Source organism: Phodopus roborovskii, unplaced genomic scaffold (assembly GCF_943737965.1).
Source record: "Phodopus roborovskii unplaced genomic scaffold, PHOROB, whole genome shotgun sequence".
NCBI lineage: Eukaryota > Metazoa > Chordata > Mammalia > Rodentia > Cricetidae > Phodopus > Phodopus roborovskii.
The window spans coordinates 31,170,955-31,315,133 of record NW_026126434.1 but is presented as its reverse complement, the minus strand read 5'-3'; the positions used below and the strand labels follow the sequence as shown (position 1 = coordinate 31,315,133).

Sequence of the window (144,179 nt, the reverse complement as noted above, 5' to 3'; positions counted from 1 at the left end):
GCCCCAATGTTGCAAAGGAAGTTCAGGTGAGTTTCCAGGCAGTCAGATGTCTCCGTCATTTCTAGAGTTTTAGAAGTTGCTTGCAATGTACTTCCTGCTTACTCACATAAATATTATATTCTTCTGGAGACTTTGGAGTTAAAGACTAGATATAGTTGTGATTTTCATTAGGTATGATAGAAAATAAATTAGGAGTAAAACTTTGGAATCCCTAAGATAGGATAGACAATGCATTATTTTCTCTGAATATGATAACTACAAATGTGCAGAATATTGTAAATTAGTTCTTACTTAATAACGCTTTTGTTGTATATAGTTTCATCATGTTAAAATTAAAACCTTTCTTTTATTTAGATAAAAAGGGGTAAATGTTGTGAAATACAATTTTAAGGTGTGTTATACTTGTTTGTGGGCTGGAACATTTGTTTAACGATGTAAATTAAATAGGTGTTGATTTTATTTATACTCCACTTGTTTAACCCTGTGAAGCTGTGGATCTTTGCCTGTGTAAAATACCTGAGGGTCTAATAAAGAGCTGGGAGGCCAATAGCAAGACAGGAGAAAGGACAGGTGGGGCAGGAGAAGAAATCTGGGAAAGAGAAGGAGCAAGAGAGAACAAGGGAAGGAGGACATCTGAAGCCAGCCACCCAGTCACCCAGCCAGCCATGGAGTAAGAGTGAAAGTGAGATAAACAGTAATAGAGAAAGGTAAAAGCCAAGAGGCAAGGTAGACGGGATCGTTTACCTTAAGAAAAGCTGTCTAGAAACAAGCCAAGCTAAGGCCAGGCATTCATAAGTAAGCACAAAGGTCCATGTGAGTGATTTGTTTGTGAGCTTGGTGGCTGGTCCCCCCAAATAGCTAAGAGCTAAAGAAAAAAATTGGCATTCTAACACGGGGCTAGAGTAAAAGCAAAACCAACACCAAAACTTCCTCCCGTCTTGCTTTTCACAGTGGAGCCATCCCAGACTGTGATGGTGTGGGTGCAGTGGAACTGTCCCTGCACCTCACCAGCCACCACAAGGTTGTGCCAGTGTGGTGTGGGCACTGGGGAGCTGGCCATAATGGTGTGGGAGTGCTAACCCAATGGCATGGACATGGGGGCTGGCATGGGTGGAGGAGAGCTGGCAGGGCCATAGCCATAGGATCTCCATGACTTGAGGCAACAGCAGGATAGCAGAGAGGAGTCTCAGTGAGGGTCCAGTATCAATGCTGCAACAGAAACCAAGGGCTCTGAGTCAGATCAATAACTCACTGTTACAAATGAACATTTGTAAGCAAAGCTGTTCAGGCAAAGGGTAAAACTGGGTGACGCACTACAGCTCCAATGCCACTACAAGGACAGAGCATGTGATGGAGAAGTGGGAAAGGAGGAGGGGCGAAGTGGCAGAACTGAAGGACAGACGGGGTGTGGAAGAAGCCATGGTTAAGAGAGGAGCAGTTTGGTGCCCAGAGGAGTTGGCGAGACGCTTTTTAGTTTTCCTTTTTACGTTTTATTTTATTTCTGGGGGAGGTTGTATGGGTGGAGCAAACAAAAAGGATTGGGAAATGAGTGGGATTGGGGTACATGATGTAAAATAACCAAAGAATCAATTAAAAAATGTTAAAAGAACATGAAATTCTTTGTATTGCTTAAATTTCAAGGAGAAAAGGAAATACCAAAGCTGATTTCTAAATTTTCAAGATTTTGTAGAGATTCAAGTATTTTATGAATATTTTCATATTCTTTTCTCCTGTCAAAAATGCATAGGTTAGCCACACAGTAGAGTTCCCCCCTCATTGTAGTCAGATGAGCAGGTGCTGGTCTAGTAGCTATTGCCTGCAATGTCTGAATCAGAAACACCGAGTGTGGCACCCGTGGTTCTGAGGTGTAACTAGCTGTCTGGGAGATTCATATGTCTGCTAAGACAAAAAAACACTGACCCAGAACACTAAACCCCGAGTTCCCAAAATCCCTCAACAACTGTGTGTAATTTTAGTGACTCCATGTCCCAGGTGATACAGAGCCAGAGTAAATGTAACTTCGTCTAAATCCAGACTTCCATTTAAAAATACAGTGTGCAGAAACATACCCTTCCTCCCACCAAAAAGCAGTTTCATCACAATAGCTCTCCAGGGACATGATATGGTTTCAAAAATCTGCCAGAAATATCAGAGGTTGCTGATCAGCTTGGAGAGCTGCACACAGAAGACATCCTGAAGTGAGTTTTACAAACTTGGAAGAGGAAAGATAGATATGTTATGAAAATTCTAACACAACTTTATAATCTTATTTAGTTTGGAAAAGCAAGACTATAACTATAACAAAGGAAGCAAGGGCACCTTACTGGAAATAAACAGACTATAAAAATTCATGTAGACATAACAAAGGGCGTGTGAGAAGACCATCGAATGAGAAAATTTGCCATGGTACAGTCTTGTACTTGTGACCCTTCTGTAACTATTAAAACACTTCTCAACAGCTCTCAGATGTCAGCAAGAGAAATAGCCCTAGTTAGATATGTCCAGTGTGATTGTGAACTTGTCTTTTTTTTTGATCTGTGTAAATTTTTATACCTCAATGCCAGTTCTATTAAGTTCCTAACGCTTACATTTTTCCTATTAAAATGCTGAATTCCAAGCTGATGAAACTGCCTGTGTGGATCAAGTGAGGCTTGTTTTAGAAAGGAATTAAACACGACTTCTGTCTCATCTACATGAACGATCAATATTACTCAGCTTTCTTACCTCTCTGTGCATTGTTTGATTTGTCAGATTGAAGTGTTGGTATTAATGAATATAAAAACTTATTATAAACAATAATTATAAGTATGTTTGTCAACATCAAGGAAAACTACTATCAAAGAAGCAGAATTTGGAAGGAAGAAAACTGAGAAGCATGTAAGATCTCTGGTTTGCCTTGATTTCTGTTGTAGGATATGAGGTTTTGAAGAAACCAAACAGTATTAAGATATTCTATATGGATTAAAATTATGACTTAAGGTACACAAAGGAGACAAGAGACTTTAAGACATAAGACTTGTATCATATGAAACAAAAGTTATCTAGTTTATTTAACAATGTTTTATTTTCCTTTAGATGGAGGTTCTTTCTATGCAGCGCACACCGGTTTGAAGTGAGCATGTGGCTGACACAGGTTCTGGGATTCTTTTTCTCATGTGTTGCTTGGCTCTAAAACTATTTTCATTGTAATCAAACTTCAACATCCTGTCAAGTAATTGGACAGAGGTTTGGAATGATTTGCTATGAAGATCATGTTTTTGTTTTTTTTTTTTTTTTTTTTAACAAATGGGAGGTGGTGTGAGTTTGTTATATCTCAAGAGAGATGACACTAAATGGAAAATGCCTCAAGATTGAAAAGAGTGACCCCAGATTTTATTCTGTGATTGGATTCGTAAGTATGTCAATTTTAAGTAGACACAAAATATCTGGTGATATTTCACAGGACTTAAAACCTCAAAAGACTGACAGAGCATGTTTGCTGTTGTTATCTAGAACTCACTAATAGAAAAAGTGCAGAAAACTGACCCTTTATTAAATTCTCATCAACTCTCAAACACAAAAATGCATCATGCATGGGGAGGATGATGGGTAATTTTCAATCCCTCAAACATCAAGGTAAAGGATCATGAACTAAAGCATGATTTCTACTCTATCACAAACATAAATGACTTTGGGTTTCCAGTCTTTTATTGAAGTTAGACGCTGGATTTGGGCCATTTTCCTCCACATCTTAAACCACCTCAAGAACTCATTCTCCATGTTCACAATTGTCTTTGCTTTGTGGTAAGTGCTAAGTATTTGGTGGCTACACCTGAAGGTTCCTAGTATGGACAGCAGTTCAAATAGAAGCTGCTTGTCCCTTAAAACATTCCACAACATGAGAGAGAGAGAGAGAGAGAGAGAGAGAGAGAGAGAGAGAGAGAGAGAGAGAGAGAGAGATGTGTATTCCCCTCACACAGGTATTTTTTGCCCTTGATTTCAGTAACCCCTGCATAGTAATTAAAGAGCAATAAAACTATTCCTTTTTACACTTGATTCTATAATAACAGTCCCTCTTCCTGCAATGAAAGCATTGTTTAATTAAAAAAAAAAACAAACAGCTGTTTCCAGTGGAAAATCAAATGATATTTTAATTTCTGGTAAATTCCTTACAAATGTCTATTCCATCTGTGAAAATGGTACTCTATTCTATCCATATAATCTACATACATAACCAGTCCTATGTTCAAAACCTCTCATCCACAGTCCATTACTCTCTATTGTTGAATCAAACTTTAAAGCAATGGGTTTCAATTGTAGCAATGGAATTATGCTTTTTCATAGAGCAAGCACAAGTATGTTCTTTGGGAGAAGCAGTGATGGACAACATGTACATTTTCCTGTAACTACTTGTTTATGAGAGAACAGTGTGACCTCCATGCACAAGAGGAAAATGTGTTTTCACTTAAATTCCCCAACAACTAGAGTATGGTTGGTTCAATATATATCAATTGACACAGTTATTGTTGAAATAAGTAGTGATGAACAAATAAATAATGCCTCGGTATCTTTATATTTCATTTGCTACATCATTTTATCCTCCAGATGCTCCCACAATTCTATTCCCAAAATGTATTTGAGAAATATAACCACAATGAGTGGATTCCTCCTAATGGGGTTCTCTGACAACCGTGAGCTACAGATCTTGCATGCTTTGCTCTTCTTGGTGACATACCTATTGGGATCAGCAGGTAACTTCATCATTATCACCATCACAACACTGGACCCACAGATGCAGTCCCCAATGTACTACTTCCTGAAGCACCTTTCCCTTCTGGACCTCTCATCCCTCTCTGTCACCGTTCCCCAGTATATTGACAATTGCCTGGAAGACCACGGATACATTTCATATACACAGTGCTTGCTGCAGGTTTTTTTCTTCACGGCTTTTGCCTGGGGTGAGGTGGCCATTCTCACAGTGATGTCATATGATCGTTATGTGGCTATCTGCCTCCCACTGCACTATGAGGCCATCATGAGTCCCAGAAAGTGTAGGTTGGCTGTGACAGTTGTATGGCTAAGCAGTGGCATCACAGGAACCCTTTATATAACAACTACATTCTCTATCAGATTCTGCAGGGCCAAAATAATCCACCAATTCTTCTGTGATGTCCCCCAGTTGCTCAAGCTCTCCTGTTCTAATGATTACCTTATAGTAACAGGAGTGTCTGGTTTGCTGTCTGCAATGGCTTTTGCCTGCTTCATTGGGATTGTCCTCTCCTATGTCCATATATTCTCCACAGTTTTCAGGATGCCCTCTGGTGAAGGCCGGTCTAAGGTCTTCTCTACTTGCCTGCCCCACCTTTTTGTTGTCTCATTGTTTCTATCCACAGGCTCCTGTGCATATCTAAACACAACTTCAGACTCTCCAACTGCTTTAGATTTCCTGTTCTCTATCTTTTACACAGTACTATCTCCAACACTCAACCCTGTTATTTACAGTCTGAGGAATGAGACCATAAAGAGTGGTGTAAGGAAGTTACTGTTGAGTACAAAATTCACTGGTTAGAATCATTTTTGTCCTGTTGTTACTAACTGTTCAATTATATGCAGGAATGTTTTTAGTCATTGGTATTCCTTCAACCTGGAATGTTAATGAAGAGTAATTTTCTCTATAGATAAACAAACTACATTATATAACCATTGCCCTTATGCAAGTACAGTCTGATTTCTTGCATTTTACTATTAAAACTGTTATTCTTTTGAATTAAGAAAAATGAAAAGCTTTGTAATATAGATCAACTACTTCTTACCTCCTAATTCATCCACACACAGACACAATGACATGTCCTAATACTCTTGCAGAAGCAATATTACAATATTACAATAAAAAGAACAAAAGTGATATTATTAACCCCAGTTCCACTTACCAAGTCACAATTTTCAAGTCAAGCATTTACTTTCAAAGTTTTATTTTAAATTCATTTTTATCTATCAATATGTATGTTGATGTTAATTTATATGATGTCACTAGGTACACTTTCATAGTCTTATGGTTATATTTTCCTGAAGTACTGTTTTTAATTCATATTAAATTCATCTGTATATATTAAATCATTTTGCCCATATTAAATATCTTCAATATTCAATTATTGTAAGTAACAATAAAAATTGAAGTTTTTTCTTATAATTCTAAAGAACAGGTTTATTGAATCAAAGTATATAAAATATTCAACTCTTTTAAATGATGTGACCATATTGCTCCCCCAAAATAAATTATTTATGTAGGTCAAGGCACTTATCCTCTAAAACTCACATGATTTTACTAGTGCATAAAGAACTATGCATAGGGAATATTAGAGCTAGATGAAGTACTGTCAGATGTCGGAAACATAATAATAAACAGCACTAGAATCTGTATAACAGCAATAATTCATCTTTGCTAAGTTTGTCCAAATGTATGGTAGTTCAACAGATCAAAGGCATTGATAATATTTGTTAGTTCTCATATATTTTAATTTTTATATTTTCTCTTAGTTTGTAATAAGCTTCATAAGAATGATAATCCATTGTTTTATAGTGGTAACATAATTCTTCAGTCTCTATTTTAATTATTCCAGCCATTATTAAAATTTTGCATACAGGATATTGAGTTTTAGATTTGGACACCTGTAGTAACAAAACAATGTCTAAATTTTTCAGGTACAACCACAAACCTTCTCGGAAACTGGACTGTCAATCCATCTGTAGAAACATGTAAATTACATTTGTTTCTTTTTGAATTGCACACTTTCTGAAATAATTCTGTAATTTTACTAGTTGATGGATTGACAACATAAGCAAATCAATTCGATTTTCTAGGCTTATATTTTAGATCTATTTATTGGATTATCATTACCAAATGATTTGGGTAAAGATCTACTCTTTGGATTATAAGTACTTTATTGTCTTCTGTACTAGATCTTTTGACTATCTTTATTTTAGTTCATAAAATTATTTTCTTTAGCCAGATGGTGGTGGCACACATCTTTAATCCCATCACTCAAGAGACAGAGACAGGTGGATCTCTGTGGGTTCTAGGCCAGCCTGGTCTACAGAGCTAGTTCCAGGACAGTTAAACCTGTTACAGAGAGAAACCCTGTCTCAAAAAAAAAAAAAAAAAAAAAAACCAAAAGCAATTTTTGCTTTGTAATCATTGATCTTTCCATATTATAAAATAATTTGAGGAATGTTGTGTACTGTGACATTAGTTTAACTATATTCATAAGTACAAAAAGCTTTGTTATGGACCCCACATTTTTTTAAAACAAGTAATTCTTTTTAAAAATAATACAATTCGCTCCCCCGCCTGAACTTCCTGGGTTGGCCCCTGATCCTGCTGCTCCTGTCTCCGGTCCCCTTTGAGAGCACCCTTGGAGCTCTGATACACCCCCACCCATCCCAACCTCCAGCCTACCCCCCCCCACCCTGTGCCCTACCCCACCTACGGTCCTGCCGCTCTGGTTGAGCACTGGGACAGAGGGTGGAGCCAACAGTCCACCCTACTTCGGAGACCTCTCAGAGCAACTCCGAACAAAGGAGACCTGACTATCCACGTGGGACCACCTGTAATTTCCACCGGCTTGGTCTCTGACCCCGCCTCCAGTCCTCTGCTGGAGTCCCAGGCCCCTCCCAGAGATCCGCCTATCTCTGCGGGTCCACTTGGAGTTCCTGCAGGCAAGATCCTTGACCCCCAAATCCGGGCCCCTGCCAAAGAACGAGGTCTCAGCTGGAGAGCGCCAGTTTCCAGTGAGATCCCACTACCCTGCAAAACCTTCTCAAGTTCCAGTCCAGCCCTCGTCCTCTTCTGCCGGCTATTGGCCAGAGAGAAGCCTCCTAGAGAGCTTGGACCACACAGAGATACGGACATTGAATCTTTGATCCACATAAGCCCATCTGGGAAGGACCATAGAGAGAGGGAAGAGACACCACCAACACCTACAGGAAGAAACTATGGGAAGAAGGCAATACAAGAGAACACCTAACAACAGAAAGACAAACATGACACCACCAGAATCTAGGGAATCTACACCAACTAGAATGGAACACAACAACAAAGCAGAGGAAGCAGAAGGGTACGACTTAAAAATCACCATCATAAAAATGATAGAGGCCCTCAAAGAAGATATGAGAAAATCCCTTAAAGAAATAGAGGAAAAAACAAACAAAAAAGTGGAAGAAATGAACAAATTCCTTAAGGAAAGTACAGAAAGCCAAGAAAAAACAATTAACCAGGTGAAGGAAACGGTTCAAGATTTGAAAACCGAAATTGAGAAAATAAAGGCAACACAAATGGAAGGAAAGCTGGAAATTGAAAAGCTGGGCAAAAAATCGGAAACCACGGACACAAGCATAACCAATAGAATTCAAGAGATGGAAGAGAGAATCTCAGGCGCAGAAGATAAACTAGAAGAAATAGATTCATCGACCAAAGAAAACCATAAATCCAACAAATCCTTAACACACAATATCCAGGAAATGTGGGACACCGTGAAAAGGCCAAACCTAAGAATAATAGGCATAGAGGAAGGTGAGGAAGCCCAGCTCAAAGGTGCTGAAAACATATTCAACAAAATCATCGAGGAAAACTTTCCAAATCTGAAGAAGGACATGCCCATGAAAGTACAAGAAGCATACCGAACCCCAAATAGGCTGGACCAAAGAAAAAAGACCCCTCGACATATAATAATCAAAACACATAGCATACAGAATAAAGAAAAAATATTAAGAGCAGCGAAGGAAAAAGGACAGGTAACATATAAAGGCAGACCTATCAAAATTACACCTGACTTCTCCATGGAAACCCTCAAGGCCAGAAGGTCCTGGATAGATGTTCTAAAAGTATTAAGAGAACACGGATGCCAGCCTAGGCTACTATATCCAGCAAAACTCTCAGTCAATATAGATGGAGAGAACAAGATATTAAATGACAAAACCAGATTTTCCCAATATGTATCTACAAATCCAGCCCTACAGAAAGTATTGGAAGGAAAATTCCAACCCAAGGAAGGTAACTACGCCCACAAAAATGTAGGCAACAGATAATCCAACTACACCAGAAACCTAGGGTGAAGCAGAACAAATATATTCACAATAGCACTGCCAAGTTGAAGAATAAGTTACTGGGGAAAAGTATTTCTATTTTTGTTTCCACAGAAAATGAAAAGATGTGGATTCCTTCCAGACTAATGTGGTTTGATCACACCAGACCGCCTGAAACAGAGTACAAGCTGATCCTACATTCCAAACAGCTGGACAAAACAGCCCTACAGACTACAGCTAGGATATCTGAATCTTCTTCGAATCCCCCAAGACAGCGCCCCTTACCAGCAGGAAGTAGTTTGGAAAGAACGACGCCCAAATTCCCAAATATTGTGTATAAATGTTTGTTTTCACTTAATTGGACTTTGTTATATAAAATTAAATAAAAAATACTCTATAAAAAAATACAATTCTTTTTATTTACAAGACAAAGTGTTTATTCAGTGATTCCCTTTTCCAGCTAACAATTATTTATTTTCCTTTTTTTGTTATATGCAGACTGTTCATTTTTAAACATATTTGGTGCAAATGAATTAGTTGAAAGTCAGTGTGCTCCTGTTTCCAACAGGTATTAGATAAGGGCTCCATGGATAAGTTACTTGTTGATCTCACTATCCGGGAAGGGCATTTATGGTAGCCTTTCCACGGATGCTCAAATTGTTAGTTGGCGGCAATCTTGTAGTTCTCTAGACCTTTCTTTGTGTTCAATTTTATCTTCAAACCAATATTGGCTCCCTCTTTTATGTTCTCTCCTTCTTTCTCTCTCTCTCTCCTGTCTTCTATTCCTAACTGGATTCAATCTTCCTAGTTGCATATGTTTTCCTCTCCTCCCCCCTCTCATCATTCACTGCTCCCCCACTTCCTCTGTGCTCTGGGGGACTTGTCCCTTTCTGCTTCTGTGAGGGACTTTATATGAATCCCTTAGAATACACCTTGTATCCTAGTTCCTCTGATGGTATGAATTATAAGCTGGTGATCCTTTGCTCTAGGTCTAAAATCCATATATGAGTGAGTTCATACTATGTTCCTCTTTTTGTGACTGGGTTACTTCATTCAGGATGGTTTCTTCAAGTGCCATCCACTTGCCTGCGAATTTCAAGATTCCATTATTTTTTCTGCAGAATAGTATTCCATTGTGTAGATATGCCACAACTTCATTATCCATTCTTCAGTTGAGGGGCATCTAGGTTGCTTCCAGGTTCTTGCTATTACAAATAGTGCTGCTATGAACATAGTGGAACAGATTTCTTTGTTGCATGGATGTGGATCATTTGGGTATATGCCTAAGAGGGAGATTGCCGGGTCCTGTGGTAAACTAATTCCCATTTTCCTGAGGAACCGCCATACTGATCTCCAGAATGGCTGTATGAGTTTGCACTCCCACCAGCAGTGGAGGAGTGTTCCCCTTTCTCCACATCCTCTCCAGCATAAGTTGTCATTGCTGTTTCTAATTTTAGCCATTCTGGCAAAAGTAGGATGATATCTCTATGTTGTTTTGATTTGCCTTTCCCTGATGGCTAAGGATGTTGAGCACTTCTGTTAGTGTCTTTCAACCTTTTTGATTTCCTCTATTGAGAATTCCCTTTTCAGTTCTGTACCCCATTTTTTAATAGGGTTATTTGTTGTTTTGTTGACTAGTTTCTTGAGTTGTTTGTATATTTTGGAGACCAGCCCTCTGTCAGATGTAGTATTGGTGAAAATCTTTTCTCAGTCTGTGGGCTAACCTTTGGTCTTGTCAAATGAGTCATTTGCCGTACAGAAGCTTCTAAGTTTGACAAGGTCCCATTTATTAATTGACGATCTCAGTGTCTGTGCTACTGGTGTTATGTTCAGGAAGCTGTCTCCTATACCAATTTGTTCAGGGGCACCTCCTACTTTCTCTTCTAAGAGGTTCAATGTGGCTGTATTTGTGTCGATGTCTTTGATCCATTTGGACTTGAGTTTTGTGCATGGCGATAGACATGGGTCTATCTGAAGTCTTCTACACACCATTGTCCAGTTGTGCCAGCAGCATTTGTTGAAGATGCTGTCCTCGCCCCATTGTATACTTTCACCTGTCTTGTCAAAACTCAGATGTTCATAGGTGTGTAGGTTAATATCAGAATTTTCAATTTGATTCTATGGTCTACTTGTCTATTTTTGTGCCAATACCAGGCTGTTTTCAGGACTATAGCTCTGTAGTAGAGCTTAAAGTCAGGAATGGTGATGCCTCCTACAGTTCCTTTATTGTACAGGGTTGTTTTGGCTATTCTGGGTCTTTTGTTTTTCCATATAAAGTTGATTATTATCCTTTCAAGGTCAGTGAAGAATTGTGGTGGGATTTTAATGGGGATTGCATTGAATCTGTAGATTGCTTTTGACAAGATTGCCATTTTTACTATGTTTATCCTACATATCCAAGAGCATGGGAGATCTTTCCATTTTCTGGTATCTTCTTTAATTTGTTTCTTTAAAGACACAAAATTCTTATTATATAGGTCTTTCACTTGTTTGGTGAGCATTACCCCAAGATACTTTATGTTGCTTGTGGCTATTGTAAAGTGTGATGTTTCTTTTAATTCTTTCTCAGCCCCTTTGTCTTCTGAATAAAGTAGGGCTACTGATTTTTTTTTAGTTTATCTTGTATCCTGGTAGTTTGCTGAAGGTGTTTATTAGCTGTAGGAGTTCCCTGGTAGAGTTTATTGGGTTGCTTATGATTATTTCCTGGCGTCTTCTCATTCGGGGTGGGTTTTCATCTTTTTGTACTAAGGCTTTCAGTTGTGCTGTTAATTCTCTAATGTGACTATCCTCTGTTTTCTTCATATGGGAACAAGGTGTCCCATAAATTCGGGTAGGTTGTGTCCTCATTCTCATTGAATTAGGAAGTCCTTAATTTCTTTCTTTATTTCTTCCTTGACACAGGTATGGTGCAATTGTGCATTGTTCAGTTTCCATGAGTTTGTAGGGTTTCTGGGATTTGTGTTGTTGTTGAATTCCAATTTTAAAGCATGGTGGTCTGATAAGATACAGGGGACTATTCCAATTCTTTTGTACATGTTGAGGTTTGTTATGCCACCTAGTATATGGTCAGTTTTAGAGAAAGTTCCATGTGGAGCAGAGAAGAAGGTTTATTTTTTTTGTGTTTGGATGGAATGTCCTATAGATGTCTGTTAAACCCAATTGAGACATAACTTCTGTTAGTTCTTTTGTTTCTATGTTCAGTTTCTGACTGGTGTTCCTTTCTAGTGGTGAGAGTGGCATGTTGAAGTCTCCCAGTATTAGTGTGTGAGGTTTTATATGAGGTTTGAGTTTTAATAGTGTTTCTTTTACGAATGTGGGTGCCTTTGTATTTGGCACATAGATGTTCCGATTTGAGACTTTGTGTTGAGGGATTTCTCCTGTGATGAATACAAAATGACCGTCTCCATCTCTTTTGATCAATTTTGGTTTGAAGTCTAACTTGTTAGATATTAGCATAATGACCGTCTCCATCTCTTTTGATCAATTTTGGTTTGAAGTCTAACTTGTTAGATATTAGGATAGCCACGCCTGCTTGATTCTTGGTTCCATTTGATTGGAAAATCTTTTCCTGACCCTTTACCCTGAGGTAATGTCTATCTTTGAAGCTTAGATGTGTTTCTTTTATGCAGCAGAAGGATGCATTCTGTCTTCATATCCATTCTGTTAGCTTGTGTCTTTTTACAGGTGAGTTAAGACCATTAATGTGGAGGGTGAGTAAAGACCATTGATTGTTGATGCTTGTTTGTTTTTAATTTGTTGTTGGTAGTGGTATTGTGAGTATATTTGTCCTGCTTTACCCTTGGTTTCTGGTGTAGTGGGATTATCTGTTGCCTATGTCTTTGTGAACGTAATTAACTTCTTTGCGTTGGAGTTTTCCTTCCAATACTTTCTGTAGGGCTGGTTTTGTGGATACGTATTGTGGAAATCTGGCTTTGTCATTAAATATCTTGTTTTCTCCATCTGCAATGGTTGAGAGTTTTGCTGTGTATAGTAGCCTGGGCTGGCATCTGTGGTCTCTTAATACTTGTAGAACATCTATCCAGGACCTTCTGGCCTTGAGGGTTTCCATGGAGAATTCAGGTGTAATTTTGATAGGTCTGCCTTTATATGCTACCTGTCCTTTTTCCTTCGCTGCTCTTAATATTCTTTCTTTATTCTGTATGCTAGGTGTTTTGATTATTATATGTTGAGGAGTCTTTTTTCTTTGGTCCAGCCTATTGGGTGTTCGGTATGCTTCTTGTACTTTCATGAGCATGTCCTTCTTCAGATTGGAAAAGTTTTTCTCAATGATTTTGTTGAATATGCTTTCTGCACCTTTGAGCTGGGCTTCTTTGCTTTCTTATATGCCTATTATTCTTAGGCTTGGCCTTTTCACGGTGTCCCATATTTCCTGGATGTTTTGTGTTAAGGACTTGTTGAATTTATGATTTTATTTTGTCGCTGAATCTATTTCCTTTCATTTATCTTCTGCACCTGTGATTCTCTCTTCCATCTCTTGAATTCTGATGGTTATGCTTGCATCTGTAGTTCCCGATTTTTTTGCCCAGTTTTTCTATTTCCAGTATTCCTTCAGTTTGTGTTTTCTTTATTGTCTCTATTTCAGTTTTTAAGACTTGAACCGTTTCCTTCTTCTGTTTAATTATTTTTTTCTTGGCTTTCTGTACTTTCTTTAAGAAAATTGTTTATTTCTTCCATTTTTTTTGTTTTTCCTTCCATTTCTTTAATGAATTTTCTCACATTGTCTTTGAGGGCCTCTATCATTTTTATGATGATATTTTTAAGTCGTTTTCTTCTGATTCATCTGTTTTGGGGTGTTCAGGTCTATGTGGTGCAGATTCCCTAGATTCTGGTGGTGTCATGCTTTTCTTTCTGTTGTTAGGTGTTTTCTTGTATTGCCATCTTCCCGTAGCTTCTTCCATTAGGTATTGGTGGGGGTCTCTCTCTCTCTTTCTATGGTACTCTTCAGGTGGGTTTAGGTGGGTCAGATGTTTGATGTCTGTAGCTCTGGGTGATCCAAGCTCTCTATGAGGTTTCTCCACAGTCAAGGACCCGGTGATGGGGGTCAAAGATCCCTAAGGCTGGGAATCAGGATGTTCAGTATGCTGATAGGCAGATCTAGCCTGGGCCTGGCACTCTCCAGCTGAGGCCTCTTTGGCAGAGACCCTGCAATGAACATCAAGGATCCAGCCCACAGGAACTCAGCATGGCCCAGCAGGGATAGCCGGATCTCTGGGAGGGGCACGGAGCTCCAGTAGAGGACCAGCAGTGGTGGTCAGAGACCAGGCAGGTTGAAATTACTGGTGGTCCTGTGTGGATAGGCAGGTCTAGAGTGCTCAGAACAGCTCCAGGAAGTTCCAGGAAGGTGGCATGTTTGTTAGCTCCACCCCAAGGGCTCAACCCAATGATACATTTTGTAATACTTGTTCTATAATTGGATTTGTTTGGTTCATTTACATATAATTTACTTTCTATTCATAATAACCTTGTGAAGAACAACCAATGACCTTTGCATTCTGTAAATGTGAGAACACTGACATTACTGTCCCTTCCTTCCAAGTAACAAAAATTTCCTTCTTCTGGTTGCCCTGTATCTAGAATACAGGTAAATGATCTGGGTTTCAACCGTAGTTTAGAGAAAAACTCTGGAGGAAAGAAGTTCATAAACAGTAGTCATTTTCACCAAAGATGTTGTCTTGGTCGCTCAGCTTTGGAAAGCAGTCCCCTGGAGTCCAGAATCTGGTCCCTGAATCAGTAGTATCACAATTAGTACCTCTGCCCAGTTATGTCAGCATCCCAGGCTAAGCTGGGCCATTCATGGCCCTATGCTCATCTCTTCCAAGCTTTGTTACCTGCCTTCAGAATAGACCTGTGAGAAACCTAGTATTCTTTTAAAATCAGGTTTAATTTAATAAGAAAAAGAAGTGGTATCTCAAAATTGATACAAATACAGTAAGGAAACAACAAATGTACAATTTGTTTTATAATCCCAGGGTTTCGTGATGCTGTTAATGGCCAAGGGGAGCTGGAGGAAGCATGAGTTACAATGAGAAGCTTTAAATTCAGTTTTCCACATTACAACTCATGCAGACTCATTCTTAGACTCAGAAAATGAAGAAGAGAACTCTTTCTTCAATTTGACCACATTTTACTCACTAGTTTCTATGTTCAGTCACACTTCTCCATAAAAACACATCTGCTCCATCATTTACACAGACTTAAGAGTTGCTATTGTGAACAGCAATTTGTTCTGTAAAAGGTAAAGGAAAACAGTATATTTTTGTCTAGGTTGGACTATTCTCAGGAACAGATGCCTGTCTGAGTAAAGAGAAGTGAGTTGGAAGGCATCCTCCCCTCCCCTGGTTTCATTTTCCTGTTATATTTTTCAATTATTTCTTTTTTGAGATTACGATTACATCTTTTCCCCATTTCCTTTCCTCCCTCAAAATCAGCCCACACAACACCCTTTGAACCCAAAATTTTAAACAGAAATTGAAGGGATAAATAATTCATAAGGGCTTTTTTTTTAGTGTTTCATTTGTTGCTTAGGGGGATACAATATTCTCTTTATATTTTTCCTGTTTAAAGAAGATTTTTATCAAAGAGTGAGTACTTCCTGCAGACAACATGCACTGCCTTGGACAAACACGTGTACATGACACTGTCATGACAGCTTGAGTTCAAATAAATTAATATGTACAGTACCTTTGCTGAAACATTGGGTTTTGATTTGGTCCTCATTTTTGTGTGCTCATATAAATGTCACAAGTCTTAGGCTATTCACCTTTATTAAAAAATGAAATCTTGCATAATCTCACTTCATCCTGACCAGAATGTCAATCAGTAAACTGAATACCAATAATACATAAAGTACTTTGTCTTAGGGCTTCTATTACCACAAAGAGACACAATGACATCGGCAACGCTTATTAAAGTAAAAACCATTTGATTGGGGTGACTTGCTTACAATTTCAGAGATTCACTTCGTTATTGTCATAGCAGGGAGCATGGCAGCATGCAGGCAGATATGGCACTGGCTACATTTTGGTATGAAGGCAACAGGAAATGCTATTAGGCACGGGGCAGTATCTTGAGCATAGGAAACCTCAAGCTCACCCCGCACAGTGACATAACCCTCCACCAAGGCCATACCTATGCCAACAAAGCCATACCTCCTAACAGTGCCACTCCTATGAGCTTATGGGGGCCAATTACATTCAAGCTACCACATTCCACTCCCTGCCCCCTTAAGCTTATCATAATAAAAAATGCATTGAGTCCAACTTCAAAAGTCCCTACAGTCTATCACTGTCTCAACAATGTTTAAAAATCCCAAGTTCAAAGTCTCTTCTGAGATCCATGACATCTCTTCATTTTGTAATCTATAAAATAAAAAATAAACCATATATTTCCAACATATAATGGCATCAGATATATATTCCCATTCCAAAACACAGGGAAGAGAGCATAGCAAGGAATACTGGAGAAAGCAAGACCAAATACCAGGTGGGCAAACTCCAAACTCTCCATCTGCATGTCTGATATGAAAATGCTCTTGGGATCTGCAACCCCTTTCAGCTCTGTTGACTGAAATACACTTCTTTTTCTTGGGCTGGTTCCACTCCATGTTATCAGCTTTCCTCAGTGAGTATCCCACAGCTCTACCATCTCCAGCATCTTAGACTCCCCAAGGCAATCCAGGCTTCACCTTCACAGCTTCAAGAAATGGCCTCTCTAGGCCTCCATTCAAGGACACCCCTGACACATTCCTGGCCTTGGGGGCTTTCCTTAGTCCTGCAGGAAGGTTCCATGATGCCTTTCTTCTATCCTTGACTCTGGAACCATGTGACTGAAGCTGCCAGGTTCTGTGGCTTACTGTGGCTGGAACATGGCTCCTTCATGTAATTACATGTTCACCAGCATTCTGTCTTCTGTCACTGCCTAAATTTGTCTGCCCTTGAACTTGCTTTGTAGACCAGGCTGGGATCAAACTCACAGATCCACTAGCCTCTGCCTTTTGAGTGCTGGGAATAAAGGTGTGGGCCACACACCCAGATCTAAGCTTTTCTTTAATTCAAAAGTGCCTTTTTCACAGGTTAGAAACTTAGCTGGCTGGAAGCTGCACTGAGGTTGCCACTCCCTTTATTTCCTTTCTTAATCCAGTTATCACCTTGAACACAGGAGTTAGCGCCATTCCATTTAACTCCATTCCTTTTTTCTTCAAATTTTACATTTTGTGATTTACCCTGCTCAGCTTGCTCCTTTTTTATTATAAATCTCCACTATAGTTATCAGTAACAACCAAAGTACAGAGTCTTTTACTCCTCACCAGCATGGGAATAATCATTCCCTGCTGACAGAAGTACAAACTTATATAGCAAGCATTTGGGACTAGATAGACTTCAAGGTCTAGCTATAAAACTCTTGGGCAAATACACGTAGAAGTGTAAATCCTACTACAGAGACAGATGCTCACCGAAGTTCATTGTCACTCTATTCATAACATACAGAAATTAGAAACTGTCTATATGTCTGTCAGTGTATGGATGGATAAACAAAATGTGGTAATTTATACCACAAAATTATTATTGATCATTTAAAAATGAAATCATGTAATTCACAAGTGAATGGATGAAGGTAGAAAAAATAAGTCATCCTGAGTAACAACCCAGACCCAAAAAGCAAGTATTTTATTTATTTATTTATTTATTTTTATTTAATTTTATATAACAAAGTCCAATTAAATGAAAACAAACATTTATACACAACATTTGGGAATTTGGGCGTCGCTCTTTCCAAACTACTTCCTGCTGGTAAGGGGCGCTGTCTTGGGGGATTCGAAGAAGATTCAGATATCCTAGCTGCAATCTGCAGGGCCGCCTTGTCCAGCCGTTTGGAATGTAGGATCAGCCTGTACTCTGTTTCAGGCGGTCTGGCGTGATCAAACCACATTAGTCTGGAAGGAATCCACATCTTTTCATTTTCTGTAACTTGTTCTTCAACTTAAATTTTGGAGTCAAAGCGTTTTTTTTTTTTTTTTTTTTAATTTATTATTTTACATGTCGATCCCAGTTCCCTCTCCCTCCCTCCCTCCCTCCCTCCCTCCCTCCCTCCCATCTAGCCCTCCCTCCTTCCCTCCGTTTTGCCCTCTCCCATGCACTCTAAACACCCTCCCCTCCCAACCCCCCACCACAATACCATATGTAGGGGAATGCCATCCAGTTGGGGTCATGTAGATCTGACAGGTCCTATGAAGTAGGGACTAGGGCTTCTCTCCTATCTCTAGAATAAGGCAGTTATCCCTCCATGGGGGATATGTTTGCAAAGTCCCCAAAAAGCAAATATTGTATGGCATCTATTTACTTATATGTGGATCTGCCTGTTAAGTCATTGATAAACAGGCTACTATCCATATAGCCACAGAAGCTACATATAGGGTAAGGGACTGTGGTGGGGGTATGAATCTCCCTAGGAAAGAAAAATAGAATAGAGAGTTATGGGTGGTTATAGAGTGGACTGGAACAGGAGGATCAAATGGAGAGGAGACCAAAGGAGGAAATGCATGGAGGGACAGCATAACGTATGGACCATTTGAGGGGTTGTATGGAAACCTAATACTGTAGAAGTTTCCTAAAATATATACATATATGAAGGCAACCTTAATAAAATTGTCAAATAACAGGAAACCCCTATGAGTTTCTCGTACCAGGAATAAGTTACATTAACAGAGTTTCGCCACTATAGACTAGTGTAAAGGTATTCTGAAAAGTTTCGAGAGGAGAAAAGCAAACACTAACCGAAATACAAACCTCTCTATTTACAACGGTGACCTGCATTTAAATACACTGATGATATAATAGTGGCACTAAACTTGTGGGAGTATGACTGGAATTTAGGCCCATTCTATGAGATGGATCCTTTCCCTGACACTTCTTGTGTGGCCAAGCACCTGAGACTAAATAGGCCAGAGATCTAGAGGAAATCCCAATATCACTGTTTTGCTAAAGAAATGTAGCAATACAATTACTCTTAATGATGTTCTGCTATATTCATAGATCAATGCCTTGCCAAGGCATCTTCAGAGAAGCTTCCACCTGCAGTATATGAGAACAAGCACAGAGATCCATAACAGACAATGTGCAGAGAAAGAAAGACTTTGGAACACTCAGCCCTAAATGAGATGTCTCTATCAATTGTGCCCCCTCAGGGCTCAGGGTATCCTGCAAAAGAGGAGACCTAAAAATGAAATAACCAGAGGGGATAAAAGAGTCTAAGAGCCAGGGGGTATGAAAGCCACTGAGGAAATCAGGCCTTTTAAACACAGCAGGACTGATGTACGTATGAATATGTACAGTGCCCACACAGTTGCACCAACCAGGGTCCCAGCACTGACAAGAGAAGTGTACATAGCCTCCATCCCTAACTTGGTAGCTATCTCCAATTGATACCTTCTTGAAAATAAAAAAAAATAGTTTTATCCAAAAGGTCTCTCCCTTTTTTATTAAATAAATTTTTATTTAAATAAAAAACAATTTTATTTTACATACCAACCCCAGTTCCCTCTCCCTCCTGTCCTCCCATGCACCCCCAAACCTCCCATCCCACCTCCCATCCACTCCCCATGGCGGGGTGAGTCCTCCCATGAGGGATCATCAATGCTTGTGGGTCTCACTCTTAAGGGCAGGTCCCAAGCTCAACAGTGGATGGCCAACATAACGCAAACTCAGTGGCATCATTGGAGGTTCTTTGTCAGGGCATTTTTTAAGTTTACATGTCCTTTGCATATAGACTATGTGTACTGACTGGTTTTGTGTGTCAACTTGGAACAAGCTAGAGTCATTAGAGTAGAAAAAAATCTTAGTTTAGGAAATGCCTCCATGAGATCCAACTATAAGGCATTTTCTTAATTAGCAATCAGTCGGGGAGGGCACAGCCTATGGTAGGTGGTGCCATCCCTGGGATGTTTGTCCTGGGTACTATAAGAAAGCAAGCTTAGCAAGCAAGCCATAGGGAGCAAGCCAGTAAGGAACACTCCTCCATGGCCAGTGTATCAGCTTCTGCATCCAGGACCCTTTGCTGTTTGAATTTCTGTCCTGACTTAGTGGTGAACAATATGGAAGTGTAAGCCAAATAAACCCTTTCCTACCCAACTTGTTTGTTGGTCATAGTGTTTCATGACATCAATATGGGATTCCTGTGTGTGTGAACATGTGTATCTTGTTCCTTGTGACTTTTCTTTGACTGTTTTCCTTCTGATTGTACTGTTCCAATTTGTTTGTGCTTTATCATATTTTATTTTACTTACATTCTTTATAAGTCTGTGTGTTTTCCAATAAGAAACAGAAAGCATGCGGATCAGATGGATGGAGAGGTGGGAAGCACTTGGAAGAGATGGGGAGGGGATGCCATAATCAGAACATAGTGCAAGAAATAAATCTATTTTCAATAAAAGAAAAACAGGAGCAGGATATCCCCAATGTACTTGGAGTGACGCTGGATATATCAATCACGCTCCAGGGCAGACCCCATGTTCGTAAGTAGTTAGCCAACACAAAAGACTCCATAGGTGTTTTCTGTTGTTGTTCTTTGACGTTTTTCTTTTTTTAATAGAGAACACTAATGAAAAGTTGTGTAGGTAGCGAAGTGGAAGATGATGTAGGAGCAGATGATGGAGGGGAACGAACATGAGCAGGGGCTGTCTCCGACTCTTTATTGGCTTTTGGGGGTTACCTTGTCCAGCCTTAATACATGGAAAGGTAAGTCAGTCTTACTGTAACTTGATATGCCATGTATTGATGATATCCATAGGAGGCATACCTTTTTCTGACCAGAAACAGAGGAGGAGTGAATTGGGGGTGTGAACAGGAGCAGAGGGGGTTGGAGGGAAGGATGGAGGGGAAACTGTAGCCAAGATGATAAAGAAATAAAATTATATGAAATTCTCAAAAAAATTAAAAAAATAAAGAATCTGTGTTCCCCAAGAATAATAATAACCCCAGGAGAAATTATAGGAATTTAGGAAAGTAAGAAGGCAAGGGAGGGAGCTCATAAAGTTTCACAGAATGTGCTACTGGTGTAGAAAAATTAAACTTAATCTCACTATAAACCCTCTAGGAAGAAATGTAAGATACACATGTCAGAATTGTTATATGAAAAATGCAAAAGATGAGGTGTATGGTTCCCTATGTGTCACTACTTGTGAGAAGTAATCATTTTTCACAGAGATGCTTAATTTGTTGGTTTATTACAGCTTTCTAGACTTGTTTGGTAACTCAGAAGACCACTTTTCTTTCTTAAAACCACATGGCTTCATGAGTAACGGGATCAGTCAGTATTTACTGGATCACTACCCATTATGTGCCAAAATCATTTGTGAGAAACAAAATATAAATCATTCACAGAACTGGAAAAGAACCTACAGCTTTAGCCAAATAACTTAGGCATCTCAGACCAGAACTGGAAATAAGAGAAATACTTTTTCAAGTTGCCCTACAATATTGTGGTAAGACCAGAGAAAAAGAAAACAGTTATCAAATTTAATACCTTTACCCTAGATCCCTGAACTATCTATACTCTTGTTCAAGTCACCCAAGAAGTGTCAGGTGTGGGTTCCATCTTGAGAAATGGCCTGATGGGGGATGTCCTATTGGATGCTATGAATATGTGTTTCTCTTATTGATTGGTGAATAAATGCTGGGAGAAAGGGTGGAGCCAACTGTCCACCATACTTCAGGGACTTCTTGGAGCAACTCTGAACAAAGGAGACCTGCCTATCCACACAGGACCACCTGTAATTTCCACCCACTTGGTCTGTGACCCCTCACCTCCAGTCCTCTGCTTGAGTCCTGGGCCCCTCCCAGAGATCCACCTATCTCAGTGGGTCCACTCTGAGTTCCCACAGGTAAGATCCTTGACCCCCAAAGCAGGGCTCTGCTAAAGAAAGAGGCCTCAGCTGGAGAGTGCCAGTTCCCTGTGAGATCCAACTATCTGTGCAGAAACATCCCGAGTATCAGCCCAGCCATTGTCCTCTCTTGCCAGCCTTGGCTAGAGCCATTGGCTAGAGTCCACACAACTTTGGGGGACTTCTCAGAGCGAATCTGAACACAGGAGACTTGCCTATCCTCATGGGACCAACTGTAATTCCCACCTGCTTGGTCTCTGACCCCCACCTCCAGTCCTCTGCTGGAGTCCCGGGCCCCTCCCAGAGACCTGCCTATCTCTGAGGGACTTTGAGTTTCTTCAGGCATCTTCTACTAGATCCTCATCCCTGACCCCATCCCTGTCTGTGGAGAGACCTCCTATAGAGCTTGGATCACCCAGAGCTACAGATATTGAACCTCTGACCCACATAAGCCCACCGGGGAAGTACCATAGAGAGAGGGGGATACCCCACCAACACCTACTGGAAGAAGTTATGGGAAGACAGCAAACAAGGAAACACCTAACAATAGAAAGACAAGCATGAGACCACCAGAATCTAGGGAATCTACACCAACTAGACAGGAACACAACAACAAAGCAGAGGAAGCAGAAGGGAACGATTTAAAAATGGCCATCATAAAAATGGTAGAGCCCCTCAAAGAAGATGTGAGAAAATCCCTTAAAGAAATGGAAGAAAAAACAACCAAAAAAGTGGAAGAAATGAACAAATTCCTTAAGGAAAGTAAAGAAAGTACAGAAAGCCGAGAAAAAAGAATTAAGCAGGCGAAGGAAATTGTTCAAGACTTGAAAACTGAAATAGAGAAAATAAGGGCAACACAAACAGAAGGAATGCTGGAAATAGAAAACCTGGGCAAAAAAATTGGGAACTACAAATGCAATCATAACCAACAGAATTCAAGAGATGGAAGAGAGAATCTCAGGGGCAGAAGATAAACTAGAAGAAATAGATTCGTCCACCAAAGAATATCATAAATCCAACAAATCCTTAACAAAAACATCCAGGAAATATGGGACACCGTGAAAAGGCCAAAACTAAGAATAATAGTCATAGAAGAAGGCGAGGAAGCCCAGCTCAAAGGTGCCGAAAACATATTCAACAAAATCATCGAGGAAAACTTTCCAAATCTGAAGAAGGACATGCCCATGAAAGTACAAGAAGCATACCGAACACTCAATAGGCTGGACCAAAGAAAAAAGACCCCCTCGACATATAATAATCAAAACACCTAGCATACAGAATAAAGAAATAATATTAAGAGCAGTGAAGGAAAAAGGACAGGTAACATATAAAGGCAGACCTATCAAACTTACACCTGAATTCTCCATGGAATCCCTCAAGAATAGAGGTCTTGGATAGATGTTCTACAAGTATTAAGAGAGCACGCATGCCACCCTAGGATACTATACCCAGCAAAACTCTCAATCACTGTAGATGGAGAAAACAAGATATTCAGTGACAAAACCAGATTTTCCTAATACGTATTTACAAATCTAGCCGTACAGAAACTATTGGAAGGAAAACTCCAATCCAAGGAAGGTAACTATGCCCACAAAAATGTAGGCAACAGATAATCCAACTACACCAGAAACCAAGGGTAAAGCAGAACAAATATATTCACAATACCACTGCCAGCAACAAACCTAAAACAAACAAGCATCAACAATCAATGGTCTTTACTCACCCTCCACATTAATGGTCTTAACTCACCTATAAAAAGACACAGGCTAACAGAATGAATACAAAGACAGAATCCATCCTTCTGCTGAATACAAGAAACACATCTAAGCATCAAAGATAGACATTACCTCAGGGTAAAGGGTCAGGAAAAGATTTTCCAATCAAATGGAACCAAGAATCAAGCAGGCATGGCTATCCTAATATCTAATAAGTTAGACTTCAAACCAAAATTGATCAAAAGAGATGAAGATGGTCATTTCGCATTCACCACAGGAGAAATGCATCAACACAAATCTCAGTTCTGAACATCTATGCCCCTAATACAAAGGCACCCACATTCATAAAAGAAACGCTACTAAATCTCAAAGCCCATATAAAACCTCACACACTAATACTGGGAGATGTCAATACACCACTCTCAACACTAGACAGGACCACAAATCAGAAACTCAATAAAGAAACAAAAGAACTAACAGAAGTTATGTCTCAACTGGGTTTAACAGACATCTATAGAACATTCCATGCAAACACAAAGGAATATACCTTCTTCTCTGCTCCACAAGGAACCCTTTCTAAAATCGACCACATACTAGGAGGCATAAAAACCCTCAATAGATACAAGAGAATAGGAATAGTCCCCTGTACCATATCAGACCACCATGTTTTAAAATTGGAATTCAACAGCATCACAAATAGCAGAAAACCTGCAAACTCATGGAAACTGAACAATGTGCAATTGTACCACACCTGGGTCAAAGAAGAAATAAAGAAAGAAATTAAGGACTTTCTAATCTTCAACAAGAATGAGGACATAACATACCTGAACTCATGGGACACCTTGAAAGCAGTGCTATGAGGGAAGTTCATTGCACTAAGTGCCCATATGAAGAAAACAGAGGATAGTCACATAAGAGAATTAACAGCACAACTGAAAGCCTTAGAACAGAGAGAAGCAAACACACCCCGTAGGAGTAGACACCAGGAAATAAGCAACTTGAGGGCTGAAATCAACAAAATAGAAACTAGGAACACAGTACAAAAAAAATAAATGAAGTGAAGAGTTGTTTTTTGAGAAAATCAGCAAGATAGACAAAGCTTTTTCCAAACTAATGAAAAAGCAGAGAGAGAACATGCAAATTAACAAAATCAGAAACGAAAAGGGGAACATAACAACGAACACAGAGGAAATCCAGACAATTTTCAGGTCATACTTTGAAAACATGTATTCCACAAAAATTGAAAATTCAAAGGAAATGGACAAATTTCTGGATAACTATCACTTACCAAAATTAAATCAAGAACAGACAACTTATAGACTTATAACCCACAATGAAATAGGAGCAGTCATCGAAAGCCTTCCAACCAAAAAAAGCCCAGTGCCAGATGGACTCAGAGCAGAATTCTACCAGACATTCAAGGAAGAACTAATACCACCACTCCTCAAACTGTTCCACAAAATATAAACAGAAGGTTTATTGCCAAACTCTTTTTATGAGGCCACAATAACCTTGGTACCCAAGTCTCACAAAGACACAAATAAGAAAGAAAACTACAGACCAATATCCCTGATGAACATTGATGCAAAAATACTCAATAAAATAATGGCAAACCGAATTCAAGAATACATCAGAGAAATCATCCACCATGACCAAGTAGGCTTCATTCCTGGAATGCAGGGATGGTTTAACATACGAAAATCTATCATTGTGATCCGCCATATAAACAAAGTGAAAAAGAAAAACCACATGATCATCTAACTAGATGCTGAAAAAGCCTTCAACAAAATTCAATACCCTTTCATGATAAAGGTCTTGGAGAGGTCAGGGATACCAGGAACATACCTAAACATAACAAGAGCAATATACAGCAAACCAACTGCCAACATCAAACTGAATGGAGAGAAACTTAAGCCAATTCCTCTAAAATCAGGAACAAGACAAGGCTGCCCTCTCTCTCCATATCTCTTCAGTATCGTAGTGGAAGTTCTAGCTAAAGCTATAAGACAACAAAAGGAGATTAAGGGCATCCAAATTGGAAAGGAAGAAGTCAAACTGTCTCTATTTGCAGATGATATGATAGTTTACATAAATGACCAAATAAACTCTACCAGGGAACTCCTATAGCTGATAATCACCGTCAGCAAACTAGCAGGATACAAGATAAACTCAAAAAAAAAAAAAATCAGTAGCCCTACTTTTTTCAGATGACAAAAGACAGAGAAAGAAATCAGAGAAACATCACCCTTTACAATAGCCACAACCAACATAAAGTATCTTGGTGTAACGCTTACCAAACAAGTAAAAGACCTATATAATAAGAACTTTGTGGCTCTAAAGAAAGAAATTAAAGAACATGCCAGAAAATGGAAAGATCTCCCATGCATGCTCTTGGATAGATAGGATAAACATAGTAAAATGTCAATCTTACCAAAAGCAATCTACAGATTCAATGCAATCCCCATTAAAATCCCAGCACAATTCTTCACTGACCTTGAAAGGATAATAATCAACTTTATATGGAAAAACAAAAGACCCAGGATAGCCAAAACAACCCTATACAATAAAAGAACATGAGGAGGCATCACCATTCCTGACTTTAAGCTCTACTACAGAGCTATAGTTCTGAAAACAGCCTGGTATTGACACAAAAATAGACAGGTAGACCAATGGAAGCGAATTGAAAATCCTAACATTAACCCACACACCTATGAACACCTGATTTTCGACTAAAAAAACTAAAATTATATAGTGGTGCAAGGACAGCATCTTCAACAAATGGTGCTGGCACAATTGGATGAGGGTGTGTAGAAGACTGCAGATAGACCCATATCTGTCCCCATGCACAAAACTCAAGTTTAAATGGATCAAAGATGTATTCCTGGTGCACAAAAGGACTTTGCGTACACATCCCCCATGGAGGGATAACTGCCTTAACCTAGAGACAGGAGAGAAGCCATAGTCCCTACTTCACATGACCTGTTAGATCTACATGACCTCAGCTGGATGTCATTCCCCTACATATGGAATTGGGGTGGGGGGATGGGAGGGGAGGTTGGTTAGGGTGTATGTGAGAGGGCAGAGAGTGTAAAAGGGAGGGAGGGAGAGGGAAGTGGGATTGACATGTAAAATAATAAATTAAATTAAAAAAATGCTTTGACTCCAAAATTTAAGTTCCAGGAAAAGTTACTGGGGAAAAGGATTTCTATTTTTGTTTCCACAGAAAATGAAAAGATGTGGATTCTTTCCAGACTAATGTGGTTTGATCAAGCCAGACCACCTGAAACAGAGTACCAGGTGATCCTACATTCAAAACAGCTGGACCAAGCAGCCTTGCAGTCTATAGCCAGGATATCTGAATCTTCTTAGAATCCCCCATGACAGTGCCCCTTACCAGCAGGAAGTAGTATGGAAAGAACGACGCCCAAATTCCCAAATATTGTGTATAAATGTTTGTTTTCATTTAAATGGTCTTGGTTATATAAAATAATTAATTAATTTATTTATTTTAAAATGAAAAAAATTACATGTCACATATGAAAATAGAGATGATGGGGGTTGTCATTATTGTTGTTTTTGTTTTACATCTCCATATGATTCAAGAGGTATCAGGGATAAATTGTCACACTTTGCCTTTTTTTTTTATTTAATTTTATATAATAAAGTCCAATTAAATGAAAACAAACATTTATACACAATATTTGGGAATTTGCGTGTCGTTCTTTCCAAACTACTTCCTGCTGGTAAGGGGCGCTGTCTTGGGGGATTCAAAGAAGATTCAGATATCCTAGCTGTAGTCTGTAGGGCTGTTTTGTCCAGCTGTTTGGAATGTAGGATCAGCTTGTACTCTGTTTCAGGCGGTCTGGTGTGATCAAACCACATTAGTCTGTAAGGAATCCACATCTTTTCATTTTCTGTGGAAACAAAAATAGAAATCCTTTTCCCCAGTAACTTGTTCTTCAACTTAAATTTTGGAGTCAAAGCGTTTTTTTTTTTTAATTTATTATTTTACATGTCGATCCCAGTTCCCTCTCCCTCCCTCCCTCCCCTCTAGCCCTCCCTCCCTCCTTCCCTCCCTTTTGCCCTCTCTGCCCTCTCCCATGCACTCTAAACACCCTCCCCTCCCAACCCCCCACCACAAAACCATATGTAGGGGAATGCCATCCAGTTGGGGTCATGTAGATCTGACAGGTCCTGTGAAGTAGGGACTAGGGCTTCTCTCCTATCTCTAGATTAAGGCAGTTATCCCTCCATGGGGGATATGTTTGCAAAGTCCTTTTGTGCACCAGGGATACATCCTGGCTCTACTGTCTGAGGTCACTTAGACTGCTCAGACCTTCTGGCTGAGACCCATATTCAGGGGGGCCCGAGTCAGTCCCCTGTTGGCTTCCCAGCTATCAGTCTAGTGGCCCTTAGCTCCTCCTTGTTCAGGTAAGCTGTCTCTATGTACTTCTACCGCATGGTCTTGTCCTCTCCATCTGCTTCTGGGTTCCAGTTCGACTCAGTGTTTATGTATGGGTGTTTGCTCCTATTTTCAACAGGCATTAGTTGAGGGCTCCATGGAGAAGTTAGTTGTTGATCTCACTCTCCGGGAAGGGCATTTATGATAGCCTTTCCACGGGAGCTGAGATTGTTAGTTGGGAGCAGTCTTGTAGTTCCCTCGACCTTTCTTTGTGTTCAACTTTATCTTCAAACCAATATTGGCTCCCTCTTTTATGTTCTCTCTCTCTGTCTCTGTCTCTCTCTCTCTTTCCTATTTTCCATTCCTAACCAGGCTCAATCCTCCTGGTCGCACATGCCTTCCTCTCCTCCCTCTCATTTTCTCCTACTTCTCTCTCCATTAGCTGTCCTCCCCCACTTTACCTGAGGTCTGGGGGACTTGTCCCTTCCCAGTTCTGTGAGGGACTTTATATGAATCTCTTAGAATACAACTTGTGTCCTAGTTCCTCTGGTGATGTGAATTATAAGCTGGTGATCATTTGATCTAGTTCTAAAATCCATATATGAGTGAGTACATACTGTGTTTCTCTGTTTGTGACTGGGTTACCTCGTTCAGGATGGTTTCTTCAAGTGCCATCCACTTGCCTGCGAATTTCAAGATACCATTATTTTTTTCTGCAGAGTAGTATTCCATTGTGTAGATGTGCCACATCTTCATTAACCATTCTTTACTTGAGGGGCATCTAGGTTGCTTCCAGGTTCTTGCTATTACAAATAGTGCTGCTATGAACATAGTGGAACAGATGTCTTTGTTGCATTGATGTGAATCCTTTGGGTATATGCCTAAGAGGGGGATTTCTGGGTCCTGTGGTAAACTAATTCCCATTTTCCTGAGGAACCGCCATACTGATCTCCAAAATGGCTGTATGAGTTTGCACTCCCACCAGCAGTGGAGGAGTGTTCCACTTTCTCCACATCCTCTCCAACATAAGTCATCACTGGTGTTTCTAATTTTAGCCATTCTGGCAGGGGTAAGATGGTATCTCAAAGTTGTTTTGATTTGCATTTCCCTGACAGCTAAGGATGTGGAGCATTTTCTTAAGTGTCTTTCAGCCTTTTTGATTTCCTCCATTGAGATTTCTTTCTTCAGTTCTGTACCCCATTTTTTAATAGGGTTATTTGGTGTTTTGTTGACTAGTTTCTTGAGTTCTTTGTATATTTTGGAGATCAGCCCTTTGTCGGATATAGGATTAGTGAAAATCTTTTCCCAGTCAGTGGGCTGCCGTTTGGTCTTGTCAACTGTGTCCTTTTCCTTACAGAAGCTTCTAAGTTTGAAGAGGTCCCATTTATTAATTGTTTCTTTCAGTGTCTGTGCCCCTGGAGTTATGTTCAAGAAGCGGTCTCCTATACCAATTTGTTCAAGGGTACCTCCTACTTTCTCTTCTAAGAGGTTCAATGTGGCTGGATTGATGTTGAGGTCTTTGATCCATTTGGACTTGAGTTTTGTGCATGGCGACAGACATGGGTCTATCTGCAGTCTTCTACACACCCTCATCCAATTGTGCCAGCACCATTCGTTGAAGATGCTGTCTTTGCCCCATTGTATAATTTTAGCTGTTTTGTCGAAAATCAGGTGTTCATAGGTGCGTGGATTAATATCAGGATTTTCAATTCGATTCCATTGGTCTACCTGTCTATTTTTATGCCAATACCAGGCTGTTTTCAGAACTATAGCTCTGTAGTAGAGCTTAAAGTCAGGAATGGTGATGCCTCCTCATGTTCTTTTATTGTATAGGGTTGTTTTGGCTATCCTGGGTCTTTTGTTTTTCCATATAAAGTTGATTATTATCTTTTCAAGGTCGGTGAAGAATTGTGGTGGGATTTTAATGGGGATTGCATTGAATCTGTAGATTGCTTTTGGTAAGATTGCCATTTTTACTATGTTTATCCTACCTAACCAAGAGCATGGGAGGTCTTTCCATTTTCTGGTATCTTCTTTAATTTCTTTCTTTAGAGTCACAAAGTTCTTATTATATAGATCTTTTACTTGTTTTGTAAGCGTTACACCAAGATACTTTATGTTGGTTGTGGCTATTGTAAAGGGTGATGTTTTTATGATTTCTTTCTCTGCCTCTTTGTCGTCTGAAAAAAATAGGGCTACTGATTTTTTTGAGTTTATCTTGTATCCTGCTAGTTTGCTGAAGGTGTTTATCAGCTGTAGGAGTTCCCTGGTAGAGTTTATTGGGTCGCTTATGTAAACTATCATATCATCTGCAAATAGAGACAGTTTGACTTCTTCCTTTCCAATTTGGATGCCCTTGATCTCCTTTTGTTGTCTTATAGCATTAGCTAGAACTTCTAGTACGATATTGAAGAGATATGGAGAGAGAGGACAGCCTTGGCTTGTTCCTGATTTTAGAGGAATTGGCTTAAGTTTCTCTCCATTCAGTTTGATGTTGGCAGTTGGTTTGCTGTATATTGCTCTTATTATGTTTAGGTATGTTCCTGGTATCCCTGACCTCTCTAATACCTTTATCATGAAAGGGTGTTGAATTTTATCGAAGGCTTTTTCCGCATCATATCATAATCATATGGTTTTTCTTTTTCAGTTTGTTTATATGGTGGATCACATTGATAGATTTTCGTATGTTAAACCATCCCTGCAATCCAGGTATGAAGCCTACTTGATCATGGTGGATGATTTCTCTGATGTATTTTTGAATTCGGTTTGCCATTATTTTATTGAGTATTTTTGCATCAATGTTCATCAGGGATATTGGTCTGTAGTATTTTCTCTTATTTGTGTCTTTGTGAGGTTTGGGTACCAAAGTTATTGTGGCCTCATAAAAAGAGTTTGGCAATAAACCTTCTGTTTCTATCTTGTGGAACTGTTTGAGGAGTAGTGGTATTAGTTCTTCCTTGAATGTCTGGTAGAATTCTGCACTGAATCCATCTGGCCCTGAACTTTTTTTCGTTGGAAGGCTTTCGATGACTGCTTCTATTTCATTTCGGGTTATAGGTCTATTTAAGTTGTTTGTCTGTTCTTGATTTAATTTTGGTAAGTGATAGTTACCTAGAAACTTGTCCATTTTCTTTGAATTTTCAATTTTTGTGGAATACAGATTTTCGAAGTATGACCTGAAAATTGTCTGGATTTCCTCTGTGTCTGTTGTTATGTTCCCCATTTCCTTTCTGATTTTGTTAATTTGCATGTTCTGTCTCTGCTTTTTCGTTAATTTGGATAAAGGTTTGTCTATCTTGTTGATTTTCTCAAAAAACCAACTCTTTGTTGCATTGATTTTTTTTTTGTATTGTTTTCCTGGTTTCTATCTTGTTGATTTCAGCCCTCAAGTTGATTATTTCCTGGCGTCTGCTCCTGCGGGGTGAATTTGCTTCTCTCTGTTCTAAGGTTTTCAGTTGGGCTGTTAATTCTTTTATGTGACTATCCTCTGTTTTCTTCATACGGGCACGTAGTGCAATGAACTTCCCTCGTAGCACTGCTTTCAAGGTGTCCCATAAGTTCGGGTATGTTGTATCCTCATTCTCGTTGAATATTATTAGAAAGTCTTTAATTACTTTCATTATTTCTTCTTTGACCCAGGAGTGGTGCAATTGCACATTGTTAAGTTTCCATGAGTTTGCAGGTTTTCTGCTATTTGTGTTGTTGTTGAATTTCAATTTTAAAGCATGGTGGTCTGATAAGATACAGGGGACTATTCCTATTCTCTTGTATCTGTTGAGGTTTGTTATGTCTCCTAGTATGTGGTTGATTTTAGAGAAGGTTCCATGTGGAGCAGAGAAGAAGGTATATTCTTTTGTCTTTGGATGGAATGTTCTATAGATGTCTGTTAGCCCCAGTTGAGACATAACTTCTGTTAGTTCTTTTGTTTCTTTGTTGAGTTTCTGATTTGTGGTCCTGTCTAGTGTTGAGAGTGGTGTATTGAATTCTCCCACTATAAGTGTGTGAGGTTTTATATGAGCTTTGAGTTTTAGTAGTGTTTCTTTTACGAATGTGGGTGACTTTGTATTAGGGGCATAGATGTTCAGAATTGAGACTTTGTGTTGATGGATTTCTCCTGAGATGAATATGAAATGACCGTCTTCATCTCTTTTGACTAGTTTTGGTTTGAAGTCTAACTTGTTAGATATTAGGATAGCTATGCCTGCTTGCTTCTTATTTCCATTTGATTGGAAAATCTTTTCCCAACCCTTTACCCTGAGGTAATGTCTATCTTTGGAGCTAAGATGTGTTTCTTTTATGCAGCAGAAGGATGGATTCTGTTTTTGTATCCATTCTGTTAGCCTGTGTCTTTTTATAGGTGAGTTAAGACCATTAATGTTGAGGGTGAGTAAGGTCCATTGATTGTTGATGCTTGTTTGGTTTAGGTTTGTTGCTGGCAGTGGTATTGTGAATATATTTGTTCTGCTTTCCCCTAGGTTTCTGGTGTAGTTGGATTATCTGTTGCCTACATTTTTGTGGGCATAGTTACCTTCCTTGGGTTGGAATTTTCCTTCTAATACTTTCTGTAGGGCTGGATTTGTAGATACATATTGGGAAAATCTGGTTTTGTCATTGAATATCTTGTTCTCTCCATCTATATTGACTGAGAGTTTTGCTGGATATAGTAGCCTAGGGTGGCATCCGTGTTCTCTTAATACTTTTAGAACATCTATCCAGGACCTTCTGGCCTTGAGGGTTTCCATGGAGAAGTCAGGTGCAATTTTGATAGGTCTGCCTTTATATGTTACCTGTCCTTTTTTCTTCGCTGTTCTTAATATTCTTTCTTTATTCTGTATGCTAGGTGTTTTGATTATTATATGTCGAGGCGGTCTTTTTTCTTTGGTCCAGCCTATTTGGGGTTCGGTATGCTTCTTGTACTTTCATGGGCATGTCCTTCTTCAGATTTGGAAAGTTTTCCTCGATGATTTTGTTGAATATGTTTTCAGCACCTTTGAGCTGGGCTTCCTCACCTTCCTCTATGCCTATTATTCTTAGGTTTGGCCTTTTCATGGTGTCCCACATTTCCTGGATGTTTTGTGTTAAGGATTTGTTGGATTTATGGTTTTCTTTGGTCGACGAATCTATTTCTTCTAGTTTATCTTCTGCGCCTGAGATTCTCTCTTCCATCTCTTGAATTCTATTGGTTATGCTTGTGTCCGTGGCTTCTGATTTTTTGCCCAGCTTTTCAATTTCAAGCTTTCCATCCATTTGTGTTGCCTTTATTTTCTCAATTTCAGTTTTCAAGTCTTGAACCGTTTCCTTCACCTGGTTAATTGTTTTTTCTTGGCTTTCTTAAGGAATTTGTTTATTTCTTCTACTTTTTTGTTTGTTTTTTTCCTCCATTTCTTTAAGGGATTTTCTCTTATCTTCTTTGAGGGCCTCTATCATTTTTATGATGGTGATTTTTAAGTCGTACCCTTCTGCTTCCTCTGCTTTGTTGTTGTGTTCCATTCTAGTTGGTGTAGATTCCCTAGATTTTGGCGGTGTCATGTTTGTCTTTCTGTTGTTAGGTGTTCTCTTGTATTGCCTTCTTCCCATAGTCTCTTCCAGAAGGTGTTGGTGGTATCTCTTCCCTCTCTCTATGGTCCTTCCCCAATGGGCTTATGTGTTTCAAAGATTCAATGTCTGTAGCTCTGTGTGGTCCAAGCTCTCTAGGAGGTTTCTCCGCAGACAGGGATCCAGGGATGTGGTCAAGGATGAGGATCCAGAAGAAGATGCCAGCAGGTACTCACAGTGGTCCTCTGGCCAATAGCTCTGGCCAATAGCTCTGGCCAATGACCGGCAGAAGAGGACAAGGGCTGAGCTTGAACTTGAGAAGGTTTTGCAGGGTAGTGGGATCTCACTGGAAACTGGCGCTCTCCAGCTGAGACCTCGTTCTTTGGCAGGGGCCCGGATTTGGGGGTCAAGGATCTTGCCCGCAGGAACTCCGAGTGGACCCGCAGAGATAGGCAGATCTCTGGGAGGGGCCCGGGACTCCAGCAGAGGACTGGAGGCGGGGTCAGAGACCAAGCTGGTGGAAATTACAGGTGGTCCCGCGTGGATAGTCAGGTCTCCTTTGTTCGGAGTTGCTCTGAGAGGTCTCCGAAGTAGGGTGGACTGTTGGCTCTACCCTCTGTCCCAGTGCTCAACCAGAGCGGCAGGACCGTAGGTGGGGTAGGGCACAGGGTAGGGGGGGTAGGCTGGAGGTGGGGATGGGTGGGGGTGTATCAGAGCTCCAAGGGTGCTCTCAATGGGGACCTGAGACAGGAGCAGTAGGATCAGGGGCCAATCCAGGGAGTTCAGGTGGGGAAGGGGGGAAAAGAGGTTGAAGGGGACAGGCAGCCCCAATTGGGCCCAGACTCACCTCTGGCCAATAGCCGGCAGAAGAGGACGAGGGTTGGGCTGGAACTTGAGAAGGTTTTGCAGGGTAGTGGGATCTCACTGGAAACTCCTGATCTTTAGATCACATCACCTCCGGTGCTCTGCCAAATCAGCAAGAGGCGGCTGGCGGTTCTATTCTCTCCAGAGTCTCCATCTTGGCCCACACTTTGCCTCTTTCAATGTATTTAAATTATTTAAAAAATAGTCCCGTGGAACTTTTTTAAATGTGTGGTTCTAAATTACATCTGGTAACTTTTCTTCCTAAACTTTTGATTAATATTCTTGTATGTGTTTCCCTGTGAAAATTGAAGTGAATTGGTTTGACAATATGTCAGAACACATCAGAAAACACTTAATTTTAATCATGATCTGGTATTTATCTTAACTTGTTGCTATAAAGACCTATAGAATATGGCATTTAAAAATGTTTTGTTATTAGGGCTTTTCATGACAATGAGGCACACCTGATCCTGGCAGTATTTCAGAGATGATGGGCATTGAAGAGACTCCTTATGGGGTTTGCTTTCATTGTGGTAAGGTAGCCACTGGGCAAAGAAACTGCTGTGCCTTTAGCTGCTGGCAATGTGCTGTGCAGACTGGACATGTAGGTCACAAAGGAAATATACTGTTGAACTTTGCCCAAACAAGGCTTCAAAATACCCGCTTCACAAAAGAGTCTGCCAGACATCCTGGAGGACACATGGGAAAGCAACGGATGAACTTTGCCAATACAAGGCAGAAAAGTCCTTCAGCTTCCCTGCTTCACAGAAAAATCTGCCTGATACTCTAGGCTATAGGCAAAGATGGATGCCCCAATGTTGCAAAGGAAGTTCAGGTGAGTTTCCAGGCAGTCAGATGTCTCCGTCATTTCTAGAGTTTTAGAAGTTGCTTGCAATGTACTTCCTGCTTACTCACATAAATATTATATTCTTCTGGAGACTTTGGAGTTAAAGACTAGATATAGTTGTGATTTTCATTAGGTATGATAGAAAATAAATTAGGAGTAAAACTTTGGAATCCCTAAGATAGGATAGACAATGCATTATTTTCTCTGAATATGATAACTACAAATGTGCAGAATATTGTAAATTAGTTCTTACTTAATAACGCTTTTGTTGTATATAGTTTCATCATGTTAAAATTAAAACCTTTCTTTTATTTAGATAAAAAGGGGTAAATGTTGTGAAATACAATTTTAAGGTGTGTTATACTTGTTTGTGGGCTGGAACATTTGTTTAACGATGTAAATTAAATAGGTGTTGATTTTATTTATACTCCACTTGTTTAACCCTGTGAAGCTGTGGATCTTTGCCTGTGTAAAATACCTGAGGGTCTAATAAAGAGCTGGGAGGCCAATAGCAAGACAGGAGAAAGGACAGGTGGGGCAGGAGAAGAAATCTGGGAAAGAGAAGGAGCAAGAGAGAACAAGGGAAGGAGGACATCTGAAGCCAGCCACCCAGTCACCCAGCCAGCCATGGAGTAAGAGTGAAAGTGAGATAAACAGTAATAGAGAAAGGTAAAAGCCAAGAGGCAAGGTAGACGGGATCGTTTACCTTAAGAAAAGCTGTCTAGAAACAAGCCAAGCTAAGGCCAGGCATTCATAAGTAAGCACAAAGGTCCATGTGAGTGATTTGTTTGTGAGCTTGGTGGCTGGTCCCCCCAAATAGCTAAGAGCTAAAGAAAAAAATTGGCATTCTAACACGGGGCTAGAGTAAAAGCAAAACCAACACCAAAACTTCCTCCCGTCTTGCTTTTCACAGTGGAGCCATCCCAGACTGTGATGGTGTGGGTGCAGTGGAACTGTCCCTGCACCTCACCAGCCACCACAAGGTTGTGCCAGTGTGGTGTGGGCACTGGGGAGCTGGCCATAATGGTGTGGGAGTGCTAACCCAATGGCATGGACATGGGGGCTGGCATGGGTGGAGGAGAGCTGGCAGGGCCATAGCCATAGGATCTCCATGACTTGAGGCAACAGCAGGATAGCAGAGAGGAGTCTCAGCGAGGGTCCAGTATCAATGCTGCAACAGAAACCAAGGGCTCTGAGTCAGATCAATAACTCACTGTTACAAATGAACATTTGTAAGCAAAGCTGTTCAGGCAAAGGGTAAAACTGGGTGACGCACTACAGCTCCAATGCCACTACAAGGACAGAGCATGTGATGGAGAAGTGGGAAAGGAGGAGGGGCGAAGTGGCAGAACTGAAGGACAGACGGGGTGTGGAAGAAGCCATGGTTAAGAGAGGAGCAGTTTGGTGCCCAGAGGAGTTGGCGAGACGCTTTTTAGTTTTCCTTTTTACGTTTTATTTTATTTCTGGGGGAGGTTGTATGGGTGGAGCAAACAAAAAGGATTGGGAAATGAGTGGGATTGGGGTACATGATGTAAAATAACCAAAGAATCAATTAAAAAATGTTAAAAGAACATGAAATTCTTTGTATTGCTTAAATTTCAAGGAGAAAAGGAAATACCAAAGCTGATTTCTAAATTTTCAAGATTTTGTAGAGATTCAAGTATTTTATGAATATTTTCATATTCTTTTCTCCTGTCAAAAATGCATAGGTTAGCCACACAGTAGAGTTCCCCCCTCATTGTAGTCAGATGAGCAGGTGCTGGTCTAGTAGCTATTGCCTGCAATGTCTGAATCAGAAACACCGAGTGTGGCACCCGTGGTTCTGAGGTGTAACTAGCTGTCTGGGAGATTCATATGTCTGCTAAGACAAAAAAACACTGACCCAGAACACTAAACCCCGAGTTCCCAAAATCCCTCAACAACTGTGTGTAATTTTAGTGACTCCATGTCCCAGGTGATACAGAGCCAGAGTAAATGTAACTTCGTCTAAATCCAGACTTCCATTTAAAAATACAGTGTGCAGAAACATACCCTTCCTCCCACCAAAAAGCAGTTTCATCACAATAGCTCTCCAGGGACATGATATGGTTTCAAAAATCTGCCAGAAATATCAGAGGTTGCTGATCAGCTTGGAGAGCTGCACACAGAAGACATCCTGAAGTGAGTTTTACAAACTTGGAAGAGGAAAGATAGATATGTTATGAAAATTCTAACACAACTTTATAATCTTATTTAGTTTGGAAAAGCAAGACTATAACTATAACAAAGGAAGCAAGGGCACCTTACTGGAAATAAACAGACTATAAAAATTCATGTAGACATAACAAAGGGCGTGTGAGAAGACCATCGAATGAGAAAATTTGCCATGGTACAGTCTTGTACTTGTGACCCTTCTGTAACTATTAAAACACTTCTCAACAGCTCTCAGATGTCAGCAAGAGAAATAGCCCTAGTTAGATATGTCCAGTGTGATTGTGAACTTGTCTTTTTTTTTGATCTGTGTAAATTTTTATACCTCAATGCCAGTTCTATTAAGTTCCTAACGCTTACATTTTTCCTATTAAAATGCTGAATTCCAAGCTGATGAAACTGCCTGTGTGGATCAAGTGAGGCTTGTTTTAGAAAGGAATTAAACACGACTTCTGTCTCATCTACATGAACGATCAATATTACTCAGCTTTCTTACCTCTCTGTGCATTGTTTGATTTGTCAGATTGAAGTGTTGGTATTAATGAATATAAAAACTTATTATAAACAATAATTATAAGTATGTTTGTCAACATCAAGGAAAACTACTATCAAAGAAGCAGAATTTGGAAGGAAGAAAACTGAGAAGCATGTAAGATCTCTGGTTTGCCTTGATTTCTGTTGTAGGATATGAGGTTTTGAAGAAACCAAACAGTATTAAGATATTCTATATGGATTAAAATTATGACTTAAGGTACACAAAGGAGACAAGAGACTTTAAGACATAAGACTTGTATCATATGAAACAAAAGTTATCTAGTTTATTTAACAATGTTTTATTTTCCTTTAGATGGAGGTTCTTTCTATGCAGCGCACACCGGTTTGAAGTGAGCATGTGGCTGACACAGGTTCTGGGATTCTTTTTCTCATGTGTTGCTTGGCTCTAAAACTATTTTCATTGTAATCAAACTTCAACATCCTGTCAAGTAATTGGACAGAGGTTTGGAATGATTTGCTATGAAGATCATGTTTTTTTTTTTTTTTTTTTTTTTTTTTTTTTTTTTTTAACAAATGGGAGGTGGTGTGAGTTTGTTATATCTCAAGAGAGATGACACTAAATGGAAAATGCCTCAAGATTGAAAAGAGTGACCCCAGATTTTATTCTGTGATTGGATTCGTAAGTATGTCAATTTTAAGTAGACACAAAATATCTGGTGATATTTCACAGGACTTAAAACCTCAAAAGACTGACAGAGCATGTTTGCTATTGTTATCTAGAACTCACTAATAGAAAAAGTGCAGAAAACTGACCCTTTATTAAATTCTCATCAACTCTCAAACACAAAAATGCATCATGCATGGGGAGGATGATGGGTAATTTTCAATCCCTCAAACATCAAGGTAAAGGATCATGAACTAAAGCATGATTTCTACTCTATCACAAACATAAATGACTTTGGGTTTCCAGTCTTTTATTGAAGTTAGACGCTGGATTTGGGCCATTTTCCTCCACATCTTAAACCACCTCAAGAACTCATTCTCCATGTTCACAATTGTCTTTGCTTTGTGGTAAGTGCTAAGTATTTGGTGGCTACACCTGAAGGTTCCTAGTATGGACAGCAGTTCAAATAGAAGCTGCTTGTCCCTTAAAACATTCCACAACATGAGAGAGAGAGAGAGAGAGAGAGAGAGAGAGAGAGAGAGAGAGAGAGAGAGAGAGAGAGAGAGATGTGTATTCCCCTCACACAGGTATTTTTTGCCCTTGATTTCAGTAACCCCTGCATAGTAATTAAAGAGCAATAAAACTATTCCTTTTTACACTTGATTCTATAATAACAGTCCCTCTTCCTGCAATGAAAGCATTGTTTAATTAAAAAAAAAAACAAACAGCTGTTTCCAGTGGAAAATCAAATGATATTTTAATTTCTGGTAAATTCCTTACAAATGTCTATTCCATCTGTGAAAATGGTACTCTATTCTATCCATATAATCTACATACATAACCAGTCCTATGTTCAAAACCTCTCATCCACAGTCCATTACTCTCTATTGTTGAATCAAACTTTAAAGCAATGGGTTTCAATTGTAGCAATGGAATTATGCTTTTTCATAGAGCAAGCACAAGTATGTTCTTTGGGAGAAGCAGTGATGGACAACATGTACATTTTCCTGTAACTACTTGTTTATGAGAGAACAGTGTGACCTCCATGCACAAGAGGAAAATGTGTTTTCACTTAAATTCCCCAACAACTAGAGTATGGCTGGTTCAATATATATCAATTGACACAGTTATTGTTGAAATAAGTAGTGATGAACAAATAAATAATGCCTCGGTATCTTTATATTTCATTTGCTACATCATTTTATCCTCCAGATGCTCCCACAATTCTATTCCCAAAATGTATTTGAGAAATATAACCACAATGAGTGGATTCCTCCTAATGGGGTTCTCTGACAACCGTGAGCTACAGATCTTGCATGCTTTGCTCTTCTTGGTGACATACCTATTGGGATCAGCAGGTAACTTCATCATTATCACCATCACAACACTGGACCCACAGATGCAGTCCCCAATGTACTACTTCCTGAAGCACCTTTCCCTTCTGGACCTCTCATCCCTCTCTGTCACCGTTCCCCAGTATATTGACAATTGCCTGGAAGACCACGGATACATTTCATATACACAGTGCTTGCTGCAGGTTTTTTTCTTCACGGCTTTTGCCTGGGGTGAGGTGGCCATTCTCACAGTGATGTCATATGATCGTTATGTGGCTATCTGCCTCCCACTGCACTATGAGGCCATCATGAGTCCCAGAAAGTGTAGGTTGGCTGTGACAGTTGTATGGCTAAGCAGTGGCATCCCAGGAACCCTATATATAGCAACCATATCCTCTGTCAGATTCTGCAGGGCCAAAATAATCCACCAATTCTTCTGTGATGTCCCCCAGTTGCTCAAGCTCTCCTGTTCTAATGATTACCTTATAGTAACAGGAGTGGCTGGTTTCCTGTCTGCAATGGCTTTTGCCTGCTTCATTGGGATTGTCCTCTCCTATGTCCATATATTCTCCACAGTTTTCAGGATGCCCTCTGGTGAAGGCCGGTCTAAGGTCTTCTCTACTTGCCTACCCCACCTTTTTGTTGTCTCATTGTTTCTATCCACAGGCTCCTGTGCATATCTAAACACAACTTCAGACTCTCCAACTGCTTTAGATTTCCTGTTCTCTATCTTTTACACAGTACTATCTCCAACACTCAACCCTGTTATTTACAGTCTGAGGAATGAGCCCATAAAGAATGGTGTGAGGAAGTTACTGTTGAGTACAAAATTCACTGGTTAGAATAATTTTTGTCCTGTTGTTACTATCTGTTCATTTATATGCAGGAATGTTTTTAGTCATTGGTATTCCTTCAACCTGGAATGTTAATGAAGAGTAATTTTCTCTATAGATAAACAAACTACATTATATAACCATTGCCCTTATGCAAGTGCAGTCTGATTTCTTGCATTTTACTATTAAAACTGTTATTCTTTTGAATTAAGAAAAATGAAAAGCCTTGTAATATAGATCAACTACTTCTTACCTCCTAGTGCATCCACACACAGACACAATATTGCAGAAGCAATATTACAATAAAAAAGAACAAAAGTGATATTATTAACCCCAGTTCCACCAACCAAGTCACAATTTTCAAGTCAAGCATTTACTTTCAAGGTTTTATTTTAAATTCATTTTTATCTATCAATATGTATGTTGATATAAATTTATATGATGTCACTAGGTACACTTTCATAGTCTTATGGTTATATTTTCCTGAAGTACAGTTTTTAGTTTATATTAAATTTATCTGTATATATTCATTCATTTTGCCTATATTAAATATCTCCAATATTCAATTTTTGTAAGTAGTAATTAAAATTATTGAAGTTTTGTCTTATAATTCTAAAGTACACGTTTATTGAATCAAAGTGTACAAAATATTAAACTCTTTTAAATGATGGGACCATATTACTTTCCAAAACATTATTTATGTGTCAATTAGCAGTGTAGGGCCAAGGCACTTCTCCTCTAAAACTTTTTTTATAAGTTGATGAAGACTATACATAGGGAATCTTAGAGCTACATTAAGTCCTGTCAGATGCCTGAACCATAATGACAAACAGCACTAAAATATACGTAACAGCAATAATTCACCTCTGCAAAATTTGTTTAAATGTATGATAGTTCAACACATCAAATTCATTGATAATATTTGTTAGTTCTTCTATATTTTAATTTTTTGATATTTTCTCTTAGTTTATAATAAGCTTCATAAGAATGATAATCCATTGTTTTATAGTGGTAAAATAATTCTTCCGTCTCTATTTCAATTATTCCAGCCATTTTTATTCAGATTTTGTATATACAATATTGAGTTTTAGATCTGGACACCTGTAGTAACAATTCTTATTCTAGATTTTCCAGATACAACCACAAGTGACTGATCATCATACCTTCTATGTCCTCAGAAATTGGACTGTCAATCCATCTGTAGAAACATGTAAATTACATTTGATTCTTTTTGAATTACACACTTTCTGAAATACTTCTGTTATTTTATTAGTTGATGGAGTGACAACATAAGCAAATCAATTCAATTTTGTAGGCTTATATTTTGGATGTGTTTATTGGATTATCATTACCAAATGATTTGGGTAAAGATCTACACTTTGGTTTATAAGTACTTTATTGTCTTCTGTACTAGATCTTTTGAGTATCTTCATTTTAGTTCATAAAATTATTTTCTTTAACCAGATGGTGGTGGCATACATCTTTAATCCCATCACTCAAGAGGCTGAGACAGGTGGATCTCTGTGAGTTCTAGGCCAGCCTGGTCTACAGAGCTAGTTCCAGGACATTTATGCCTGTTAAAGAGAGAAACCCTGTCTCAAAAAAATTCTTTGTAATCATTGATCATTTAAATGTATAAAATAATTTTAGGAATGTTGTGTTCAGTGACATTAACTTGACTTTATTTTTTTTTCTTTTTATTTTACATGTCGATCTCTGTTCCCTCTCCCCTTCCCTCCCTCCCTCTCGCTCTCTCTCCCCCCTCACATTCACCCTGACCACCCTCTCCTCCCATCCCCCACCCCAATTCCACATGTAGGAGTCATGTAAATCTGTCAAGTCATTTGAAGTAGGGACTAGGACTTCTCTCCTGTCTCTAGCTTAAGGGAGTATCCCTCCATAGGGGATGTGTCCGCAAGGTCCATTTGTGCACCAGGGATACATCCTGGTCCCACTGTCTGAGTTCCTTTAGACTGCTCAGGTCTTCTAGCTGAGACACATGTTCATGGGGTCTGAGTCAATCCCATGCTAGCTTCCCAGCTATCAGTCTGGGGACCCGTTAGCTCCTCCTTGTTCAGGTCAGCTGCCTCTATGTGTTTCTGCAACCTGGTCTTGTCTTCTCCCTCTGCATCTGGGTTCTACTTCAACTCAGTGTTTAGTTATGGGTGTTTGGTTCTGTTTCCCACAGGTACTAGATGAGGGCTCCATGGATAAGTTAGTTGTTGATCTCACTCTCCTGGAAGGGCATTTATGGTAGCCTTTCCATGGTTGCTCAAATTGTTAGTTGACAGCAGTCTTGTAGGTCTCTACACCTTTCTTTAGGTTCAGTTTTCTCTTCAAACCAATAATTGTTCCCTCTTTTATGTTCATTCTCTCTCTGTCTCTGTCTCTCTCTCTTCTGTCTTCTATTCCTACCCTGCCTCCATCTTCCCAGTCACACATGCTTTCCTCTCTTTCCCTTCTCTTTCTCCTACTTCTCTCTCCATTCACTACCCCCCTCTCATGTGCTCTGGGGCACTTGTCCCTTCCCCCTTCTGTGAGGGACTTTATATGAATCTCTTAGAATATACCTTGTATCCTAGTTCCTCTGGTGGTGTGAATTATAGTTTGACTTTATTAATAAGTATGAAAAGCTTTGTTGTAGACCCCATATTTTTTTTTTAGAAAATGTAATTCTTTTAATGGAGCCCTCACCTTGTATCTGTTGGAAACAGAAATAAACGCCCATAACTAAACACTGAGTAGCTAGAATATAGGTAAAGGAACTGTGTTTCAACCCTAGTTTAGAGAAAAATACTGGAGGAGAGAAGTTTATAAACAGCACTAATTCTCACCAAAGATGGTGCCTTGGTTGCTCAGCTTTGGAAAGCTGTCCCCTGGAGTCTCTGAATCAGTGGTATCACAATTATTACCTCTGCCCAGTTATGTCAGCATCCCAGGCTAAGCTGGGCCGTTCATGGCCCTATGCTCATCTCTTCCAAGCTTTGTTACCTGCCTTCAGAATAGACCTGTGAGAAACCTAGTATTCTTTTAAAGTCAGGTTTAATTTAATAAGAAAAAGAAGTGGTATCTCAAAATTGATACAAATACAGTAAGGAAACGACAAATGTACAATTTGTTTTATAATCCCAGGGTTTCGTGATGCTGTTAATGGCCAAGGGGAGCTGGAGGAAGCATGAGTTACAATGAGAAGCTTTAAATTCAGTTTTCCACATTACATTACAACTCATGCAGACTCATTCTTAGGCTCAGATAATGAAGAAGAGAACTCTTTCTTCAATTTGACCACATTTTACTCACTAGTTTCTATGTTCAGTCACACTTCTCCATTAAAACACATCTGCTCCATCATTTACACAGACTTAAGAGTTGCTATTTGAACAGCAATTTGTTCTGTAAAAGGTAAAGGAAAACAGTATACTTTTGTCTAAGTTGGACTATTCTCAGGAACAGATGCCTGTCTGAGTAAAGAGAAGTGAGTTGGAAGGCATCCTCCCCTCCCCTGGTTTCATTTTCCTGTTATATTTTTCAATTATTTATTTTTGAGATTATGATTGAATCTTTTCCCCATTTCCTTTCCTCCCTCAAAATCAGCCCACACAACACCCTTTGAACCCAAAATTTTAAACAGAAATTGAAGGGATAAATAATTCATAAGGGCTTTTTTTTTAGTGTTTAATTTATTGCTTAGGGGGATACAATATTCTCTTTATATTTTTCCTGTTTAAAGAAGATTTTTATCAAAGAGTGAGTACTTCCTGCAGACAACATGCACTGCCTTGGACAAACACGTGTACATGACACTGTCATGACAGCTTGAGTTCAAATAAATTAATATGTACAGTACCTTTGCTGAAACATTGGGTTTTGATTTGGTCCTCATTTTTGTGTGCTCATATAAATGTCACAAGTCTTAGGCTATTCACCTTTATTAAAAAATGAAATCTTGCATAATCTCACTTCATCCTGACCAGAATGTCAATCAGTAAACTGAATACCAATAATACATAAAGTACTTTGTCTTAGGGCTTCTATTACCACAAAGAGACACAACGACATCGGCAACGCTTATTAAAGTAAAAACCATTTGATTGGGGTGACTTGCTTACAATTTCAGAGATTCACTTCGTTATTGTCATAGCAGGGAGCATGGCAGCATGCAGGCAGATATGGCACTGGCTACATTTTGGTATGAAGGCAACAGGAAATGCTATTAGGCACGGGGCAGTATCTTGAGCATAGGAAACCTCAAGCTCACCCCGCACAGTGACATAACCCTCCACCAAGGCTATACCTATGCCAACAAAGCCATACCTCCTAACAGTGCCACTCCTATGAGCTTATGGGGGCCAATTACATTCAAGCTACCACATTCCACTCCCTGCCCCCTTAAGCTTATCATAATAAAAAATGCATTGAGTCCAACTTCAAAAGTCCCTACAGTCTATCACTGTCTCAACAATGTTTAAAAATCCCAAGTTCAAAGTCTCTTCTGAGATCCATGACATCTCTTCATTTTGTAATCTATAAAATAAAAAATAAACCATATATTTCCAACATATAATGGCATCAGATATATATTCCCATTCCAAAACACAGGGAAGAGAGCATAGCAAGGAATACTGGAGAAAGCAAGACCAAATACCAGGTGGGCAAACTCCAAACTCTCCATCTGCATGTCTGATATGAAAATGCTCTTGGGATCTGCAACCCCTTTCAGCTCTGTTGACTGAAATACACTTCTTTTTCTTGGGCTGGTTCCACTCCATGTTATCAGCTTTCCTCAGTGAGTATCCCACAGCTCTACCATCTCCAGCATCTTAGACTCCCCAAGGCAATCCAGGCTTCACCTTCACAGCTTCAAGAAATGGCCTCTCTAGGCCTCCATTCAAGGACACCCCTGACACATTCCTGGCCTTGGGGGCTTTCCTTAGTCCTGCAGGAAGGTTCCATGATGCCTTTCTTCTATCCTTGACTCTGGAACCATGTGACTGAAGCTGCCAGGTTCTGTGGCTTACTGTGGCTGGAACATGGCTCCTTCATGTAATTACATGTTCACCAGCATTCTGTCTTCTGTCACTGCCTAAATTTGTCTGCCCTTGAACTTGCTTTGTAGACCAGGCTGGGATCAAACTCACAGATCCACTAGCCTCTGCCTTTTGAGTGCTGGGAATAAAGGTGTGGGCCACACACCCAGATCTAAGCTTTTCTTTAATTCAAAAGTGCCTTTTTCACAGGTTAGAAACTTAGCTGGCTGGAAGCTGCACTGAGGTTGCCACTCCCTTTATTTCCTTTCTTAATCCATTTATCACTTTGAACACAGGAGTTAGCACCATTCTATTTAACTCCATTCCTTTTTTCTTCAAATTTACCCTGCTCTGCTTGCTCCTTTTTATTATAAATCTCCACTAGAGTTATCACTTATAACCAAAGTACAGAGCCTTTTACTCCTCACAGCCTTTTACTCCTCACCAGCATGGGAATAATCATTCACTGCTGACAGAAGTACAAACTTGTATAGCAAGGAGTTGGGACTAGATAGTCTTCAATGTCTAGCTATAAAACTCTTGGGCATATGCACATAGAACTGTAAATCCTACTACAGAGACAGATGCTCACCGAAGTTCATTGTCACTCTATTCATAACATACAGAAATTGGAAACTGCCTATATGTCTGTCAGTGAATGGATGGATAAACAAAATGTGGTAATTTATACAACAAAATGATTATTGATCATTTAAAAATGAAATGAAATTCACAAGTGAATGGATGAAGGTAGAAAAAAATAAGTCATCCTGTGTAACATAACCCAGATCCAAAAAGCAAATATTGAGCATGGGTGTCTCCGACTCTTTTATTGGCTTTTGGGGGTTACCTTGTCCAGCCTTAATACATGGGAAGGTAAGTCATTCTTACTGTAACTTGATATGCCATGTATTGTTGATATCCATAGGAGGCATACCCTTTTCTGACCAAAAACAGAGAAGGAGTGAATTGGGGGTGTGAACAGGTGCAGAGGGGGTTGGAGGGAAGGATGGAGGGGAAGCCAAGATGATAAAGAAATAAAATTATATGAAATTCTCAAAAAAATTAAAAAAAATAAAGAATCTGTGTTCCCCAAGGATAATAATAACCCCAGGAGAAATTACAGGAATTTAGGAAAGTAAGAAGGCAAGGGAGGGAGCTCATAAAGTTGCACAGAATGTGTTACTGGTGTAGAAAAATTAAACTTAATCTCACTATAAACCCTCTAGGAAGAAATGTAAGATACACATGTCAGAATTGTTATATGAAAAATGCAAAAGATGAGGTGTATGGTTCCCTATGTGTCACTACTTGTGAGAAGTAATCATTTTTCACAGAGATGCTTAATTTGTTGGCTTATTACAGCTTTCTAGACTTGTTTGGTAACTCAGAAGACCACTTTTCTTTCTTAAAACCACATGGCTTCATGAGTAACGGGATCAGTCAGTATTTACTGGATCACTACCCATTATGTGCCAAAATCATTTGTGAGAAACAAAATATAAATCATTCACAGAACTGGAAAAGAACCTACAGCTTTAGCCAAATAACTTAGGCATCTCAGACCAGAACTGGAAATAAGAGAAATACTTTTTCAAGTTGCCCTACAATATTGTGGTAAGACCAGAGAAAAAGAAAACAGTTATCAAATTTAATACCTTTACCCTAGATCCCTGAACTATCTATAGTCTTGTTCAAGTCACCCAAGAAGTGTCAGGTGTGGGTTCCATCTTGAGAAATGGCCTGATGGGGGATGTCCTATTGGATGCTATGAATATCTGTTTCTCTTGTTGATTGGTGAATAAATGCTAATTGGCCATTAACCAGGCAAGAATTAGAGGAGGGGCTACCAGACTAGGTGGACGCTGAGAAAGCAAGAGGCTTGGACATCACTGGTAAGCCAAGACCAAGTGGAAATATATAGATTAATAAAAATGAGTTAATAATTAAGAGTGTGGCCAGTGGGTTTCCACGGAGAGCACCTCAGGTGTTGGGGAGTCAAATGAAGAGATGAGGTGAGGAAGGAAGGCTATAGAAGATCTGTTTAGTCTCTTTGTAATGAGGGCAGAGAGGAAGGAGAGGCCCCAGTAGATTGTCTTCTACAAAGCTAGGGATAAGATTAGGAATTTGAAATTTGAGGAAGAGAAGGAGGGTAAAGATTTCCTATCTGTTTCCCTGGCTGGTATGGCCAGTGGATTTTAAGTAAGATCTGTGATTAGGTAATCTTAATTGTCAATTTGACTATATTTAGGATCATCTTAAAAACAAAAACAAACAAACAAAACCACCTCTGGTTATGCCTATGAGAGTATTTTCACAATGGTTTAACTAAGGAGAGAAGTTAAACTCTGAAGGTAGGTTGGTACCATCCCATATACTGACCCTGAACTGAGTAAAAATTATGAAATTGTATATGCTTATAATGTTCTGCATGATGCTTGAAGTATAACTGCTTTGTAAAATGACTAAATATAACCATTTAGAATCTGCACCACCTCACATAGTTATGTAATTTCCACTCCAGCATTTTGAAGAATACTATATATTGCTAAATACAGTGAGTATGTGATGCAGTAGACTTATGAACTTGTGCCCTGTCTGCCTGAAGCTTTGTATCCTTTGGCCAGCATCTCTGAAATACTTCCTCTCAACACTCTAGCCTGTAATAAATAACACTGCATTGTAATTGTCTACAAAATTAACTCCCACAAGTGAGGGAGATGGTAATGTATTCATCTCTTTGTAGATGATGTATTTCACTTAACACCACAGCCTCTGGAGGGTTATGACAAATGGGAGGGTTTCTTTCTATCTTATACATGGATAATTTTCTGTTGTATATACACAGTATATTTATTTCACTTACCCATTCATTTGATGAACACAATTTTTTCTTATATCTTGACAGTTATAAGCAACACTATGCACATATCTAAATATATTTATATGTATATATATTATATTTATATTATGTGTTATATGATAATTTTACTTTTTTTATATAATATACCTCTTTTGGATTCATATAACCAATAGTGGAATGGATGGATAGAATGGAAACTAGTTTGATTTTTAAGTAACTCCCATTTTTTCCAGAATTGTTATAGTGATTTGTATTCCAACAAACCATTATTATAATCAAATAATAAATGTATTTATCACCTCCCAAAGTTTCCCCTGTTGTGTGCGTGTGTGTGCATGCATTCATGCATGCATGTGTGTGTGTGTGCGCGTGTGCACGCGCACGTGTGCGTGCGTGTGTGTGTGTGTGTGTGTGTGTGTGTGTGTGTAGAAGACTCGATGAGAACTTCACCCTCTAAATAAAGTATGACATCCACAATACTGTGTACTTATCTACCAGCACTGTGTGGTGCATCAAAAACCTAGAGCTTGTTCTTCAGAACAGAAGCATTCATTGTACATGCTATAAATCATCTCCCCATTCCATTCCCTGTCCAAGGCAATCACTATCCCATTCTCTGACATTACATGAAATACTGTCAATTTCAATGTACATTGGATGATACTATGAGAATTCCTTCTGTGGAATTGCACAGCATTTGTTCCTTTGAGATTAGCTTACTTCTTTAGCAAATTTTGTTCATGTTTAGGGAAATAGCATGAATCTCATTTTAATGACTGATCACATTTTCAAGCAAAGAACTAAAATGCTTCATTGGATTTGCTGTTTGAAAATGGACAGTATACAAATAGACAAAAAAATGGCCACTGCACTCACAGCTCATGTTTTGGCCAGATGTCTATTTTTATCTGATATGACTATTAATGAAATAGAAAGGATCTATTGGGACAGTAGTGGAAATTGTTCTGAGATCTAAGTGAGCTATCCACTGTACCAATTCATTTTAAAACAAGATTTAATTCTTAGTCACATTAGCTTAATACATACACTAATACAAGTCAGTAAGAGATTTTCTTCACTGCTTTGGTTTTATTAAGTTTGTTCACCTTTTTATAAACTCGAAGACTGTTCTAATGGGATGGGGGAGGCTACAACTAGAAAGTCAGAGAAAATTGAAATTTTGATTGATGAGTTTTAAGCTAAACCAAATCAGTTTTAAATTTTTTAAATAAATTAGATAATTTTCATAAGTTTTTAATGTTGAAAACTTAAGGAATGAGTATATGAAATATTAGTAACATAAGAGTGTCAGATACAATGTAACTCTGCCTGTGAAATCCTTACTTGTATTCATAATTTAGAATAATTTAATATTTTTTTTCATTCAGCTTAGAAAGTACAGGGGCATATGCACTGAAATCATCGTTCACTCATCTTTTACTGCCTCCATCCATTTTCTTCAAAAGAACATGGTCACTAGTTTTTGGATGTTGTAAAAACTAGGGGGAGAGTCACAGGGATGAAATGGCTCTTCCAAATGCTGAATAGTTTCTATAGTGGAACAACTAAACTATGAGTTTACAATGCAATGTTTCTATGGGGGAGGAAACCATCATTCCTCTCATTTTTTCAAGTAAAGTTTTATATTCTGCAACAGAACATCACTTTTGTAGGCTATTAAGTGTTGTGATTCATGTTTTGTGGGCTGGATTAATCTAATAAATTACATAAAATCTTAATTTTGTTACATACATCTGTGTGTGTGTTTATAAATGCATGCAATGTTATAGGTGCGTCTAAAAGTATACAATACACATCTGTATTTTTATAGCAGTATAAAAAGAATTTAAGGATGATTGAGTAACAAATATTATAAATAAGGCTGTTTATTCACAGAAAATAAGCCCACAACATAACAGTAAACTGTAGTAAGGCCTGTCACATTGTACGATTGAGACATAGTTTTAACTGTTTCAATATGAATATGAAACTCTTCAGTGTTGTCTGTTTTTTGGATTATTATTTGTGCTTGAATTAGAACTTAAAACATGATCATTAATACTTATTATGAACTTGGTAGACTGGCTTAAGGAAGCAAGTCTCTGGGCACACCTGTGAGAGATTTTCTTAATTAAGTTAACTGAGGTAGGAAGATCCATCCTAACAGTGGACAGCACCATTCTCTGGGCTTGGGTACCAGGCAATGTAAAAATGAGAACGTGAGATAATGAGCACAAGGTTTCATCACTCTGCATCTGACTGTAGATGTGATGTGCCCAGCTGATCCAAACCTCCACCACCATCATTGCCTGAGCAACACATGTTATAGCCTGGAACAGTGGCCAAATAAACCTTTCTGTGATGACTATGTTGTTAACTTTATCTATTCTACTTCTGCTGTGGTCATCTTTCCTGACATGAAAATCCAGCCTATTTGGCCTTCCAACATGACCTGAAGACATTTGAGTCTCCAAGAACCCCCAGGCCTTCACTGCCAGACTGAGACATCCAATCTCACAGCCTCCTAGACTGAGCATATACCAATCTCAGCCTTCCTAGTGTGAAGACAGCCATTGTTGGACTACTTATCCCATACCATAGAAGCCAATCTAATAACCTTTTTCAGTTTATACTCTTCCGAAAACCCTGACTAATATACCTTCTTTCCTGGAGTTTCTCTTTTCAGGGTACCCTACTATAGCAACAGGAAATAACTATACTCTAGTACACCTAAATAACAAACTAAATAAGGTGACTGAATGGAAAAGTTAATATACACACATGCATAGACATATAAGTGTATACATACAATTTATTCATTTGTTATAATAATACATACATATATTTACACAAACATCTATATACATCTATGTATCTGCTATCAATGAGGTTCCAATTTTTATACATTCTGGGATAAATAGCCTTAATGAAAAAGTAAGTATCTTTGAGGCTTCTTTAATTTTCTTCCTTTTTCAAAACAAATGACTCTGTGTACAGTTGACTGGAGGTTTGTGCAAGTCACATATTCATTTTCTCTGAGGAGAATTTAAAATTTCCAAGAGTTTATCTCACTATTGTTATTAAGTGGCTTGCCCCCAAAGGCTTCTTCTGAGAATAATTGCTAAAGATCATAAAGCAAAGTTGAGACAGAGGCACTAGGATTACTTAACAAGGAAGCTGCCCCTGGGGGTGACCTTGGGAATGATTAGCCTGTGACCTGTTGAATCACCTTCCTCTTCAGAGAAGAGTTTTGAACCTTAGCAATTATGTACTTGCTGACCTTATTAAAGCATTAATAACTCATCAATAACATGATTTTCTGTGAGCTATCTAATGAGTCCCCAAGGGACCCACTAGGAGAGCAAACTTTCTTGACAAGAGCAAATTTCCAGGAGTCCATTTCTAGTTGCAGAAAAAGTGAAAACTGGAGGCCCTAATCAGCTGCAGTGTGCTCTGTGTGCAGTGAGTGCGTTATTTCCCAGTACAGATATCCGAGAGTGCAGAATCTCAGTGCACATTAGCCATGTTTTAGAAAGTTTTAGAAAGACTGTGTTGCTGATTGAAGAATTCAAATTTCAAATGGTTTAATTCTTTGTTTTGTGTTTAAATAGGTTAAAAATAATATAATATAAATAATTTCTAGTAGATGTATTCAGTCATTTATCTTTAAATACTTTATAATCAGCTAGGTGGTGATGGTACACATCTTTAATTCCAGCACTTGGGTAGAGGCAAGCAGGTCTCTGAATTTGAGATAATCTGGTCTACAGAGTGAGTTCCAGGACAACCAGGGCTATACAGAGAAACCCTGTTTCAAAATAACAAAATAACAAAAAAGAAAGAAAGAAGCAACAAAACAACCTAATAATCTGTTTATAATTCATATAATTCTCATTATTAAGTGGTATAAATGCTAAAACTAAAGATTTTTAGTAAGACATGTGCATATGGACAATGTCTCCCAATCATTAGATATATGACCAAAGGTAACAATTCTGGCACTTATGATGACAATGCTTATCACTAATGATGACAATGTCATAGCCTTCCTGCTCCTATGGATGATAAATGGGTTGATATATGAATTAAGTATATTAAGTAGAGTCACAAACAATAAACCTTCGAGAAGCAGCTGTCATCAGTCATCTAATATAATAACCATGTGTTGTTTTCAAAGTATTTTGGGTTTTATTGTCTTTTTAAATTAGATCATTTTATAAAAAGAAAGCCATTACAGAATTTTTTTCTGGTATTGAGTCATATTTTATACAGCTTAAAGCCTATGTCTTCCAACTGTACATCTAATCAGGACAGTGGTTCCAGTGCCTATTCTCACAGATGTATATAGTGGCCAGTGATTTCAATCCCTTCCTTGTCCACAGAGATTAAAACAGGTTGGGAAACTACATCTGGGGAAAGTAAACACCGGCTAATTTATTTAGTTGAAAGTTTTAAAATGTAAGAATATAGGTTCTGATTACTGGTAACATAACCATACTCACTCTGACTCCACCACAGGATGCAGCCATAAACTCTGAGCAACCTAAAGAATCTACTTAAGCAAGTTGGAAAGTAAAGATGAGCTGCCAGATTGAGGAAAACTACAAGAATTTAAAGAACTACCAGATGTTTCCATCCTCTTTTCTTGATCCAGAATCTAACATCATCAGAATGGCCAACACTGTAAGGCTAGCTCTATAGCAGAGGAGGAGAAAACTCTAGAAAAGACCCTCTAAGGAACCTGTTTCTTATACTCAGAAATAGAAAGATAAAAGCCAAAAGTTGAATCTGCCATGGTTTCCCTAGAAAAACAGAACCAGAAGACAAATGTGTGTACATGAGAGGCAGTAGATATTTTAGTATATTGACACACTTGATTATGGAGATTCTAAAGTTCAAAACCACAGAGCAGATCAACCAGCAGGAGACTCAGAAAGAAGTTTATGTTGCAAGTCATGTCCAAAGGCTCTCTGGTTGAACATCAAGGAAAAGAAAGTGTTGCAATCCAAGTCCCATTTTTTTCATTTATGTTTTATTGATGTTGCTTTGTTGTGTTGTCTTCCCCTGCCCACCCATTTCCTTGGAGAAGTAGCATGAATTTCAGTGGGAACAGTACTTAAGGAGCAGAAACTATGAATTCACACTACAGAGCTATACTTCCTTTACAGTGGAGCTGAACAAATCATAGTTCCATTCATATTCACCACTCCTTCCTGTCTGCCATATCCATAGAGTGATATTATATCTGTCAATCTCTGATCTTTCCATCATCTAGTGTCTTCTTTCTTTCTTTTGTGTGTGTCTTAAACCTTTCTTTGTAGAGGTCATCTACCTCCTTGGTTAATTTTATTCCTAAATATTTTATGAGGAATGGGTAAACTAAGGGGAGATAAGATGTCCATTACCTCCAGAACAATAAACTAGCAAACTCCTAACACTAATTTAAAAAAATTAAAAGAATGGAAAATAGTGCAACCAACCACAAAACAACCAACAAAAATCACAGGAATCAGTAGACATCTTTAATAAATTGCCTTATCTCTCCAATTGAAAAATATAGACTAGTTGACTACAGTAATAAATGAACTCCAACCACTTGCTGTCTCAAAGAAATGCCCATCACTGCGAAAGGCCCCAGAGACAAAGGTTAAAGAATGAAAGCCAACATATCAGGCAAATGGAAGCTAAGTTGATGTGGCCATTCTGATCACTGATAATGTAGAATTAATATCAAAGTTGATTGCAAGAAATAGAAAAGTCAACTAAATATAAGGAATTCATGAAAAATATATCAGAAAATATATCCTATGAATATAGGAATTGGCTAGTGAAACCCCTGGCTTCATAAATCAAACACAAGTAGATATAGGACATATAGATCTAGGTGTGATAACACACATCTGAAAGCCTAACACTATGTAAACAGAGGCAATGAAAATGCTACAAGTTAGGGACCAGCCTAGGCTACATAACAAGATCCACCTCAAAGCCAAAAACAAAGTGTATTCACTTCTGGATTCATCAAAGAAGAGTTAACACCACCACTTCCTCAAATTGTTCCACAAAATAAAAAAATTGCATTGACTCTGCAAATTGCTTTTAGTAGTATAAACATTTTCACAATATTATTTCTGAATTTTATTAGTGAATAATTTAGTATGTTCTTATTTGATAAAATAAAATAATTACAATTTCTTCTTTAAGCATCCTTATTTTTTTTTAAAAAAAAAATAGTCTGAAAGCATTGTTTCCAAAGAAAAGAATAAAAACATGACAAACATTTAAGGATTGTTGTTCACATTTTTAAATTTTCTTCCTTATGCATGTGTGTATGTGTACATGCTCACATACATGTCATGGTGTGTGAATCAATTCCAGAGAACAAATTATATGATGCCATGTAGAACCCTAGGATGAAACTCAGGTCGTTACGCTTGACAGAAAGTGCCCTTACCTGCTGAATCACCTCACAGGCCCCTCATTCTTTTACAAATAGGAAATATAGTTCAGGCAGATGTAAACAATGTATACACCTTCTCCTAAGGTCCCAAAAGCAAACAAAGGCCAATTCTGCCAAAGTTCACTGTGGGGATGAGTTTATTGAGCTTACTTACAGAGCACAGGTGAAGGGTAACTTACAGGGGTGTGGTTGCTCCTCCTCCAATAGGCTACATCTGCAAAGCATTACCAAGCAGGGATGAGGACTTCTCCATAGCCCCATGACTCTTCCTCTGGTCTATATACTCTAGCACCTTCCTGAGGCCATGTTGCATGTAATAGGTGGCAGAGAATACCTGGAAACTCAGTTAAGGTCTTGTTTACATCCATGAGAGGATGTAAACAGTAAAGAATATCAAATAGGATGAACAATTATTCATGGCAAGTAATAAACCATAAAGTCTATCAAGTAAATATGGCAAAGAGAGGCACCATTTTTTGATGCTGATTCCAAAATGGAAAAGAAAAAATAAAAATGATAGAAACACAAAGAAGTAACTCCATGAAAGACTAACAAAAGCTAAGATATATACATTTAGGGTTTAGTGTACCAACTCTTGCAATCTGTGTCCAAATATCACAATCAGATTTTAAGTGAAACATAACTTGCAATAGTTGAGTTGTTTAAAAGTTAACTTTCTAATGTAAGATTATTGACCACAGGTAAGAGAGATTACATATCAGAAGAGAAGTCTGGTGGCTGCCATTTTCTTCCTATGGTCTTCACAGCTTCTTTGATGTCCTTATTTCTCAGTGTATAAATGACAGGATTCAACATGGGGGTGACAACACTATAAAGCACTGAGATCAATCTGTCTTTCTCTAGTGAGTAAGATGAGATGGGCCTCACATATGTGAAGATGGCGCTGCCATAATAGAGAAGAACAATAAGCAGGTGAGAGGCACAGGTGGAAAAGGCTTTGTGTCTCCCCTCAGAGGAGCGGATCCTCAGGATGGTGGAGATGATGCAAAGGTAGGAAAGGATGATGCACAGGAAGGGAGTCCAACCTATGAAGATCCCAATGGACAGCAAAGCCAGTTCATTGATGGAAGTATCCCCACAAGACAAGACCAGCAGAGGGGGTATGTCACAGAAGAAATAGTTGATCTGATTGTTACCACAGAAGGGCAAGTGGAAAGTCAGAACTGTGTGCACCATTGAGTTGAGAAACCCACCTATCCAGCATGAGGCTGCTAACCAGCTGCACAGGGCCTTGTTCATGATAAATGAATACCGTAAGGGCTTGCAGATAGCAATGTATCGGTCATATGCCATTGCTGCCAGGAGGAGACACTCAGAGCCTACAAAGAAAATGAATGCAAAGAGTTGGACCACACAGCCTCCATAGGAAATGGTTTTCTTCTCTGACAAAAGATGTACCATCATCTGGGGGACATTAGTAGTGGTGTAGCAGACGTCAATAAAGGCAAGATTTCCTAGGAAATAATACATGGGTGTATGTAGGTGGGAATCAGCCATGGTCACCAAGATGATAAAAACATTCCCTCCTAAGGTACATATGTAAGTCAGAAAGAAGATGGTGAAGAGTAAAAAGTGCAGTTCACTCAGGTTGGAGAACCCCAAGATGATGAATTCTGATGGTGATGTTTGATTTTTTCCTTCCATGATGTCAGATTGTTTCTCTTTGTGAACTTGACAAAAGGATGCATAGATAATAGTCTGCAAACCAAGAAAACAAGTGCCATTATCAATAATGTTACCACCAACTACACTGGATGCCAAACTACAAGTGGGACACTTATTTGCAAGACACAACCTATACCTGCCACTAAGACATATGTACAGTATTTCACCCAGTAATCAAGTCCCTTTGAAATACACAGTACTGCCATTTTAACTGAAAAGAAACACAGAAGGACTCTATATTCTGAGGGTGCTCTCTTGATAATGGCTAGGTCAAGCTCCTCTGCATTTTCTTGATGATGTGCAGACATGTTACATGGTATAGTTTATAGAATGTCTGGGCTTCAAATCCTACTGTACCACCACCTTTGCTCCTCCTTCCCATCTTTGGGTAAGAACATACAACATTTATCTTCCTTCTTCTCATTAAAATTAATGTGTTTGCTGAAGGACTTAATTCAATATACCATGTATGTACTTGCACATCCATGTTTGTACCTGTACTTGTCACAATAACTATAAATGGGAACAGCCTAGATATCCACCAATGGATGATTAGATTTTTTTAAGTGTGGTACATATATGTGATGAAATTTTATGGTAAAGAATTAGTTAATGTTATTCCATATAAATTCATTAATCCTGACTTAGACATAACCAAGAATGTTGGTATGACATTAGGTATGACATTAAGTACAGCTATAGTCATCTAAAGGGAAGTGGTTTTACAAAGTAACTACCAGGCCAGAGAGATGGTTCAACAAATAATGGAGCTTACAAACAGGGCCGAGGACTTGAGTTCAGTCTTCAGAACCCATGTGGTAAAAGGAAAGAGTCAACTCCTTCAAGTTGACCTCTGACCTACACACACATACATACATGCCTTGGAACACACAAATACACATGATAAATAAGTAACTAAATAAATAGTAAAGCATGTAGACTATTTTTATCTGTTGTTATCTATATTTCTGATTCTACTAAAGATCATTGTTCAGTGTTAGAAGTGATTTTGAAATATAGCAAACTTTTTGTATCTCCCATTCTTTCTTACTAATGAATAGCATTATTTCATTTACTTGGGACCTGATAAATTACAATAGTGAGCATGCTAAATTATATTCCCTGAGTTTGGAATCTTGTCACTTGTACCTTTATAAACTTTCTGTTACCCGTTATAGTACATTTCTATTGCTATGATCAACACTATGACCAAAAGCAATTTAGGGAGGAAATAGTTTATTCCATTTACTGAGGGAGATCAGGGCAGGAACTCAAGACAGAAACCCGGGGGGGTGGGGGTTGGGGGCAGAGGAAATGAAGCAGAAGCCATGAAGATGTGCTGCTGGCTGACTCACTCTCCAGGGCTTGTTTGGCTTGCTTTCTTAAAACACAACCCAGAACCACCTACCCAGAAGTGGCACCACTCACAGTGAGCTAAACCCTACCACAACAATCATTAAGCAATAAAATAAAATAAAATAAAATAAAATAAAATAAATGCTCTAGAAACTTCCTCACAATCTGGTGGGGGTATTTTACCAATCTAGACTCCCTCTTCCCAAATAATTCTAGCTTGAGTCAAGCTGATGATAAACTAACCAAGACAATACCAATCTGGGAAATTCAAGAGCCATTGGCTGATTCAAGATTCCCTTCCTGTTTGGTAAACCATATTAAGTACTGTATAGACTTTTCTGATCATTTTGAAGAATTTTCTACATAATTCTTTTTATTGGTTTATTTGTTTGTTTGTTTGTTTGAATGGTTGGTTGGTTGTTTGATTTTGAGACTGGGTCTTACCCTCTAGTCCTGTCTGGCCTGGCATTCACAGAGATCAGCCTGCCTGTGGCTCCCAAGCCCTGGAATTAAAGGTGTGCACCACCACATCTGGCTTCAGCTACTTGTTTACAAATCCAGTGGGAAGCACAGCATTATTTCTCATTTCTAGAATGAATCACAGTCTCAGCAAGATAATTCTAGCAAAAGTAACCTAGCAGATGAAAAGACATTTTCCTCTCTTGCACAAGTATGTACATAAAATTGGTGGCTGAAATTTTAATTTGCTTTACCTAATGACAGCAGAGTGCTCTTCAAAAATATTCTTTTTAGTTTTAAGGCAATTAAAGATCATACTATTGGATATCTTAACCATACCATTACAACTTTATAGCAACTATTAATGTGCTAAGCTCACCCCCACTGAATCAATAATTAAACCTAATTGCTTCCAAACATCTAAACTTCTACTTAAATGTTTATTTCAAAAATTCAAATCCTAGTGTGTTTGTGCACTTCTTGGCCAAGCTGAATATTATTTCAAATTTTATGTTTGTGTTAGTAAAGGTTACTTTTCCAGAGTCTAGGCTAAGTCAATTGATGACAATATTTTTCATTACAAGAATAATTAATACATAATAATCCAGTTACCAAATTATAACATACATGTATGTCTATGATGTTTATTACACAAATTATAGAAATGAGATAAATAAAATATTATTTTATTTTAATGTTATTTTAAATTAAAGATAATATTATTTATTCAAACTATGTATTTTGTTGATTTCCCTGACTTATACACAGTTTTATATATTTTAATTACATGTTTGAAAGGTAGTTTGTCTGCATTTTTAATTGCTTCCTTTACTTCTCGTAAACTTCTGTGAAGATTTCCAGCGGTGGGAAAGGCAATTTGGATAAAGATTTGCATTTTCATAATGTGACATATTATATTATGAAATATAATATCCACCAGAATGAATGAATTCAATAGTACAGCATTCATTCCACAGCAGAAAAATGTCCAAATTATATTCTCTGGTCCATGTATTATCCTATTACTTATCACTGCCTCTGCTTTCAATTTTTTTAAAGTTTCTGTACTTCTACAGAAAAGTTAAGCCAACTCTGTAGACTAGCTTTCTGTTCGTTTTATTTAGCAAAAATTTTCTTCATAACTTTCTGCCTGCCACATGGGCATCTTTACTAAAGATGACAATTAAGATAGCATTTTATCATTGCTAAAATGACACATTGAAGGTTATCTTGCATAAAATAATTTTATGACATCTAATAACTGTAATTGTTGCTTTAAAAGAGAACAGTAGAGGAGATGGCCTGGTTTGGAGACTAGTTAAGAAAAACTTCCCCCACAAAAAATATATGATATCAGTGCGGAAACATCCTGAGTATCAGCCCAGCCTTTGTCCCCCATCCCCAGGCCTTGGCTAGAGGTGAGTCTGGGGCCAATTCGGGTGGACTCTCCCCTACACCCTTCCCCTGGAACTCCCTGGGTTGGTCCTGGATCTCGCTGCCCCTGTGTCCTGTCCCCATCAAGAGTGCTCTTGGAGCTTTGATACACCCCCCCCACTGAGAGCCTGCCCTCCCTCTACCCTGTGCCCTACCCTGCCCACTGTCCCACCTCTCTGGTTGAGCACTGGGACAGAGGGTGGAGCCAACAGTCCAGACACCTTCAGGGAACTTCCTAGAGCAGATCTGAACACAATAGACCTGCCTATCCACGCGGGACCACCTGTAATTTCCACCTGCCTGGTCTCTGATCCCCCCCTGCAGTCCTCTATTGAAGATCTGGGCACCCAGAGATCTGCCTATCTCTGCAGGACCACTCTGAGTACCTGCTGGTTGATCTGCTTCTGCTAAAGAGGCCTCAGCTGGAGAGTGCCAAGCCCAGGCTAGATCTGCCTATCAGCTGAAGGAACATCCCGAGTCCCAGCCTTCTAGATCTTTGACTCCCATCGCCAGTCTTCTGCTAGAGCCTGAACACTGACCTCCATCACCGGGCCCCTGCCTGTGGAGAGACCTCCTAGAGAGTTTGGACAACCAAGAGCTACAGACATCGAACCTCTGATCCACTTAAGCCCACCAGGGAAATACCATATCAGAGGGAGAGACCCCACCAATACCTACTGGAAGAAGCTATGGGAAGACGGCAATACAAGAAAACACCTAACAACAGAAAGACAAGCATGACACCACCAGAATCTAGGGAATCTACACCAACTAGACCGGAACACAACAAAGCAGATGAAGCAGAAGAGAACGACTTAAAAATTACCATCATAAAAAGGATAGATGCCCTCAAAAGCATCTTCAACAAATGGTGCTGGTACAGTTGGATGAGAGTGTGTATAAGACTGCAGATAGACCCATGTCTATCACCACACACAAAACTCAAGTCCAAATGGATCAAAGACCTCAACATCAATCCAGCCACACTGAACCTCTTAGAAGAGAAAGTAGGAGGTACCCTTGAACAAATTGGTATAGGAGACCGCTTCCTGAACATAACTCCAGGAGCACAGACACTGAGAGCAACAATTAATAAATGGGACCTCCTCAAACTTAGAAGCGTCTGTAAGGTAAAGGACACAGTGGACAAGACCGGACGGCAGCCCACTGACTGGGAAAAGATTTTCACCAATCCTATATCCAACAAAGGGCTGATCTCCAAAATATACAAAGAACTCAAGAATCTAGTCAACAAAACAACAGATAACCCTATTAAAAAATGGGTACAGAACTGAAGAAAGAATTCTCAATAGAGGAAATCAAAAAGACTGAAAGACCCTTAAGAAAGTGCTCAACATCCTTAGCTATCAGAGAAATGCAAATCAAAACAACTTTGAGATACCATCTTACTCCTGCCAGAATGGCTAAAATTAGAAACAGCAATGAATGACAACTCATGCTGGAGAGGATGTGGAGAAAGGGGAACACTCCTCCACTGCTGGTGGGAGTGCAAACTCATACAGCTATTTTGGAGATCAGTATGGCGATTCCTCAGGAAAATGAGAATTAGTTTACCACAGGACCCGGCAATCCCCCTCTTAGGTATGTACCCAAATGATCCACATCCATGCAACAAAGACATCTGTTCCAATATGTTCATAGCAGCACTATTTGTAATAGCAAGAACCTGGAAGCAACCTAGATGCCCCTCAACTGAAGAATGGATAATGAAGTTGTGACATATCTACACAATGGAATACTACTCTGCAGAAAAAAATAATGGTATCTTGAAATTCACAGGCAAGTGGATGGCACTTGAAGAAACCATCCTGAATGAGGTAACCCAGTCACAAAAAGAGGAACATAGTATGAACTCACTCATATATATGGATTTTAGACCTAGAGCAAAGGATCACCAGCTTATAATTCATACCATCAGAGGAATTAGGATACAAGGTGTATTCTAAGGGATTCATATAAAGTCCCTCACAGAAGCAGGAAGGGACAAGTCCCCCAGAGCTCAGAGGAAGTGGGGGAGCAGTGAATGGAGAGAGAGGGGGAGGAGAGGAAAACATGTGCAACTAGGAAGATTGAATCCAGTTAGGAATAGAAGACAGGAGAGAGAGATAGAGAAAGAGGGAGAGAACATAAAAGAGGGAGCCAATATTGGTTTGAAGATAAAATTGAACACAAAGAAAGGTCTAGAGAACTACAAGACTGCCGCCAACTAACAATTTGAGCATCCGTGGAAAGGCTACCATAAATTCCCTTACCAGATAGTGAGATCAACAACTAACTTATCCATGGAGCCTTTATCCAATACCTGTTGGACACAGGAACAAACACCAATACATAAACAATGAGTCGAACTAGAACCCAGATGCAGTTGCAGAGGACAAGACCAGGCTACAGAAACACATAGAGACACCTGACCTGAACAAGGAGGAGCTAACGGGCCCCCAGACTGATAGCTGGGAAGCCAGCATCAGGCCTCCCTGAATATGGGTCTCAGCCAGAAGGACTGAGCAATCTAAGGGACCTCAGATTGTGGAACCAGGATGTATCCCTGGTGCACAAAAGGACCTTGCGAACACATCCCCCATGGAGGGATAACTGCCTTAACCTAGAGACAGGAGAGAAGCCCTAGTCCCTACTTCACATGACCTGTCATATCTACATGACCCCAACTCGATGGCATTCCCCTACATATGGAATTGGGGTGGGGGATGGGAGGGGAGGGTGGCTAGGGTGCATGTGAGAGGGCAGAGTGGGTAAGAGGGAGGGAAGGAAGGAGGGAGGGAGGGAAGGAGGGAGGGGAACTGGTATCAACATGTAAAATAATAAAAAAATAAAAAATAAAAAGAAGATGTGGCACATTTATACATGGAATACTACTCTGCAGAAAAAAATAATGGAATCTTGAAATTCGCAGGCAAGTGGATGGAACTTGGAGAAACCATCCTGAAGAGGTAACCCAGTCACAAAAAGAGTAACACAGTATGTACTTGCTCATATATGGATTTTAGACCTAGAGCAAAGGATCACCATCCTATAATTCACAACACCAGAGGAACTAGGATACAAGGTGTATTCTAAGGGATTTATTTAAGGTCTGTCACAGTAGGGGGAAGGAACAAGTCCCCCAGAGCACATGGAAAGTGCGGGGGCAGTGAATGGAGGGAGAAGTAGGAGAAAGAGAAGGGGAGGAGAGGAAAGCACATGCGACTAGGAAATTGAGTTAAAAAGTTAAAAAATTGTAGGGATTAAATAATTTTCTTAAAATGATACTGGAAAAAATGGCAATACTGACAGGCTCGTTTCAGTAAGTCTGAAGACATAATGAGTGTATAGTGCTCCTGGTTTAACAATGATGTGTGGAATTTCTCACTGAAACAGCAGGAAGCAGTCTAGAGCTGGAGTAGACTATGGCCCAGTCATAGCCATGTTAAACTGAAGGCATCTTTGAGATATTCAAGAAAAATATTTCTTAAGAGAGTTGGTACTTGAACTTCTGAAGTACTGGAGAGGTAAACTGTAATACATCAACATGCATGTGGATGGGAAAAAAGAAAAAGGGAGTGGTTAACTAAATGAAAAGACTGGCAAGGAAAAAAAAAAAACAATAGAGTGAAGAAATCCAGGGAAGCACTGAATCAGAGTCGGAGGTTAAAGTCTGGTGCAAGGAAACTAAATACAGGAAAAGTCCTAGTTATTCCACGACTGCTTCCCCTGCAAAGCTTTTCCTGTTGCTGACTGTCACTTCATGGACAGGCCTTATGAAAATCTTTCTACAGATGAGTGACAGAGGAAGCAACCAGGTCACAGCTCCACCTCCCACTCAAGAACAAACTTCCTTCAAGTAAGGGCTCTGAGGCACATGTTTTGACACCTAGGATCACTCCCAAGCCTCCTGTGCCCTGAGATATTTTCTCCTCTCCTCCTTTGCTCCTGTCCATCAGCTCTCACATGGTAAATAAAGTAGCTGCATAGAATAACTGAAATCATAAATGTTTCTCTCTAGGGTTTCTTGCTTTGAAACAAGAATGAAGTTTTCCTAGGACAGGCTTCGTACATTTAGTATTTATAGACACTAAACCCCTGTGCTTCTTCCTGACCCTCTTTCAGGCTGCCAATCATTATTTGTTCAAACTTCAATTTAAATGCCATCTTTCTCTTCAATTACAAAAGATGTTTCTCCCATGGAAACTCTAGGGGGCTTTGTTTCAACATCATCTACAAAATTTAAATATAATTTGTTTATTTTTCTGACCTTTATCACGTATTCTGATCATGAATATTTTTAGAATAGATACCCTGTCTTATGTATCTCCTAATAGAATAATGAACATATGTTTTAATGAACATATGTGTTAAAACATTTAGCAATAGCTCAAACCTGTTAGAATTTTGCATCCTAATAAAATTTCCAAAAGAAAGGTAGGAAGGAAGGAAGGAAGGATGGAAAGAAGGTAGGAAGGAATGTAGAGAAAGAAATATACTTCTCTTTTACATGGTCAGAATGCCGAAGCACTTAGGAAAAAGTTCCTAACAAGCATATCACTATTCTCATAGAAATCAAAGGAGTCCAGAGACCTACAAGGATGACCCTAACTAACAATCTGAGCAATAGTGGAGAGACTACCTGATAATGAGATTGATAACCAACTTATATACCATCCTAGAGCCCTCATCTAGTAGCTGATGGAGACAGAAACAGACACCCTTGGCTAAACACTGAGCTGAACTCCTGGAATCCAGTCTCAGAGAGGGAGGAGTGATGGCAAAGGGGTCAAGACTGGGCTGCAGAGACCCACAGAGACAGCCGACCTGAACACGTGGAAGCTCATGGACCCCAGACTGATAGCTGGGAAACCAGCGTTGGACCCACCCCTGAATGTGAGTCTCAGTTTGAGGGTCTGAGAAGTCTATGGGACCTCTGACAGTGGAACCAGGATGTGGTTTCACGAAAGGACTTCAGGAGCATATTTCCCATGGAGGGATGCTCCCTTAACCTAGAGACAGGAGGGAGGGCCTAGGCCCTACTCCAAAAGATTTGGCAGATTTTTATGGTCCCTCCTGGAAGGCCTCATCCTCCCTGTGGAGTGGGTGGGGAATGGGATGGGAGGGTGGGTCAGGGGGCATGGGAGGATGGGAGGGAGAGGGAACTAGAATCCACATGTAAAATAAGAAAAAAGAAAAAGCCAAATAGAAAGAACCCCCCCCCAAAAGAAATCTATAATTATAAAGAAATGCTAAGGTCATAACAAATTCACACTGAAAAGAAAAAGAAAAAAAAAACAATCTTTCTGTTTCTAAAGAGAACAAAATCCTGTAAGTGGTTCTAAATGAAGTAGACTAGCTCACCAATGAGCAATCTGTGTGTAATAAATACCACATAAAGAGCAAATAGTCACTCAGAGACAGGGAAAATGACTTCTTTCTCTCCTTGCAAAATTAGGAAACAATATAACATAAGAAGAAAACAGAATTTTTAAAAGGACTCTTACATGGTAAGGGCTCAAGAATGGTTTCTAAGCACCCACAGGGAAATTTTTTCAAAATATTCATAGAAAATAGTGCCTCTCTGTCTTGGAACTTTATTTCTAAGAGATCTAGTGTTTCTATAGAGTGTACTCAATAAAATGACCTAGAAATGAAGACTCTTTATATAGCACAAATCACTTAAACTATATCTTTTGCAAAGCACTGGGGGAAAAGTGTACTATCAGTTACTTATAATTGAAAGCATGTAAAACTGTCATACAAGAACCCAATAATAAATAAGGCATAGAAGCAACAGTACCAGATGATTCTTGTGAGAAGCCCAAAGTGTTTTCTGACTGTTCTCTTCAACACAGTCAGTAGTGTAGTGTCCTTCATTCAATAAGGAATCAGCAGGCCAGCAAAGACCCATTACGTAGAAATTAACTAACATTAAAGAATCTCCCTAGTTTGCACACTCAACCCACTCCAGACCCTCACATTCTGGAACAGAATGTTTGGATTCTCCACTGTGGCAGCTCTCTTACACTTTCCTCTCCCAGCACTCAGTACTTCATTAAAAGATCAAGGCAAAAAGTCTAAGAGTAATCGAGTTATAGCTAAGCAAATATATATAAACCACTTACTTAGCTAGCTGTGATTAAAGTGCTCAGCAGGGATCACCATGCAGACTTCCAGAGCTGGTGTAGATCTGCTCTTAAAAGGTGCAGAGTAACATCCCTAGAGAGCCTTAGAGTGTTGAGACAGCCCCAGTCTCTGTAGGCCAGTTCACAAGTACCCTCCAGACACAAGGTCCACATCCTGGTTTGGTTTTATTTTTCCTATTTTCTCCCATAGGATGAGACAGTTGCCTTATGGAGCTGAGATGCACAAAATTTCTTCCAATTTCCCTTTTCCCTATTGTGACTTCAAGAACCCCTGACTTCTCTCTCTGAAACTGAAGTCTTGACTGTGCCCAGTGACTGTCTCTCATCAGTACAATGTGAGAAGATAAGAAAACCAGGCCAGCCAGCACTTCCCTGTTTTGCTTCCCCAGCTGCCACTCTGATGAAAGTTTAGCATTCTCTGAGCTGCAAATTCTTTGTTGAAAATAAAGATGTGGGTATGGGTTTGTTTTATATTTATGTTTGGTTGTGAACCTAGCCTTTAAGGGCTGAACCATCTCTCCAGCCCTTGTTTTATATTTAAAGTGTGGTTAAAGGGTTAATTTGCAATGAAGATATCTAAAATTTAACACAGTGCCTAGGACTTTTATGTCTCTCTATCCAGTGCTGAGCTCAGTATTCCAGTTTTATCCTCCTAAATTATGTGTATAAAAATCTCCTATTTTCCCCACCCTTTGTTTGGACATTTGGACACACAATGTATACATTTGGGTGTGTACACTGGGGGACCTTGGAACAGGTGAAAATTTGCCTAACCCATGAGCTACAAAACTTATAGGTAACAAGTAATAGTTCTTGACGTGCAAGACAAGAGAAACTTCTAAAGAAAACGCAATCCCAACACTAACTTGCTCTTGGCCATCTAACTTCTGCCTTCAAACAGCATTCCCTGTACAGTGAGGAGAAAGCATAATAGGATCCAGCAGTGACCCTTTCCTACTGAGGCTGACCAGGCAGACACCACTGTCAGAGACCTGAAAGCAAGGCCTTAGTTTTTTCTTTTCTTTCTCTTTTTTCCTTTTAGTTTCCATGTTGATCCTAGCTTTTGTTCTTTTTATTAATGTTTTATGATAGTGTGGAAAATTATTTATGCATTCATCACAGTTTGGGACATGTGTGCCACATTTGTTCCACTTTGTCATCCCTCCCCCTTCCCTCGTATGCAAAACCTGCTGATTACTCCCTCTCCACATAACAGTCCCATCTTCCACATTTGTGTCACATGTAATCCATCACCAATTCTCCCTCCTTCCCCTCCTTTAGGAAAATGTTCTCTCAACTACAAGACTGCTGCCAACTAACAATTTGAGCGTCCGTGGAAAGGCTACCATAAATGCCCTTCCCGAATAGTGAGATCAACAACTAACTTATCCATGGAGCCCTCAACTAATGCCTGTTGGAAACAGGATCAAACACCCATACATAAACACTGAGTCAAACTAGAACCCAGATGCAGATGGAGAGGACAAGACCAGGCAGCAGAAACACATAGAGACAGCTTACCTGAACAAGGAGGAGCTAACGGGCCCCCAGACTGATAGCTGGGAAGCCAGCATGGGACTGACTCAGGCCCCCCTGAATATGGGTCTCAGCCAGAAGGACTGAGCAGTCAAAGGGACCTCAGACAGTGGAACCAGGATGTATCACTGGCGCACAAAAGGACTTTGCAAACACATCCCCCATGGAGGGATAACTGCCTTAACCTAGAGACAGGAGAGAAGCCCTAGTCCCTACTTCACATGACCTGTCAGATCTACATGACCCAAACTGGATGGCATTCCCCTACATATGGAATTGGGTTGGGGGGATGAGAGGGGAGGGTGGTTAGGATGCATGTGAGAGGGCAGAGAGGGTAAAAGGGAGGGAGGGAGGGAGGGAAGGAGGGAGGGAGAGGGAAATGGGATCGACATGTAAAATAATATATTAAATTAAAAAAATGCTTTGACTCCAAAATTTAAGTTCAAGGACAAGTTTACTGGGGAAAAGGATTTCTATTTTTGTTTCCACAGAAAATGAAAAGATGTGGATTCCTTCCAGACTAATGTGGTATGATCAAGCCAGATCGCCTGAAACAGAGTACCAGGTGATCCTACATTCAAAACAGCTGGACAAAGCAGCCTTATAGACTACAACCAGGATTTCTGCACCTTCTTAGAATCCCCCATGACAGCACCCCTTACCAGCAGGAAGTAGTTTGGAAAGAACGATGCCCAAATTCCCAAATATTGTCTATAAATGTTTGTTTTCATTAAAATGGACTTGGTTATATAAAATAAATTAAAAAAAAAGAAAGAAAACTTTCTCTCTCATGGTCTCATTTCTAGTTTCATAACCCATGTGTAACTATGGCCATGAAATACACACAGATATACACACTTTCATATATACATATATATATTATGGAGATAGAGATTATGCATATGAGACAAGATATTTATTTTTCTGAGTCTGTTTGATTTCATTTAACATGATGATTTCTGGTTCTAACCACATTTCTTCAAATGCTGTGACTTCATTTCTTTCTCAAGTACAAAGTCCACTGCATATATATACACCTCATTTGTATTACTTGTTCATCTGTTGATAGAATCTGAGCTGGTTCTATTTCGTGGCTTTTTTTTTAAGTGCAGAAAAAAAGGACAAACAAATGCATTCAAGTATCTGGTATGCTATCTTAAACTCTTCTGACATATACCTAAGAGACATATGGTTGGGTCATATAGTAGTTCTATTTTTTTATCTTTTTGAGAAAGTTACATAACAATTTCCATAGTGTCTGCACCAGTTACATTACTACCATCAGTATTTTCTGTCACATATTTTATGATAATCACTCTGACTGGACTAAAATGGAATCTCAAAACAAATTCTAGCTGGTGATTTCCCAGGAGACAGATATGAAATATTATTTCAAGTATTGTTAGCTACTCCACTTTTATGTCTGTGAATCTGTTTCCAAATCAATGGATACAATGCTTCTTGGGGGATGCCCAATTGCTTATTGACTGTAGCTAAGAGACATTTATAGTTCCAAGACATTAAAATGCATGGCCTTTTGCTCTTGATGGCCATAAGAATTGACTTTATAATTTTTGAAAATGATTCCTATCAGACTATCTGTTATCACTAGGAGTTGCCGAGTGTCCCTTGCCAGTGTCTAATTGCTGCCCATACCTTTTATTTTATTTTATTTTATTTTACTTTATATTTTACATGACGACCCCAGTTCCCTCTCCCTCCCTCCCACCCCTTCCTATTACCCTCTTTCCCCTCTCACATGCACCCTGACCACCCTCCCCTCCCATCCCCCCCACCCCAATTCCACATGTAGGGAAATGCCATCCAGATGGGGTCATGTAGACCTGTCAAGTCATTTGAAGTAGAGACTAGGACTTCTCTCTTGTCTCTAGGTTAAGAGACTATCCCTCCATGGGGGATGTGTTCGCAAGGTCCTTTTGTGCACCAGGAATACATCCTGGTTCCACTGTCTGAGGTCCCTTAGACTGCTCAGTCCTTCTAGCTGAGACCCATATTCAGGGTGTCTGAGTCAGTCCCATGCTGGATTCCCAGCTATCAGTCTCAGGGCCCGTTAGCTCCTCCTTGTTCTGGTCAGCTGTCTCTAACAGTTTCTGTAACCTGGTCTTCTCTCCCTCTGCACCTGAATTCTAGTTCGACTCGGTGTTTAGTTATGGGTGTTTGCTTCTATTTCCATTAGGTACTAGATGAGGGCTCCGTGATGGTGGATAACTTAGTTGTTGATCTCACTATCTGGGAAGGGCACTTATGGTAGCCTTTCCACGGTTGCTCAAATTCTTAGTTGGCAGCAGTCTTGTAGGTCTCTAGACCTTTCTTTAGGTTCAGTTTTCTTTTCAAAACAATATTGGCTCCCTCTTTTATGTTCGTTCTCTCTCTCTCTCTCTCTCTCTCTCTCTCTCTCTCTCTCTCTCTCTCTCTCTTCTGTCTTCTATTCCTACCCTGACTCAATCTTCCTAGTTGCACGTGTTTTCCTCTCCTCCCCCTCACTGTCTCCTACTTCTCTCTCCATTCACTGCCCCCACACTTTCCATGTGCTCTGGGGGACTTGTTCGTTCCCCCTTCTGTGAAGAACTTTATATGAATCTCTTAGAATACACCTTGTATCCTAGTTCTTGATGGTGTGAATTATAGGCTGGTGATGCTTTGCTCTAGGTCTAAAATCCATATGTGAGCGAGTACATACCATGTTCCTCCTTTTGTGACTGGGTTACCTCATTCAGGATGGTTTCTCCAAGTACCATTCATTTGCCTGCGAATTTCAAGATTCCATTATTTTTTTCTGCAGAGTAGTATTCAATTGTGTAGATGTGCCACATCTTCTTTATCCATTCCTCAGTTGAGGGGTTGTTCTAGGTTCCTGCTATTACAAATAATGTTGCTATGAACATAGTTGAGCACATGTCTTTGTTGAATGGATGTGTATCATTTGGGTATATGCCTAAGAGAGGGATTACCAGGTCCTGTGGTAAACTAATTCCCATTTTCCTAAAGAACCGCCATAGTCATCTCCAAAATGGCTGTACAAGTTTGCACTCCCACCAGCAGTGGAGGAGTGTTCCCCTTTCTCCACATCCTCTCCAGCATAAGTTGTCATTGCTGTTTCTAATTTTAGCCATTCTGGTAGGAGTAAGATGGTATCTCAAAGTTGTTTTGATTTGCATTTCCCTGATAGCTAAGGATGTGGAGCACTTTCTTAAGTGTCTTTCAGCCTTTTTGATTTCCTCTATTGAGAATTCTTTCTTCAGTTCTGTACCCCATTTTTAATAGGGTTATTTGGTGTTTTGTTGACTAGTTTCTTGAGTTCTTTTTATATTTTGGAGATCACTCCTTTGTCAAATGTAGGATTGATTAAAATCTTTTCTCAGTCTGTGGGCTGCCCTTTGGTCTTGTCCACTGTGTCCTTTGCCTTACAGTAGCTTCTAAGTTTGAGGAGGTTCCATTTATTAATTATTTCTCTCAGTGTCTGTGCCCCTGGTGTTATGTTCAGGAAGAGGTCTCCTATACCAATTTGTTCAAGGGTACCTCCTACTTTCTCTTCTAAGAGGTTCAGTTGGCTGGATTTATGTTGAGGTCTTTGATCCATTTGGACTTGAGTTTTGTGTGTGGTGATAGACATGGGTCTATCTGCAGTCTTCTACCCTCATCCAATTGTGCCAGAACCATTTGTTGAAGATGCTTTCCTCCCCTCATTGTATTCTTTTAGCTGTTTTGTGGAAAATCAGGTGTTCATAGGTTGCTGCCCATATTTTAAACCATAGATTTTTGCAGAGTCCCAAATGTTGCACCTATGGGGTTCAGAAACATATTCCTTTTCTCTTTGACTCAATGTCCTTCCAAGGTGTGCCTTTCCCCTTCTCTGCTGCTTTTGCCTAGTGCCTGGTGTCAAGGTAAAGTATTTTCTTTTACGAACCTAGGATCAGAATGTCTGGAATTCACTGCCTTTCCATGTCCTTTTCACTGCTTCCCTCCCATACATTTCCACACCACTCACAAACGCCTCACATTCTTTTTTAGACTCTAAGTGTCTGTGAGCCATCATCTATCCTGGATGGATTCACATGGTGGTACTTGAGACTCTGTGTGCAAATAACTTTGAAGAAGCTAACACTGGTGTCCTTTCATTGTCACAACAAAGATGGACATTCACATTATTGAAAACAATTCCCCACACATACTGTTTGCAGAAGGATTTTCTTTTTCATATACTCAACCAACACAACAGGTTAAAAGTAGAAGTAGCTGTAGAAATACAGCAGTGAAACACATGCAAAATTATAGAATGTAATTAAAAAAAAACAATCTTCTCAATATATTTGGAAACTGAGCACCGGGTCAAGGTACACAGGCAGAGCTCCCAGAATCTCCCTATTTACATTACCCACAAACCTGGAGTTTCCCTTCTTTTATAAGCCAAATGAAGACCTTCTGCATGGTTACTGATGACTAGACTCCAATTCTCATTCCCATTGGCTAGGCTATCGGGTTCCTAGGGAACTGCTGTTGCAGTCAGATTATATAGTTGCTTGAACCCACAGGAACTTGACTCTTTCAGAAACCTGAGAATGGAGACTCCCTTACTCTGCTGCTCCATTTGCTGCTGGGGGCTTCCCTTGCCCTTACTCAGACCTTTGAAGGTGAGTTGAGGTCTTGAGGGAAAGTCTTTTACAGGGAGAACACCTGGAAAGCTCGCCCAGCCAGACCCTACTCCTTTGAGTCCTGACCTCCACTCCCCTTCTACCACAGGCCATGGTTCCCCATGGAAGGAGGATCAAGCCAGACATCAGCCCCTTGCTTCCTTGCAGTACTTTGACATCGCAGTGTCAAGCCCTGGCCTAGAGGAGACTCTCTACATGACCATTGGCTATGTGGACAACATAGTTCGTGTACTTGAACAGTGCGGCAGTGAATCCAAGGTTTGAGCCTCAGTTGCCCTGGAAGGAGCAGGTGGGACAGAATACTGGGATAACCAGACACGCATTGCCAAAAGCACAGCACAGCAGAATCAAGCATACTTCCAGAAACTACAAGGCTACTACAACCAGAGCCAGAACAGTAAGTGACTCTAAACCCAGGTGGTGATCAAGCCTCTTCCACATCTCCATATCCTCAGGTCCAAGGTTCAGCCTGTGGCTATAAGACCACAGAGAGCCTTGACCTAGAAAGGCTGGGAGCACTAAGAGCTCTTTATGAGCCTCAGATTAGGGCAACACCTGGTTGGATGAAAGGCCTGGGCCAAGTAAGTGGAACGGGGCCAGGTCCTCACAATATCCAAAGGATGACTGGCTGCTACATTGGACCAGATGGGCACCTACTTCATGCACACTGTCAGTTTGGTTAGGATGGGGAAGATTGCCTTACCCTGAATGAGGATCTGAGCACCTGGACTGCTGAGATCACAAAGAAACAGTGGGTGGCAACTAATGAGGCTGAGTTCTGGGGGTCTACTTGCAGGGGCCTTGCATGGTGTGGCTCCTTAAATACCTGAAGATGGGAAATGAGACTCTATGGCCCACAGGTACTAGGACCAAAGATACTCATCCTAATGAGCTGGAGCACACACCTCCTCAGGTGGAGGAAAATGGGATCAGCTGTGATTTTCTGTATGTTTCTGTCAGTGTGTGTGTGTGTGTGTGTGTCTGACTTCCTCTCTCTCTCTCTCTCTCTATCTCTCTCTCTCTCTCTCTCTCTCTCTCTCTCTCTCTCTCTCTCTCACACACACACACACACACACACACACACCAGGAAGGGAGAAAGTGATCCTGGGTTTCCTGGCCCAATGTCAGAGAATGATTATGATTCTACAGAGGGCTCACTCTTCTCTCAAAGTCTCAGTTCAGTCTATCTCAGGATAGGAGAGAAGACCCCTAAAATTGTCTTTCCCTTCAATCTGCAGTCCATTGTGAATAATTTCCTCTCTCAGGTTAGATTCTGCTCCCACTCAGTGGTATGGTATGGCTACAGTGATATAGTTTCTCAGCCCTACTCAGTCAGGCCCAGAAGTATATTTTTCCTGGTAACCTAGAGTCTCCTACCCTAAGATGGTTCACTCTTATACTAGGACTGAAAAAAAGTAATTTATTATTCCACATGCCTCAGTACAGGGTTCTGTGTGGGATCACACACCTCCCCACCCTATTCTACTGACTATTCCCAAAATGGTCACAAACATACCACTGAGACTCAAGAAAAAAATGTAATGTGTAAATCTTCCAACTCTTCCCCATCAAATCCTCCAAAAGCATATGTTACTCACCACCCAAGACCTGAAGGGGACATCACCCTGAGGTGCTGGGCCCTGAGCTTCTACCCTGCTGATATCACCCTGACCTGGCAGAGGGATGGGGAGGACCAGACCCAGGACATGGAACTTGTAGAGACCAAACCTTCGGGGGATGGAACCTTCCAGAAGTGGGCAGCTGAGCTGTGGTGGTGCCTTCTGGGGAGAAGCAGAGATACACATGCCATGTGCAACATGCAGGACTACCTGAGCCTCTCACCATGAGATGGGGTAAGTAGGGTGAGGGCACATAATCTGTTGTCAGGGAAATCAGAAGTCCTTCTGGAGACCTTGAGCAGGGTCAAAGTTGAGATTTGGGGTCAGGGTCCTACAGTTTTCATTTCTTTCCAGGGGGGTCTCCCCAGTCTTTCATCCCCATCATAGTATTTGCTATTATCCTGGTTCTCCTGGGAGCTTCAGTGGCCACTATTGCAATGCGGAGAAGAGCTCAGGTAGGGAAAGGGGCAGCCTGAGTTTTCCTTCCAACTGGGGGACTCCAAGCCCCAGATAGTTTTCTCTGCCTCCTTGCTTGGAAGAGGTTGGCCCATTAATTCCCAAAGGCACAATCTGAATGTCATAATCCCAACTATTTTAATATTAAAATATCAAAATACAAAAAATACATTTTTGTCTTTAATTTCAATTTAGCTAAAAAACGTTAAGTTACATTTTAAAATATAATTACTAAATAAAGCAAACAAATGAAAAACATAAAAGCATGAAAGAATAGAAGGACTACTTTACTCAATAAAATCAGTAATAGCATTCATATTTCCATGTGTATAGACTCAGATACACTAATAAAAGTCACACTGCATTGTGAGCAATGAATCATATTCACAAAGGCCTAGGTGGACAAAAACATGTGTAAATGACTATCCCTATGGTTGTCAGTTGTGTGCAAGAAGCATTCATCTGCAGTTGTATGAAATAGTGGAGCAGACAATTTAAGTTTTCTGTGAAGGTTAATCAAAATCAATATACAGTTACCAAAAGACCCAAATCTTTTTCCTTTTATTTTTTTTTGTTTTGTTTGTTTGTTTGTTTGTTTTTGAGAGACAGGGTTTCTCTGTGGCTTTGGAAGCTGTCCTGGAACTAGCTCTTATAGACCAGGCTGGTCTTGAACTCACAGAGATCTTCCTGCCTCTGCTTCCAGAGTACTGGGACTAAAGACATGTGCCACCACCACCTGGCAAGTCCCAAATCTTGATAAATTTTATCTTATACCAATGCAGACATACAAAAAAAGACATCTCCATTTATTGAAGATATTTCATTCATTGCATACATGTACCATGCTCACAAAGTTCACACAGAATTAAAACCCTTGGGAAAAACTTTACAAAATTTGAACCTGCATTGTTAGAAATGATGTATGAATGGGATGCACAATACTTTTTTATATACAGCTAAGGATTTTAAATAAAACTAAAATAACTAAACTTGATGTGGGGGGAAACGGTGAATCACAGGGCTGAATTGGAAGTGATTCCTGGATACAATCCATAGCGCTGGTGTTCTTTGGTGATTGCCAATTATACTTTGAAGAGTTTCATCATAACTTGTGGATGTTGCTGGTTTTCTTTCCTGCTGATGCTTCAGCCCCAAATAAGCACATGGACTCCGTGTTAGTTATAAAACTGTTAGCCGATAGCTAGGGTTTCTTACTGGCTAGCTCTGTCTTAATTATTTACTTATAACTACTAATCTATGTATTTATACGTGCTCTCAACAGAGAATGCCTGGCACATCCTATCTTCCCAGTCTCACAAGGCATCTATGTAGTGGTCTTCCTCTGCCTACATTTCCCAGAATTCTCCCCATCTCTCTGTCTGGTAGCTCCACCTATCCTTCCTGCCTGGCCAGGAATATTTTATTCATTAACCAATAAGAGAAACAGATATACAGAAGAACTTCCTCCATCATGCAGGAGTCTGTTTAAGGAAGCTGTGAACTTACTATGAATTGTGAATAGAGCAGATTGAGTGCAGAATGTTCTCCCCACAAAGTGACCTTTTACAAATAATTGCACTGATATGATACGTAGGTGCCATTTAAAGCAGGGCATGAAGAAAATCTCCTAGCATGTCCACATTGTCTCTGAGGGAAAGGCAAAGTCCTCAGAAGAATATTCTCTGCTCTTTACACATGGTCAAAGAAGATAAGACACAACACTAGGTGTATTCCCTCCCTGTACTTGTATTTGCTTAAGCTAACTGTAAAAATCACATCATGTTTTGCTTGCTTTAATAATAAAAATGAAAAGTGCTCTGTTTGCACTACTCAAGTGAAAATGCCTGGGTTCCCCTGGCTCCTCACACTGGTCTTTTCAATATCCTTCAATCCTCAGACACAGCCCTGCTGGCCATGGGGCATGCTGACAATGAAAAACGGCTTTTTCTTCTTTGATTTGGATTTCCTTAGAGAATATGTTCACATTAATTTCCATGAGGTGTTACTCAGTTTCAAATACTTCTATAATTGATAGACCCTGAACTGAGTGTTCTCTGTTATATTTGCCAGTCTGCTATGCCATACTTCTACTTATGTAGATGTCTATTCTGCATTCATTCATATATAGGCCACAAGTAAGCATAAAAAGCCCTTGGGGGGAGCACTATTCTGTATATTCTTTCTTATCATTTGTTTTAGTTAGGGTTTCTATTGCCATGATGAAACAACATGGCCAAGAGCAAGTTGGGGGCAAAACAGTTTATTTCACTCACATTTTTATATAACAGTTCATCATCAAAAGTAGTTAGGGCAGGAACTCAAACAGGGCAGCTTGACACAAGTTAGAGCAATCTGAAAGGAGAGAACTTCAATTGAGAAAATGCTCCATAAGGTCTGGCTGTGGAGCATTTTCTTAATTAGTGATTGATAGGGAAGGGCAGGTAAGAGATAATACATAAGTGCTGCTTACTGGCTTGCTAAGTCAGCTTTTTTATGGCACCTAAGATCAACAGCTTAGGGATTGCGCCACCGACAATGGCCTGGAGCCTCCCCTTTCAACTTGAACGTTTTATATCCAAGTATTTTACTGTTGTCTAGTGGTTCAGGAATGGGTTTATTTTCTCTGCCAATTGAGGACGTAAAAGGCAGAAAAGAAGTGTTACCAGAAATGTTTAGGAGTCCCAGCAGAGCCATCATGTAATACCTGGGAAGTCAGAGCCCCCTCTTTGAGGTTCTTGGACTCATTATTGAGCAAATTTTTAAAGAGGTACAAACTGAGCTGGAAAAAAAAGAACAGACTCAAATGGAAGCGAGAGGAAAATTTATTAGTGCTTAAAAGGAAACCCCAGGGCAGGCAAGCTGCAAATTGCACAGTTTCCAAGAAGGAGTGAAGGAAGAGACAGAAGGAGGGAGAGAGGATGAAAGGAAGAAACATGGAGAAGTGAAGAAACAAAAGCCATGTTGCTTGACATAGGGCAGTACAAATATCATAGTTAATTAGAGTTTAAAAGCATACTTAGGCTCTAGCCAGCATCCAAAAGAAAAAAAAAACTAAAGAGAAGAAAAATAAATAGTTACACCTTTCTGAATCAGAAGTCAGAAAGATGGGCAGATCCAGAACAGTCTCATGGAGGGGTAGGCTAGGCTCTAGGGATTACACTAGTGGGCAAGAATTCTGGGAAGGAGAATCACATTATCTTAAGGGAAACACATTCCTAGGGTTAGTCCCTAACCAGGCTCTTAGCCAGCATCATTGGATTAACCCTTAAGGGAGGAAAGTAGGAGATGCCTCTATCCACAATTAGATTCCATTCAGTACTATTCTGCTGTCTTTGTATGCTTGGCATGTCATTTAACATTAATCTCCAGATCTGTCTCTGTTGTTATAAAAATAGATTTCTTCCTTCTTGCAGTTGAATAGTTTTTCTTTGTTTCAGGAAAGACTCATGAAAATGCTAGACTCATGCTTTTAGTTTATCACAGACAAGGACACAGACAAGAAATGATGAAAAGGACAGAGAGAAAGTTCTTTGAGGTCCTCAAGGTATACAGCCCTTCCAAACACTGAGGTTCAAACATATGAACCTCACCTTGGTACTGAATTTCTACTAAGACATCCTTACATAGCTTCATTTTGGGGGTGGAAGGCAGGATTTGGCCTCATAGCTGAACTTAATCTATGAGTTCCTCACTAAAGAATCAAGCTATTGTCACCAAGTCCCAAAACACCAGATCTGTAATCATATAATCTTTCTGTCATAACCAATCTCCATATGAGGTTTGCTTGGAGCCTACCATAAAACATATTGTAAATATAAACTCAGGCATGAGTCATATGACCCATGAGTTACTAAGACACTTAAGGTTTTTGCAGCTCTCTTTCAGAAACCTAGGGCAAAGACCTGACAAGTTGTCTAATATATATCAAGAACCTGGTCTCATTTCTCTCAGTCCCTCCTCTCTTCTTTTAGATTTCTGAATCACTTAATTGCCCTGGTATATGTACTGTGGGTATTGTGACATCCCCTTTACACACTAAAATTCATATTTTAAAATACTATGGAATTGTTCAGATTATTCCCATGTGATTTGAAGTTCCTAGTTTTTTTTTTCCTGAAATACTCTGAAGTCCTGAGAGAGGAAAAAAAGTTAACCCACTATTTGTTAGAGTAAAGTGCCTCCATGTACATAAAATATAAATCTCATTGGTCTACCCCAGGTAACTGGTGGTCTTTAAACAACTTCCCAAAGATCTTCTTCAGAGCCAACATCACCTCCTTGTTCCTAAGGGTATATATCAATGGGTTCAGCACTGGGGTGACTGCGCTGTAGATGATGGCCACCATCCGATCCTCACTCATGGAAGAAGCTGATGATGCAGCAGGGCGGATGTACGTGAAACCAACAGGTCCATAGAAAAGACAAACTACCATGAAGTGGGAGGTGCAAGTGGACAGAGCCTTCTTTAGCATTCTGCAGGACTGGTTCTTGAAAAGAAGAAAGACAATGATGTAGAAATAGGAGAGAAGTGTAAGAAGAAAGGCCCCCATGGATATGATACCTGTAACAACAGAAAGAAGCCACTGGTTGAGCACTGTGTTGTCACAGGCTACTTCTAAGAGGGGTTTGACATCACAGAAGAAGTGACTGAGTTTGTGAGAATGGCAAAAGTTCAACTGAGCAGTCATGACAGAATGCATCAGAGCGTAGAAAAAGCTGGTGATCCAGGCCATAGCTGCCAACAGGATGCACAGCTGAAGATTCATGATGGCAGTGTAGCGGAGTGGGCTACAGATAGCCACAAAACGGTCAAAGGCCATCACAGCCAGCAAGATGGCCTCTGTGCTTCCCAGAAAGTGGAAGAAGTGTAGCTGGGTGATGCAACCAAGGAAAGATATGGTTCTGTGCCTGGAGAGGAGGTTGATGAGAACCTTGGGAAGAGTCACAGAAGAGTAACAAATATCCAGGCAGGAAAGGTTTCCTAGGAAGAAGTACATAGGGGAGTGGAGTCTTCTCTCCAAAGTGATGATCATTAATATCAATCCATTTCCAATCAAATTCAGCAAGTAAATGATTAAGAACATCACAAAAAAGATGGGCTGCAGCTCCTGAACACTGGTCAGACCAAGCAAGAGGAACCCATCCACTGAAGTGGCATTCTCCATCACTAAGGGAAAACATAGGGAAAGCAATGTGTTGTCTTTTCTGAATTTAAGATATTACTCCATAGAGACTAAGTGAAGAACAAGCTGACTCTATTGAGAAACCTAGGGTGAGCTACTGTGAACAGAATATTTAGGAGTCATGGCTCATTTACTTACAACAAAGTTAGAGATCAGTATGTATGATAAATTCTGAATCTGTAAAATTATGTTTGACTAATAAGAGAAATATGTTAGGACTAAACCAGACATAGATAAGGGCACGTTTTACAGGATTCAGTTATAACCATATACACAGCATGAGAATCAAGGTTTAGACCTATTTGAAAACACAGACTAAGGGAGTAACTATCTTCTGGTTTATTCTGACAACCATACAGACATGGCCTAGTGGGAGGTTTTCACGTCTCCTGAAACCAACACTTGACAAGGGATTTCTACAACCTCCCTGACCAATTAAATCTTCTGTGAGATAAAAGGAGGATTGTGAGTTTGAGGCTAGCCTGGGCTACAATGTGAGATCATGTTTCAAGAGAGGAAGAGAGGGGGGGAAAGAAATAGAAAGGGACAAGGTGACAGAAATTGTAGGAAGAGAGAGAGGAAGGGGGAGCCAACAAAATTCAAATATCCTGTAAGTAAAGGAAAAGAAGAGTAATTTGCATCACAGGATTGCAGCACAGCTGTGGGGCTCTGGGTGTAGCTGAGAAAACTTTCAAATACTAAGAGATTCTAGCACTATGACAACACCCCCTTTTCAGCCCAGGAAAGTACTCACAATGAGATTTTCTTCAGAGAAGGGAAGCTAGAAGGAAAAAGACAAAGTACAACATGAACACTGAGGATGAAGAGAAGGGCAGAATAAATTAAGAACAAAGGACATTGCCACTTGAGAAAGAAAACAACTGCACAGACTCGACAGAAAGAGTCTTGGACTGAGTTGAGGCATTGGGAAAAGAATATGGCCCACTTTCCACTACCACCCACAGGAAGAGTCTCTGATAGCTAGTGGCCCAGAATATCAGAATACAATACAAACCCCCAATGTATAGCTTTAAATGATAAAAAAAATAAAGAAAAAGTTGTCAAGTCTACAATCAGATGTTCTAACATACCTCTATACAACAGATTTAAATAACGAGTCAAAAAGTATGTGGGGATATGAAAAGCTGAACAACATAACTTCCACATTTGTTTAACATATGAAAAGCACTGAACACAAGAATAAACAAGTCATGATATCACTAGGGTACATTGAACATTTACTAAGTCAAGCATAGACTTAGTCCTTTTTAAAATTTGGAGGTTTTTGTTTTGTTTGTTTGGTTGGTTGGTTGTTTTTATTTCAGAAAGCTGAACTATTCAAACAGTTCTTTGAAACTTGAGCCTGAAGAAAATAAGATGGAAATAATAAGAATAACAGGAATTTTACAATAAAAACAAACATACAATATAGAAAATTCAACAAAGATAAGTCACTATTTTAAAAAATTATTAAAACCATGAACTCCATTAGAATCAGAAAAGTATAAGAAAAGGCCCTTAAAGGCTTAGTAAATGCTTCAAACTAAACAACATCACTTAAATAATCCATAGATAAAAGGAGAAATCCAAATATGAACTATAAAATTCTTTGGATGATTAGGAAAATGAGACATATCAAAATTTTGTTACATAGTGAAAACAATAAGTAGGAAAACAGCCTTAAACTCATATTTGAGAAAGGGATAGATATTGAAAAGCCACAGAGAAATAATAAAAATTAGAGGTGATAGAGATGTTAATTACCATGACTTGATCATTATAAAATGGCATACAGATCAAAACATCACATTGGGGCTGGGTGTGGTGGCTCACACATTTAATTGCAGCATTTAGGAGGCAGGGGCAGGTGGATCTTTGTGAGTTCAAGGTCAGCCTGATCTACAGAGTGAGTTCCAGGACAGGTTCCAAAGCAATACAGAGAAACAGAGAAACCCTGTCTCGAAAAACAAAACAAAAAAGAATATAGAAAGCATATCCATAAAATAACAACAAGCAAAATGTCATGTAAAAATGAATCTATGAAGAATCTATGGCCACAGTTGTACTGTAGTCCTTCAAAATTTTAGCCTTTTCCTCAGTAAAACAAAAATGTATAATATATTCACATAAAATCTTACACATTGATTTTTATAGAATATTCATTTATAAAAACCAAGAATCCAGAGTAGAACAGAAATGTCCTTCGATGAGCGAAGAGCAAAGCAAAATTGATATACCAGGGAAAATAATTCTGCAATAACAAGAACAAACTGGATGCAGTGCCTCATACTTGCACTCTCAGCCCCTGAGAGGCTGAGGCAGGAAAGGGACTGCCATAAGTTCCAGTCCAGTCTGGGCTGCACAGTGAAACCCTGTCTTTTAAAGCCAAAAGCAATTGCAAGGAAGGAATGAGCAATTCAATGAATCTGCTTAATGTTAGCCTCTCCCAAGAGATTTTACACTCAGGTTTTGTGCTTCTGTAGCATGTTTTCAAGTGGGCAATATTTAGAAACTGAGAACAGATAAGTAGGTTCCAACTTTGTAGAATGTGGTGTAAGAAGGAGCAGATGTGTGCTGTGAACATAAAAAGAATAGCAACTGGTCCCTGTGGTAGCTGTGGAGACACACAATGAAACTACGAAGGAGTAAAACACAAACACAGAATAGTTAAGTGTAAGGACAGCTGGGTGATCACTGGACTGATGAATTGCAGCAGCTCAATAAGCTGGCTGTAATCCTCTTATAAGTTGGTACCTCTGGAAGAATGGAGTACAGGAACACAGCCTTTCTGCATTGTTTAAAGTCATAGCCACACGATACAAAGATTGCAGTTAGTATTGTAGTTTATGTTTGATAACATCAAAATATTTAAAGACAAATTATATTTTTGATGATGTTTAAATAGCTCATGGTAAAACTTTTTACACTTATGTGAAAAGTTTTCATTTCTACTAGAGTTGAATTTTTAATCAAATGCATTATAATTTACTTGCACATGTCTCTCAACATGTTGAACATTATGTTATGCAGATTTTAAATACATATGTGCATACAATATACTCAAAAATAAGACTTAGCTGCCAGAAAAACTCAGAAAATGTAAAAATCATACGTACATCCATATATACTTCTAGGTATGTATGCATACAAATGCACACATAGGGACATACATCCTGAATTCCAGGATGATTTGATGAATGACAAAAATCAAGATTTAGTACAAGGCAACCAATGTGCTAACATTTCTCACTGAATCTTCTTTTGTGGGTAGAAAGGCCTGGATGGTAAGTGGACAAAGGTAGAGAGAATAAACTCCTTTTAGAACATTTTTTATTTTGTAAAATATTAACATGCAATATATTTCAAATATAAATAAAACCATTTGTTTAAAAATATGAAGGTGAAAATGTACAAGACTAAATTGATAAAACAGAGAAGTGGCTGAGTATACGCACTTTTTAGTTACCTTTTCTCATTCAAGAACATGGGCATTTGAAGTAAGTCATGGTCCATACTTTACAATCTAAAAAAAATTATTTCTGCACACCTCTGTCTCTCAAGAGTAATAAACCAAAAGGCATAAAATAGAAATTTCACCAATTCTATAGTCAGTTATTCTTTTAAGTATAGATTCATTATTGTCTCCTTCATCACAGTATACTATCATTGGAGATATTATTTTTATGCATTGCTTTTATTTATTTTTTCTTATTTTACATATTGATCCTAGTTCCCTCTCCCTCCCTTCGATGCCCCCTGACCCTGCCTCCTGTCCCATTCCCCATCCACTCCACAGGGAGGGTTATGTCTTCCAGGAGTGATCATCAAAATATGTCAAGTCATTTGGAGTAGGGACTAGGCCCTCCCTCATGCCTCTAGGCTAAGGGAGTATCCCTCCTTGGGGAATGTGCACCTAAAGTCCTTTCGTGCACCAGGCATACATCCTGGTTCCTGACACTGCCCAGGCCTTCTAACTGAGACCCATGTACAGTGGGTGTGGGTCAGTCCAATGCTGGTTTACCAGCTATCAGTCTGGGGATCCATGAGCTCCCCCTTGTTCAGGTCAGCTGTTTATGTGGGTTTCTCAAGCCTGGTCTTGACCTCTTTTCTTATCGGGGGTCTGAGTCAGTCCAATGCTGGTTTCCCAGCTATCAGTCTTGGGGCCCATTATCTCCTCCATGTTCAGGTCAGCTGTCTCTGTGTGTTTTTGTAACCTGGACTTGTCCTCCCTCTCTGCACCTGGATTCCAGCTTAGCTCAGTGTTTAGCTGTTGGTGTCTGCTTCTGTTTTTATCAGCTACTAGATGAGGGCTCTATGATGGCATATAAGTTAGTTATCAATCTTATTATCAGGGAAGGGAATTTAAGGTAGCCTCTCCACTGTTGCTCGGATTGTTAGTTGGGGTCATCCTTGTAAGTATCTGGACATTTCTCTAGAGTCAGTTTTGTCTTCAAACCTATAATGGCTCCCTCTATTATGGTATCTCTTTTTTTTTTTTTTTTTTTTTTTTTTTGCTCTGGTCTATCTGTCCCCAGACTCAACCTTCCTGGTCCCACATGTTCTCCTCCCCATCTCTTTCTCCTAACTTCTTCTCCACTCACTGCTCTCCCACTCCCAATATGCTCAGGAGATCTTGTCCCTTTACCTTCCTGTGAGGGACCTTGTATGAAACTCTTAAGTTCATCCTTGTATCCTAGTTTCTCTGGCAGTATGAATTGTAGGCTGAAGATCCTTTGCTTTATATCTAAAATCCGTATATGAGTGAGTACATACCATGTTCCTCTTGTAACTGGCTTACCTCACTCAGGATGGTTTCTTCATGTTCGATCTATTTGCCTCCAAATTTCAAGATTCCGTAGTCTTTTTCCACTGAGTAGTATTCCATTGTGTAAATGTACCACAGCTTCTTTATCCATTCTTTGGTTGAGGGTCATCTATGTTGCTATCCTGACTTCAAGCTCTACTATAGAGCTATAGTCCTGAAAACAGCTTGGTATTGGCACAAAATAGATAGGTAGACCAATGGAATCAAATAGAAAATCCTGATATTAACCCACACACCTTTGAAGACCTCATTTTTGACAAAACAGCTAAAATTATGCAATGGAAAGAGGAAAGCATCTTCAACAAATGGTGCTGGCACAACTGGATGATGGTGTGTAACAGACTGCAGATAGACCCATGTCTATCCCCATGCACAAAAGACCTCAACATAAATCCAGCCACACTGAACCTCTTAGAAGAGAAAGTAGGAAGTACCCTTGAATGAATTGATATAGGAGACTGCTTCCTGAACATAACACCAGTAGCACAGACACTGAGATCAACAATTAATAAATGGGACCTCCTCAAGATGAGAAGCTTTGTAAGGCAAAGGACACGGTTGACAAACCCAGAGACTGGCAAAAGATCTTCACCAATCCCTCATCTGACAGAGGGCTGATCTCCAAAATATACAAAGAACTCAAGAAACTAGTCAACAAAACAAGAGATAACCCTATTAAAAAATGGGTACAGAACTGAAGAAAGAATTCTCAATAGAGGAATGCATGCAAAATGTCTGAAAGATACTTAAGAAAGTGCTCAACATCCTTAGCCATCAGGGAAATGCAAATCAAAACAACTCTGAGATACCATTTTACTCCTGTCAGAATGGCTAAAATCAGAAACACCAATGATAGCTTATGCTGGAGAGGATGTGGAGAAAGGGGAACACTCCTCCACTGCTGGTGGGAGTGCAAACTTGTACAGCCATTTTGGAGACCGGTATAGCGGTTCCTCAGGAAAATGGGAATCAGTCTACTACTGGACCCAGAAATTCCACTCTTAGGCATATACCAAAAGGATCCACATCCATGCAACAAAGACATCTGTTCAACTATGTTCATAGGAGATAAGCTTAATTATATTATATTCTTTAAAATTTTTGCAATTTTTCCACCATACAAAAATTGGTCAGAATTAAATTAGTTCATCTTTTTAGCCACTAATTGCTGTCATAAGTGACAATTAGAATAAGCAATGTTCCTAATTCATTTACTAGTAAATATAAAATGCATATGGTGTCTTAGAATGATATTTCCATTCCTGTCTAGGTCACTCTGTGGTGACCTAGACTTGCACCAACCTTCCTCCTTTTTACTGTGCATCTCTGTCTGCTCTTCAACTTTCTGCCTCAACCACACTGAGCTCCAAGTCAGCAACAATTTGCTACTGGGATTAATATTCTTTCTCTTGATTAATCTCCATGGATAATTCTAGGTCTTTGTCTTAAACTGTGTTTTCCAACTACCTAGTGTGAACACAACCACACACACACACACACACACACACACATATTGTTGCCCTTCCCTGCTCTGTTGTTATCAATAGAATGTTTCTTAATTTGGGTATTACATCTTACTACTTATCTTTAACTTAAATGCAAGTTCTAGAAAGAAACAAACATGTTTCCTCTTTTCCCCAAAACTGTAACACTAGCATCCAAAACAATACCTATCATTCTATCTGCCCTCTGTGCCTTTACCAGGTTCACTAATAGCTTAATATTACCTGACAAACCTCATGAGGTCATATTTACCTTTTTATAACAGTTTGCATATACACTTTATCTTCATCCACAAGATTCCCCTATGATCCTAAACTTAAGTCAGAGTACATGAAAGCAACACATTGAAACATGAGTGGATTGTGTCCTGGATTTAGTAAATGGCTTTAGCAAGGGAGGAAAGGCTGTTTTGGCATTTTGTTGTCTGGCATGACCTGTTCAGATTAGTCAGTATCAGAAACAGTATGGAAATTTCATTACATGATCAGTTAGTCAACACAGACAGCAAGGAGATGTCTGCCACAAACACTTATATAGGAGAAATGTTCTAAACTTAATTGCTGATGGTGGGGAATTTTAAGAATCATGAATAGAGTAGGACATACTGACACACATGGCCAAGGATTTCGGGTGATACAAATGAAATAATGTAAGAAGTATATTTTGCTATAGCTCACAAATTATTTTCATTTTTCCTGAGGTAGAATCATCCCTCTTCCACCAAAAATACTCCTACAGAGTCTTGTGTTTATTTAACAGCAATGCAACCTAACTTGTTACCAACAGTGAACTGCAACCTGATTCTATGTAGAGCACAGATATTGACAGTAACTAAGAGATTAATCCTCTAAGTCTTTGCTCTCTCTTCTCCTTATCTCCTCTCTCATTATTACTTGCACACACATGCCCACCTCCACCACTAGATCCACTAAAATCACACACAATGACATGTATTTATATCATCTGCTTGATCACACAACCTGCCCTGAGAACTGAACATCCTCCCCTGCCACACGCACGCGTGCGCGTGCACACAATACACACACACACAAACAATCTATAAACAAATTGGGAAAATAAGACTTCCAGATAGTGACTTGTATGGTGAACCTACTCAGTTTATGCTGTAATTTTCACAAACTGTAGCCAAAGAGTCAAAGATGGCCCCCATTTACCCTTACTCTCCCATTATTGTGGTCTGAACTTCCTTTTATCAGAAAGAAAATTACCCTAACAGCCCATGTGAAAGCACATTCCCCATAAGCCATGCTACAGGAGGTAGAGGATCAAGACTTCAAAGAATTCACCTGGGCGATGATTTTCAGACAAGCTTAGGCTATATGACAACTTGTCTAAGAAAGGGAGGGAAGGGGGGAGGAGAAAGGAAGGGAGGGAAAGAGGGAGGGACGGAAGGAGGGAGGAAGAGAGGGAAAGAGGGGGGGAACAAAAGAAAATTTCTGTCAATATTACATTTACCCTTTAATAATCTGCTGTTCATACTTTAGAATGTATATAAAAACTTACTTATAAATACAGTATTAATCTCAGCAGACTTCACCTTTTATTCTGACAGGGAAAACCAGGATAAGCCCTCTTATAGTTCCCCAGCATCTTGGGCACTAATATCTTGGGGTCTTCTCTCCAAGGATTCATTCTGTCCAAATTTCTTTTCCCACAGGTATTAATTTATTCCTTTTAGTTGTTGTTGTAGCCAAACAGTTTCATTGATGTTAAAAATAAAATTTTGGTAAAACGTTTCGCCAATTATGACAGAGAAAAGAGTGGTAATAATACCAAAGGTAAGGTGGCACCAAACATTCCATGAGAAATCTAATACCTAGTAAAGTAAAAAAGTGACGAAATATATGTAATATACTCCAAATTAAAATGATGAGGTTTTTTTTTTTTTTTTTTTTGCATCTGACTGTAGCATATATTCTATCAGCTGCTGCTAATTAACTAAAGGGCCAATTACCCAGTGCTCAAACACTGGAAAGGAGCAAAGAATCCAAGAATCCTATTATATTCAGAAAGCTGTCATCCTAATGAAATCATTATCTCCAAGAGGAAAAAAAAAAGAGTTATAACTCAAGCTCCAAAAGCACAAAGTGTCTGATGGCTGGGGGCATTACAATGTCCCATTCCAGCTGGGGACCAAGAATCCCATTAACATGCTATATGCCAGATGAAAGTTTTATAGTCCAACACATAGTCCAACACAGTCTGCCTTACATTCTAGAAATGTTCTTTTTGTTTTTACTTTTTTATTTTATTTATTTATTTTATTTTTACATATCGATCCCAGTTCCCTCTCCTTCTCTCCCTCCCTCCCTTCCTCCCACCCTCCCTCCCTCCCTCCCTCTATCTTTCCCTCTCTTCCTCTCACATGCACCTCTCCCAACCTCCCCTCCCACCCACCTTCCCCCCCCCATAGGAGATGTCATTCTGTATATATGTTTCTCATACTGGTTAATGAATAAAGCACTGTTGGCCAATAGGAAAGCAAGATAGGCGGGATTAGGAGACAAGGAGGATTCGAGGAGTAGTAGGGAGGAGTCAGCATGGAGAGACTGGAGAGGGCAGAATGCTGGCCCCACTCTCCAGTAAGATGAGACCACGTGGAAGTACATAGATTAATAAAAATGGGTTAATAATTAAGACAGAGCTAGCTGATAAAAAAAAAAAAACTAGTAACTGGCCAACAGAATTATATCAAATACAGAGTCTCTGTGTGTTATTTGGGGCTGGTGCCATGGTGGGTCCAGGCCGGCAGGAAAAACCTACTCATAACACCCCACCCCACTCCACATGTAGGGTGATGCCATTCAGGAGGTGTCATCTAATTCTGTCAAGTCATTTGAAGTAGGGACTAGGACTTCTCTCCTGTCTCTAGGTTAAGAGAGTATCCCTCCATGGGGGATGTGCCCACATGTTCCTTTTGTGCCCACAAGGTAAAATGAGTTTTAAACTGAGCTCCATGGACACTGGTGATCGTTTACAATCAAATACGGGAGACTGAGCAATGGGAGTGTTTGGCTAACTTACCTGTGGGTCTAGTGTTTATATAAACACTTGATGTAAGTGTCAAGTGGGCCTATTGAAATACTGCAAGCCATCTAATAAATTCTTTTGTGACATTATGACTAATACTATTTCTAAGTGTAAGTGGAGTTGTAATATATTTTGCCAATTCATCAAACATCACTAAAACAAACTTTAGATTCATTAGAATTTATGTCAATATTTTTGTTTCATTGCTATCCTTGTTTTCTCTACCTTCCAGAACTGTTTTTCCTAGAGTGCAGAGAAGTTTGCCAACTGTGTTAAAGAATCTGCTTCCAAGTCAATCTCCTATTCCTGCATTCACTGTAGGGATTCTTGCTGGGATCACCAGTGCAAAGGGAGGGCTTTAGAGCTTGCAGATGTAGAAAACTCAGGCGCTTCTACTCTTGATGACCAAGGCTTTGACTGCAAGACCTCTTTGAAGATTTCCCACCAATGAACATGCTAGAAGAACAGAGTGGCCTCCTTTCCATTGTGTTTTCTGATCGGAATGCAGATCTCCAATCTTAAAATGATACTCTGCAGAGTTGAAGACTGAGCCCGTCAAATCAACAAGGTGTCCTTTCTCTGTTAGCCAAAGCCATGCATAGGACTTTCTCCCTTCAGCATTTTCTTTATCTGGTGCATGATGTTAGAGATGTCAGAGTTCTGTTCTCTTTATCCTGCATCTCTCTCTGTCTCTCTGTCCCTGTCTTTCTTTCTCTATCTCCTTCCCTCTTCTTTCCCCTCCCTCCTTTCTTCCCTCCTCATCTCACATAACCCACTGCGGTATTTGTAGGCTTTCTTTTGGGGCTGACACCCAGCTACCAAAAAAGATTCAGAGACTTATTCTTACTTACAAATGCTGGGCCTTAGCTCCGGCCTGGCCCCAGCCAGCTTCTCTAACCTAAATTAACCTGTTTCTCTTCATCTATATTTTGCCTTGGCGATTTTTACCTTTCTTTCCTTCTGTATATATTACTTTCCTGCTTCTTCTATGTCCAGCTGGTATCTTCCTCTCTTTGTTCTTTTCTTCTCTCTTCCCAAGCCTAGATTCCTCCTATTTATCCTCTTTGCCTGCCATTCTTGTCTATCCCTTCTGTGGCTAGCTATTGACAGTTCAGCTCTTTATTAAATCAATCAGGTGCCTAAAGCAGGCAACACATCTTTACATAGTTAGACAAATGCAACATAAACACATGTAACACATCTTTGTCTGCTTAAACTAATATTCCACAACAGATATTGAACTCCCTGTGTAGCTGGAGAAAACCTTGAACTCCTTCCAAGTTCTCTGTTTCTATCTCCTGGGATTGGGTTTCAGGTGTGACCTCCAAGTGTGGCCTTAACAGTTTTTACTTCCAAATGTAATAATTATTGATAGACCTAACCCATATAAGTTATGCTTGCAGTTTTCCAGAGGACCCAAGATGTATTACCAGCCCTTATATCAGGGTCTGTAATTCCAATTTCAGGAGATTCGATGCCCTCCTCTAACCTCTGCTGGCAGTAGGCACCTCATGTGGCATACAGAATATACATACATACATACATATTCAAAACACCAGTATATATAAAGTAAAAAAAGTTTCTTTTTTGTTGGTTGTTTTTCTGTTTTGTTTTTAAGATTATACAGAGATCCTGAATATTCAAATGGTCTCAGGAAACATGACAAGAAGTACTCAGTGCAGAACAGTGATCAGGACAAAGCCCAGATACCATGTTTGACTACTTGGAGAGAGCTGGTCAAAGCATTGAAGAGTCCCCCATTTTGTCATAACTCAACCTTTGTCATGTATTTTTGCCTGAACACTGATGACACTTCCCCAGTTCTCAGTGCAATTGGGTGGTGGGTACCTAGGGAAGCCAATCAGCCACCACAATGCCTGGATTCAAAGTGACACCCGCGATACCCAGGAAGGATGGCGACTTCAGACCAAGGGGCCCTTCTGCTTTTGGTAGTCGCTCTGGTGCTGGTGAGTTCAGGAGTCAGGAGGAAAACAACCTCTGAGGGGAGGGGGACAGACCCTCCGCTCCCTTCTCCACTGGGGCCTGAGCTCTGCTCTGGGCACTGTCACTCAATCCCCCCATTGTCCCCCTTCCCTGCCCCGCACCCTGGCTAGCCTGGTCCAGGGTTCCTTGAGGAGGACCCCTCATGGACCCCAGGGTCACACTCTGTGTTATTTCCACGCCGACATGCCTCAGCCGGAACTGGGGAGCCCCAGTACATATCCGTAGGCTTCGTGGATGATAAGTAGTTCCAGTGTTGTGATAGCAAAGAGGAGACTCCTATAATGGAGCCACCTGCACCGTGGATGGATCAGGAAAAACCGGAGTATAGGGAGAAGCTGAAACACAAAGAGAAAAACATTGCTCAGGGGGCCAGAGGGAACCTGCGGACTCTGTTCAGCTATTACAACCAGAGTGAAGATGGTGAGTGACCCCAGGCCTGGGCTGGAGGTCTGATGGAAGAGGTCATTCTGTAAATATATTTCTCTTATTGGTTAATGAATAAAGCACTGTTGGCCAATAGGAAAGCAAGATAGGCAGGACTAGAAGACAAGGAGGAGAGAGGAAGTAGTAGGGAGGGGTCAACATGTAGAGACTTGAGAGAACAGAGGTGCCCGCCCTCTCCGGTAAGATGAGGCCACATGGAAATACTTAGATTATTAGAAATGGGTTAATATTTAAGATACAGCTAGCCAATAAGAAATACTAGTAAACAGCCAACAGAATTATGTCTAATACAGCATCTCTGTGTGTTATTTGGGGCTGGTGTTGCTAAGGGACAAGACCGGCAGGGAAACCTACTCATAACAGAGGTTATAACTCCTACATGTCCCCACAGACAAGACCTAGTAGTCCCATGTTCCAGGTTCGAGGAATGGGGGAGGGCTTCGGAACCCTCAGAAACACTGAACCAGGTTTCACTTTTAGTTTAAATCCAAATCCTGCTTAGAAGCCAGACATGTGGACCAGGCTGACAACTCTGTTTTTGCCACGCTCTCACATTCTGCAGTGGATGGTTTTCTGCTATGTGGGGTCCAACATGCGCCTTCTTGGTGACTACTATCAGTGTATCTATGATGGCAAGGATTATATCTCCCTAAACGAGGACCTGAGCTCCTGGACTGCAGCGGACAAGGTGGCTCCGGTCACAAGGAGTCGGATTGTGCAGCAGAGTACTTCAGGGCCTACGTGGAGGGGGGGAGTGCTTGAAGCTGCTCCACAGATTCCTGCAGAATGGGAAGGAGACTCTGCAGGGAGCAGGTATGGAAATAGGGCATCAGCTAGAATACTGACTCCCTCTTGCATCAGGAGGAGGAGGAATGCTCCTGGCTTTCCTGATCCCACATCAGAGAGTAACTCTCCCCAGGGCTCACCTTTCTTTTAGAACAGTTGAATCTGTCCCAGGATGGAAGAAGAAAGCATCTCTAAAATAAACAACCAAGCAATTCAATTCAACCTGCAGCCCATTGTGAACCATGTCCTCTCCCAGACCTGGTTCTCTGCCCACTCCAGTGTCTTTGGAGGTAAAGCTCCACTGATGCTGAGTCTCTCCGCCCAACCAAATCAGGAGCAGAAGCAGGTTATCTAGGGTCTCCTACTTCCTACTGTCTCACCTTCTACTTAGGGTTTCCACTGCCACAAGGAAACACCATAACCAAAAGCAAGAAGGGGAGGAAAGGGTTTATTTGTCTTACACTTCCGGCACTGTTCATCACCTAAGGAAGTCAGGACAGGAAACCAAATAGTGTAGGAACCTGGAGGCAGGAGCTGATACAGAAGCCATGGAGGGAAGTTGCTTCCTGGCTTGTCCCTCATGGCCATCTACAATGTGTTGAGCCCTCCCAAATCAATTACCAATTAAGAAAATAACCTATAGGCTTGCCTACAACCTGTTCTTATGGAGACATTTTCTTAATTGAGGTTTCCTCCTCTCAGGTGACTTTAGCTTGTGTCAAGTTGACATAAAACCATCCAGCACACTCACCTTGATTCTAGAACATTACAAGGAATAGATTATGCTAAATACCTGAATCTAAGCTCCCATATAGTTCTTGTAGCTCACCCTCACCATAACTCTGTCCATTCCAAGGATGCTCATAAGACCCCCAATGAGTCTCCCCACACACCAAAATGCTTGAATTTTCCAACTCTTTCACTCAGACCTACCAGGCACATGTAGCCTATCACCCTGGACCCGAAAGTGACATCACCCTGAGGTGCTGGGCCCTGGGCTTCTACCCTGCTGAGATCTCCCTGATCTGGCATTGGGGTGGGGAGGACTGGACTCAGGATATGGAGCTTGTGGAGACAAGACCTTCAGGAGATGTAACCTGCCAGAAGTGGGCAGCTGTGATGGTGCCTTTTGGAGAAAAGCAGAGATACACATGCCTTGTGCAACATGAGGGGCTGCCTGAGCCCCTCACCCTGAGATGGGGTAAGGATGGGTAAGTATGGGTAAGGGCAAAAGAATCGAGGAAAGTAGGAGCCCAAATCAAGAATTGGGAATCAGGAACCTCACCTTCAACTCCTTTTCCTGAGAAATCTTCTCAATCCTCTATCCTCATCGTCATCATTGCTGGTCTGGTTCTCCTGGGAACTGTGATCACTACTGCTGTGGTGTGCAAGAGGAGAGGCTCAGGTGGGCAAAGGGATAACCCAAGTCTTCTTTCACACCTGGGGACTCCAGGTCTTAGGAAGAGTTTTCCCTGCCTCATCTCTGGGAAGGCCTTTGGCCTACCATCTCAAATGGCACAATTCTTGGTTTTATTTTGTCATTGTATTTTATTGTCTATCTATGAGTGTATGATGTGTGTGCTTATGTGTCTGTAACTATTCAGTTCAGTAGGTATGTGTAAGCCAGACGTATACTGAGTGTTTTCCTCTACCCTTTTCATCTTTTCTGAGATGGGACCTCACCAATTTGGTTAGAAGAGCAAGTGAGTAAACTCTAGGGATCCCCCTATTTCTGCCTCCCTAGTACTGGGGTTATATATGTGACCCAACTACAGGCAGACTCAAAATACACAAGTTTAAACAGTTTACCTCTAAATCCACAATATTTAAATCTCAAAAGATCAAGATCCCCAAATTACAATTCTGGGAAAATATTGTTAAAGACATTTACTTACATTTTAAAGAGGTATTTACTTAAGGTACATAAAAGTGTTATAGAACAGAGGCCACTTTATCCCATAAAATAGGTAATAGCATACATGTTTGCATGCACAAGCTCTCAGATACACTAATGAAAGTCACACTGATGTAACATTTTGAGCAACACAGACTAGGAAGCAGCATCACAAATAAGTGCTCACCTTGCCTAAGTCTCTGTGCTGATAATCTAGTAAAAAGCACATGAGAAATAGAGGCTGTATTCTTTATCCACAGTCAAAAGTCAGAGCAGAATATCCCTGGTGAGAGCAGACCCTCCAGAAGGCTTTATTGCTATTTCTTCATCACTAACCCTGTTTCCACTCCTACCCAGGGTCTGAAGTCCCAGTTCTAGTAGCTTCCTTTGGGTAACAAATAATGCTTTTCATTACACCTTTGTGGCCCTGCTGCCTTCCTGGCCTCTCATCCACTGTTTTCTCTCTACAGGTGAAAGATGCATCGGTTATACTCAGACTGCCAGTAAATGTGGTGGGATATGGTCCCCAATATGGGGTAGAGCAGACAGGAGCCTATGGGGAGTACAACCAGCCCATAACTCCTTCTTTATCCCCACCTTCTGTGGGCTCTGATCAAGTCCCATTTTTTTCTGCCCCAGGCAGGAACAGTGCTTAAGGCTCTGATTCTTCTGTAACCATTTAGAAAGGTAAGATCTTGCAGGGACTAACCTGTGACATGGTGGGATAGGGCATAGACTCCAAGGATTGGGACATTTTCAGTTGAGCTCTCTTCAGAGTGTCACCATTATCAGAGAGTATTATGAATTTCTTCCTGTTTTCTTCCACAGTATGAAAGTGCTGCCTTGTGTGGTTCTGAGTCTAGATGTGTTCAGATCTTTCCTTCATTACTATGAATCCAAGAGTCCCTCAATTTCTCTTTCTGCAATTGGAATCTGTCACCTGTCAGCATAATGTGATGAAGTGAACAGCTGATACCAATTCTGAGGACCTATTCTCTTCCCCATACCACAGGCATAGCTGGCATAGTTCTTCATCCCTGGTAGAACTTTACGTTTCTCTGAGCTGTGGCTTCTTACTTCATTACTGAAAGTAAGGATGTAGATACAGCTGTTATGAGTAGTTTTCCTGCCAGGCTGGTCCCACAGCTGCATCATCCCCAAATAACACACAGAGATGCTGTATTAGATATAAAGCTGTTGGCCAGTTACTAGCGCTTCTTATTGGCTAGCTCTGTCTTAAATATTAACCCATTTCTATCAATGTAAGTATTTCCACGTGGTCTTATCTTACCAGAGAGAGTCCAGAGTTCTGTTCTCTTGGTCCTACATGTTGACTCTCCTCCTACTTCTTCCTGAATTCTCATCTACTAGTCCAGTCTATCTTGCTTTCTTATTGGCCAACCATGTTTTATTCATTAACCAATAAGAGAAACATATTTGCAGAATAACATCTACCATTGTACAGCTTTATATTTTTAACTTCTGGATGTAAGGTGTGGTTTATTGGTTCACTAAGAAAGGAAGATTTGCAAATTTGACGGGAAATAAACCTGAAAACTTGCAAAAACCCATTTGTTTAATGTACGGAGTCTGTCATGGGTGGGCAGAAGGCTAGAGAACATAGTGTGGCTGTATTTTGTCAGTGAGTATTGATGAAGCTACGTAGGGAATGACTAAGATGAGAAAGGGAACATGGACTGAGCCCTGGAGCTCTGGTACTAGAAATCTCATTAGAGCTTGGTTGTGTGTACAGAACTTTTATATTGGTAGCTGTCTAAAATACAGAGGTGAGTTATAACTTTCATAGATTTTTTTCAGAAGTTCACTATGCCCCCTTTCCTCCATGGGAATGGTAATGTAAATTCTATGCCATTGTATGTTATAAGTATGTAATTGGTGTTTGGCTTTTGATTTTACAAAGGGTTCCAAAGAAAAGATCTTGAACTTGGAAATTTTAAACTGTGTCAAGACTGTGAAAGACTATGGGGACTTTTGAAATTGGATGAAAAATATTTTGCATATGATATTGGAATAGAGCCTGGTGGTTTGCATAAGAATGACACTCATAAGCTCAAATATTTGAATATTTGGTACACAAATGGTGGAACTGTTTGAGAAGGATCGAGAGGCATGGCCTTGAAGCTCAGCCTGGTGCTTGACTGTGGATCTCTGCATCTGTTCCATCAATTACTTGATGAAGGTTCTATGATAATAGTAGTGGCATTCACCAATCTGATTACAGGATAAAGCCAGTTCGGGCATCCTCCCTACTATTGCTGGGAGTCTTTAGTGGGGTTATCCTTGTGGGTTCTTGGGAATTACCCTAGCACCAGGTTTCTCCCTAACCCTACAGTGGCTCTCTCTATAAGATATCTCTTTCATTGCTCTTCTACTGTCCCTTCATCCCTGACCATCTTATTCTCACATATTATCATATCCCCTCCCCTCCCATTACCATTCTCCCTTCAACCCCAGTTTACCCAGGGGATCTCATCTATTTCTCCTTCTCAGGGTAATCCATGCTTCCCTCTTTGGGTCTTCCTTGTTACCTAGCTTCTTTGGAGCTGTGGATTATAGTCTAGTTATCCATTGATTTACATCTAATATCTATTTATGAGTAAGTACATACCATGTTTATCTTTCTGAGTTTGAGTGGGGCTGGAGATATGGCTCAGAAGTTAAGAATACTGACTGCTCTTCTAGAGGAGTCAGTTTTGATTATCAGCAACCATGCAACAGCTCACAACCATCTGTAAGTCAAGATGCATGGGTTCAAAGCTTTCTTCTAGTCTCCACAGGCACTAGGCACGCACATGATGCATAGACATGCACACAGGAAAGAAAAACCTTGTACATAAAATTAAATGAAGATATATTAAGGAAGAAAGCATGAACTCCCCACCCCCAGAAGTGGAAAGGGACAAGATCTCCTGAGTAAATTGGGAGCATGGGTAAAGAGGGAGGGAGGAAAAAGAGGAAGGGAGAAAGGGAGTGGGGAGGAGAACATGAGGGATCAGGAAGATTGAGTTGAGGGAAGAACAGAGAAGGACCAAGGAAAGACATACCTTAATAAAGGGAGCCATTATGGACTTAATGAGAAATCTGGCACTAGGGGAATCTCCAGAGATCCACAAGGATGAGCCCAACTAAAAATCTCAGCAATAGTGGAGAGGCTACCTAATGCCCTTCCCCTATAATGAGGATAATGACTACCTTAAATGCCATCATAGAGCCTTCATCTGGTAGCTGATAGAAGTAGAAGCAGAGGTCTGCAGCTAAGCACTGAGACAAACTTCTGGAATCCATTTGTAGAGATGGTGAAGTGATGAGCAAAGGGGTCAAGACCATGCTGGGGAAACCCACTGAAACAGCTCACCTGAGCAAGTGGGAGCTCACGGACCCTAGACTGACAGCTGGGGACCCAGCATAAGACTGAACCAGGCCCCCTGAATGTGAGTGTCAGTTGGGGGGCTTGGACAGTCTATGAGATATCAGGCAGTGGAACCAGTATTTATCCCTAATGTACAAATGGGCTTTGGGAACCTATTCCCTGTAGAGGGGTACTGTCTCAACCTAGATATACGGAGGAGAGCCTAGGCCCTGCCCCAAATGATGTGACAGACTTTGATGATTCCCCCATGGGAGGCCTCACCCTCTTTGAGGAGTAGATAGGGGATGAAATGGGGAATTTGTGGGGGAAAGAGAGGACTGGAGGGAGAGGGAACTGGGATTGCTATGTAAAATGAGGTTGTTTTTAATTTAAATAAAATAAATTTTAAAAAGAAGTCTCTGTGTCATTTGGGAGCTGGTGGTCCAAGGAAGTCTGACTACAGTACAGAGTGTTCCCTCTGGGGCCAGAGGAACAGGCTCCTCTCACCTGGCTGTGGTGTCCACTTTCTATGGAACACTCATGGTCTTGTACATTGCACCCTCTGCTGTCCATTCTCAGATCATCTTCAAGGTTGTCTGTCGCCCTGCTCTACACAGTGGTCACACCCATCTTCAACCCTGTCATCTATACCTTGAGGAACCAGGAAGTGCATCAGACACTAAGAAGATTTCTAAACTGCAAAGCAACTAAAATGTGACCTAAGGAAGATTTTCTATTGGACTTTCAGAGTCTTGATTGAAAAATCTCCTATAATGGGCTGGGGATGAGTACTTTGTTTCTTCCCAGAATTTCCCTATTTAGGACCTCTGAATTATGCCCATTGAAAAGATAACAGTTCACTAATTTTCAAATTAATATAAAAGAGTTTATAAACTATTATGAGTTGTTTATTAAATACATGATAAACAGTGCACTGATTCAACCATTACTCAGAGCAGACATTTACTAAATTGTCACTGTAGCCTCTTGCTGTGTACAGCACTACCACTGATGATCAGTGAAAAGAAAATTATGGAAACAAAACACCAATACAGAAACAAATCTAAAACAATGCTCATTTATATTATTGTGATATGACATTTGAATAGTTCTTTCCTATTGTGTGAGTATTTGGGTTTGAGCACACAGTCATGATGATAGAAATTTGCAATTTGCTTTCCCACAGGATGTTATATCTTAAGTAACTTTGTACATATCTACATATATACACATGCAACAACAACAATAATAAACTATTTTTAAAAGGAATCCTGTGATACAGTTTCCAGTAAAAGAGAATAAAGTGATAGCCCTTTTCACCCTGCTTCTACTGACCTAAGTTATGCCAACCTCACTACCTTCCTGACCTCTTACTTGTAATTTAACTTCTGTGACCTCCACAGTTCCAATTGACATGATTTGTAAGTGTCATCAAGTTTCAGCTGGAGGAAGGATATTAGAGAAAGGTAGAAATATTTAAATTAACCTGATTTTCAGAACAAGAGAGTCTGTAAGGCCTGAAAGGATATTAGGGATCTATTGTTACTAAACCATTATTGTTACTAACAATTACCAAACAATTGTAGTGATTATAATGGATATTCATGCTTCAGGAAAATGAATGCAAGAAAACAAAGACTAGGGAGGACAACATAGTGTTACTTCCAACAGATCATTGTATTTGTTACTTTTCTTGATACTGGGACAAAACACCTAACAGAAGCAGTTTAGAGGAGACAAAAGTTCCATTTTAGTCATGGTATAAAGGACACAGTATATCAGGATGAGGAAGGCCTACAGCAGGAGGATGGGGTGGCAGGTGGCATTGTGTCTGGATAACAAGCAAAGAGAGATGAATAGTGACTGTATGGTGGATTCTTTTCTTTGTTCTTTATAATCAGTCCAGGATCATGCTATGGAATGGATAGTGCCACCCATATTCAGGATGGATCTTCTCTCTTCACTGAAATCTCTCCAAAGACACTCTCACAGACATGCCCAGGTATGTGTGTTCTGGGTGATTTCAAAACCAGTAGAGTTAACACTGAAGATTAGCCATAGCAGTGCTAGTATTCTCCCATGAGCAATAGTGTTAACTGACTCATTTTCCATAGGTGGTAGTGATGGGAGGTGTGATCCTTCCTGAGTGATGATCCTTAGTCTTGGGGGTTCTTTATGTTCAGGATCTTTCTCAATGAACTGTTAACATCCTTATTTCTCAGACTATAAATGAAGGGATTCAGAGTGGGAGTTACAAGGGTATACATGACAGCAGCTACCACCTCCCCAGATGAGTGAGAACTAGATGGGGGCTTCAAGTATGTGGCAAAAACTGTGCTATAGAAGAGGAGGACCATAGAGAGGTGGGAACTGCATGTGGCTAGGGCTTTCCTTTTCCCATGTGCTGATGGGACCCTAGCCACAGCATAGAAAATGCAACCATAAGAACTTACAATGCAGAGAAGTGCACTGAGTCCTAAAACCCCAGCCAAAGCTATCATCAGTGTCTCATTGAGGTGGGTATTGGAGCAGGAAAACTGTAAGAGAGGGCCAAAATCACAGAAAAAATGAGGAATCTCTTGGTTGTTATGAAAAGATAACTGGGAGAGCAACAAGGTATGGGCCAGAGACACACAATGGGCTACTCCCCACGACCCACTAGCCAGAACCACACATCTGTAAGAAGTCATTAGAAGTGGATAGTACAGTGGGTGGCAGATAGCAGCATAGCGGTCAATGGCCATGACTGCCAGAAGTAAGTTATCCATGTCTGCAAAAACAGCAAAGAAATACAACTGAGTCAGACATCCGGAGAATGAGATTGATCCATTTCCAGTCCACAAAGCCTCCAGCATTTTGGGGGTTGTGGTAGTAATGAAACAAAAATCCACAAGGGAGAGCTGACTGAGGAAGAAATACATAGGGGTGTGGAGGTTAATATCAGCACCAATAGCTAACAGAAGTAGCAGGTTCCCTAGGAGGCCCAGCAAGTAGAGAGCTACAAAGATGCTAAAGAGAGGCTGCCATTTCTCTCCATCTCTAGACAGTCCTAAGAGGATAAAGCCAGGAGCCTGGCTGCAGTTCATTCTGAGTCTTGTGTTTTAAGAAGAAATTGGTGTAAAGACAGTTCACTCACTGCAGGCAAGACTGGGCATCAACCAAGACTTGGTCCCTTTGGCAATGGGTCTTCCTCACAGCACCAATTGAGCAATGGAAACTAGAATAGGAAAGGGAGGGAACAAGACTTGGAGTTCATTAACAATGGCTCCCTAGGAAGACATAAAGATAATGTGTTGATGGGAATAGGCTTCCTGGAATTCTCTGGGTGAAAGCTGTGCTACTTAACTTTGTGTTACATGATAGAATAACAACTTACTTGTCAATATTTTTTACTATGATTCTTTTGAAGGCAGAGTTTGCATCTTAATACTTAACTGAGAGTTTGCACACAATGGGATTTTAATAAATCACCATCCACAGTGTCATCACTCTGGTTACAGCTCCAGCTGACAAGGAGAGTACTGCTGTTTTCTACAGTAACTTTAATGTGTTATTCACAGTGCTGCCCAGACATTTCCTTCAAAAAACAAAAGCATATAACTTATTTGCTTACAAGCAATTATCTGTGTAACTATATTTATGAGGCTGTATAAGGCTTTGTATGACTTCTGCAGCTCTAAGTATTTGGATTTGAGGATGTCTTACCAACTCTATCATGCCCCACTGTCCACATTCAATGTGAAATCAGTAACAGTCACAACTCTCAGTACCAATTTTATGTCTTTGTCAGTTTCTATTGCTAGCATAATGTTACAAACTAAATAACAAAAACAGATTTATTTTGAATGATAAGTCAAATAGAAGAACCCATTTTGGTGTAGTCTAAGACAATGAAGAGCAACACACAGCAAGATGGTGTGTGTGTGTGTGTGTGTGTGTGTGTGTGTGTGTGTGTGTGTGTGTGTTCTGGTAGCTGTCCTTAAACCACTAGTGTATAATCATGGTGTGTTTACCTAATCCAAAAGACAACCAAAAGTTCTATCACAGTCCAACTCAGTTTCCACCATCTCAGTACCTCACTGAGCTTTTATATCACTCTAGATATAACACATGCTTTCAAAACATAGGGTTCATCCTTATGATCTCAGTTTCTTTCCTAGGATGTCTTCTTATGCTTCTTCTATTGGAAGATCTACCTTGCACCTCCATAGATTATCACAATTGTGATATGAAGGAAGTCACCATATATATTTTGTTTAAATATTTAGTAAGATTTAAGTTAATATTTGTCCCCTTCACAAGGAAATGGGTTATATTATGATAGAGCAGAGTAGTCTGATTTTCCTCTTCAAAGTGCTTGTCATAAAAAAAGAAAGAAAAACTTTTCAAGAAATGATACATTGGCTAACAGAGATTAGAGGCAGAAGTAGGCACCTCATTGTCCTCTTCTGTGGTTCATTTTATTTTAATTTCAGGAAAGAAATACTTTTCCTCCAGGAATTGTCCTGCTAATATGACTTGAAAACATTGGTGCATGTATTTCTTTATGTAGGAATTCAATACTGTGAACAATGGAAATGGTGCTAAGAGGTCACAGTATTAAATGCATACATTAAAAAATGGAAAACTCTCATACTAGGGACTTGACAGCCCACCTGAAAACTCTAAAGCAAAAAGAAGTAATCATACCCCAAGAGGAGCAGATGGCAAGAAATTACCAAGCTAAGGGCTGAAAGAAAACAATACAAAGAATCAGTGAAACAGAACAACAAGATACACAAACTCTACCCAAATTAAGTAAAAGATGCAGAGAGAATATCCAAATTAACAAAATCAGAAACAAAAAGGAGGACAAAATGACAGACACTGAGGAAATTCAGAGGTTCATAAAAGTATACTTTCAAAACCTATATATACCCCACCAAAATGGAAAATATAAAATATAAAAGAAATGGGTAATTTTCTCAGACATGATAACCAATGAAATAAAATTGAAGGCCCAGACATAAATCCACACATCTATGGACACCTAATTTTTAATAAAGAAGCCAGGAACACACACTGGAAAAATAAAGTATCTTCAACAAATAGTGCTGGTCAAACTGGAAGTCTGCATGTAGAAGAACACAAATAGATCCATATCTATCACCCTGAACAAAACTCAAGTCGAGTAGATCAAAAAACCTCAACATAAAAGCAGACACATTGAACCTGATAGAAGGGAAAGTGGAGAATAACATTGAACACATTGGCACAGGAGACAACTTTCTGAATGGAACACCAACAGCACAGGCACTAAGATCAACAATTAATAAAGAGGACCTCGTGAAACCGAAAAGCTTCTGTAAGGCAAAGGACACTGCCAATAGAACAAAGCAGCAATCCACAGACTAGTAAAAGGTTTTCACCAGCTCCACGTCCAATTAAGGGCTTATTTCCAAAATTATAAAGAACTTAAGAAATTAGATATCCAGGTGGACGGCGTCCCTGTGACGCAATGCGAGGAGCTGGCTAGAGGTACTACCGGGTGTGGATGGAGACGAAGCGGCTAGTCCTGGGGCTGGGTCCGGATGCAGGAGCGGGTGCACCTGCCTGCCGTGTCAGGGCACTGAGATGAAGATGATGCTGCCATGGAGACAGCTGAGGAAACAAAGGAGCCAACCAAAGCTGAGCTCTGCCGAGACATGTTCTGCAAAATGGATACATACTTGACTGGGGAACTGACAGCTACCAGTGAAAACTATAAACTCCTCGAAAGTATGAATAAGCTAACAAGCTTGAAGTACCTTGAAATGAAAGATATTGCTATAAACATCAGCAGAAACCTAAAGGACTTAAACCAGAAATATGCTGGATTACAGCCGTGTCTGGACTAGATCAATATGATTGAGGAGCAGGTGGCAGCTCTGGAGCAAGCAGCCTACAAACTGGACGCTTATTCAAAGAAACTGGAAGCCAAGTACAAGAAGTTGGAGAGGCGATGAAAACATGTTCGTCTGGATCAGGTGGTCTGTCTGTCTGGTTGTTTGTTTTAATATGGAAGAAATGTTTTATAACCACTAATTTTTGAGGCTGATGTATCATCACAGCTCCTCAAAAGAACTCTGTGGGGGATAATCCCAAAGCCATGTGATGCTGGATGAACTGGAGGGCTGTGGCCGTTCCTGAGTCTCCTCCAATGCACCACCTCACAAACTCAGACCATAACTCTTCCTCCCCCTTTACTTGAATGCCTCATCATCCATTCAAGAGGGAGACTCTAGAGTTCAGAGTGTACCTGGGCTTGCCAGCAGAGTCAAGTGAAAGTGTTTTCCCTGGGAGTGGTCAGGTAGTACATTATTTTCTAAATGGCCAGGGGTTCTTTTGTTGTGTTCTATTTTGTTTTCTATTGATGATGCTAAAGTATTGTTAACAAGATTCTAAATTAAAAAGAAAAAAAATGAAACTAGATATCCAAAAAGAAAAATGTAAGTAATCCAGTTTAAATTAGGTATATACAGCTAAACATTAGGTGAAGCTTGGGGAATCCTGCTGAAGATGAGTGTGGGGGAGAATTGTACGGACCAGAGGTGTCATGAACACTACAAGAACATCCTTAATCTGGGCTCAGAGAGACCCACAGAAATTGAACCAACAATAATTATGGAGCCTGCAAGGTCTGACCTAAGCCCTCTGTAGTATATGTTCTGGTAGCGTAGGTTGGTCTTCTTGTTGAACTCGTAACAGTAGGAGCTGTCTCTGATTCTTTTGCCTACTTTTGGGACCCTTTCCCCTCTACTGGGTTGCTTTATCCAGCCCTAATATGAAGGGAAGTGCTTAGTCTTATTGTAGCTTGAAATGCCCTGTTTGGTTTATATCCCTGGGAGGCCTGCCTTTTGCTGAAGGAAAACAGAGGAGGGGTAGGTCTGGGGACAGGGGGTGGGAAGAAAGGAGGGAGGGGAAACTGAAGTCTGGATGTAACATAGGCTGAGAAGCAAATGTAATGCAAAATAAGATCAAAAAAGAAAAAGTAGAAAAAGTAACACAAATGACAGTTGATGCTGGCAAGGAAACACTCCTCATTGCTAGTGGACGTCCAAACTTGTACAGCCACTACAGAAATCAATATGTTGTTCCTCAGAAAATTGGGATAGATTTACCTCAAGACTCAGCTATACCACTCTTGAGCATATATGCCCAAAGGACACTCCATCCTACCACACTTGCTCAACCATGTTCATTTCAGCATTATTCATAATAGCCAGAAACTGGAAAAACAAACAAATAGACAAATCAGTTTTCCTTCGACCAAACATGTATAAAGACAGTGTACATTTATACAATAGATTATACACATTATAAAAAACATGATATCATGATATTTTCAGGCAAATGCATGAAACTAGAAAATAAAATTATGGAGTAATGTAACCTAGACCAAGAATGATAAATATAGTATGTATGCACGTATAGGTGAATATTAACTTTAAAGCAAATGATAAGGTACAATCCATAGACCCAGAGAGGGTGGGTAAAGAATGGAAGTGTAGGGGGATAAAAATATCTCTCTTAGAAGGGGAAACAGAGTAGATTTTGTGGTGTTCTGAGGGTGGGCAAGGACAGGAGCAGGGGGAATAGGGTAGGAAGAGAATGAAAGGAGAAAGTCCAGGGATGGTTGGAATTTGGGGGCATTTAGGGATCAGTGTGGGAACTTAGTGCAGTGGAAACTTTCTGGTACCCATGAGGATGACCCTAGAGAGAACTCCTAGTAATAAGGGATATGGAGTCTGAACTACCACTCTTTTATTGCTCGGCAAGACTTCCAGTGGAAGCCTAGGGTTGAGTTGTTGGCCAAGGACATCTGGTGGCAATTCCCCAAACAACCCAAGCTGATGCCAGGACAGAGGTTGCTTTCATAAAACTGACAGCAGGGCCCATTGCCCATCCAAACATCTCATTGAAAGTAGAGAGGTTAAACTTATGCCTACATGTAAACTTCATCCCTATGTTCTAGTCTCTTTGGTGCAAGATGATACTGAAAGAGAAATATGGACAACAACTCAGCAACAAAACGTTCTAAGTACAATCTGTCCTCCTGCAAGCTGTCACAGAACTTGTGGGAGTGACCAACCAATGTCTGCTTTAACTTGAGGCCCACACCACAAAATGGAATCCATAGCCAGCACTGCCTGGATGGAACCAGAAACTGGATAGCCCAGAGACCTATGATAGAACCAAGCATGTCTGGCCAAAACAAAAACAAACAAACAAAAATTAATAAGATGATTCCCAATGATATTTCACTATATTCATAGATCTCCAAAATATACAAAGAACTCAAGAAACTAGTCACCAGAACACCAAATAACCCCATTAAGCCACAGGTGTCACACTCCACCAGAGAGATTCTGGCAGAGGACACCTGGGATAAGATATGAGAATCTGTGTTTCCAACATGCTAATGCTGCAAGTTAGCTGTACTGAATTTAAAAGTTGCAGAGTGTTCTGTCAATCATACCTGAGTCACTTACTTTCCCACATATTCCATTTCCATTTGTACTAGGAATTAGGTTATTCTCCTACAAGGTGAAGTCTACTCTTATTTCTTATGTGCAATCCTTCTCTTCATCAGTCAGTGATGTTCCTCTCATGCTGTCACTCTCCCATGTTAAACAATCTCACTGCTACTGTATTCATCTCAAACCTATTTATCTATAAAATATATAGATCATGGCAGATCTCAGAGCAACCGAGATTGAGTACCGAGGTTATCTGAAAACAAGTTGAGCATCTATGGTTATGGTAATATGTGATGAGTGCTTTGCCTTATAGAGCTATTGCCTTGTTTTTCTATTTCTTATGACATATTCATCTGAAAACTTCCATCTCAATCACTAGTAATTTTCTAATCCAATAGTTTTACCTTCATGCTTTTTTGAACCCTCTTAAAGCAAGTACTTATACTTGCTTGTATTTCCCCAAATAATACTCATCAATACCAGTTTTAAATTTCAGTCATTATTACTTGATTTCTCAAAAAGATAGGTCAATTGAAAATCCTCTTTACTTCAGACCCTTTCTTTTTCTGACTTCCAAGTTACCCATAACACTCTCCTGGTTTCTAGTAATCTCTCTGACTCATCCTCGGTCTCCTTATCTGGTTTTTCCTCCTGTTTTAAATTTCTTTTAAGTTAATTTTTGTGATTCTTTTCTATTTCCAGTTTCATACTTCAAACATCTGCAAGCAAGTCACTCTGTTCAAGTTTTCAATTCAGCCTTCTTTCCTCAAATCTAGATGATATAGTGAAATAGATGATGATTGATAGATGATAGATAGGTAGATAGATAGATGACATAGATGTATATATGTGTGTGTGTCAAGTATATGTATCGTGTGTGTGTGTGTGTTATGTGTATATATAATACCTTCTCTTCATAGGAACAATTTTACTGTGAAAGATGTTTTCTTTTAAGTGGAGTTATTTACATGCAACTTTACATGCAACTTTGGAAACTAACATACAAATAGAATGGTGTCCTATACTACACTTTCTATGTTCCAGTCTTAAATATGAGTTTATTTTACTCCATAAAATACCACATTTCACTCTTACCTTCTGACATTGATAATATCCACTCATAAGTGATAAACTCAGAAACAACCACTCTATCCAATGTTCCCAGACTAGAGAGCACCTTGCCCTTTGCCTGCAATCCTGAGAACATATACAAAAGTAGATGATGGAGGCTGGAAGCCTAGCATTATTTGTATTACCTCTCTTGGGATCAAAAAAGGTTTGCCTATAGAATAAATCTTTCTTGAGAGTCAGCTCCCAGAGTTACTCATTAGTGGAAAATTTATAAATTTCCATTGAGAAATTTGCCTGTTGCTGTATTTGAAGGATAAAGTCACTAATTAAACAGCTGTAAAATATTGAGCATGATTCAGATGTGAAATAGGATATTTAAAACTCATTGTCTATTTCTAGTCATTGATGTATCTTCTTGACTAAGGAATAGTGTACATGTGACCATAATATCTCCTGGTTTTAAAAAAAGAACCACTCTAACTGATGTATGAGTTTAAATTGCATGTTTCTAAATAAATACAGATTCAAATATTTGTCCTACTTATTAATCACCTACCCTTAGATTATGACAGAATTACAAACCTAATTCTATGTAAATGAGAATTCTTGGTTCATTCTCCAAATTATTTCTCATTCATATTTAACCATATTTGATGATGAGTTTCACAATTCATAAGTGGATCTATGGTGTATCATTCATTGATGTCAGTTAGGAATCATATTTAGCCAATAGGAACCATCAAGACAATTTGTGAAATGAGTGAAAGTCCCTTTTTCTCTGTAGTAAAGATATTCAGAGATTGGTAGCATAGAGAAGAGCTGGTGCATTCCCAAGATCATGTTCTACTCTGTCTTCTGAGAACATATAAGCACCTGATGGAACTGTGAAGTTCCAGTAATTATTCTGTTTCTTCCATCCTCTTACAAACATGACTTAATTCAAGAATCAAATTTATCTGAGATTAACAGGAAGAACTGTAACTCTTACTTGATACACATTTAGCATGGCATGGGAGGCATCCTAGGGAAACAATGAACCATAAACACAATGAGTTAGGTACTTGAATACTAGGTTGGAAAGGAAAACAATGAGCTGTGTATAAGCTACTGAATTATATGCAGAGTTTAAAATGTTGGAAGCCAGGCCAGTCCAAAGCCTCGATGAAAGGACAAAGTGAGCACTGATTCTTGCCCAGGGACAGACTTGGCAAGATTCAGTCTGGGGCTTGGGTCAGTGTCTTGAAGGAGTTAGGATTCAGTTCCTGGAAGTGTGACATTTTCCCCCAGGGAGAGCTGTGATTAGCAGTCCCAAGGGTACTATATGCATGGTCTGTAATGTACTTGAGATATCCTGTATTCTTTGTGCAATATTGCTTGGTTAGCTTCTGGCTGACTTTGTCCCATTATGTTATAGCATGAAGTATGTTCTTACCTCATGGTCACAGAAAGCAGAAAGAGGGAACAATGGGAACTGGAGTGATTGTCAACTTACTTCCTCAAACTACAATCTACTTCCCAAAGTTTCCACAGCCTCTCAAAACAGTGCCATTACCCAAAAATCACGTATTCATGCCAGTGGCCTGATTTTTGACCCTCAAAGGCCCCAAAATGGTGTTTTTGCATTATGAAATGAATGTGAGATTTCAGAGGCTAGGGTGGGATGTTATGGTTTAAAATGATGTGTTTGGTGGCATGTTTACAAGGGATGGGATGTAATGGTTCACCTTTAGTAGTCTTACAGGCATCACCAGGAAATTCACAATCACTCAGTGCCTTTCTCAGTCATCACCCTACACACTGCACAAACAGTACCACACAGCTGCTTGTTCTCTTCCTTCCAAAAGCTGATCTGCTGTTGGCAAATGTAACTACCCTCAGCTTCCTGCTGCAGCATAGTCTGCACTTATAACCACATAACAACTTTATCTGTGAATTGAAGCCAACCACAGACAGTTTTTTTGGCCCACCATGATTTTAAGAACTGTAACTTAGTGAGTAGAGAGAATCCAAAGACCTCTGGAGGAATTTGGAGGTTAGATTGAAAAATACAGGGGCTTTTGCTTCCCCTGGCCAATAGTTTCACTATAAGACTTCTCAAAGTGAACACCTCTATAACACCAGTGAGCAAGCTAGGAAGGGCTGTAGCCCTGCTGTGTTGCATATTCTTTCCAAATGGATTAGCGATTTCCCATGTTAAACTAGGTTTTTAAAGTGTTAGATAGTGCACTTGTGGAGCCCTATGGAGGTTTCTCTTTTGTCTTTTGCTTAAAATCCCACTGGCCAAGAGAAATGTGCCCCTTTCCATCATTTTGATTACCATTCTATGCTGGAGTCTGTTATTTCTCTTACAGACCTTAGTTCAACATTTCTCGATCTATTTGCTGTCTGTTCTTTCTGTTTGCCTACTGTTCTTCCATTTCTGTGCACCAGGTCCACCGCTCCCCGAGGGCCAACACTTGATGCTGTGCTTCAGATTTGTGAATATGCAGGAAATTACTTGACATCTACCATTTTACAGTTCTCTCTGTTACTTATCTCATTTACTTAATTACCTTTCCATTTCAAAAATGTGAAATTAGAACATGCTTTTTAAATTTATCCAAACTCCACATCAAATTGAACTTTATGTTTCTAGTTGGACAGCAATTACATAAAACACTTCAAAATATTAAATTATCATAACATTTCAGAGTGTACAAGTAATGTATTTTATTTTGATTTCTTCATATGCATATATTATTATACTTTGTTCTTATCTGACCCATCCAGTTCCAAGAATTATAACTTTCTTGATCATAGATAGGTCCAGTGACAAGAGCTGTATCCCCAGAAACTTGAGAGACTGACCAGGAAAAGAGCAATTCAAAGCATTCCTAGACTATAGTCAGTTCCAGGTCAGCCTGGAAAATTTAGTGAAACCCTATCTCAAAGAGAGAGAAGGGAGAGGGAGGGAGGGGAGGGGAGGGGAGGAGGGAGGGAAGGAGGGAAGGGAGAGAAGAAGAAGGAGGAGGAGAAGAGTGTTAGGGAGATAGTTCAGCAGTAAAGCATAGGCATAGCATGTGTGAAGCATTGGGTTCAATTCCAAGTACTGCCTTCTAAAGTGGTTTTATTGATCATATTATAGGATGTTAAATTAAAATAGACTTACAGATAAATGTATATATTAATATTCATCTATTCAAAACATGGGCAATTCAGACATATTTCCATACTGGTTTGTACCTGGTTTATTCTAATTTTCCTTTTATATATTTTATATGGATTGTAATTTTACATATAATTGAGTCATATTTTTATATGTTTATTCTTTTACTTGGTCATTTCTGTTATACATATCATAAACAATTGCAGAATCAACTGATTTTACACTTCAGCATTTACATTAATTTCTTGTTAAAGTATTTCAGAAGAATTCACAGTATTCTTCAAGTCAAAGCTGTGTTCTGATTTTCCTGTTAAAAGCACCCCCACTTCCTTGTTCCTTAGAGAGTATATTAGTGGATTGAGTGCAGGAGTGACCACAGTGTACATGACAGCAATGATCCTGTCCTCCTCCAGGGAGCTCCCTGAGGCAGGACTAATATAGATGTAGAGAACAGGAGCATAGAAAATAATAACAACCATGAAGTGAGAGGCACAAGTAGACAGTACCTTATGGAGCATGCTGCAAGAACGGGTCTTGAGAAACAGGTAGGTGATAATGTAGAAATAGGAGAGAAATGTCAGAAAGAAGAGACCAATGGCAATGGTCCCCGTGAGAGTATTAAGCAGCCGCCTATTGAGTTTAGTGTTTCCACAGGCCAACTCCAATAATGGCTTAACATCACAGAAGAAATGATGAATATGGTTGAAACCACAAAAGTTCAAACAAGATGTCATTATGGAATGAAGCAGAGCATGGAGAAAAGGAATGGCCCAAATGGCAACAGCCATCTGGATACAGATTTGACGATTCATGATGAAGGGATAGTGGAGTGGTTTGCAGATAGCTATGAAGCGATCAAATGCCATCACTGTCAGCAGCAAGGCCTCTGTGCTACCCAGGAAATGGAAGAAATGAAGCTGAGTTATGCATCCCAGAAAGGAGATTGCTTCGCTGGTAGAGAGGAAGTTCTCCAGCATCTTCGGCACTGTCACGGTGGAGTAGCAGATATATAGACATGCTAGGTTTCCCAGGAAAAAATACATAGGTGAGTGGAGTCTTGAATCAAAGATGATGATCATCAGGATGGCTCCATTCCCAGCCACATTGATAAAGTACATGGTAAGGAATATGACAAAGAGAACAGGGTTCAATTCTTGTATGTCTGTCACTCCCAAGAGGAGAAATTCAGTGACTAAGGTTTGATTCAATAACACTTAAAAGAAAAGATAGGATAGTTTGTGGAACACTAACCTCCATGTCCCATCAATCTTTCTAGGCAATACTTTTTTCCAACACAAACATAGTTTGTGAAAGTGATTTTCTATAACCCCACAAAGATCTTGTGAAGCTCTTCTATAATATTTGTCTATCAGTCCATTAAATATTAAGTATGTTTCTGTCATATATTCCTATTCGAAAATCCTTTAATTTATTACATTTTTTCATTAACAATGTCTTTTTATTGAAGATTTGGAGCAGGTACCATCCTATCACTTTTCTAGCTATGAGCATTTAAATTTTGATCCAACTTTCTTTTCATCCCTTCCCTAACATGGAGTAGCTTTTAAAATATCCCACCAGGAGACAACATCTGAAGTAGGAACACTCTAGAAGAGCTTTAACATGAAAAAAAATAGGCAGAGATGAATTTGTTTCAACCACAGAATTTATAGAAAGTATAAACAGTTTATCAAAACGTAAGTTCACCTTATCATAAGGATATATAAGGAGTCCCTTGACCCCCAAAGCAGGGCCTCTGCTAAAGAAAGAGGCCTCAGGCAGATAGTGCCAGTTCCCACTGAGATCCTACTACATGTGCAGAAACATCCCAAGTACCAGCCCAGCTTTTGTCCTCTTCCACCAGCCATTAGCTAGAGCCATTGGCTTGAGTCCACACTACTTAGGGGGACTTCTCGGAGCAATTCTGAACAAGGAGACCTGCCTATCCATATGAGACCACTCGTAATTTCCACCTGCTTGGTCTCTGACACCACTTCCAGTCCTCTGCTGGAGTCCTGGGTCCCTCCCAGAAACCCACCTATCTCTGCAGGAACACTGAGTTTCTGCAGGCATCTTCTACTGGATCTTCATCCCTGACCCCATCCCTGGGTCCCTGTCTGTGGAGAGACCTTCTATAGAGCTACAGATATTGAACCTCTGACCCATACAAGAGAGGGGGAGAGCGCACCAACACCTACTAGAAGTACAGAAAGCCAATGGGGGAAAAACAATTAAGCAGGTGAAGGAAATGGTTCAAGACTTGAAAACTGAAATAGAGAAAATAAAGGCAACTCAAACCAAAGGAATGCTGGAAATAGAAAAACTGGGGGGAAAAAAACCTGGGAACTACAGATGCAAGCATAGCCAACAGAATTCAAGAGATGGAAGAGAGAATCTCAGGCGCAGAAGATAAACTAGAAGAAATAGATTCATCGACCAAAGAAAATCATAAATCCAACAAATCCATAACACAAAACATCCAGGAAATGTGGGACACCGTGAAAAGGCCAAACCTAAGAATAATAGGCATAGAGGAAGGTGAGGAAGCCCAGCTCAAAGGTGCCAAAAACATATTCAACAAAATCATCAAGGAAAACATTGCCAATCTGAAGAAAGACATGCCCATGAAAGTACAAGAAATATACCAAACACCAAATAGGCTGGACCAAAGAAAAAAGACCCCTCGACATATAATAATCAAAACACCTAGCATAAAGAATAAAGAAAGAATATTAAGAGCAGCGAAGGAGAAAGGACAGGTAACATATAAAGGCAGACCTATCAAAATTACACCTGACTTCTCCATAGAAACCCTCAAGGCCAGAAGGTCCTGGATAGATGGTCTACAAATATTAAGAAACCACGGATGCCAGCCTAGTCTACTATAGCCAGCAAAACTCTCAATCACTATAGATGGAGAAAACAAGATATTTAATGACAAAACCAGATTTACCCAATACGTATCTACAAATCCAGCCCTACAGAAAGTATTGGAAGGAAAACTCCAACCCAAGGAAGATAAGTATGCCCACAATAATGTAGGCAACAGATAATCCAAATACACCAGAAACCAAGGGTAAAGCAGAACAAATATATTCACAATACCACTGCCAACAATAAACCTAAAACTAACAAGCATCAACAATCAATGGTCCATACTCACCCTCAACATTAATGGTCTTAACTCACCTATAAAAATATACAGGCTAACAGAATGGATAGGAAGACAGAATACACCCTTCCGTTGAATACAGAAAACACACCTAAGCATCAAAGATAGACATTACCTCAAGGTAAAGGGTTGGGAAAAGATTTTCCAATCAAATGGAACCAAGAATCAAGCAGGCATGGCTATCCTAATATCTAACAAGTTAGACTTCAAACCAAAATTAATCAAAAGAGATGAAGACGGTCATTTTGTATTCATCACAGGAGACATCCATCAACTAAAAGTCTCAGTTATGAACATCTATGCCCCTAATACAAAGGCACCCACATTTGTAAAAGAAGTGCTACTAAAACTCAAAGCCCATATAAAACCTCACACACTAATACTGGGAGACTTCAATACACCACTCTCAACACTAGACAGGACCACAAATCAGAAACTCAATAAAGAAACAAAAGAATTAACAGAAGTTATGTCTCGAGTGGATTTAACAGACATCTATAGAACATTCCATCCAAACACAAAAGAATATACCCTCTTCTCTGCTCCACATGGAACCTTCTCTAAAATCAACCACATACTAGGTGGCATAACAAACCTCAACAGATACAAGAGAATAGGAATAGTCCCCTGTACCTTATCAGACCACCATGCTTTAAAATTGCAATTCAACAACAACACACATAGCAGAAAACCTGCAAACTCATGAATACTGAGCAATGTACAATTGCACCACACCTGGGTCAAAGAAGAAATAAAGAAAGAAATTAAGGATTTTCTAATATTCAACGAGAATGAGGACACAACATACCCAAACTTATGGGACACCTTGAAAGCAGTGCTACAAGGGAAGTTCATTGCACTAAGTGCCCATATGAAGAAAACAGACGATAGTCACATAAGAGAATTAACAGCACAACTGAAAACCTTAGAACAGAGAGAAGCAAACTCACCCAGTAGGAGTGGACACTAGGAAATAATCAACTTGAGGGCTGAAATCAACAAAATAGAAACCAGGAAAACAATAGAAATAATCAATGCAACAAAGAGTTGGTTTTTTGAGAAAATCAACAAGATAGACAAACCTTTATCCAAATTAATGAAAAAGCAGAGAGAGAACATGCAAATTAACAAAATCAGAAATGAAAAGGGGAACATAACAATGGACACAGAGGAAATCCAGACAATTTTCAGGTCATACTTTGAAAACCTGTATTCCACAAAAATTGAAAATTCAAAGGAAATGGACATATTTCTTGATTACTATCACTTAGCAAAATTAAATCAAGAACAGACAAACAACTTAAATAGACCTATAACCTGCAATGAAATAGAAGCAGGCATCGAAAGCCTTTCAACCAAAAAAAGCCAAGGGTCAGAAAGATTCAGTGCAGAATTCTACCAGACATTCAGGGAAGAACTAATACCACTACTCCTCAAACTATTCCACAAAATAGAAACAGAAGGTTCACTGCCAAACTCTTTTTATGAGGCCACAATAACCTTGGTACCCAAGTCTCACAAAGACACAAATAAGAGAAAATACTACAGACCAATATCCCTGATGAACATTGATGCAAAAATACTCAATAAAATACTGGCAAACCGAATTCAAGAATACATCAGAGAAATCATCCACCATGACCAAGTAGGGTTCATCCCTCGGTTTCAGGGATGGTTTAACATACGAAAATCTATCAAGGTGATCCACCATATAAAGAAATTGGAAAAAAAACATATGATTATCTCCCTAGATGCTGAAAAAGCCTTTGACAAAATTCAACGCCCTTTCATGATAAAGGTCTTGGACAGATCAGGGATAAGAGGAACATAACTAAATATAATAAGAGCAATATACAGCAAACCAACTGCCAACATCAATCTGAATGGAGAGAAACTTAAGCCAATTCCTCTGTAATCAGGAACAAGACAAGGCTGCCCTCTCTCTCCATATCTCTTCAATATTGTACTTGAAGTTCTAGCTAAAGCTATAAGACAACAAAAGGATGTCAAGGGAATCCAAATTGGAAAGGAAGAAGTCAAACTGTCTCTATTTGCAGATGATATGATAGCTTACATAAATGACCAAATAAACTCTACCAGGGAACTCCTACAGCAGATAAACACCTTCAGAAAACTAACAGGATACTAGAGAAACTCAAAAATATCAGTAATCCTGCTTCATTCAGACAACAAGGAGGCCGAGAAAGAAATCAGAGAAACATCACCCTTTACAATAGCCACAAGCAACATAAAGTATCTTGGTGTAACGCTTACCAAACAAGTAAAAGACCTATATAATAAGAACTTTGTGGCACTAAAGAAAGAAATTAAAGAAGATACCAGAAAATGGAAAGATCTCCCATGCATGCTCTTGGATAGATAGGATAAACATAGTAAAAATGGCAATCTTGCCAAAAGCAATCTACAGATTCAATGCAATCCCCATTAAAATCCCACCACAATTATCCACTGACCTTGAAAGGATAATAATCAACTTTATATGGAGAAACAAAAGACCCAGGATAGCCAAAACAACCCTATACAATAAAAGAACTTCAGGAGGCATCACCATCCCTGACTTTAAGCTCTACTACAGAGCTATAGTTCTGAAAACAGCCTGGTATTGGCACAAAAATAGACAGGTAGACCAATGGAATTGAATTGAAAATCCTGATATTAACCCTCACACCTATGAACACCTGATTTTCTATAGAACAGCTAAAATTATGCAATGGGGCAAGGACAGCATCTTTAACAAATGGTGCTGGCACAATTGGATGAGGGTTTGTAGAAGACTGCAGATAGACCCATGTCTATCACCACACACAAAACTCAAGTCCAATTGATCAAAGACCTCAACATCAATCCAGCCACATGGAACCTGTTAGAAGAGAAAGTAGGAGGTACCCTTGAACAAATTGGTATAGGAGACCACTTCCTGAACATTACTCCAGGGGCACAGACACTGAGAGCAACAATTAATAAATGGGACCTCTTCAAACTTATAAGCTTCTGTAAGGCAAAGGACAGAGTGGACAAGACCAAATGGCAGCCCACAGACTGGGAAAAGATTTTCACCAATCCTACATCTGACAAAGGAGTGTTCTCCAAAATATACAAAGAACTCAAGAAACTAGTCAACAAAACAACAAATAACCCTATTAAAAATGGGGTACAGGACTGAAGAAAGAATTCTCAATAGAGGAATTTCAAAAATGCTGAAAGACATTTAAGAAAGTGCTCAACATCCTTAGCTATCAGGGAAATGCAAATCAAAACAACTTTGAGATACCATCTTACTCCTGCCAGAATGGCTAAAATTAGAAACACCAATGACAACTCATGCTGGAGAGGATGTGAAGAAAGGGGAACACTCCTCCACTGCTGGTGGGAGTGCAAACTTGTACAGCCATTTTGGAGATCAGTATGGCAATTCCTCAGGAAAATGGGAATTAGTTTACCACAGGACCCAGCAATCCCCCTCTTAGGCCTATACCCAAATGTTCCACATCCATGCAACAAAGACATCTGTTCAACTAGGTTCATTGCAGCATTATTTGTAATAACAAGAACCTAGAAGCAACCTAGATGCCCCTCAATTGAAGAATGGATAATGAAGATGTGGCACATCTACATAATGGAATACTACTCTGCAGAAAAAAATAATGGTATCTTGAAATTCGCAGGCAAGTGGATGGCACTTGAAGAAACCATCCTGAATGAGGTAACCCATTCACAAAAAGAGGAACATGGTATATACTCACTCATATATGGATTTTAGACCTAGAGCAAAGGAACACCAGCCTATAATTCATGCCACCGAGGAAGTAGGTTACAAGGTGTACTCTAAGAGATTCATATAAAGTCCCTCACAGAAGCAGGAAGGGACAAGTCCCCCATAGAACAGGGGAAGTTGGGTGGGGCATTGAATGGAGAGAGAAGTTGGAGAAAACGAAGGGGAAGAAAGGAAAACATGTGCGACCAGGAAGACTGAGCCCGGTTAGGAATAGAAGACAGGAGAGAGAGAGAGAGAGAGAGAGAGAGAGAGAGAGAGAGAGAGAGAGAGAGAGCATAAAAGAGGGAGCCAATATTGGTTTGAAGATAAAATTGAACACAAAGTTTTAGAGAACTACAAGACTGCTGCCAACTAACAATTTGAGCATCCGTGGAAAGGCTACCATAAATGTTCTTCCCAGATAGTGAGATCAGCAACTAACTTATCCATGGAGCCCTCATCCAATACCTGTTGGAAACAGGAGCAAACACCCATACATAATCACTGAGTCGAGCTAGACTCCAGATGCAGATGGAGAGGACAAGACCAGGCTACAGAAACACATAGAGACAGCTGACCTGAACAAGGAGGAGCTAAGGGGCCCCCAGACTGATAGCTGGGAAGCCAGCATGGGACTGACTCAGGCCCCCCTGAATATGGGTCTCAGCCAGAAGGACTGAGCAGTCCAAGGGACCTCAGACAATGGAGCCAAGATGTATCTCTGGTGCACAAAAGGACGTTGGGAACACATCCCCCATGGAGGGATAACTGCCTCAACCTATGGACAGGGAAGATGCCCTAGTCCCTACTTCACATGACCTGTCAGATCTACAAGACCCCAACTGGATGGCATTCCTCTACATATGGAATTCTGGTGGGGGGATGGGAGGGGAGGGTGGCTAGGGTGCATGTGAGAGGGCAGATAGGGTAAAAGTGAGTGAGTGAGGGTGGGAGGGTAGGAGGGAGGGAGAGGGTACTATGTCGACATGTAAAATAATAAATTAAAAAAAAAAAACTCTTTGACTCCAAAATTTAAGTTGAAGGACAAGTTACTGGGGAAAAGGATTTCTATTTTTGTTTCCACAGAAAATGAAAAGATGTGGATTCCTTCCAGACTAATGTGGTTTTATCAAGCCAGACTGCCTGAAACAGAGCACCAAGTGATCCTACATTCAAAACAGCTGGACAAAGCAGCCTTGCAAACTACAGCCAGGATTTCTGCATCTTCTTCGAATCCCCCATGACAGCGCCCCTTACCAGCAGGAAGTAGTTTGGAAAGAACAATGCCCAAATTCCCAAATATTGTCTGTTTTCATTTAAATGGACTTTGTTATAAAAAAATAAATAATATATATATATATATATATATATATATATATATATATATATATATATATGGAGTAGAAATATCTTTGCGTTCCTTTATTTCTTATTCATGATCAATTCAGAAGTTGTAAAGAACATCTCAAGCCAAATGAGGTAAGAAACTTGACTGTATTAATCTCAAGACTCTAACCAGTTATGTGCATCATCTTTTTCAGTGCTGTAGCAGATAATAGGTTTAGTCTTCTAAATAATAGGTTAATAATAGGATATTAGGTTTAGTCTTCTGATAATCTGAGCCATTAAGAACTTTAGAGCCACCAGGCAGTGGTGGTGAACGTCTTGAATCCCAGCATTCAGAAGACAGAGGCAGGCAGATCTCTGTGAATTTGAAGCCAACCTGGTCTACAGAGCGAGTTCTAGGAAAGGCTCCAAAGTATTACAGAGAAACCCTGTCTCAAAAAACAAAAACAAACAAAGGATGTTTTTTGAGATTGGGTCCCATGGTGACTCAAGCAGTCTCCTGCCTTCATTTCTTGAGTGGTGGAGTTATAGTCATACTGCCATGCTGACCAAGACATTTTGCATTGTAAATTATACTTTATGACATTTATATTCTCCTGGTTACTCTGAGATTAAAGGAAACCTTTTCCAGATACCAAAGTATTTGATAATAAAAGACTTCTGCCTCTGAGTACCCAGTAGTCCTTCTGTCATTTCATCAGGGGGAACTGCAATGCCTATGGCTTTAGTATCTTTGAAATCTCATCTTTTCTGTTACCTACTTAAACTACTTCTTCAAATATTGAGGAGGTTTACTAGCCTTTCTTCTAGCTCCACTAATGGAACCATGTTAGGTAACTCTTTTGTGTTTTATGATCCCCAAAGTCAGGCTGCCTTAAACCAACCTACTCCTAAGTTACCAAAAATTTCACCTTTCCTCACTTTAAGACTGTTTCTTCTCTATGAAATTAATTCCTGGCATTCCTTCCTACCAAGTAAAGTCTTATTTTCACATAAAGAAATGAATAATTTTCATTTTACTAGCATAGTCAAAATAGAAGCATTTTTAATGAATGTCAAAATATTTGAAGAATTATGAATAAGTTCATTGCAATAGGTTTCATATCTATTTATACAATCATTACTTACTAAAAGACAAGTAACTTTTCAAAAATTGCTTTTCTCCTCATTATTAGCAATGAGTTTCCTCCCCGAGATACACTGGCCAGAGCAGACATAGCTATGAGAAGTAGCTTCCTCTTGTTCCTTTCATTTAAAGATGTGCTAGGTTCATTCTGTGTACAGAAGAGAAGAACTGGAATCAGGGTGTGGAAGGCCTGTTTTGCTGGAAGCCACTGGGAGAACCTCCATGCTACACTGGAGTTAGACAGACGCTGACACTGGGGTGGTTCCTACAAAATGGGAATTGCTCAAGGTGTGAGAAATCTCTGAGTAAAGAAAACAATTTGTTTATCTAACGAAAGAAAATTAATGAACTGGAGAAAACTTATAAGAGTTCCAAGGGATTATAAGCTTTGTAGTAGGAAGACAGTCTGAGAAGTAATGTAATCACTAGTATAATTCTCTGAAGGTTTACCTTTAAATAATTCAAGGATATTTCTTTGATAGTCATGATTATTTTGTCTGTTTATGAATGTAATAGACATTCTCGTTAAAAATTCAACCCATGTGACCAAGATTATTTATGAGTCTTTGAACCCGAAAACAAAACAGTTCTGAAAATATATATATCAAAAAAAACCTACTAACCTAATTCTTAAGAAAAAATAGCAATTGGAATGATCAATTCCAATGATTTTGTTCAGCACTTTCAATGTTTGGGGATTTCAGGTTGGCTTTATAGAGGATTAAAGTAACAACAATGATGACTTAAGATGAGATGCGATAATTCTGTGCAAAATTCAAAGAACCTTCACAATCCTCACACAGGGAGAAGAGTCCATCTCAAGACAAGGAACTAATACCTGAACTGTAGGTATTAATGTTTAATGTTGCGAACAGACAGACCACCCCCTAAAGAACAGAAAATACAGGTAACTTCCAAGTTTACTCCTAATGCATTCTCTTACCTGGTTGATTATCCAGACCAAAAGTAACAAATATTCTCAGGTTTATGTACACAAATTGCACAGGTTGTAAAATATTTGAAGTGACAGCTCATGTTGTGGTTCTGGCCTACATTTCCTCTCCAGAAACCCCTTTGCCATCCACAGTTCTGCCAGTGTTTTAATAAGCAGATCTGTAGACATTAAAACCCCAAGGGAGCTTGTCCCTTGTGCTGAGTAGAATGGATACGAAAATAAACAAGTTTTCCCAACTTGTGAAAGAAAGGCATAATATAGGGCAATTCCTCTGTGGTTCTCCATTTGTCACAAGCTTATATGGGCATCTGCCCTAAGAAGTACATCAGCTAAGCCCCTAGCTTGGCTTACTGTTTTGTGGACACCATCTAGAAGTTTTCAGTAATACTTTCAGCATGGGGCCCTTCATGTTTATTTTTCCTCTAGTCCTACAAATGTTGTAACATCTCCATTTGTTACATGAATAATATTATGTTTGCTATGTTAAAGAGCTTATCCTATAATGTATGCATGTATCTATATAAACAGTTGTGAGGATAGGTGCAGGACAATATTTATAAATGAAACCAAGAAAGGGTTAGGTAGTTTCAGAGGGTTAGTCCATTATCATCATGGTAGGAAGCATGGCAGCATGCAAGACGATGTGGCACTACATCTTGATATGAAGGCAACAAAAGATGGTCTATGAGTTACACTGAGCAAAGCTTGAATGAAAGAGACCAATAAAGCCACACCTACTCCAACAAGCCACAACTCCTAATAGTACCATTCCCTATGAGATGATGGGGGCCAATTACATTCTAACCACCACATTCCACTCCATGGCCCCCATAAGCTTGTAACAATATCATAATACAAAATGCATTTAGTTCAACTTCAAAGGTCCCCATAGTCTATAACAGTCTCAATAATGTTTTGAAGTCCAAAGTTCAGTCTCTTCCAAGATTCATGCAATTGCTTAACTGTAATCCCCTAAAAATCAAAATCACAAAATGGATTGCATTTTTTGTGCCAATATATAATGGCACAGTATATACATTATCATTCCAAAATGTAGAGAAGGGATCAAGAGGAAATACTGGACCAAAGCAATATTGAAAAACAGCTGGGTAAACTCCAAATTCTGCATCTCCTCCATGTCTGATGTCAAAAAGCTCTACAGAGCTCCAACTCCCTGCAGCTTTGTTAACTGCAACACACTTCTTTATTTTGGGCTGGTTCTATTAGCAGCTCTCTTCAGCCAGTATCCCACAACTCTGTCATCTCCAACATTTTGGGGTATCCAAGGTAATCCATCACACAATGGCCTTTCTAAGTCTACAGTCAAGGATACTCCTGACACATGCCCAGCTGGCTCTCCTTAGACTTTTCTTCTATTCTTAACTCTAAAATCACAGATGAAGGGAAGGTTTAAATGAATTCTTAAGACCCAAGATAAATGATAAATAGGTGTGATGGGAGATGTCAGTCTGTAAATATATTTCTCTTATTGGTTAATGAGTAATGCACTATTGGCCAATAGGAAAACAAGATAGGTGGGACTAGGAGAGAAGGAGAATTCAGGGGGAGGTAGTAAGGGGATTCAAAATGTAGGACCAAGAGAGCAGAACTCTGGATCCTTTCTCTGGTAAACCAAGACCACGTGGAAACACTGAGATTAATAGAAATGGGTTAATATTTAAGACAGAGCTAGCCAATAAGAAACACTAGTAACTGACCAACAGCTTTATATCTAATATAGTGTCTCTGTGTGTTATTTGGGGCTAATGTGGCTCTGGGACCAGGCCAGCGGAAAACCTACTCATAACATAGGTGTTTTATTGAGGATGAACTTACACAGGTAACAATAAGTAACTGCCACTGCATTCCTGCTCGAAGAATGCAGACTCTGCGTCTCCAATGCTCTTTGTGACCCAAGAGGGCTTCTGTTCCCAGCTCCTTGGAGTAACTCTAACCAAGCAAGTGAAAGACTTGCATGACAAGAACTTCAAGTCTTTAAAAAAATAAATTGAAGAAGATATCAGAAGATGGAAAACTCTCCCATGATCATGGACTGGTAGGATTAACGTAGTAAAAATGGACATTCTCCCAAAAGAAATCTACATATTCAATGCAATTTCCATCAAAATTATAATTCTTCACATATCTTGAAAGGTAATTCTCAATTTCATGTGGAAAACAGAAAAACCAGGGTGACTAAAACAATCCTGAACAATAAAAGAACTGTCAGACACATCACCTTTCCTGATTTCAGGTTGTACTACAAAGTTATAGTAATAAATAAATGCACAGTATTGGCATGCCACATTGATTGATTAACTAAAATTGAAGACACAAACATAAATCTGCACACTTATTGACACCTGATTTTTAATAAATAAACCAGAATGAACACTAGAAAAAAGATAGCATCTTCACCAAATGTTGTTGGTCAAACTGGATGGCTGTGTATAGAAAAATACCAATAGATCCACACTTATCATCTTGTACACAACTCAAGTCCAAGTGAAATAAAGACCTCAACATAAAACTATATACATTGAACCTAGTAGAAGAGAAAGTAGGGATAACCCTGAATGCACTGGCACAGGAGAAGACTTTCTGAACAGAACACCAGTAGCTCAGTCACTAAGATCAACAATTAATAACTGGAACTTCATGAAACTGAAAAGTTTCTGTAAGCCAATGAACAGGGTCATTCAAAGTCACAGCCTATGAAATTTTTTTTCAAGTTTTTTTTATGCATATAGAGTATTTTTTATGTAATTTTATATAACAAAGTCCAATTAAATGAAAACAAACATTTATACACAATATTTGGGAATTTGGGCGTCGTTCTTTCCAAACTACTTCCTGCTGGTAAGGGGCGCTGTCTTGGGGGATTCGAAGAAGATTCAGATATCCTAGCTGTAGTCTGTAGGGCTGTTTTGTCCAGCTGTTTGGAATGTAGGATCAGCTTGTACTCTGTTTCAGGCGGTCTGGTGTGATCAAACCACATTAGTCTGGAAGGAATCCACATCTTTTCATTTTCTGTGGAAACAAAAATAGAAATACTTTTCCCCAGTAACTTGTTCTTCAACTTAAATTTTGGAGTCAAAGCGTTTTTTTTTTTTTTTATTATTATTATTTTACATGTCGATCCCAGTTCCCTCTCCCTCCCTCCCTCCCTCCCCCCAAGCCCTCCCTCCCTCCTTCCCTCCCTTTTGCCCTCTCTACCCTCTCCCATGCACTCTAAACACCCTCCCCTCCCAACCCCCCACCACAATACAATATGTAGGGGAATGCCATCCAGTTGGGGTCATGTAGATCTGACAGGTCCTGTGAAGTAGGGACTAGGGCTTCTCTCCTATCTCTAGAATAAGGCAGTTATCCCTCCATGGGGGATATGTTTGCAAAGTCCTTTTGTGCACCAGGGATACATCCTGGCTCCACTGTCTGAGGTCTCTTAGGCTGCTCAGACCTTCTGGCTGAGACCCATATTCAGGGGGGTCCGAGTCAGACCCCTGTTGGCTTCCCAGCTATCAGTCTAGTGGCCCTTAGCTCCTCCTTGTTCAGGTAAGCTGTCTCTATGTACTTCTACCGCATGGTCTTGTCCTCTCCATCTGCTTCTGGGTTCTAGTTTGACTCAGTGTTTATGTATGGGTGTTTGCTCATGTTTTCAACAGGCATTAGTTGAGGACTCCATGGAGAAGTTAGTTGTTGATCTCACTCTCCGGGAAGGGCATTTATGATAGCCTTTCCACGGAAGCTGAGATTGTTAGTTGGGAGCAGTCTTGTAGTTCCCTCGACCTTTCTTTGTGTTCAACTTTATCTTCAAACCAATATTGGCTCCCTCTTTTATGTTCTCTCTCTCTGTCTCTGTCTCTCTCTCTCTTTCCTATTTTCCATTCCTAACCAGGCTCAATCCTCCTGGTCGCACATGCCTTCCTCTCCTCCCTCTCATTTTCTCCTACTTCTCTCTCCATTAGCTGTCCTCCCCCACTATACCTGAGGTCTGGGGGACTTGTCCCTTCCCAGTTCTGTGAGGGACTTTATATGAATCTCTTAGAATACAACTTGTATCCTAGTTCCTCTGGTGATGTGAATTATAGGCTGGTGATCATTTGATCTAGGTCTAAAATCCATATATGAGTGAGTACATACTGTGTTCCTCTTTTTGTGACTGGGTTACCTCATTCAGGATGGTTTCTTCAAGTGCCATCCACTTGCCTGCGAATTTCAAGATACCATTATTTTTTTCTGCAGAGTAGTATTCCATTGTGTAGATGTGCCACATCTTCATTAACCATTCTTCAATTGAAGGGCATCTAGGTTGCTTCCAGGTTCTTGCTATTACAAATAGTGCTGCTATGAACATAGTTGAACAGATGTCTTTGTTGCATTGATGTGAATCCTTTGGGTATATGCCTAAGAGGGGGATTTCTGGGTCCTGTGGTAAACTAATTCCCATTTTCCTGAGGAACCGCCATACTGATCTCCAAAGTGGCTGTATGAGTTTGCACTCCCACCAGCAGTGGAGGAGTGTTCCACTTTCTTCACATCCTCTCCAACATAAGTCATCACTGGTGTTTCTAATTTTAGCCATTCTGGCAGGGGTAAGATGGTATCTCAAAGTTGTTTTGATTTGCATTTCCCTGATAGCTAAGGATGTGGAGCATTTTCTTAAGTGTCTTTCAGCCTTTTTGATTTCCTCCATTGAGAATTCTTTCTTCAGTTCTGTACCCCATTTTTTAATAGGGTTATTTGGTGTTTTGTTGACTAGTTTCTTGAGTTCTTTGTATATTTTGGAGATCAGCCCTTTGTCGGATATAGGATTAGTGAAAATCTTTTCCCAGTCAGTGGGTTGCCGTTTGGTCTTGTCAACTGTGTCCTTTGCCTTACAGAAGCTTCTAAGTTTGAAGAGGTCCCATTTATTAATTGTTTCTTTCAGTGTCTGTGCCCCTGGAGTTATGTTCAAGAAGCGGTCTCCTATACCAATTTGTTCAAGGGTACCTCCTACTTTCTCTTCTAAGAGGTTCAATGTGGCTGGATTGATGTTGAGGTCTTTGATCCATTTGGACTTGAGTTTTGTGCATGGCGACAGACATGGGTCTATCTGCAGTCTTCTACACACCCTCATCCAATTGTGCCAGCACCATTTGTTGAAGATGCTGTCTTTGCCCCATTGTATGAAATTGGAAAAGATTTTCACTAACTCCACACCTGACAGAGGGCTAATATCCAAAATATATAAAGGACTCAAGAAACTAGATATCAAAAAACCAAATAATCTAATTTTGAAATGACATACAGATCTAAACAGAATATTCAATACAAATGGTTGAGAAACACCTAAAGAAATGTTCAACATCCTTAATAACCCAAGAGACAGATCATGTTGGCATTTATTTGTAGCAAAGGAAAATACTCTTCCATTGCTGGTGGGAGTGCAAACTTGTACAGACACTAAAGTAATTGATATGGTGATTCCTTAGAAAGCAAGGAATCAATCTACTTCAAGATTCAGCTATACCACACTCTAGGGCATATGCTCAAAGGATGCTCCATCATGCCAAAGGACACTTGTTCAGCCATGTATGTTGCTATTCTATTGGTAATATCTGAGAAACCTCCTGAACAAGGAGGAGCTAATGGGCCCCTAGACATCATGATAGCTGGGAATCCAGCATTGTAACAACCCGGACACCCTGAACATGGGTCTCAGCTAAAAGGCCTGGGCAGGCTAAGGGACCTCTGACAGGGGAATCAGGATGTATCCCTGGTGCACAAAAGGTCTTTGGAAACACATTCCCCATGGAGGGATACTCCCTTAACCTAGAGGCAGGAGGGAGGGCCTAGTCCCTACTTCAAATTACTTGACAGATTTAGATGACCGCTCCTGGAAGGCATTACCCTACATGTAGAGTGGGGGGGGGAATGGGATGGGGTGGTGATCAGCGGAGCATGGGAGGATGGAAGAGACAGAGGGAAGGAGGGAGAGGGAACTGGGATCAATATATAAAATAAGATAAGTAAAAATTTAAATAAATGGCATCATGAAATTTGCAGGCAAACGAATGAAACTAGAAAATGAAATCATCCTGAGTTAACCAGACACAGAAAGGTAAATACTATATGTATTCACTTATATGTGGATATTAGCCATTAAATAAGTGAAAGCCAATGTACATCCATAGTCCCAGAAAGATTAAGTATAGAGGAAGGGATTGGAGGAACACATGGATCTCTCTGTGAGAGGAAAACAGAATAGATTTTATGGGTGGGTAGGGATGGGAAAGAACAGGTGGGGAGGGGGAAGGGGGATAGGATTGAGGGAGGAAATGTGAGGAGAGACAGCTGGGGTTGAGGGGCATTTGAGGGGTGATATGGAAGCCTAATGCAATGGAAACTTCCAAAAATATATGAAGGCAATCTTAATGAGGTTCCTAATAATGGGGGAGTCCCAACTGCCCTTCTCTTGTCACCAAATGAGAGTTCTAATAATGAGGGTTACAATCAATTGAGTTGTTGGCCATGGGAGTCCCATGGAAATCCCCAGACTATTGCTAAGACAATGGGGTGCTCTCCACAAACTGACATCAGGGTCACATTGCCAAGGACAACAGTCACACAACTCATTGAACATTGAGAAGTTCAACTGGTACCTTAATGGAGCCTTCACCCCATGCTCTAGTGTCTTTGATACAAGAAGGTACTCTGCAAGCTACCAAAAGAAAACCATAAACATCAAACCAGCCACAAAACCTTTGCCCTACAATCTGTCCTGCCTGGAAGATAAACGAGGACAGTGGTAGCACAGAGCTCGTGGAAGTAGTCACCCAATGTCTAATTGACTTAAGGCGCACTCCCATACAGAGCCCATACCACACACTGTTTGGGTGACCAAGAACCACAGATTAGACATCTTAGAGACCTAAGATCAAAATAAACATTACTGATCTAAAATAAATAAATAAATAATCAATAAAATGACTCCTAATGATGTCCTGCTATACTCATAGAGTGTCTTATTCAGTCATCATCAGAGAAGTTTCCTTCTTCAGCAGACAGGGACAAATACAAAGATCCATAGCCAGACATTATGCAAAGAGAGTTCCCTTGGAACGCACAACTATAAATGGAATTCTCCACCTCAGGGAACCCCTTGGAAGAGGAGGCATAAGTGCCAGAGGGGATGGAAGACACTAGAACAAGGCCCTCTGAATCAACTAGGCAGGGCTCATATGAAGTCACAGAGATTGAAGCAACAAGCACAGGGCCTACATGAGTCAGTGTGTGTGTGTGTGTGTGTGTGTGTGTGTGTGTGTGTGTGTATAGAGAGAGTGGCGTTTAATATATTTGTAATAACTTTGGACTTAGTGTTCTTATGGAACTCCTGAGTGTATGAATGAATGTATCTCTGATTCTTGTGACTTTTCTTGGGGCTCTTTTCCTTCTGTTGGGTTGCCTCAATGTGATGTGATGTTTTGTTTCATGTTATTATATTTTATTTTGTCAGGTTTGGATGTTCTCTCTAGAAAACTATTCTTTTCTAATAAGAGACAGAAAGGGAGTGTATCTGGAAGGGGGAAAGTAGGGAGGAACTGGGAGGAGTAGAGAGAGGGGAAACTGTTACCAGGATAAAATAATCTATTTTTTAAAAAAAGGGAAAGAAGTATAATAATTTTATTCTCCTCATTAATATGTATTAAGCAAAAGGGTCCACACAGATAAACAAACAATTACTATTTATTTATTCTAAACCTAATTACATGTAGTAATATATTAGAATATATCACAAGTCAAGATTATCAACTGATATTCTCAAAAAAAATTCAGGAAAATCCTGTAGCTAGAGCCATGCATGTTCAAGTTCCCTTTGCATTATCTGAGAAAAATATTGTTTCACACTGACAGTTTTCCTATATATTTTCTGTTGCCCAATTTTCTCAATAATATATATTCCTAAAATTGAGAAATGAAGCTGTTTCTACACTTTTTCACTGCCTACCTATTTACGCCTCAGAAGATTTCTATTGGTTTCTTCAAGTCAGAGCCATCGTCTCATCTTCCTAGTCAGTGCATTCCTCACTTCCTTGTTCCTCAAGGTGTAGATGAGTGGATTGAGAGCAGGAGTGACCACACTGTACATGATGGCAATGACCCGGTCCTGATCCAGAGAGCTGCTTGAGGTGGGACGAATGTAGGTGAATATAACAGGAGTATAGAACAGAATAACAACCATGAAGTGAGAGGCACAAGTAGACAGTGCTTTGTGAAGCATGCTGCAAGAGCGAGTTTTGAGGAAAAGATAGGCAATAATGTAGAAATAGGAGAGAAATATCAGAAAAAAAGAACTAAGGGCAATGGTGCCTGTTACAGTATTGAGCATCCAAAGGTTAATCTCGGTGTTCCCACAGGCCAGATCTAACAGTGGCTTAATATCACAGAAGAAATGATGAATATGATTCGAACCACAGAACCTCAAATGAGATGTCATTACAGAGTGAAGCAAAGCATGTAAAAAGCCAATGATCCAGATAGTAATGGTCATCTGAATACAGAGCTGGTAATTCATGATGACAGAATAGTGAAGTGGTTTGCAGATGGCCACAAAGCGATCAAATGCCATCACTGCCAGCAGCAAGGCTTCTGTGCTACCCAGGAAATGGAAGAAATGAAGCTGAGTTATGCATCCCAAGAAGGAGATTGCTTTGCTGGTGGAGAGGAAGTTCTCCAGCATCTTCGGCACTGTCACAGTGGAGTAGCAGATATCTAGACATGCTAGATTTCCCAGGAAGAAATACATAGGTGAGTGGAGTTTCGGATCTGAAATGACGATCATCAGGATGGCTCCATTCCCAGTTATATTGACAAAGTAGATGGTGAAGAAAATAGCAAAGAGAATGGGGTTCAATTCCTGTATGTCTGTCACTCCCAGGAGGAGAAACTCAGTAGCAGAGGTTTGGTTTGGCATTACTTCAAAGGAAAGATAGCTATTGTACAACACTACTCTTTGTGTTGGCCAGTCCTTCTGGCCATGACTTTTATTTTCAAAACCAAACTATTCTGAGAGTGAGACATTGCTTTCCATGGCTCCTCTTCAACTTTTTCCTATCATATACCCATTATTATGTTAAATAACAATCCCGTGTCTATTGTAGATTGTGATCAAGCATCTTTTAATTTCCTACACTATCATTAATCATTTCTTTTTTATTTATTTAGTGATTTTGAGTAGATCACCAGTCTACCACATTTTCTTGCTGTAAGCATTTACATTTTGACCCAATCTTCTTCTCGTTTTTTAGGTTAGATCTAACAAGGGGCATCCCTTAAATGCTCCATGAGGCAGACATCTCTTGGCAAACTTGAAAAATTCCAGTTTGAGGAGAATAGGAGTAGATAGACTCATCTCAACCACTGACCCTTTAAAAAGAAACATAGTACCCAAGAATTGGTAAATGTGATTACATTAAATTAAAATATTCTGCACATTAAAGATGTTACCAACAGAGCCTAAAGAATGGAAGAAAATATTCTCCAACTACACTTCAGACAAAGAGTTAATATCTAGAATATGTAAAAGATTGCAAAAGTTAACCACAATCTACCAATCAATAATGGACCAATTACCTAAATAAACATTTCTCAGAAGAAAAGACACGAATGGCCAATAAATCTTTTTAAAGTGTTCAACTTCATTAGCCATCAAGAAAATGCAAATTAAAACTACTTTGAGATTTATCTTACCCCAGAAAAGGTGGCTATCATTAATAAAGCAGATGGCAACAAATGCTGATGAAGAGTGTTGGTGGGGATGTAAACTAATGCAGCCACTATGGAAATCAGCCTGGCTATTTCTATAAAAATTAAAAGAAGGATCACCAAGTGGCCCTGCTATACTGATCCTGGGATCTATCCAAAGGACCCTGCATCCTACTACAAGGATATTTGCACATTCATGTCTGTGTGCTGTGTGGACAATAGTGAGGGAAAGGGTTAGGAATCAGCCGAGATGTTCATCAAGTAATGATAAATAATGAAAATTTGGTATACATAAACAATAAAATTTTACATAACTGTAAAGTAAAATGAAGTTATAAACTTGTAGGAAAATATATGGAACGAAAAATAAAAAGTCCCTTTTCTCTCTCCTCCCACCCCCCTCAATTAGGTTTTTTGAAACAGGGTTTTTCTATGTAGCCCTGGCTGTCCTGGAACTCACTATGTAAACCAGACTGGCCTTGAACTTAGAGATCTGCCTGCCTCTACCTCCCAAGACTGGGATTAAAGGCATATGTCACTGTTGCTCGGCTCTCTGATATTCAGGACTAGCCTCTAATTGTTAAATATGTGTATCCAAGTAGATGTGGAATGGGTAAAGAATAGACAACCAGAAAGGGGACCATATAACTGAAAAAAGAAAAGCTTTAAAGAGAGGGGAATGGAAGACAATGGAACAATGTGGAAGGTAAATACTGGGGACCAACAGCTAAGACAGGAAGAGGAAGGGAAGAAGAAGACAGGAACTGGGGGGTGGGCAGAATAATCAAAAATGAAATTATGTATGAAAATATGTGGAAATCCATTACCTTGTAAGCTAATTTAACAACAAAAATAAAGTATTTTTAAATGCATAATGAAAAATAAAAAGGAAAGCTAGCTTTTTAATATAGTAGTGACTATACTTTCTACACTTAAAATGTAGAAATGTTCTTGTATAGACTTATTTCTTACCTACAACCTGGGAAACATCATAGATCCAGATGATCATATTAGTTACAAAGTCTGACAGTGTTTATGCTTATTTCCACTACTATATTTGATGTTGAGCTTCATGTTCCCTAGCATCTGAGAAATTAATTATTTCAAAAATATATTCCTAATGGTATGTGAGTGCACATGGAGGCAATGGGTTGATATAAAGTGTCTTCTTTAACATAAGTTTTGAAACAGAGTGTTCTACTGAATCTGAAGCTAACCAGTTCAGCTAGATTGGCTTGACAGAGAGTTCCAGAAATTCTCCTGCCTTCCCCAGAGCTGAGTTTACAAACACACATCACCATCCCCAGCTTTTTAACTGGGTGTTAGGGATCTGAACTTGGGCCTTCATGCTTGAATGGCAAGCACTTAACAGATGGAGCTGTTTCACCAGAACTCTTTTTCAATGTGTTTATTGGGCCATGGTCTCCATATCAGCACACGTTGACTTCAAATTTGCTTCAATTCTTCTGCCTCAGCCTCCAAGTATAGTCCTGGGAGTATATTCCTGTGTTGTTATGATTGGCCCAAGTTACTTCTTGCATTATAAATTGTGACTTAGTGTGCTTCTACTCCCCTAGATGCCCTGAGGTTTTTTTGTTTGCTTATTGTTTTTGTTTGTTTGTGTTTTTTTTTTAAATTTCAGAGACCCTGAACTAGAAAAGCTCTTCCTCTATGGACTCAGCAGTCCTTCCCTCATTTCACCAGAAGAGACTGCCAAATAGCCATGGCTTTAGTACCCTCGAAATTAATTATTGGGTCTTAATTTTCACTTACCTTTAAATAAGTTCACTCCTCAGATAATACAAAGATTTCCCCCTCTTCTCTTCTAGCTCCATCAATGTGGCAATGGTAACTGATGTCTTCTGTTATCCCAGAAGTCCATCTGCCTCATCTCAGATTTCTCCCCAGATGTTGGAACTGTCTAGATCTTCTCTCATCAAAAACATGTTTTATTTATTTGTCTGCCTTTCTTCAAATACAATTCTTCTATTCTTTTCATTCCAAGTCCTGTTTTCCATAAGGAATGTATCATTTTCTTTTCAATTGCATAACTAAAACAATAGTGCTTCTTTCAATGAAAGTAAAATTCTTAGGTAATTATGAATAAAGTAATTGTAAAAAATTTAATATTGACTATACTTTCAGAATTTTGAGTTGTTGATTTCTTCATTATTGGCAAAGTACCTGAGTTTCCTCCCTGAGAAACACTGCTCAGAGCAGACATAGCTATGAGAAGTAGTTTCCTCTGGTTCCTTTCATTTAAAGATGTGCTGGGTTCATTCTATGGTACAGAAGAGAAGAACTGGAATCAGTGTGTGGAAGGCCTGTGTTTCTGGGAGCCACTGAGAGAATCTCCAGGCTACACTGGAGTTACACAGATGCTGACACTGGGGTGGTTCCTACAAAATGGGAATTGCTCAAGGTGTGAGAAATCTCTAGAGGAAGAAAGTAATTTGTGCAACTAAAGAAATAACATTAATTAACTGGGGGAAACTTTTAAGGATCCTGGGGGATTCTGACATTTACAGTCTCAGAAATTATGTAAAAACTAGTGTAATTCTGTGAAGTGTTGCTTTTGAACAAGTCAGGGAGTCCTCTTTGATTGTGATATATATTCCATGTGTTTACAAACATGACAGGCATTCCTGTTTAAAGTCTATCCCCATGGCAAAATTTATTTATAATTCTCTGAACCAGAGATCAAAATAGTACCAAGCATATTTGAGGCAAATATTTATCTAACTATTAAGAAAAATTAGTTAAGGTCAAAGCTCTTTATAAAGGACATGACCAAACATAATAAAGGCAATTACAGCAAGCCAATGGCAAACATCAAATTCAATTGAGATAAACTTAAAGTAATTCCACTAAAGTCAGGGACAAGGATGTCCACTCTCTTCATATCTATTAAATATAGTACTTGAAGTATTAGGTAAAATAATAAGGTAAATGAAAGACATCAAGGGAATTCAAATTGGAAAGGAAGAAACCAAATTATTGCTATTCACAGATAATATAATAGTATAAGTAAGCTACCCTAAAAATTCTCCCAGGGAACTCCTACAGTAGTCAGATAACAAATTAACTCAAAAAAAAAATCAGTAGCCCTCCTATATACAAACAACAAACAAGTTGTGAAAGAAATCAGGGAAACAACACTCTTCTCAATAGCCACTAATAATATATAATATCTTCTTGGAGTAACTCTAGCCAAGCAAGTGAAAGGCTTGTATGGCAAGAACTTCAAATAAAAGAAAAAGAAATTGAAGAAAAAAAAATCAGAAAATAGACCTCCAATGCTCACAGATGGGTAGGATTAATGTAGTAAAAATGGACATCCTACCAAAAGAAATCTACATATCCAATGCAATTTCCTTTTCATTATTTTATTTTTTTCTACATATCGATCCTAGTTGCCTCTCCTTTCCTTCCTCCCTTCCTCCCTCCTTCTTTCCCTCTCTCACCCCTCACATGCACCCTGACCACCCTTTCCTCCCATCCCCCCACTCAACATCTAAGGTGATGCCATTCAGGAGGGGTCATCTAAATCTGTCAAGTCATTTGAAGTAAGGACTAGGACTTCTATCCCGTCTCTAGGTTAAGGGAGTATCCCTCTATGGGGGATGTGTCCACAAGGCCCTTTTGTGCACCAGGGATACATCCTGGCTCCACTGTCTGAGGTCCCTTAGACTGCTCAGTCCTTCTGGGGTCCTGAGTCAGTCCCATGCTGGCTTCCCAACTATTAGTCTGGTGACCCGTTAGCTCCTCCTTCTTCAGGTCAGCTGTCTCTATGTGTTTCTGTAGCCTGGTCTTGTCCTCTCCATCTGCATCTGGAGTCTAGTTCAACTCAGTATTTATGTATGGGTGTTTGCTTCTGTTTCCAAAACGTATTGGATGAGGGCTCCATGGATAAGTTAGTTGTTGATCTCACTATCCGGGAAGGGCATTTATGGTAGCCTTTCCACAGATGCTCAAATTGTTAGTTGGCAGCAGTCTTGTAGTTCTCTAGATCTTTCTTTGTGTTCAATTTTATCTTCAAACCAATATTGGCTCCCTCTTTTATGTTCTCTCCCTCTCTCTCTCTCTCTCTCTCTAGAAGACTTCTCCCTTCCCGGTTCTGTGAGGGAATTTTATATGAATCTCTTAGAATACAACTTGTAACCTACTTCCTCTGATGGTGTGAATTATACGCTGGGGATCCTTTGCTCTAGGTATAAAATCCATATATGAGTGAGTACATATTATGTTCCTCTTTTTGTGACTGGGTTACCTCATTCAGGATGGTTTCTTCAAGTGCCATCCATTTGCCTGCGAATTTCAAGATTCCATTATTTTTTTTTCTGCAGAGTAGTATTCCATTATGTAGATGTGCCACATCTTCATTATCCATTCTTCAATTGAGGAGCATCTAGGTTATTCCAGGTTCTTGCTATTACAAATAGTGCTGCTATGAACATAGTTGAACAGATGTCTTTGTTACATGGATGTGAAACATTTGGGTATATGCCTAAGAGGGGGATTTCTGGGTCCTGTGGTAAACTAATTCCCATTTTCCTGAGGAACCGCCATACTGGTCTCCAAAATGGCTGTACAAGTTTGCACTCCCACCAGCAGTGGAGGAGTGTTCCCCTTTCTTCACATCCTCTCCAGCATGAGTTGTCATTGGTGTTTCTAATTTTAGCCATTCTGGCAGGAGTAAGATGGTATCTCAAAGTTGTTTTGATTTGCATTTCCCTGATAGCTAAGGATGTTGAGCACTTTCTTAAATGTCTTTCAGCATTTTTGATTTCCTCTATTGAGAATTCTTTCTTCAGTCCTGTACCCCATTTTTAATAGGGTTATTTGTTGTTTTGTTGACTAGTTTCTTGAGTTCTTTGTATATTTTGGAGAACACCTTTGTCAGATGTAGGATTGGTGAAAATCTTTTCCCAGTCTGTGGGCTGCCATTTGGTCTTGTCCACTCTGTCCTTTGCCTTACAGAAGCTTATAAGTTTGAAGAGGTCCCATTTATTAATTGTTGCTCTCAGTGTCTGTGCCCCCGGAGTTATGTTCAGGAAGTGGTCTCCTATACCAATTTGTTCAAGGGTACCTCCTACGTTCTCTTCTAAGAGGTTCCATGTGGCTGGATTGATGTTGAGGTCTTTGATCAATTGGACTTGAGTTTTGTGTGTGGTGATAGACATGGGTCTATCTGCAGTCTTCTACACACCCTCATCCAATTGTGCCAGCACAATTTGTTGAAGATGCTGTCCTTGCCCCATTGTATAATTTTAGCTATTTTGTCGAAAATCAGGTGTTCATAGGTGTGTGGGTTAATATCAGGATTTTCAATTCTATTCCATTGGTCTCCCTATCTATTTTTGTGCCAATACCAGGCTGTTTTCATAACTATAGCTCTGTAGTAGAGCTTAAAGTCAGGGATGGTGATGCCTCCTGAAGTTCTTTTATTGTATAGGGTTGTTTTGGCTATCCTGGGTCTTTTGTTTCTCCATATAAAGTTGATTATTATCCTTTCAAAGTCAGGGATGAATTGTGGGATTTTAATGGGGATTGCATTGAATCTGTAGATTGCTTTTGGCAAGATTGCCATTTTTACTATGTTTATCCTACCTATCCAAGAGCATGGGGGATCTTTCCATTTTCTGGTATCTTCTTTAATTTCTTTCTTTAGTGCCACAAAGTTCTTATTATATAGGTCTTTTACTTGTTTGGTAAGCGTTACCCCAAGATACTTTATGTTTGTGGCTATTGTAAAGGGTGATGTTTCTCTGATTTCTTTCTCAGCCCCCTTGTCGTCTGAATGAAGCAGGATTATTGATATTTTTGAGTTTCTCTAGTATCCTGTTAGGTTTCTGAAGGTGTTTATCTGCTGTAGGAGTTCCCTGGTAGAGTTTATGGGTCGCTTATGTAAACTATCATATCATCTGCAAATAGAGACAGTTTGACTTCTTCCTTTCCAATCTGGATCCCCTTGATCTCCTTTTGTTGTCTTATACCTTTAGCTAGAACTTCAAGTAAATATTGAAGAGACATGGAGAGAGATGGCAGCTTTGTCTTGTTCCTGATTTTAGAGGAATTGGCTTAAGTTTCTCTCCATTCAGTTTGATGTTCTCAGTTGGTTTGTGTATATTGCTCTTGTTATTTTTAGGTATGTTCCTATTATCCCTGATCTGTCCAAGACCTTTATCATGAAAGGGTGTTGAATTTTGTCAAAGGCTTTTTCAGCATCTAGGGAGATAATCATATGTTTTTTTTTTTCAGTTTGTTTATATGGTGGATCACTTTGATAGATTTTCGTATGTTAAACCATCCCTGCAACCCAGGGATGAAGCCTACTTGGTCATAGTGGATGATTTCTCTGATGTATTCTTGAATTCGGTTTGCCAGTATTTTACTGAGTATTTTTGCATCAATGTTCATCAGAGATATTGGTCTGTAGTATTTTCTCTTATTTGTGTCTTTGTGAGACTTGGGTACCAAGGTTATTGTGGCCTCATAAAAAGAGTTTGGCAGTGAACCTTCTGTTTCTATTTTGTGGAATAGTTTGAGGAGTAGTGGTATTAGTTCTTCCCTGAATGTATGGTAGAATTCTGCACTGAATCCATCTGGCCCTGGGCTTTTTTTGGTTGAAAGGCTTTCGACGCCTGTTTCTATTTCATTGCGGGTTATAGGTCTATTTAAGTTGTTTGTCTGTTCTTGATTTAATTTTGCTAAGTGATAGTAATCCAGAAATATGTCCATTTCCTTTGAATTTTCAATTTTTGTGGAATACAGGTTTTCAAAGTATGACCTGAAAATTGTCTGGATTTCCTCTGTGTCCATTGTTATGTTCCCCTTTTCATTTCTGATTTTGTTAATTTGCATGTTCTCTCTCTGCTTTTTTCATTAATTTGGATAAAGGTTTGTCTATCTTGTTGATATTCTCAAAAAACTAATTCTTCGTTGCATTGATTTTTTTGTATTGTTTTCCTGGTTTCTATTTTGTTGATTTCAGCCCTCAAGTTGATTATTTCCTGGTGTCTACTCCTACAGGGTGAATTTGCTTCTCTCTGTTCTAAGGTTTTCAGTTGTGCTGTTAATTCTCTTATGTGACTATCGTCTGTTTTCTTCATATGGGCACTTAGTGCAATGAACTTCCCTTGTAGCACTGCTTTCAAGGTGTTCCATAAGTTCAGGTATGTTGTGTCCTCATTCTCGTTGAATATTAGAAAATCCTTAATTTCTTTCTTTATTTCTTCTTTGACCCAGGTGTGGTGCAATTGTACATTGCTCAGTATTCATGAGTTTGCAGGTTTTCTGCTATGTGTGTTGTTGTTGAACTGCAATTTTAAAGCATGGTGGTCTGATAAGGTACAGGGGACTATTCCTATTCTCTTGTATCTATTGAGGTTTGTTATGCCACCTAGTATGTGGTTGATTTTAGAGAAGGTTCCATGTGGAGCAGAGAAGAGGGTATATTCTTTTGTGTTTGGATGGAATGTTCTATAGATGTCTGTTAAATCCACTTGAGACATAACTTCTGTTAATTCTTTTGTTTCTTTGTTGAGTTTCTGATTTGTGGTCCTGTCTAGTGTTGAGAGTGGTGTATTGAAGTCTCCCACTATAAGTGTGTGAGGTTTTATATGGGCTTTGAGTTTTAGTAATGTTTCTTTTACGAATGTGGGTGCTGTTGTATTAGGGGCATAGATGTTCAGAACTGAGACTTTGTGTTGATAGATTTCTTCTGCGATGAATACAAAATGACCATCTTCATCTCTTTTGATTAATTTTGGTTTGAAGTCTAACTTGTTAGATATTAGGATAGCTATGCCTGCTTGCTTTTTGGTTCCATTTGATTGGAAAATCTTTTCCCAACCCTTTACCCTGAGGTAATGTCTATATGTTTCTTGTATGCAGCAGAAGGATGGATTCTATCTTCGTATCCATTCTGTTAGCCTGTGTCTTTTTATAGGTGAGTTAAGACCATTAATTTTGAGGGTGAGTAAGCACCATTGACTGTTCATGCTTGTTTGTTTTAGGTTTGTTGTTGGCAGTGGTATTGTGAATATATTTGTTCTGCTTTACCCTTGGTTTCTGGTGTCGTTAGATTATCTGTTGTCTACATTTTCATGGACATAGTTACCTTCCTTGGGTTGGAGTTTTCCTTCCAATACTTTCTGTAGGGCTGGAATTGTAGATATATTTGGAAAATCTGGTTTTGTGACTAAATATCTTGTTTTCTCTGTCTATAGTGATTGAGAGTTTTGCTGGGTATAGTAGCCTAGGCTGGCATCCGTGTTCACTTTATACTTGTAGAACATCTATCCAGGACCTTCTGGCCTTAAGGGTTTCCATGGAGAAGTCAGGTGTAATTTTGATAGGTCTGCCTTTATATATTACTTGTCCTTTTTCCTTTGCTGCTCTTAATATTCTTTCTTTATTCTGTATGCTAGGTGTTTTGATTATTATATGTCGAGGGGTCTTTTTTCTTTGGTCCAGCCTATTTGGTGTTTGGTATGTTTCTTGTACTTTCATGGGCATGTCCTTCTTCAGATTGGGAAAGTTTTTCTTGGTGATTTTGTTGAATATGTTTTTGGCACCTTTGAGCTGGGCTTCCTCACCTTCCTCTATGCCTATTATTCTTAGGTTTGGCCTTTTCACGGTGTCCCACATTTCCTGGATGTTTTGTGTTAAGGATTTGTTGGATTTATGATTTTCTTTGGTCGATGAATCTATTTCTTCTAGTTTATCTTCTGCGCCTGAGATTCTCTCTTCCATCTCTTGAATTCTGTTGGCTATGCTTGCATCTGTAGTTCCCAGGTTTTTTTCCCCCAGTTTTTCTATTTCCAGCATTCCTTTGTTTTGAGTTGCCTTTATTTTCTCTATTTCAGTTTTCAAGTCTTGAACCATTTCCTTCACCTGCTTAATTGTTTTTTCTTGGCTTTCTGTACTTTCTTTAGTTTCCTTAAGGAATTTGTTCATTTCTTCCACTTGTTTGTATGTTTTTTCTTCCATTTCTTTAAGGGATTTTCTCACATCTTCTTTGAGGGCCTCTATCATTTTTATGACGGTAATTTTTAAGTCGTTCCCTTCTGCTTCCTCTGCTTTGTTGTGTTCCGTTCTAGTTGGGGTAGATTCCCTAGATTCTGGTGGTGTCATGCTTGTCTTTCGGTTGTTAGGTGTTTTCTTGTATTGCCTTCTTCCCATAGCTTCTTCCAGTAGGTGTTGATGGGCTCTCCCCTTCTCTCTGTGGTACTTCCCTGGTGGGCTTGTGTGGGTCAGAGGTTCAATATCTGTAGCTCTGGGTGGTCCAAGCTCTATAGGAGGTCTCTCCACAGACAGAGACCCAAGGATGGGGTCAGGAATGAGGATCCAGTAGAATATGCCTGCAAAAACTCAGAGTGGTCCTGCAGAGATAGGCAGGTCTCTGGGAGGGGCCTGGGACTCCAGCAGAGGACTGGAGGTTGGGGTCAGAGACCAAGCAGGTGGGAATTATGGGTTGTCCCGCATGGATAGGCAGGTCTCCGGTGTTCAGATTTGCTCTGAGAAGTCCGCCGAAGTAGTGTGGACTCTAGCCAATGTCTCTAGCCAATGGTTGGCAGAAGAGGACAATGGCTGGGCTGATACTTGGGATGTTTCTGCACAGATAGTGGGATCTCACTGGGAACTGGAACTCTCCAGCTGAGGCCTCTTTCTTTAGCAGAGGCCTTGCTTTGGGGGTCAAGTATCTTGCCTGTGGGAACTCAAAGTGGACCCTGCAGAGATAGGTAGATCTCTGGGAGGGGCCCGGGACTCCAGCAGAGGACTGGAGGTGGGGGTCAGAGACCAATCAGGTAGAAATTACATGTGGTCCAGCATGGATAAGCAGGTCTCCTTTGTTCAGAGGTGCTCTGAGAATTCCCCAAAGTAGGGTGGACTGTTGGCTCCACCCTCTGTCCCATTGCTCAACCAGAGCAGTGGGACAGTGGGCAGGGTAGGGCACAGGGTGGGGGTGTATCAGAGCTCCAAGTGTGCTCTTGATGGGGACAGGAGACAGGAGCAGTGGGATCAGAAGCCAACCCAAGGAGTTCAGGGGGGTGGAGGTTGTAGGGGAGAGGCCGCCCCAATTGGGCCCAGACTCACCTCTAGCCAATAGCTGGCAGAAGAGATCGAGATTCCATCTTATACCTGTCAGAATGGCTAACGTCAAAAACACAAGTGACAGTTCATGCTGGCAAGAATGTGGAGCAAGGGGAATGCTCCTCCATAACTGGTGGGAGTGCAAACTTGTACAGCTACTATGGAAAAATAGATATGGTGGTTCCTCAGCAAACTGAGAATAGATTTACCTCAAGACTCAGCTATATGATTCTTGGGCATATATCCAAAGGATCCTCCTTCCTACCACAAGGACACTAGCCCAACAGTGTTCATTGCAGCTTTATTCATAATAGCCAGAAACTGGAAAAGACTTAAATGTCCCTCAACCAAAAAGTAAATTTAAAAGATGTGGTCATTTGCACAATGGAATATTACTCAGATATTAGAAAAAATACATCATGAAATTTGTAGGCAAATGGATGGAACTAGAAAAAATCATTCTGAGTGAGACAACCCAGATCCAGAAAGACAAATATGTGAATATTAACTATTAAGTAAATTATAAGCTATAATCCACAGACATAGAGAGGCTGAGTAAAGAGTAGTGTAGGGTAGACACATAGATCTCCCTTGGAAGTGGAGTTAGAATAGATATTGTGGGTAGACTGGGGACAGATGAAGGCTGCAAGAGGGGGGATCGGGTTGGGAAAGGATGGCAAGAGAGACTCCTGGGAAAGACGACTGAAAGGGTAATACTAGATAAAACTCCTAGTAATGGGGGATACAGAACCTGAACTGGCTATCTTCTGTAATCAGGCAAACCTTCCAGTGGAGGGATTGGGACACCAACTGAACCACAAAACTTTTGACCTACAATTTGTCTTGCCCACAAGATGTGCTGGGGTAAAAGTGGTGCAGAATTTGTGGGAGTGGCCAATCAATGACTGATCCACAGCTTGAGACCCATGCCATGTGAGGGAGCCCACCCCTGACATTGCCTGAAGGGCCAAGAACCAGAGGCTGGAGAGCCCAGAGACCTAAGATAGAACCAAACATGACCAGCAAAGGGACAAAAGTCAATGAAATGATTACTAATGATACTATGCTACACTTCATCCACCAACTGATGGTGGCAGTTACAGAGACCCACAGCCACACATCAGGCAGACCTCAGGGAATCCTACAGAAGAGAAAAAGGAAGATTTATAGGAAGCAGAGAGGTCAACGATGCCACAATAAAACCCACATAATCAACTAAGCAGAGCTCATAGGAGCACACAGAGACTCAACCAACAATCAGGGAGCCTGCATTGGTCTGATCTATGCCCTCTGAATAGATGTTATGGTTCTATAGCTTGGCCTTCTTATGGCACTCCTAAAAGTAGGAGTGGGGGATGTTTCTGACTCTTTTGCATGCTTTTGAGACCCTTTTCCTCCTACTGGGTTGCCTAGTCCAGCCATAACATGAGGGGAGTTTCCTAGTTTTATTGCAACTTGATATATCATGTTTGGTTGATTTCACTGGGAGACCTGCCTTTTCTGAAGGGAATCAGAAGAGTAATGGATCTAGGGAAGAGCAGAGGTCAAGGGGAGAAACTGGTGGAGAGGAGAGAGGAAAATTATGATTGGTGTGTAATATATGAGAGAAGAATAAATAAATAAATGTTAAAGATAAGATAAATCCACACACACAAACCACACAACCTGGGTAATTTAAATAAAAACAAAAATCATACCACATAATTTTTAAAAGTAAAATCTAAAGAATTTTCAAAAATGCTTTATTATTGTTGTTTTAATGTGAGCCTGGCAGGCAAGGGCTTGGGGGGAGGGTTGTCTGCATGTCTGTCTGTGAACCACACTTATCCAGGAGGCCAGATGAGGGTGTCAAATGCCCTGGAATAGGAATTACAAACATTTGTAAGTCACCATGTCCATGCACCATCTCTCCAGCCCTTTAAAAGTAATGTAAACTAAAAAAAAAAATGGATAGCACTTACTGGAAAAGGAAAATCTAACAAGGATGCCACCTCTTAGAAGTGGTCATTGTTCCTTGGACAGGATTCAAACTGAAATGACTAGAAAGTAGGAAAACAGACATTCACTTAATAATTCTGAGAAACTCTTCAAATATTTAAATTACAGCCATAAAGAGTTCTGGGTCAGCAGGAAAGGTTTTTCTGGTTGTGAGAACCTAACAGTGGTGGCATACTCATCAGACATGCCCAGCTTGTCAGCAAAGTGCCTCCTTGACTCCTAGCTTCTACAGCATTGTGGCCCAGTTTTGGGAACTAAGGGTGAGAGATTTTTCACCTTTGTACAAAAACAAAGATATCTTCCATTATAAAATTTATCATTTTCTTTTTAGTGTCTTTAATTAGTTTGTTTGTATAGAAGGATAAGTGTAGTGAGATAGTCCTTCTGTAGCACTGACCATGCCCATTTTACCGCAATAGATAAGGCCATGGATTCTGGAAAGTATAAGGTTTCAAAAAAAAAAAATGAATACACAGTGAATCCATTTCATACCACCTTTATGTGAATAGATGTGGGCTCATACACTAGGGTATGGTTATCTTCTCAGAGCCCATATTACTGAAGAAATACAACTCTCCCTCTCCCAGTAACTACCAACTGCTCTTCAGACAGGAATTCATGGAATTTTGTCTGGCTTGATCTTGTTCAAGTCAGATCTTGTGCATTCAGTCCCAGCCATTGGGAGTTCATGTATACAACTGCATTCTAGTGTCTAATATCCAGAAAACACTGTTTTTCTACAGACATCTACCTCCTCAACAGAGAAATCATATAAAGTTGGGTGGGGAAACAGGAAGAGTAGGTATATAGAAGAGGAGTTGGGGAAGAAGGAATGGGGGGGGGGGACGTGGATTAGATCCAAACACATTATATGCATGAGTGGATATTAAATAAAAATATTTAATAAATAAATATGTTTGAAATAATTCTAACCACAAGTAGCACTCTCACCTTGGACTTTATTCCATCACTCAGTGGACATTGGTAGCTAAGGCTATTCAACACTCAGAATGTTGCTGGTATAAGCAAAAGGGTTACTATCTAGATTTTGAAGAGTTTAAACACTCAGATATAAAACATCTCAAACCCTTATGCTGATATATATATATATATAGTGTGTGTGTATATATATGTATATATATATATATATATATATATATATATGATATGTTGACTTGGTAAAATATATTGTCTAAACTGTTTATAAAGCTGGGTATGGGGGCACACACCAATAAGCCCAGAAATTTAGAGGCTGAAGCAAAAGCATAAGGAATTCAAGGCCAGCCCAGGCTACAGGAGACCTTGTCTCAAAAAATAATAGTAAATAATAAAACTTAAAAAATAAAGCCTTACCCACCAGCCCTAAAATCCTAATATTAACAGAATCAGGATCAGGTTTAAAAGAAATGTTTTGCCTCCAAAATTTTTCTGTAACTCATTTGTGATTTGCAACTAACTTTTCCAATTGAGTAACCATATTTTCAATAATTCCTCAAAATAAGAAAGCATAATGGTAATCATCCAACGAATAGGTGTTGACAAATAAACTATCATAAGTACTAATTATTTATCCTAAACACAGGTAGCATATACATATTTCGATAACCACTTACATACAAGTCACATTAGAGT

General features: G+C 39.7%; 7 protein-coding genes and 2 pseudogenes across 7 annotated transcripts; 4 read left to right on the top strand and 5 right to left on the bottom strand.

The window, feature by feature from the left end:
• The first annotated feature begins 4,609 nt into the window (after nucleotides 1-4,609).
• On the top strand, nucleotides 4,610-5,548 carry LOC127223882 (olfactory receptor 14J1-like). Its single transcript, XM_051186573.1, has one exon. The coding sequence runs from the start codon at nucleotides 4,610-4,612 to the stop codon at nucleotides 5,546-5,548; it is 939 nt and encodes a 312-aa protein (XP_051042530.1).
• Nucleotides 5,549-39,907: 34,359 nt separating this feature from the next.
• Nucleotides 39,908-40,846, top strand: LOC127223881 (olfactory receptor 14J1). Its single transcript, XM_051186572.1, has one exon. The coding sequence runs from the start codon at nucleotides 39,908-39,910 to the stop codon at nucleotides 40,844-40,846; it is 939 nt and encodes a 312-aa protein (XP_051042529.1).
• A 15,052-nt stretch (nucleotides 40,847-55,898) lies between these two features.
• On the bottom strand, nucleotides 55,899-56,852 carry LOC127223880 (olfactory receptor 5V1). The gene has a single exon (XM_051186571.1). It carries the CDS (start codon nucleotides 56,850-56,852, stop codon nucleotides 55,899-55,901), a length of 954 nt encoding a protein of 317 aa, XP_051042528.1.
• A 13,986-nt stretch (nucleotides 56,853-70,838) lies between these two features.
• Nucleotides 70,839-74,575, top strand: LOC127224423 (class I histocompatibility antigen, Non-RT1.A alpha-1 chain-like; annotated as a pseudogene).
• A 4,182-nt stretch (nucleotides 74,576-78,757) lies between these two features.
• LOC127223879 (olfactory receptor 12D3) lies at nucleotides 78,758-79,720 on the bottom strand. Its single transcript, XM_051186569.1, has one exon. The coding sequence runs from the start codon at nucleotides 79,718-79,720 to the stop codon at nucleotides 78,758-78,760; it is 963 nt and encodes a 320-aa protein (XP_051042526.1).
• Nucleotides 79,721-91,030: 11,310 nt separating this feature from the next.
• On the top strand, nucleotides 91,031-98,333 carry LOC127224422 (H-2 class I histocompatibility antigen, Q10 alpha chain-like; annotated as a pseudogene).
• A 1,438-nt stretch (nucleotides 98,334-99,771) lies between these two features.
• Nucleotides 99,772-100,701, bottom strand: LOC127224396 (olfactory receptor 1361). The gene has a single exon (XM_051187438.1). It carries the CDS (start codon nucleotides 100,699-100,701, stop codon nucleotides 99,772-99,774), a length of 930 nt encoding a protein of 309 aa, XP_051043395.1.
• Nucleotides 100,702-110,614: 9,913 nt separating this feature from the next.
• LOC127224421 (olfactory receptor 12D2-like) lies at nucleotides 110,615-120,269 on the bottom strand. Its single transcript, XM_051187466.1, is given in 3 exon segments — nucleotides 110,615-110,652; nucleotides 110,655-111,542; nucleotides 120,200-120,269. Coding segments are annotated over 3 exon segments (996 nt in total).
• An 8,464-nt stretch (nucleotides 120,270-128,733) lies between these two features.
• On the bottom strand, nucleotides 128,734-129,660 carry LOC127224398 (olfactory receptor 12D1). Its single transcript, XM_051187440.1, has one exon. It carries the CDS (start codon nucleotides 129,658-129,660, stop codon nucleotides 128,734-128,736), a length of 927 nt encoding a protein of 308 aa, XP_051043397.1.
• Between the last annotated feature and the right edge of the window lie 14,519 nt (nucleotides 129,661-144,179).

What these genes read in the sequence shown, in the direction of transcription:
- LOC127223882 (XM_051186573.1), top strand. Translation starts at nt 4,610, where the DNA reads ATGTATTTGAGAAATATAACCACAATGAGTGGATTCCTCCTAATGGGG.
- LOC127223881 (XM_051186572.1), top strand. Translation starts at nt 39,908, where the DNA reads ATGTATTTGAGAAATATAACCACAATGAGTGGATTCCTCCTAATGGGG.
- LOC127223880 (XM_051186571.1), bottom strand. Translation starts at nt 56,852, where the DNA reads ATGGAAGGAAAAAATCAAACATCACCATCAGAATTCATCATCTTGGGG.
- LOC127223879 (XM_051186569.1), bottom strand. Translation starts at nt 79,720, where the DNA reads ATGGAGAATGCCACTTCAGTGGATGGGTTCCTCTTGCTTGGTCTGACC.
- LOC127224396 (XM_051187438.1), bottom strand. Translation starts at nt 100,701, where the DNA reads ATGAACTGCAGCCAGGCTCCTGGCTTTATCCTCTTAGGACTGTCTAGA.
- LOC127224398 (XM_051187440.1), bottom strand. Translation starts at nt 129,660, where the DNA reads ATGCCAAACCAAACCTCTGCTACTGAGTTTCTCCTCCTGGGAGTGACA.